A 144179-nucleotide genomic window follows, 5' to 3' on the forward strand; every position below is an offset into this window, starting at 1 on the left:
TACCGTTCTCGACTCTTAATCCTCGTCTGAATTCAGTTTCCACTTCCCGCGCGAAGCGCGAAAAGCTTAGACGTTTGATTTAATTATTATAGAAAGAAGACGATTCGTTGTACCGTTCTCGACTCTTAATCTTCGTCTGAATTCAGTTTTCCCCTCCCCCCTCCCGCGCGAAGCGCGGAGGCTTGTACGTTTCATTAAATCATTAGAGAAAGAAGACGATTCGTTGTACCGTTCTCGACTCTTAATCCTCGTCTGAATTCAGTTCCCCCCCCCCCCTCCCATCCGCGCGCGCGAAGCGCGGAAGCTCTTACGTTTCATTAAATCATTAGAGAAAGAAGACGATTCGTTGTACCGTTCTCAACTCTTAATCCTTGTCTAAATTCAGTTACCCCACTTCCTGCGCGAAGCGCGGAAGCTTTGACATTTAATTTAATTATTAGAGAAACAAGACGATTCGTTGTACCGTTCTCGAAAATAATCCTCGTCTGAATACAGTTACCCCACCTCCCGCGCGAAGAGGCGGAAGCTTGTACGTTTCGTTAAATCATTAGAGAAAGAGGACGATTCGTTGTACCGTTCTTGACTCTTAATCCTTGTCTAAATTCAGTTACCCCACCTCCTGCGCGAAGCGCGGAAGCTTTGACATTTAATTTAATCATTAGAGAAACAAGACGATTCGTTGTACCGTTCTCGACTCTTAATCCTTGTCTAAATTCAGTTACCCCACCTCCTGCGCGAAGCGCGGAAGCTTTGACATTTAATTTAATTATTAGAGAAACAAGTCGATCCGTTGTACCGTTCTCGAAAATAATCCTCGTCTGAATACAGTTACCCCACCTCCCGCGCGAAGAGGCGGAAGCTTGTACGTTTCGTTAAATCATTAGAGAAAGAGGACGATTCGGTGTACCGTTCTTGACTCTTAATCCTTGTCTAAATTCAGTTACCCCACCTCCTGCGTGAAGCGCGGAAGCTTTGACATTCAATTTAATTATTAGAGAAACAAGACGATTCGTTGTACCGTTCTCGAAAATAATCCTCGTCTGAATACAGTTACCCCACCTCCCGCGCGAAGAGGCGGAAGCTTGTAGGCCTACGTTTCGTTAAATCATTAGAGAAAGAGGACGATTCGTTGTACCGTTCTTGACTCTTAATCCTTGTCTAAATTCAGTTACCCCCCCCTCCCATCCGTGCGCGCGAAGCGCGGAAGCTTTTACGTTTCATAAAATCATTAGAGAAAGAAGACGATTCGTTGTACCGTTCTCGACTCTTAATCCTTGTCTAAATTCAGTTATCCCACCTCCTGCGCGAAGCGCGGAAGCTTTGACATTTAATTTAATTATTAGAGAAACAAGACGATTCGTTGTACAGTTCTCGAAAATAATCCTCGTCTGAATACAGTTGTCCCCCTCCCGCGCGAAGCGCGGAAGCTTTTACGTTTCATTAAATCATCTGAGAAAGAAAACGATTCGTGCGGTCAGATGAATATCTTTTGATACCTTGTCCGCCCCCGGAAACTCATGGGTTGAAGGCAAATTACGGTCAGATAAACATTCAGGGGCCCGCCTCAGGGCCCCTGGTGGGATCGAGGGTGCGGAAAGGCCCCTGAATCTCATGGGTTTCAGGCATTTGATTACGGTCAGATGAACACATTTTTTATACCTTATTTGTGACACTGGCAGGACACTGATTGGCGTGAGGTCCAGCGGGCGGAGCCCCCAGAAGATCAAGGGTTTTAGGCACTAAATTGCGGTCAGATGAGTATCAAGTGGCCTGACCAAGGGCCCTTGGTTGGGTCCCGGGGGCAGAGACCCCGGAAGCTCAGGGGTTTTAGGCGTTTAATTACGGTCAGATGAGCAATTTTTGATACCTTATTTTGTTGTGACACTGGTAGTTAACTATTCTTTCTTTCTTGCTCTCTTTCTTTCTATTTCTCTTTAAAATGCTTTTCAATTATTGGGGGGGGGGGGCAGCTGAGGCTCCCGATCCCCGCCGTTCCGCGGGCCCTGACATGTAGGCATTTCAAGAAGCATATTTCTTGCCTGGCTGTTAATTTACAAACGCATAAAAAAGTATAATTTTTTAAAGAATGAGGAAAAATCTCGGAAAATTATGTCATTTCAGCATTATGTGTAAACCACCGTTATGGAATTAAAATAAACCACGGTTACATTTTATTTCCCCCAATTAATACGCCAGTGCCCCGCACCCCCCCCCCCCCCCCGATCTACACTTTGTTGGCGGAAAAATCGCAACTGATCTCTCCTACCTCAGTCTTATTTTTTTCCCCCCTTTCTCTCCTCTTTCCTTTTCCCTTCCCTTCTTTCTCCCTCTTTAAGGTTTGATGGGGGGGGGGGGGGAGGGGGAGGCAAGGTCATTTCGGCCCCCACCCTTCTCCACACGTTGTTGGCGGGCCGGGGGGGGGGGGAGGCAAAGGCATTTTGCCACACCCCCACCCCATCCACATTTTGGCGGGAAAATAGCAACTGATACCCCCTTCTTTCTATTTCCTTCCTTCTCTCTTATTGATTGGGGAGGGGGGAGGCGAGGCTCTTTCGCCCCCCCCCCCCCCGATCACTTCTTCCCCTTTTCTTTTCTTCTTCCTCTTCTTTCTTTCTCTTTCTCTCCTCTTTCCCTTCTTTTCCTTCTCTCTCTCTCTCTCTATTTTTTTTTCCTCCTTTTTTTTCCCTTCTTTTTTTTCCTTCTTTTTTTTCCTTCTTTTTTTTCCCCTCCTTTTTTTTCCTCTTATTTTTTTCCTTCTTTTTTTCCCTCCTTTTTTTCCCTTTTTTTTCTTCCCAGGGGGTGGATCCGCCACTGCCTGGCCGTGCTAATTATACTCAACGTTTCAAACACCACTGTACAAAACTCAACTGATTTCACTAAAAATCGGTACTTTAATTAAAAAAAATATATATAAAAAAAAATCAAATTGTAAGTCTAGCTGTCAAACTTCGCTAATAGTTATAGCCGCATCGGCATATTGTGTGCATTTGTGTATTATGTGTGTATTGACTTTATTCATGTGAGCAAATGCTGCTAGAAGTCTATTATTATTAACACGTAGATCTAGTACAGTGCTAGTCAATACGCATTAGCATTGACTCTCTATGGTTTGCTGGAGTGCCGTATCATGACATCTTTCTCGGCCTTATCTGGGGACTTCCCGCGATCTTTTCCAAATATGTGATTTAAGTTTTAAATTAATAAGTATATTCTTTCATAATACCTACTTTTTAATTATCATTGTAACTCAAATTATGTGATTTTAATTTTATATAGGCAATGAATTAAAATAATAAATCATCTCGAAATTTTAAGATCATCTGAATAATATATACCGGTATGATGATTAGAGTGGCAACATTTATTGTTTCGGAATACGGGATTTCCAAATGTCAACGTGATGTCTAAAAGTTAGAATTGTTCGGGTATTTTGAAGCAACCATCAGGCGATGGTGAGTGCATTTAATATTTAAACATAGAAGTCTAGATCTAGTATAATATTAAGAGAAACATAGACTAGGTCTATATATAGTGCAAATTAGATATTTGTCATATTTTCTATGAAATTGTGGAAATTACGACTTAAACTGCAAGTGGGACTGTAACTCCAGGAAGCTCCAATCCAACACCGGCGCCGGTGTTGGAGCTTCCTGGAGTTAGTGGGATGACTGCAGACAAAAAGTCTCAAGTCTGGACTCTGTACATGGTTGGTAAATCTTTCCCAGCTAGGTCATAAAAACAGTCGGGGACCATTACTGGTACCAGTTGATTCCAGTTAAGTGAACTGGTTTCAATCACTCCAGCAAAGCATATAGAGAGTCAATGCTAATGCGTAATAATATGACCTGAGGCTCAAGCTAGCATAGTCTAGACCGAATTTTCTGTCTCTTTCGTTCGTTCGTTAAGCCTCTTATTTGGGTTAGCCTTAAGGTAGGGAGGCCAATGCCCAAATCTAACTTTTTAATTACTAATTTGTTTATAATAAAACTAAGATTAAAAGAAAGCATTTACCTTCACTAAGAAAATTCACCCATCTGCCGACTCCAGAAGTTCCATCAAATAGGAGATATCCAGCTTTTAAGAACTCCCTTCCTTCTACGGCTGGCCGTCCGTAAGAGCCTTGAAACAATCAATTTCATGGTCCCAAATATTACGTCGAGAATTAGACAGGCCCGAGGGAATGGGTGTGTCATCATGGTCATTGCCCGGACAACAAGTTCAAAACTTCGCGCGAAAGTACATTTATCATCACCGGCTAGCCTTGAATTAGTCGCACACACCGACACAGTACTACAGGCCGTCCAGGTACGGTAATTGCATGCAAGCCGCAATCGAGCCATGCTAGCCATGCCATGGCATGGAGGGCCCGGATGGAGGGTCAAAACTTAAAACATAATGAGAGAAAGCTCGAAAGCCACTCATTGTAAATTAAGAAAATTATTGAAATAAATAAATAGGCCTACCTTAGTTTGTATTCCAATTATTTCCTCATGAGTAAAGATCAATTTGACACTATCAACGATCGATAAATCCACGATCGATAAATCCAACTTGCACAGAACTTTGCAGCAAACACAATACGGAATCAAACATAGTCAATAGGACTGCACGCATTGATAGACGTGTACTGACGGAGATATTTCTCTCCCTCTCTCTCTCTCACTAACCATATGATGATATCATACACTAAAACACACACGTTCAAACCATGGCATTCATTACACTTCTCAATTGGAGTATAGACTGCTCACGTACACTTTTTTTTACTGAAATGTCTTTTTTTACACTTCTCATACATTACTGCACGACACTGGTGTCTGGTGCTGAGAAAAAGGTACTATGTGTGAGACTACGTCAAATTTGTTTTGCGCGCGATGACACCGGACCTCATACATATTCATATTATGATGTCGCAAGACTTCGATTTTGGGCTGGAACAATGACGTATCTGTTCACAGTTTTGCTCCCCAATTTGAGATGGCTCTAGCTATGGGTCTCAAACCAACGCAAGATTGACAAAAACATCGTACTCTATCTACCTTCGTATGTGCAGTTTGTAAAAATCTGCAATTAAAAAGATATAATCGTTTTTCGTTATATTTTCTAGTTGTTAAAAGTGACATTTGTGCACAACTGATATGTTAATCTCTATCAAAAGTTCTTTGATATTAAATTGATTCCATATTTTTAGGCTCTACCTTCAGTCATTGAGAAGGATTTTAGTGAGCTAACCTCATCGCCCTCTAGGACCCTTCTAGTTTCTCATATGTGCGCGCCAAGGTCGTCTGCTAACAGAATTATTGGATCTAAAAACATCAAAATCTGCAAGATCGTCAACAAATGGTGAAAGACCGTTACAGATCCGTGATTATAGGTATGTTGTGGAGTGTGTAATTGTGTATTTGTTATACATTTTATTCCATAGATATTTGTTTTCTTTTTTTTCCCCATTTTTTTTCTTCTGGTAATTTTCTGACTTGGACGACGAGCGCACAAATCGTAGGCGTAGAAGCCTTACGCCCGGGCATTGGCCTCCCTACTTAAGGGCTCCGTGGAAATGTTTTTTATGATATTATATTCGACGGAGCCTTAATTTGCTCCCATAGGGTCCCACGGAGAGGTAGGTAAACAACACCTAAAATGTGTCCAAAATCGCACTTTCCCCGCACCCGACCAATATTGGACAGTGGCCTTGATGAATTTTGTTGGACTATTACTTACTTACTCTACTTTAATCCATCGATGTTGGTAGGACAGAGCCTGTTCATCGATCGATTGAATTCCTTTGCATCAATACATTTATTTTCTAATTCACGCTGTTCAAACGAAAATAAATTATTTTCCATCGCGCTTTCACCCACCTGCTGAAGAAAACATATACAATTACTTTCCAAACACTTAGGGGAGCACCGCTCATCTAGGACGGCTGCGGACACCTCGTTTACTGGCACCAAGTAACACTACACATGGGTTAACTTGGATAATGAAAATTGATACATACCTTCTCAAATACTTACGTATGCAAAATTATGCATATGAAAAGAACACCTCTTTTCGTCAATGTGCGTTCTTATACACCTGTCAAGCCAACATTTTAAGCACAATCTATTGAACTACTCCACCTGTCGAGCCAAACTTGTAAGCAAACTAAGGCAATTGTCACACATCTCCTGTTAAGGCAAGGTTGCGAAGCCCTGGCACCATCTAGTCATGCAGAACATAAGCAAGAAATTCAACTTTCCTAAAGAATCTGTAAAGAAGAAAAAATTCTTTTAGAATTTTTAAAATCGGGTGGTCCGCACTGCCTCGTTAGATAGCAGTCAATGACCAACGCCCTACTCTTATTCAACCTTCCCGCCACACAACTCTTGCATACATTATGCAAAGTGGGGTCAAAACTCCGATGGAAAATGTCACCGTTTGTTGTGGTTTCGTGTCGAGGTGTGTGTGTGGAGGGTGGAATAGTTCTGCATTCTTCTATTTACTTTCAAAGTCATATACTGAAGGTGATTTCTTCCAATATCGAGTTTGTTTTTGAAGGCATTTACAGATGGGGCATTAACTCTTTTCCCGCTTCGTTCGACTAGCGGAACATACAGCGGGCTGCCAACTTCGACTCAAGTCACATTTCATTCACAATACACACGGAACGCATTTAATTCTATTGTACGCACACACACACAATAGTAACGCGTGCTTCGCATTGTATACACATCACACTTCATTGCACCGCTTTCGCAGACATTGTTTACATTGACATTTTCCGAGAAAAATTGAGTTTTTGAAACTGCTTTTGCAAATATTCTGATGAGCTAGGATGGCCCCTATTAAGAGGAGACGGGACTTCTTCACTTTTTTTTTTTTTTTTTTTTACGTGTGCAGTAATACTTTCATACTGCGATAACATTTTGACAAGCAATGCATACAGTGCAAATGTTAGGTTTTTGTTATTCTTTGAATACATAACTGTCATGACTGTGTCAAGTTTAATTTACATAATGGTCCATTATCTAAGCTATGATAAATAATGATAATGCAGTTATTTTGTTATGTGTTCTGATTTGTATACATTCATGATGTAATTTTTTGGTATGCTTTCACCAGGAAGCTGAACTAAATGTTGGGGTTGTGTGGAATAACAATGTACAATTTGATCTGCAATAGATGAATGCCTTATTTTCGGGTTGTGTGGAATAACAATATAGTTACAATTTGATATGCAATATATGAATGCCTTAATTTTCGGGTTGTGTGGAATAACAATATAGTTACAATTTGATTTGCAAATTTGATTGTCTTGTGTCGTTTATTATTTTCAAAAAAGTGACTGTTTTTTTTTTATGGGAGTTCTTATTCAACACTTTTTAGAGTGTGGTTGAGTTGTGGGATGAGATGAGATGCATGTAGAGAAGTTGAGTGACTAACAAGGAAAGTGTGGATGATAGAGAATTAAATAGAGTGAAAGCGTTTTGTAGCATTGAGGGAATAATTCAACATAAAGTACCCTAGCTCTCTCTCTTCGCCTGTCTCTATTTCTCTATACCTGACTTTCTCTGTCTCCGTCCCTTTTCCTTCTATCTCTCTCTTTCTATCTATCCTCCTCTCTGTCTGCCTGTCTCTTTCGCAATCTGATTGTCTCTTTTCTCTCTCTCTCTCTCTCTCTCTCATTTCTCTCCCTATCTGCCTGTCTCTTTCTTCTTCCCCTCTCCCTGCCTATATCTTCTTTTCACTCTCACTTTCTCTATCTGCCGCTATCTCTCTCTCTCTCTCTCTCTCCTTGTTTCTTATTTCTCTCTGCCCCTCTGTATCTTCTCATCCTCACTTTCTCTTTCTGCCTTTCTTTCTCTGTCTGCCTATCTGTCTTTCTCTCTCCGTGTCTCTTCTTATTTATATCCCTATCTGCCTGTCTCTTTCTTCTTCCCCTCCCCCTCTATCTCTATCTTCTCACTCTCATTTTCTGTATATGCTTATATCTCTTTCTTTCTCTCTCTCTATCTCTCCCTGTCTCTTCTTATTTCTTTCCCAATCTGCCTGTCTCTTCGTTCTTATTCTCTTTCTTTCTCTCTCCCTCTCTCTGTCTACCTCTTGTTATAATGAACATGTCAATATGAGACTACATAATTATGTAGACGAATATATTTTATTCTTATTTATTATACATCAGCTTTCTACAAATCATAACTTAGTACATGTTTCAAGCATACATTATGTTCATGGCTTGCCTTATTAGTGTAGAAAATCAATAAGTTCTTCTATTCATTTCTTTCAATTCTAATAGCTTGCACAGCCTTGCAAGTAATAATAGAATGTTACACCATCTTACCTACAGACACAATAAAGGTCATCAAAGTACAATCAAGAGACAGGAAGTCTATTCAAAAGTACCCAGGGTCAATTTCAATAGGAGATTAGTTCATTGTCGGCTTACTCTTTATTCAATCCTAAATTACCAGGCTCATTGTGACCTTCAACACATGAATTTGGTATGTAGTGAAAGCTCATGAATACATCTTTTCAATGAACTAACTCAGGACATAAACCTCCATAACAAAGTATTAGATATAAGCGGTATAGTATACCCTTCTAAACGAAAACTTGGATACAAAATGTATAGTTGATAATCTCAAAATTTATGATAATATACATTACAAAAATGATACCATTGGCAAGACTATTAATTTCTATACAATATTGCTACACAAAGTTTTTCATTACAGTACACCAATCAAAAGTTATTGCGAGTTGAATAAGCATAGTCCATGCAGAACCCCTCCTAAGGTGGCACCCTAAAAACAATGTGGCACAGGGGGGATTGTGTACGTGGCGGGCAAAGAGTTAACCACTTCTTCAGATAGGCTATTCCATGTGTCCACTACTCTATTCGAGAAAAAGAATTTTCTGATGTCGAGATGTGAAAATGTCTTCTCTTGTTTCAGAGTATGGCCTCGTGTTCTGTTTTCCTTGCATAAATGTAGTAGGTTTGTCTGAGTGGTGTATAGGCCATGAAGGTACTTGTAAACGTCAATCATATCTCCTCTCTTCCTGCGATGGGCAAGAGACGGTAGCTTCAGGTATCTCAGACGTGTTTCGTATGGTAGATTCTTCAAACTAGGCACCATCTTTGTAGCTCTTCGTTGGACGCTTTCAAGTCTCTTCTGTTCACCTATCCTGTATGGTGACCATGCAGCTTGTCCATACTCCAAGACAGACCTTACAAGGCCTATGTACAGTACAAGAGTTTGAAAGTGTCCGTGTCCATGTTTGCGAATGATCTTCGTATCACCCCCAGTAGCCTGTTAGACCTGGATATAACATGGGAGATGTGGTCTTTGAAGGTCAGCTTAGAATCGACAAGCACACCAAGATCCCTTTCCACTTTAGATTCTTTCAGGATTGTTGTATCATTGCCATTCTTCATTAGTCTATTAGTCCTAATTACCTCCTAATTACCTCCTTGGTTGCGAATCTAAGCTTGACGAGACAACCCCTACTTACAGTGTATTTCCTAAAAATTACACAGTATTCCGGAAAGATCGAAACGACCGTGGGGGTGTTGTCTTTGTAGCAGTGCATGAGTCTCTCATCTTAACCAACTGTCCGGAGTTCGACTCAAATAGTGAAATCATCTGGTGTAACTTACAATTCACCAACGCAAAGCCACTATTTATAACAAGCTTTTACCGTCCCCCAAGTAACGGAAAGCAAGACCTTGAAGAACTCCAACTCTCCATCGCTAAGGTTATGTCTAAACACAGAAGAAGTCACCCTAACATCATCATTGGAGGAGATTTCAATCTTCCAGACATCGACTGGGAATCCTGCTCACTGACCAATCCAAACCGTGCAAGCATCCATCAACTTTTGCTTGACACCTTACTGGAATTCTCACTGACACAACTGGTAAGGGATGTAACCCGTCCTGCGTCTAGTAACATCCTGGATCTTCTTTTGACGTCCAACCCTGGCCTCATTACAGATGTATCCATTCATCCTGGCATATCAGACTACAACATTGTGTCCTTCGTCTTTTCAGGAAATCCGAAAAAAGCCTGTGCCCCTCCCAGGAAGATCTACCAATTCCACCGAGCAGACCACCAGATCATTAAAGAAACTGATGAAAATTTTCAATCGATTTCTTCCTTTCATCTCCAGAGCTCCAAACTGTAGATGAGAATTTGAACAGGATATCTGCGTTCCTCAAGAAGTGTATGGAGGATCTGATACCATCAAAGATGAGCAAATCCCGGCGACACCTTCCGTGGATCACCACCGACCTCAAACGAAAAATGAGGAAGCGTGATAGGCTCTTTAAGAAAGCCCGTAGAAACCCCAGTACGTCAAAATGGAAGGCTTTCAGACAGCACCGCAACGTGGTAGCGAAACTAGTTCACCAAGCACACCACGATTACGTGAACAACATCATAGGGAACAGTCTGCAAGGGAATCCCAAGACCTTTTGGTCCTATGTCAAGCAGTGTCGGACTGACAAAGGCATCCACACGACCAACAAAGACAAAGCAGAGTGTCTCAACTCTTTCTTCCACTCGGTATTCACCAACCAACAGGTTTGTCATGCTCGTATGGAAGGTTCCTCACACTTTCCTGATATCGGCCATCTACACATTCATCGTCCTGGTGTGGCAAAGCAGCTGTCAAATCTCAACCCATCCAAAGCTTGTGGGCCAGACGAACTTCCACCTAAACTCCTCAAGCTTGTAGCTGACGAGATTGCTCCTGCCTTAGGATTCCTTTTTCAGCAGAGCTACAACTCTGGCACTGTTCCAGCTGAATGACAGCATGCATTGCATGGTAACACCCATCCACAAGTCCGGTGATAAGTGTGATCCAGGAAATTACAGACCTATTTCCTTGACCTGCATCTGCAGCAAGCTAATGGAACACATAGTGCTCAGCCATATCTCGAAACATGTAGCTGCCAACAACATCCTGGTAGATGACCAACATGGATTTCGGCAGAAACTTTCCACCACCACACAACTAATCTCTGCTACCCAGGATTGGGCACACACCTTACAATGCAGATGCCAAACAGATGTCATCTTCCTTGACTTCCAGAAAGCTTTCGACCGAGTACCTCATCGCCACTTGCAGACCAAGCTCGAGCAATATGGCATAAGAGGAGACACATTACATTGGACTATGTCGCTACTTTCCAACAGGCAGCAAGCAGTTGTTGTCAAGGGCTCCCGGTCATCTTGGATGCCTGTTACCTCTGGGGTACCTCAAGGTTCAGTGATCGGACCAGCCCTCTTTTTGCTGTACATCAACGACATCACTGCAAATATCCAGTCCAAGATGCGCCTTTTTGCTGACGATAGTGTGATCTACAGAGAAATTCACACTAAGAATGACACCTCCATCCTTCAGCAAGACCTTCAAACCTTGTCTGACTGGTCAGCGAAATGGTTCATGGTTTTCAATGTCAAGAAGTGCGCCTCCCTTACCATCACGAGGAAAAGAACACCAATACAGTATGACTACCGGATTTCCAACGAGATAATACCCAGGATAGACAAGTACAAGTATTTTGGGGTAACTGTTACCAAGGACCTTCGCTGGAATACACACTGCCAACTCCTACTGAACAAGGCTAACAAAACCCTTGGGTTGCTACGAGAACCCTGTCACCATGCACCAAGGATGTGAAGTCAAGAGCATACACAGCCCTGGTTCAACCGCAGCTAGAGTATGGCGCTGAAGCCTGGAACCCCCACACTTCTGGTGCTGCTGAAGGTCTGGAAAGGGTACAGAAAACAGCTGCTCGTTTTGTCTTCCGCGACTACCGAAGATCCACGTCAGCTACAGGGCTTGTTTCCCAACTGGGATGGGATATTAAACTGCACACAAGTCGTCTTCTAGCACAAAGCACCATGCTCTTTAAAATACACCACCAGCTAGTCAACATTTGTCTTCCTCACCTCATAACCAAAGCTACATACATCAGCAGAAGAGACCACACACTCAAGCTCTCTGTTCCTGAGGCAACAATAGACTCCTACAAGTACTCATTTTACCCCCGCACCATTCGCATCTGGAATCAACTACCAGTCACTGCAGTTACTGCCCCAACAGTTGCTGCTTTCCAGATGACCGCCCTCCCTGTCATCAGAGGGTTGGAACCTCCTGTAGGTTCCAGTATGCTGTAAACCATATAGCAGCATGATTTTTTACTTGCACGTCACTGTTTTACTGTATAAAGCAATTGTACACCCTTTTGTTGTCTGCACCTTCACCTGCTGTCACAACACATCCCATCCCAGTATAGCTTGGAAAAGCTGCTTCAGGGATTACCTCATCAAGTATCAAGTATGAATTAAAAAATCGGAGGTAAAAATAACGAAATAAAATCAAATTTCTTACCAGAATGGTGGAGCTGGGGTAGAAGACACATGTAGCGTGAGAATGGCCGCTCCACATATCAATGGTGCTGACCTCTGACTTGTGTTAGAGCTGTTTCCGTTGAATGTGCTGTTTATAGATGAAATGCATGCATTGCGACACTGGGATGTTCTGATGGTTGTGATGTGGGATGCTAAATGTTAGCGTGCTAGCGTGCGGTATGCCAGTTGAGATCGCCATATGCCATGACGTGCTTATCAAGTCATGGCGATCTCAACTGGCATTGGTATTAATCAAGCACTGCTAGATTGCCATTATGCTGGTATTTTTTTGAATTTCATTACAGAACATTGTGATTTTTACAAAGTCCGATTATTTCTTTGATAATTCTGTCGAAATATTTCTCCTTTTTAAGTTTTCTCTCTCTATCTCTCCCTGTCCCTCTAATTTCCTTTGTACTAGTGTTTTTCTTTGTATATTCCTTTCCAAATCTCTTTCTCTACCAGGGGCGGATCCAGGAATTTCCAGGAAGGGAGGTGGGGGGGGGGGGGGGGGGGGGGGGGGGTAAGAGGACATATATATATTTTTTTGCTCCCGAAAATTTGGAAATCGCGCCGGCCGCAAATTCGCTCTGTTGGGGGGGGGCACGTGCCCCCTGTGCCCCCCTGGATCCGTCCCTGCTCTACTTTATCTTTTTTTCTCAATCCCTTTTATTTTCCTTTGTAGTTCTTCTCTCTCTCTCTCTCTCTTTTTTAATCCCTCATATTTTCCTTTGTAGTTTGAAGCCAAAAAAAAAACAGGCTACAAACTACAAAGGAAAATAAAAGGGATTGAGAAAAAAAGATAAAGTAGAGCAGGGACGGATCAGTGCACCAAACTTGCAAAACTTATCCCCGAATTACTCCTTTCACAGGATGCATATCCGCTGCATTTTATATTGTAAATTAGGTATAGGCCTAGGCTTAACTACTTTGGTTCTACATACCAACTTGACTGAAATAATCTGTTAATGGTCCATTTTTAGAAAATTATGGGTCAAAATCGACATCCATGATAAAAATCTTGCAGCGGTAGTTTAAACTCTCGCTTCGCATGACGTAATCTATTTGTGTTGTTGTTGTTTTAGTCTTAAGGGCGTGTGTCATTCAATTATGAATATTTACGCCGAATTCAAATTTTATTAATAATTCTAAATGGAAGCAGAAAAGAGAAGAAAATTTTTTTTTGAAGCTGTTCAATTTTTCGCATTTTGCGGAGATTCCAGACAGGCTGTCTACATAAAATCATTTGACCGTTTTGTGCGTATTTTCTGGCCAGCCCGGTTCGGTACATTGAACAGGCTTCTCCGCTTGCATGTTCATGCGCAGCCTAGGCCCCTCCAATACCGGCCAAGACTATGCAATGTCTGTCGGTGGGATGTCTCCTTTCCGGGAAAAAACAAAAAACGAGAAAGAAATTTAAAAAAAAAACACATTATATTTAATTCGACTGAAAAACAGTTTTCAAAATCTCAAATTATGCAGATATTTTACGCTTCTTGTGCAAGGTTGCAGTTAGTAATACCTTTCCTTAATGCCTCAATCTTAATAAAGTACAATACGTTACCTACGACCTATTTAGGTATAGGTCTATAGCTGACCCTAAAAAAAAAAAAAAAAAATTTTAATTATTTATATATATGTGTTTATGATTAAATGGCCTACTATAATAGGCAAGACCAGATTTAATGTACGTGACACAATATGAGGTACAGACGGTATAATTTCATTTCTTACACTGAGATGATTTTGGACTCGCATGAGTGCAGGTCGCTCAACAAAATACAAAACACACCAGGTCCTTGAGTTGCTGGGTAACTTGCCTACTGGAAGGCCATATAGGAGGCACCAACCAAAGACAAGCCAGACTGGGTTTCACCCCAGTTCTTGACCACACGGGGGATGACCCACCTCCGGTGGCCCCAGTGCCCAATTTCCTGTGCGCATGTACCTGTGAAGTTAGCTGCATTGTAATTTCTCGCTTTTGTTTTATTTATTTATTTATTTACATTTTTATTTATCAAATATGGTTTGAAGAAAGAAAAGGAAAATAGAAGAAGAAAAAAAAGGTCATTATGGGCCATGCAAATGAAACCAAGGCATATTCATGTATAATATTTACCAAATCATTTTTGATGGAATAGAATTTAAATAGCTACAATAGGCAAGACCAGTTTTAATCTACATGACACAATATGAGGTACATACAGTATAATTTCATTTCTTATACTGAGGATCCACTCAAAATATACTTGTACTCCGTTATAGTGGAGTGAACTTGTTAATCTTGTTAATCTTTCTGGAATGTATCCAGAATGCCCCCATTCTAGCCACATTCTCAAAAAATCGATGCGATGCGATATTGTCTAGAGAACAAAGGGGCATTCCAGAATGCGCACATTCTGTGCGCATTCTGGAATGCTTTCTGGAATGCCCCTTTGTTCTCTAGACAATAGACGCAGACCGCATCGATTTTTTTGAGAACTGGGCGATGAAAACAGCCAATAAATAACCCACCCCTGACTTGGTAATTCTTCTCCCCTGTAATTACTAGTGTCGGAACTCTGACAATCCACTTTTCATGTTATCAACTTGATCAATTTAGCGAATCATTCATGTATGGACCTCCTCTATTATGAAACGCTTATCTCAGCTGCCTTAACCAGATCCCACAATAAGAGGAACAAACAAATGTAAAGAAGTAACTACTCTGGAAGATTACCGTTTTGAAAGAAGAGGATGTAGGCCTAAACGTAGGTCAAGCTACATGACAATACAAACAACCACTCTAACTTATATACCTTTACGAGGGCATGTAACCATTTTAGAGCAGGTTTGAGTTATAGGTATAGCCACGAATGTGAGATTTTCCTCGGCAAAGATACTACCATTGTTAAAGGGAAAAAAAAGCAAGGCAACATAACAAAATAAGTTTTCTGGCAATAAAGAAAAGCGAGTGCAAGATGAAGAAATTAATTTCTATTATCATTTCTATTCTATTACAATATTGTAAGCATCATCATCGCCATCATCATCATCATCATCATTTCATGTATACATGTACATGCTATCTACAGAACTGATTATGAAACAAAGATTAACAAAGTTTTATTGACATGATAGGTTGAACGAGAACACAGATGGAGACGAAGACAAATAAATTGAATTCTCACGAGGGATAACCCAAACAAGTCTAGCTGTTCAATAGTTATCCTGATAAATGGGATTTGTGTGTCATTTTATTCTATAAAATATATTTAGGCAATAGTGGTAAGATGGTAATATGGTAAGGCACACGACAGCCTTTTTTAGATGGCAAAATGAATATTTCAAATTATGAGAAACAAAGTCAAAAGTATTCAAAGTAAATATTATTTTTGTTTTTGAAAATAAAACAATGTTTATCTCAAAATTATTTCCCAAATAGTCCTATATTTGATTTGCACATTTAAAAGAAAGTGCATTTAGTGTAGATCATGGCATAATGTTGGTCAGAATATCGTTACAAAATGTGTCAAAAACCCATGTAAAACGATGCTCTTAATTACCCCCCCCCCCCCCCTTTCCCCGACCCCGAAAGATCGATGGGAATATGAAAATTGTAGTTTCACGGTTCTAACCTAGTGTTATCCATTACGACTGTTCCCTAGGAAACCAAAAAATATTGATGGACGATGCTCCCCCCCCCCCCTTCCCCTGAAAGATTGATGGGCATATATAAAACATCTAAGCCTTGGCATTTATAACTTGTACTTAATTAAAATAAATGTGCAATCCAACCCTGTGGTGGAAATTTGCTTTAAAGGAAAGCAAAAAAAAATGAGGGGAAAATATTCATGAAAGTTTGAAAAACGATCCGATAAACAAGAACAGATAACAAAACAAAGGCCTTTGTGGGGTGTGAAAACAGCCATTCAATAACCCACCCCTGATGCAAAGCCGGTTTTGTTTGGCCATTCACCGGAGCCAACGCGTAGGCTGAACAGGTCTGTTGTTTCCCGATTCGGGCATAAATAGTGCACCTTATAATTGACTAGACTGGGTTTAATTCGTTATCACTTTGCAGTTGTAGAAAGAAAGACACGCAACCGCTATTATTGAAAGTTTACAACAACAAAACAAATTACGTCTCACTCAAGTCTACAATACACGTATCTCTCTCTATCTTGTCTACTCTACCTCGATCAAACTTAGCTCGCAGACAAAAGATCTTGTCAGTCGTAATACATAACATAGAGTCTGATTTAAGAGACTGCAATACGTCATGTACTGTAGCTCTCGAAGCAACCATCTATAGACCAGGGGAAACTCACATCTCCCTGCATAGAAAAAACAAATTGGCCCTCATAATCGAATATGTTTATGTTTCAAGATATAGGGTATGTGCCCGCAGACTAATTAAATGTCCCTGCTCGAGAACCCCGTATTTCTTTATAGGGGCACATATTACGGTGCGGGATCAGTCTAAAGGCCGATATTTTGTTATGCTATCTGTGCCATATATAGATACATGTATTCATATTACCGGACGTCTCGTAGTTTCACGGTTCAGACCTAGTGTTATTGATGACTGTATCTTGGAAATGTTGTAATCAACACCCAAGTTCCAACAGACCGCGATATTTACGATTGTTACGTCGCCTCTGTTCTGAGGTCGCCGACATGTGGCGGGAATGTCATAATAAATCTGTCATTATTTGAATGTCGTTGTTGCGACTGGTCAATTATGCCATGGTGAGGAGCAATTATTTCCGATGACAAAAACATTTGTGTATTACAAAATAATCCAACATTTTAGGATTGTTATAGGCATACAGCCAATTTACACCTGTAATCTCTCTCTCTCTCGATAATAATAAATCCATCTGACAGCGTGTCCATGCACACACAAAACAATTTATCCCGAAACTCTATAACGAAAGTCGTATAAATTTCAGAGTGTCCACACACAAGAAATGTTGTATAAATAATCATTGTATAAATTCCAGGATGTCCACACACAGAAGAAAGTAATCCTGAAACTCTACAGCGAAATGTCGTATAGGTGCGCAGTTTGCTACTGCGGTCATGAAATGGAAGCGGAAATGGGAGGTCTGGTCTCCTATCGCTCGAGGTCACGTTAAGCCCCGCCCAGTTAGTTACACTAGTTACACTAGTTACGTCCACACACAACATGCACCTTCCGTGATTAGGCGTGATTCTTTATTGAGTTTCAGTTCGAAACGATGCCCAAACCTGCGTTTCGTTAGACTAGTTTCGTTTTACGACGTATAGTTAGTGAGCGTCCACACACACAATTTCATCGTAAAACTATCGCGAAACGGTATAACTAATCACGCCTAATCACGGAAAATGTTGTGTGTGGACAGGGGGTCTATCTCGAATCAACACTGTACCCTTCTTATCTAAAATGAGGCGTCATGTCAATCAACACCAAAGTTTATAACACGCGTATATATGACATTGTTACGCGCCTTTGTTCTGAGAGCGCTGACATACTTATGGCGGGAATGTCATAATAAATCTGTCATTATTTGTATGTCGTTGTTGCGCACATGTCATGTTGTTGTCCACATGCCATGTGGCGTGAGATAACATTGTTCAATTATTAGAGCATACGGACCATTAGATTGGAAATAAGAAATAAGAAATCTTTTTACTTCTCATATATATAAAAAAGACTAAAAGTAGATTTCACCATCCCTTGCATCCTCTTTCTTTCCCTCGATCGTGCTCTGCAATTCCCCTCTCACTTAATTTTCATCTCCCCCCCCCCCACTCTCTACTGATCTATATATGACCTTCTCTTTATTTGTTTTGGAATAAATAATCACACCCTCTACAATTTTTATGAAATTTCGTAAAGAAATATGATATAAGTCATGTTTTATTTATAATTGAAAAAAAAAAAAAATCATTATTTCTCAGAGATGGAATTAAAAAATTAGAGAGGGTCGATGAAGTAGGTGATGTAAAAAAAAAAAGGGGGGGGGGGGTAAGGTAGGATAGTGTGCGCTAAACAAACAAATTATACGCAACATATAAGCACAGACCACAAACAAAATAATGTCCGTCTCGGTTTGGAAATACATGTAAGATTATTCGAAACGACATATTTCATAGGTTAACACTAAAGCATGTGCTTTCCTTCAGGCGCAGACGCATGGAGGGGGTGGGGGGCAACGGGGCCAGGCCGCTTCCTCCCTGGCCAAAAAAAAAAAAAAAAACGGACCCCCATCCCTGCCAATAAAAAAAAGTTTAAAAATAAGATGGTAACCACAAATATCCACTCTCGCTTTTTATCTAAATGTATCATTTCATTAGTCCTCCGATCTTTCAACACCCACCATCTCTTGCATCCTCTTTCTTCTTCTCATTTTGATCAATCAGATTCACCCGCATTTTCATGCAAAATATTTTCTTCATTCTTTCTCAATCTTTCTACGTCTACTCTTTTTACCATCTTTAATGAGGCATCATGTCAATCAACATTGACACTGTTACGCGTCTTTGTTCTGAGAGCGCCGACATAGGACATACTTGTGGTGGGAATATCATTCTTTCTCAATCTTTCTACTCTTTTCACCATCTTTAATAAGCTGAAGAAAAGAAAGAAAATCAATTACAATATCACCGACGCTTGAGAAATAAAAAGTGAGAGAAAGAGAGAAGCGAAAACAATTGAATATCGCTGACGTTACCGGAGTTTATGACAAAAATTAAACCGTCGGAAAGAAATAAAGAAATAAAAGTAAGTCCATTATCACCTGCGCTCGAGAAATGCAAAGAGCGACCGATCGCGGGAGAGACAGAAGCGAAACCAATTAAATATCTGTTGATTTCTATCAATTCTTATGGTGCATTCTATATCGAAACCATTCCGGCACGCAATATCAAGAAGGTATTCGCTGCCGATCTCGCCTTTGTTTGGATGGCCTATTCATGGAGCATTCCAGAATGCACCCGAAATGCGCCCATTAAGTCGTTAAGTACCGCATTCTAGCGACATTCTGGAATGCGGATTAACAGAACAATAGATTCTGAATGGGGCATTCTACATGCATTCCAAATGCATTCCGAATGCCAGTTGAATAAATCCATGGCGCCTAAGTGATTTGCCCATTTGGGGCCAGTCACCACGAAATGAGTCCAGTGTCGCATTAGGCTCAATCGTAGTAATAGCGATGTATAGTGTGTATGTACTGAAAATTGACCCACCTACCGTTTTTAAGATTTTTCCAAAAATCGACTTATTAATGTCTTGTAGTTTATGTCCCCAGAGCTTAGGTCACGAAAATATCTCCTAACATTTTTTGGCAAATAATATAGGCTATGTTACGCATCATTAACTTTACACCTAATTATCTAAAAACTGGGTAATCCCATTGTTTATAAAGTCCAATTAGGTTTTTGTTCATATTTCTGGATATAATTTATCAATTTTAATGTGTGACCCCTTAATTTAAAGCTTACTTAATGTAGATTCATATAATACTTAAAAACAGGAATACAAATTTTGACCAACTGGACTCATTTCGTGGTGACAGGCCCCATTTCTGGTTTATTAGTTCTAAACTTCTCTGTCTTTGAAACAAAGCATTGTCATACTTTTAGAAATAATTTGACTGAGTTCCGTAGACGCTGGAGCTGTCTCGTAATGAAAGGGGATGGGGGTGGTAGTAAAAATTTCTTCCACATCATACGTAAGAATGTCTGGCAACTTTATTACACTCTGACCGAATGGTTGTCTAGTATTCTTATCTTTATAGATGTTAAATTGCCAGCAATCTGTGAGATCTTCTGCCAAAGAGTGATTCAGGATGCTGTCTATACTGCCTTTTTAGTTTGATGCTAATCATTTCCCGACGTAAATCCAGAGGCATAGATTGATTTCTAATGGAAGTGACTTCAATTCGAATGAGAGAATGACAATGCGTGTTGGGGTGGCGCTTTCCTGCGTTTCCATATCAGATTCAGATTTCTTTTGACTTTTTCTTACGATTCTTTTGACATTTACTACCTTTTGGCCTTTCAATTCAATCTCGATTTCCTTCTCTGTCATTTCTGTTGGGACCCCAGATATGACCCCTCTTAATAGGTTCGGTTGGTTGCTTATTTTTACTGGTATGTTCCCGATCAATTGGATTTCAGTGAGTCGTTTGTGTTGTTTGGCGTTAGTACATTTAACTAAAATTCCGGATCGGGTGGGTTTTATGAATTCAGGGGGTGATCCACAGCAGTTTTTGATAGATTTGGCGATGGTGATCAAACTGATATTTTTTAGGGAGTTCTCTATCGATTTGGTTGATGAAGACTTTCAGGTTTTGTATTTTGGTGTCGGCTGATGGGATGATGAAGTCAGTAATGTCTTGATATTCATACTCAGACCCAGAGGATGAATTCGCCCTGAGAGAAATATTCTCGAGGCTAAGGCTTCCCTCGCGTGTTTTGCGCTTTTTCGGGCGTCTTTGAGACGACCCTACGGTTTGGAAGTCTCCCTCAAGATCTGTATATTAAAGGAGTGTTCGATTCAGAGTCGCCCACTAGTTGGGAATACAAGACATTCGACGCCATTATTGGCCGTGCCAATTTGGCGGGAAATACAAAATGAGTCGATATATCAGGGTGTTAGTTGTGCGAATCTATAATGTGAGAAGAAAGCCCAAAATATTTGCTCACCAATATACGTATTCCAAGACGGAAAAGGGAAGCAAAAGGGTGGATCCAGAATTTCCTCTCCCATATAAGCCAAAATTTCAGAAAAACACCACAAGGTCCAAAATCAAGTTCAAAATTCAAGGAATTGGCGAGCAATCGGACAGCACGTCTTGACCGCTTGACCGATCCGAATCTAAATCTCATCCCTTCTAGTCTACGCCGAAGGCAAAATGATTATAACGGAAAAACTGTGCACGAGCTACGAGTTCGTAATGACATGCACAGTTTTTCTGTTATAATCATTTTGCCTTCGGCGTAGACTAGAAGGGATGAGATTTAGATGACGTCATGCGCAGCGAGAGTTTAAACTACCGCTGCAAGATTTTTATCATGGATGTCGATTTTGACCCATAATTTCCTAAAAATGGACCATTAAACGGATTATTTCAGTCAAGTTGGTAAGTGGAACCGAAGTAGTTAAGCCTATACCTAATTTACAATATAAAATGCAGCGGATATGCATCCTGTGAAAGGCGTAATTCGGGGATAAGTTTTGCAAGTTTGGTGCACTGATTAACACACCTAACCCACACCTTTGGCGGTATGGTCGGCTTCCGTCTCTAGAGAGAGAGCCGACCCTACCTAAATAAGAGGCTTAATTAAGGGACTGGATCGGCAGTTTCCATGTGCAGAAGGCCATAATTCGCTGACAGACACCAGACTTGGTGGAAATACCATTAATGGGAGTACAAATCTGCACACAGCAAACCCATTGGCCAGTCAAGAATTACCCCCTTATCGCTCGGAGAGCTTCGGGTGAGGGAAAAGCGAAGCATTACATAAGGTCCAATGGTGATAAAACTGAAGGCTAACTCTGGTGATTGACAACACCTGTTATTGAGTAAACACCCGAACGGTGTCGAATTCCCCATGAGAGCTGACTTCTATGTGACTTTAACGAACGAAAGAGACAGAAAATTTGGTCTATAGCTAGCACTGCACGCAGCATTCGAATACATGAATAGTCAATAGGCTCACAACACACAAATGCACACAATCATGTCGATGCGGCTGATTGGCAAGTTTGACAGTAGACTCACGATTTTAATTTTTAGATTATTCTTTCTAACATTGCCATTGGAAAGTTGAAAAATGGTATTTTACTGCTATTTAGGTGTCATCAATCGTCACTAAAGTAAAGTACCGATTTTAAATGAAATCAGTTGAGTTTTGTATAGTGGTGTTTGAAATGTCGAGAATCAATAGCACAGCTTTTAATACACAGTCAGGATGGGCCATCACCACCACCACCACCATGCACCCCCATCCCCATCAACCAAAAAAGACGGTAAATGTTTGGTTCATATTCGGATCGCATTATCTCTCTGTATGCTACATGACGCAAAAAAGAGCACATTTAAAAAAAAATAATTGGTATACGGTACGGTTTGGCGGGAGGTTTTTTCATAAACCGGGAGATTCTACATCGTTGGCGGGAAACCGGGACAAAGACGTGGTGGCGGGAGTCTCCCGCTACGAGCTTTTGGGGCGGCGGGAGAATGAGCGTGGTGGCGTTACGACTCCCTCCAAATGCGGGAGGGTTGACAGCCCTGCATTATACATGTACATATCATGGCTTCATGCATCATCAGATGAACAGGAGCTCCCTGGAGTTAATAAAGACCTATAGCTGGCCCTTTAAAATGCCATCGGGCAATTGAATTCAAAAGCTTAATTTAATTTAATTTAATTTCGGAACTTTACATTAAAATCTTGATCTAAGGAGACACGAACTTCATGCTAACGATTAGCTAGCGAGTAATCAAGTCCACTATCTGCGTGCATGCCTATTAGGCCTAAAATAAAAACTTGTTGCATTGCCCTTTGGGTGCCAAAACATGGGTCGGTCGGTCGGAAAAGTTTTTATTTTTTTAAACTTTTTTTTTGTCGCCCTCTTTGGGCCGATATTTTTCAGATTTGAATGTTTTTTGTTTCTCCTTTTTTTCCAACTCTCTTGTGGCTGATATTTCTCAGTTTTTAATGCTTTAATACATGTATTTCAACGTCATCATTTCATTGATATCTTTTTTTACCTCGTAATCATACATGGTTAAACAAACAAAATATTCATTAATAATAAACAAATCTAAAAAACAGTTTAAAAAAAAAAACTTTTTTAAAATGCCGACCGTAGATTTTCAGATTTTTGGGTCGGTCGCAAAGGGCAATGCAACAAGTTTTTATTTTAGGCCTTATGCATGCAGGCTTTCCCACCAGCGCACTTTTACGAGTATTACGGCAAAACTGGCCAGGCTATAGCGTGTTAAAAAAATAAGTAGAGGCTTATAGTCCAGCATATAAATTTGTGACCCCCGATTTCTTTCACCTAATTTGAAGCCTTTAATCAGCCCGGGTCAGCTGTGCGCACATACAGAACCGACTACGTGTAGCTGTGCGGCTGAATCTGATTGGATCTGATTGGATCACTCTAGGTTTGCGACCGTTCTATTTAGAGCATGGGTGACACGGAGGTTAGCCTCTTGTCGATGGCCGTCGCGGGCGAGCGAGGGCCTCTTGACAAGTGATCTGAATTATATATTCATGAGACCTGATTTTCTACTAAATTATGCATGTTTAGACCGCAGCGATTGTGTGTGTGTGTGTGTGTGTGTGTATTGGAATTACCGAACTAGGCTATTCTGCAATAGTGCTGTAGTCAAACGTTTAACCGTCCGGTATCCGACCGCCCATGGCGGATTCCGTTTTCAATTGGATGGTTTCGTTTTCCCGTTTTTTTTTTAAATAATTTTTTTTTTTTTTTTAATATTTTTTTTAAAGTTTTGATTTATGCCCCTCCACCTGGCACTATGCCTGGCAATGTCTCACAGCTCAGTAATCTGTGTGCTGACTCATCACTCCAAAACTAGAACAACACTCCAATTTGTCTGTCATCTTGGTTTGAAAGAAATATTTGTAATAGAGCTCAATATGTAGTTTATAATAATAATTCATCCAACTTTTACACACGGCGTACCACAAGGTTCTATCCTAGGTCCTCCCCCTATACAAATTTCAGTACGCTTACACGCGAGCTCGTCAGCGTGCGCGCCAACGAGTTCGTTGACGAGCAAGCAGGCGAACTCGCCAGCGAGCTCGTTTCGTTCCAAATATGCAAATTAGCAACGAGCTCGTTGGCGAGCTCGTTGGCATGCTCCAAATATACACGCTCGTCACTGGCCGATAAGCTCATTGGCGAGCTCGTTGGTGTGCTCGTCAACGAGTTCGTCGGCGAGTTCGTCAACGAGTTCGTCGACAATCTCGTGGAATGGCTGCAAGCTTAATGGCGTGCTTAACAGCAGGTTGGCGTTGAGAACAAATTTGTGTCTACATATAGAGGTGAACTTGATGATCCTGTTGAGCTATTGGCAAGCATATATATATATATTTATCTAACTTATCAACCTTTCAATATCCTGGTAACATCTGCAGGCTGGCCATGCAGGGACAATTCAGTTGGCTAGCTGGTGAAGAATACATTGATACTCTTATGGCAATTTAAAAGCTCATTACTTCTGGGATATCAATCAGTTAAATCACTAATATATCAAAGAACAGAAAGAAAAGATATAACATAAAATGTAACTTAAAACAAGTAGCTCTTTATTAGAGGCAATACAAACCCTGTATAAAGCGTGTTACCTGTATGCAGGGTTCACAACTTCACACAACAATATGAATGAATAAATGATTTCCAAATTATATAATTACACTGAAATTAAATATGTGAGTAATTACACTGTAGAATGCTCTGCCTTTGAAGAAATATTATTATCCCTTTTGGTAATTATCCATCATTCTAATCACTCATAATATTACAAAGATCCAAACTATTCATACAATAACTATATAGCATCCCCCCTTCTTGTCAGTGTATTCACCAACCCAGGGTACCAAGTAATGATACATGTACATTTACTATAGGATCTCTAGAACAATCCATTCTTTATATCCGCTAGCAAACTAGTTTTCAGTATTCAGACCAAATGCATTCTTGTGCTCTCATGTTGCCTAAAAGATAGGGTTTGTCAGTCAAGATACAGGAATATTTACATGAATAGAACCTAATTATCACATAGATTATATCTAATGTTACTTTAATGGAGTGAATATACTGTGCTAGATAGATAGAGAAACAAACTTCCCAATATATGAAAAGATATCTCACTAGATTTAGAAAGAGAATAAATACTTTATCTCATTAATCATTACTCTACACTTCTCTTTCATAAATGTATAAGAGAGGTAGGCCTAACTGTTGGCCTAGTCTTATTATAAATACACAAGTAGAACATTTAGTTATAAGGTGTGAGAAATAAGTTTTTCTCTTACCTAAAACAAAGGAGCTTCAGCATGCAGTACCATTCAAAACCCATGTCTGCTCTCCACAACAACAAGATAGAAAATGGCTGACCAAATCTGCCTAACAAGTCAATTCATTCTTATCAGGAATGCTACCAGTGGTAATTCCACAAGAGAGTGTACACAAGAAAGTGAGAGAGGGGAAAAGAGAGGAATAGGGATTTGTGTGTAAGCAGGGGGAATCCTATGTACATAAGGAGAGAGCAAGAAAGAAACAGGGAGTTGACCTCGAATCAAGCACTGAGTGTGTGCTCTTATGTAATACCTGATAATGACATTTCAGGGTGTTAAATATATGATACAGTCAGAATAAATGGCAACCCCCCCCCTTCCCAATCTGGTATGCTGCAAATAAATGTTTCAAAGTTTCAAAAGAATTTAATTAAATTTACAAGTAATTTGACAGGTTACTTCAGCATGAAAAAGCTATTGTTTCAATTTCAACACAAATTTTCTGAACTTTCAATGTAATTGCATATGTGTATTTTTATGATACTGGAGAGATTTCACCATGGATATTTCAGATCCAAGTATAAAAATAAAAGAGTATTCTATGGTGATAATTTTGTCCATGTCTTAATGCAGATATGTAGTGGAGATAACTTAAATAACATTGTGTTTCAAAACTCTGGGTTTAAATTTTTATGTAAGGTGAATTAAAACCCATTTTTTTGCCCTATTTAGGACACCAAAACGTGACATGAAAAAACCTAGTTCCTGGTAATGAGTATTCTCTAAATTTGTATGACTATCTGATGTTCAATTATTGTCTGGTAGTAAGTGCTGAATCTATTTATGCTCATGTCATTAATAATCTTAGGTTGCTTGGCAAAGTTTTTTCATAATCACCATATTTCACATCTTGTACAGTTGTTATGCATGGTGTCCACCAAGCAACACGCGTTCCATTTGGTGCTTCTGCATGATGAATGCACATTATATGAGCAACTTTGACAATTCCCAGTTTATTTCTTGGAAGAACTCCATGGATCAAATCAATTAAAAAAAGATGAAGCTTGAAATGTAATAGTTAAAAAAACAGCACATGTTTGAAATTCTAAAAATTCTTTGGTGTCCACCCATAACACGCGTTATATGAAAAATACAAAATACAATTTTGTTAAGAAAACTAATTTATAATCTTTCTAATCTTTCACAAGAAAGGCTTTCTACATTGTGTATATAAAATTCATTGAATTGTTCAATTTTGATTCAAATAGATATTTAAAAGAAAATAATGAACCTTTGGTGTCCACCCTAGAGGACTGGGTTTACCAGTTTACCCCAGAGTTCGCCACGAGCTCCCGAGTTTACCCCCGAGCTCGCCACGAGCTCCCCAGTTTAACCCGAGCTCGCCATGAACTCCCCCTTTTACCCACGAGCTCGTCACGAGCTCCCCAGTTTATACCTGAGCTCGCCACGAGCTCCCCCTTTTACCAACGAGCTGGTCACGAGCTCCCCCTTTTACCCACGAGCTCGCCACGAGCTCCCCCTTTTACCCCGAGCTCGCACACGAGCTCCCCAGTTTACGCCCGAGCTCGCCACGAGCTCCCCGTTTTACCCATGAGCTCGCCACGAGCTCCCCCTTTTACCAACGAGCTCGTCACGAGCTCCCCCTTTTACCCCTGAGCTCGCCCACGAGCTCCCCAGTTTACCCGCGAGTTCGCCACGAGCTCGCCAACATTTAGTAAGATCGTTACTAGCGTCCTGGAAGCGTGTTACGAGCTTAAAGCCTAAAAAACGATCTTATTAAGCTTACCACGAGCATAATACGAGTTCGCGACGAACTTAAATTTGTATAGGGTCTACTGTTTTTAATTTACATTAATGATCTTACACATTCTTCTAAAAACGACATTGTTACTATTATTTGTGACAATAATTTTTTTAATTAAAAAAAATAAAAATAGTTTAACCGAAAACTGTCCGGTTTTGACTGGCGGTTAAACGGAATTGGAGATATCCGTGATGTTACAGCCCCGGCTCCCTCACTCAGTGTTATTTAGGGTACGCATATGCTCGTTTCCTCTTTTTGGAAGCACCCCCTTTCTGAGGACTGCCAACATTTCCGAACCCCCTTTCGCGGGCTTTTCGCAGGCTTTTCCTGCCTTGGAGACCCCCCTAAATCAGGAAAAATGCTCAATGTACCCCCCTAAATTTGGAATAATTTCTCAGGAGTCCAAAGAGATGAGAGAGAAAAAGAAAAAACACCCCTTTTTAAAGAAATTTCCGGGTGGAAAGTCAAATACACCCCTTTTTTTACAATTCTCGGGCCGGACTTTGTCGCACGAAAAGTGCCCCTTTACCGGACATTTTGGCAACACGCATGCGGTCATTCCGACCCCTGAGTGGGGGGGCCGGGGTTACAGCACTAGTCTGCAAGCACAGACCCTAATTTGACACTAAATCAAAAAATCATTGTGTCTTGAGAGAAGCCTAGCCCAGCTACCTACTGGTACCTACTGGTTGTATCAATATAGGTCAGGAGCAGCTATAGTACATGGCCTATGGTAGTCTTATTAGGCTAGGAATATTGTGTTTTGAGGTCAAACAAATTGCAATAAAATATTTTTCACTGCAATGCATTTTACTAAGGTCCCCAAAATGACATACTAAAAGTCCAACAAAATCCAAGTAGTGGAAGTGTCCCTAATTTGCATAAATCCAATATGGCCGCTATTTCGAGGATTTTCACATAGATTTTATCATATTTTTCAGCTTGTATAGGCTGTTGTGGCACTAAAGGAGTAGGAAAAGTGATCTGCTGTACATTTTGTATCAACTGAAATACCCATATACTACAGGTACATCACACACCTGAAACAAATCCCCCACACACCCACACCCACATAATCCAATATGTAACGTATGCTCAATTTATCACCTCAGCAGATGATGTTATTTCATTATGCACTAGACAAATATCATGTCATTTTAATTATATTGAAAAAAACTAAAATAAAAATATTCAGAAAAACTGGCCCTTATGATATCCATACGAACACAAGAGTTGTTGGTAGGGCTATTAGGGGTACAATCTGTACCTTACATTATCCTCATGGTCATTGTAATTCGGAAGTTGTTCTCAGTGCAACAGTTTACTTAATTTTAGAGAGGTGACAAACAGAAGCATACGTTACATGCTGGCTCATCACAGTACAAGTATCGATATTACTGCGGTATTTGTGCTCTCTAGTCACTATTTTTGTCAAATATTCAACTAAGTTAGACCCGTAAGCTTTTATTATGTGATATCCATGATACCTAATTCATAGTCATTCATTGCAAAACTTTAAAGTAGAACACCCAATAATAGTTTCAATATATATATTGATGGAAGGCTTATAATGCTCTCACAGAGGAAATTCGCACAGAACCGTAGATATTACGTCATAGTAGCTCTCTCTGATTGGATGACTTTCACCGACTTCTGTTGGGTCGGAATATTCGCCAAACAATGTAAAACATAAGAAATTCAGATCACTTGTAAAGAGGCCCTCGCTTGTGCTCGGTTTATCTGGCGAGCAAAGCTCGCCAGAATTTACGGACTCCAACAACGGCCATCGACAAGAGGCTACACGGAGGTGGGCATGGTGGGAGGGACACGTATGGCGATTAATTGAGACTGTTTATGCTCAGCATGCATGCAGGCATTAATTGTTTCTTATCTTGTCAAGGAATGTGAGATACAATTCACTTTTGCGCTCTGCCTACGTGATTATTTACTAAAAATATATTACACTCTTATTTCCACGGCGTCATTTTCCCCGAGCAAGAATGGTACGACCCGGTCCGCTGGCTACCGTACCTACGTACATGTAAATCAATGGAGAAAAAGCGATCCAATGTGGAAAGTTCCCAAAATCAGACAGAGGTTTTTTCATCCAATGAGAATCACTTCAATATGTTCAGAATGAACCTAATAACATGATCAAATCTTCCGGTGGTAAAAAGCTCGCTACCACATAAATTATGACCAGATTGATGAAAAATGATCAATAAATTATGTTGCGATGGAACAACAAAATCTCGTGATTGTTACATCACCATAAAGAAGAAAAGTCAAATTTTCTAATGCTTTTTCCGGTGGTGAACTAGGCCGATCGGATCAAGTGTAGTTGAAAAAGGGGGATTTTGGCACATTTTTAAAGCTTTTCATGGCGGTGCGCGGTGTGTTTGAAGAGGTTGACGCTTAAGTGTATGGGTAAAATCCATATGTCCGACTCCGTTTGTTTTCGGTGTTCGGAAAGTTTTTTTTAGGAAATCAAGATTGTGGATAAATTAAGTTAGGTTAATGATTACATGCAAGTATCCTGAGGTATGATCGATATACCCTACTCCAATGCTGGACTATACCTCAACAGCTTCCTCCCTCACACACTCAAAGATTGGAACAACCTACCCTTCCCAACCAAAAACTGAAATACACACGTAGCCTTTAAAAATCAATTAAATAAAGACCTCTTAAAGCTGAACTAAAATGCACGACGCACGATAAACAGACCAGCTCTGGACAATAGTGCTGATTTCTAGCGATATGTCCGGATTCCATTTAGAAGATTCAGAAGATCATTCCTGGAAGAAAAAAAAATCTTCAAATTCTTCATTGGCTAAAATTCATGAGCTTCTGGGAAAACGAAAAATGAAAATTAGATTTCCAATCATGAATATCCTGATAATAAGACGGGCGTGTAAAAGTCATGGGATTCCTGACTGACCTAAAGGTTTATAATTATGATTGCCAAATGAGCTAAATCCAGGATTTTGTTTCAGAATCTGAGGCAATTGTTACTGAGTCACTTTAAAGCTACTTTCCTCAAAAACATAATTGTCGTATTAACAATTACTAGTTTCCAAAACGAGCAAACTCAGTCCTTATATCACTGTGATAATGTGCCTCAGTGGTGTAACCAGGATAAGATTAGTTGGGGGCAGGGTGATGCATGGGGCAAGATTTACCACAAGGGGGAAAAATTACGATAGGATTGTATACGTGTTATTACTTTATTTTTTGTTGCCACAGGAGCGGGGCTAATATATTATTGGCTAGCTTATGGGGATGAATCTATATAATTATCAAAGATAAAGGTAAAATATACTTGTTTAAAAAGACATGGGACGCCACTGTTTGCATAACGTCTAACGGTCACAAAATCACTTAAAATCTTGAAAATCTAACTTCCTTTCTTACATGGAAAATATATCGTGCAGTATTGTATATTTACAAAAAGCTTGAATAAATGGTATATAACTTAAGTCCCTCCGTCGCTTCCTTCTTTTGATGAGAGTTGAGGACATGACAGAGGCTATGCCATCTATGAACAACTGACGAGATTGTTGACGATATGTACTTGTACCAAGGGAATACTGTGGGGAGGGTGGGCCGAATGGCGCAGTGTAGTCGGAGTGATAGTGGGGAGTGGGGCTTGGATTGAATGGGGCCCTGGGTGATGGGTTGCGTACAATATTGGGGTACGCCCTTTTTCTTTATTTTTCAGTAAATGCATATGTAGTCCCCTCCCTCCCCCCCCCCCCCCCCCCAACGGCTACGTAACAGCTGTGGGGTTTTCCCCCATCCAATATTTTCCTTTCTTGTTATCATTTTGTTTGCTTAATTAATTTTCATGAATAGCGACCCTCATTCCGATTTATAGCGACCACGCACGCTCACGTGCACACACACACACTCACCACTACACGTTTATGGTGCAAACCGTGGACCAAGTTTAGTACTTGTGTGTGTGTGCGTAGGTAATCGCCCACCACCGCGGACCACTCCATAGAAAACTACATCAAACCGCGGACGTACCTGCTATTGGATGATCAGGTAGCGAGCGCCTCTCCCGCGCAGTCATCGAAGGGGGCGCTGTGACATTTCGCGATCCCCTTAGGATTGATCCAGTCGATGTTGCCTACACGCTGTGACATCTAATATTCAAACGCCCCCTACGTCGTAAATTTGATACGGCGGAACCGGTATCGCAACCGTGGACGGTCCCCCATTGCAGGTACATCCACAGTTTGAGGTAGTTTTCTATGGAGTGGTCCGCGGTTGCTGGCGTTTACCTACGCACACACACATATACACTTGCACAACCAGTGGCGTACGCAGGATTTTTTCAAGGGGGGGTTTTAAAATCGGCCCAAATTTCGCAACACCGCTGAATAAGCGGAATGGGGGGGGGCGGTAAGAGGACAATTTTTTTTCTTTTCGGAGTCCCCAAAATTTCGCAACGACTCAGCCAGCCACTGAATAAGCGCGGGGGGGGGGGGGGGGGGGGGGGGGAGGGGGTAAGAGGACACTTTTTTTCTTCTTTTCGGAGTCCCCAAAAAATCGCAAAGACTCAGCCAGCCGCTGAATAAGTGGGGGGGGGGGGGGGGGGGGGTAAGAGGACACTTTTTTTTTTATCTCGAAATTTGAAAATTTGACATTTTGTTCCGTGGGGGGGGGGTAAGGTCACCTTTTTTAAGTCAGCCATTGGCAAAGGGGGGGGGGTTTCCCTTAAATCATACACAAAACATACACCCAAAAAAACTCAAGGGAGGGGGGTTTTACCGAAAGATTTTTTGTTTTTTGTTTTTTTGAGGCCGTCATCCTTGTCAAGCTTTGCTTATGATTGCGGTCTCCTGCACTTTTCCAACAGAATAGTTCGGATGATACTTTAAATTTATGATAATATGTTATTGAAATATTAAGTTTTGTTTTATTATATGTACATATATTATGTAAAAAAACATTTTGACATGTAGAAATTGTTGTTTGTTTATGTTGTATTATACCTTACATTTATTTGTTCTTTGTTATTCAGTTATATTATATTTGGGAAAAATGAAGAAATAAAGTCAAATCAAGACCCTCTCCTCGTATTATGAATAGCCACCCTCTTCTCGTATTACGAATAGCCAGGCGCAGATCCAGGATTTTTTAGGGGTGGGGGCCCAAATTTGAAATCGATTTTAAATTCAGTGTGCTGAAATATGAAAATCGTGGTGGCCAATATTTCGCTCAGTGGGGGGGGGGGGGGGGGGGGGGGGGGGTAGTGAGCACTAAATTTTTAATTTATTTTTCACATCATGAATAACGGTCCTGTTGCCTTTATGAATAGTGACCCCCTTTACGCGTTATGAATAGCGGTCCTTCAGGTATGGGATTAAGTTACACGTTAGGAATAGCGGTCCTTATGAATAGCGAGGTTATGATTATCATTACATAAAGAGAGTGCATTCAAATTGGTAAATATATAGCTATACCGTATAATATACATGTACAGGGTAACCTTGCTATTCATAAGGACCCCTATTCCTAACATGTAACTTCCCATACCTGAAGGACCGCTACCGGTATTCATAAAACGTAAAAGTGGGTCACTATTCATGTATGAAAAATTGCCTTTCTTTCTCTTTAGGCAGGAGTGGAAGTATAGAGGACTATTTCAAAGAACAAGTCAGAGAAGCGAGATCAGAATCCTGTTGTGTCCTCATTCCATCCTTATTCCAACCCATAAGCTGGCAGCACCATAGAATTGTATGTGAGATGGTATTTCGGCACTATGGCTAGCTCTTCAAGACAATACAGGAAATTTGAATATTACATACTCAAACGTGAGGTGCATGAAACGAACGCTTTAAAAACAATTCTGAATAATAGTCAACCTGAATGTTTAAGAATTCTCAAAGGTACGCTCCTTTGTTCGTCACCATCAAAGCCAGCATACTCCGGTGGATCCCAGAAAATTCCTGTCCGTTCATTGGATGATGAAAATCTAGAATTTGACTGTCCCATCGCTGACATTTCTCCACTGCAGCCAGTTGAGAAGGATTTACTCATTGCTGTAACATCCAGGGTAGAGAGATATAAATTGTATGCATGTTACAAAGAAGCCCTGGCTTTGGTTTGAGCTGCAAGTCAGGTGATTGGGTTCGCGTCGAAGTGAAAATAGAGGGAAACTTGACAGATGTTGCTGGCATTATTAGGTACAGAGGAGAGCTCCCTACTAAGCGAGGGATTCATTTTGGAGTTGAGCTAGAGGTAAACTATTCCAATAAAACACATTTTTGGTCAAGTTTGAACATCCTTGGAATCATTTCGGTCACATGTCCATTCAGAATCAATGAATATATTAAACAAGTAACAATATTTTGTACTATTCAAAGATTTTTCATCCTTATCCTTGTATTCTAATCAAAGTATGTGGCTTTGACCACAAAGTAACATCATGTAGAAGTTGTGTTAGTGCTATTTCAGTGTAAATGTAGTAAACACTTCCTGTTATGAGAATTATTTGCCGAAAATTTGCAAAAAAGGAAGATAATGAATCTGAAGAATTCATACAAGTAGAAAGAATAATGCTCTTGCAATGTACACATGTAAGACAGCCATTAGTGAGCTTTGAACTTACTTTCTCTCCTTGTGTCTCTTTCTCAGGAATACAGAGGAGCAGGCACTACGGATGGAACATTCAGGAACCATATTTTTTTCGCCTGCCAGCAAGACTGCGGTGTGTTTGTCCCCATCACCAGAATCAAGAAACGTTACCTAGACTACAACATATGCAAGAGACATTACAGAAGGACACCAGATGTAGTAGAAGTGGACTCTGCTCTGGGTCTCGATGACATCTATGCTGTTCATCAGAGGGTTCATGTGCTCACAGATGAAGGAGAGAAGGAGGGGCGTGTTTTGTACTGTGGATTTCCCCCTGGTGCCAAGACAGAATATGTGGGAATTGAATTTGTAAGAAAAAGAAGAATGCACCACTTTACTTCCATCAATTTTGTTTTGTTGTTTTATTAGTTTTTTGTTGTTGTTTGTATCTTTTCCTCGTTAAAGGCAAACTCTCAGCGCTGAGTTAGAGGTCATTTTGGAGACAAATTTGGAATGTGGTATTATTCCTCACACAAAGGTAAAGTGATGAGACTTTTAATTACCCAGTCAAAGAGCAGAGGTCAAAGTGCATAGGTCGCTGATTTTTATTATGAAAAGAATTGTTAATGCCATTATCATTTATCGTAAGTCTTAGTCCATACAATCTTGATATCTTGGTACCTGATCGAGTGAAGTATCATTAAGAAGTGACCTGATCACAAAATGATTTCTTTAGGTCAAAGGTCACAGACCAGAAGTTATCAAAGCTATCGGATTTCAATAAGGAAACTGATGTGAGGAAAAAAAAAAAAAGTGTAGTTTACAGAGATAATTAATCCTTCATATACAGGTGGTTGCTACAGTGTGTTAACCTGCTTCATTGCAATGCTGAAAATATGTTGTCAGAAATTTACACATTTAAGCTTTTGTGGTTCTTCATTACCCAGGATCATCCTGTTAAACCGTCTGAAAGGAATGATGGAACATATGACGGCGTGAAACTCTTTCATCCTAGCAACCTTGAGCGGACAATCCTATGTCCCAAAGCATCTGTCTTGCCACTTGCAAATCTAGACCAGCCAGGGATTCTAGATCAGCATTCAATAGGTGGGGAATTTTATTTTTCTAAAATTGTGATTTTCTGTTAGAAATTCAGATATTGTCCGCCAAATGACTTTTTGTTTTCCTCTCTTCAAATTGATTTTAATCACTCATGTGTGAAATATGCATTATTACGAGTTGCATCAAATAAAAGAGGAGGATCTAAGCTTTCCAAATATGTGTCATTTATCAATTATAATTGTGATTAAGTTATGATAAAACTTCGATAATTCTCGGTTTCGTTTTTTCTGGGACGCACTGTAGAGATGAACCAGCAGAATAAAACATTGCTGTGGTCATTGTGATAATAATATTAACATAAAATGATTTATAATCCACAAGAAATCAAGTGCTCACATTGCACTTGTGCAAGAGATGAAATCATTTTTAAGCAATTGTTTAATACCTTCTAGTTCATTGATCCAAAACTGTTGTTAAATTTTCTTGATGATACAGATCAAGTGCATGGTAGAGCTATAGACCCGGGAGAGGTACGAGTAAAGGCACATGTGAAATCTTCTTCCACTGGGTACATGCCCACCCATGCTAAGTATGGACAGACATCATATATCGGGGCCGCAAACAGAGGGACAACTCGTCCCAAAGACAATACCTCCAAAACACAGGCTTTGGCAACGGGCAAGCATGAAACTAAAAGTTGGACCACTAAAAAGTTTCCAAAATCTTACACGGAGAGTCGCTCAAGAAAGAAAGAAACAGAAGACAGGCCTTCTGCAGACACTGCAAACACTAAAGGTCACAGAACGATAGGACAGGATCACGGCAGGGTTGTCAGTAAATGTGAGTTGGATGTTAACAGATTTATGTGTTTTATTTGTACTCATATTTAGATCTTAGCATATCAATATACATTTTATATGATTAGATCTTTTCCCAATACTTCAGTGCTGTTCATTTTGTGAGAGATATGAATGTGGTTTGTTGCAGTTGGATTTCTTTCCACATGATATAAACATTTGACATATTTGTCTTTCTTTGAGCTTCATTGATTGGACACTTGATTATTGAACTACTGAACGAATAATCATAAATGTGATAAGTGTCTATCATGCAAAGTGCTGCAACACAATAATTGATTAAAGATGATAAAATTCATCAATTCAGTATCTGAATCAACTTTGGATAATTCAAATTTTGATAAAAGCAGAAATATTAAAGAAACAAATTAGTGAAAGTTTTAGCAATATCTGTTTAACAATAAGAAAGTTATGAATTTCTAAAGTTGTCATCAGTGAAACAGAAATTGGCAACACTGTTAGGTATTTCGTGACTTCTCCAATTTGCTCTGTACAGAAAATGTCATAAACTTTCATTTTCTTAGTTATTGATGACAGAATAGATTGTTTCATACATGGGTTGTATAAAAATATATTTACAATAATTATATATTTAGAGTGAATGTATGATTGAAAATATTCATAAGGAAAAATATAAATTGTTGAAAGTTTTTAGTTAGGGAAGCCCCGCAAGATATGTCACAGCTTTCCTACATTTATTTGGTTTTTGCTCAAACTTTCACTGACCGGTTTCTCTCATTTTTCTGCTTCTATTAAAACCAACTTGATATCAGGGTGGACTTCCCCTATAAACATAATCCTTGCCAAGAAAAGAATAAAATTGAATTGACTGATCAAATCCATTCCCATTTTTAAAAAAAATCCTACCATGCAGTCACTCTCTTGGATGATGTCCTGAACAATGTGGCGATACGTCTCTGTGGAAACTGGAAGACTTTGGCCGAGAACTTGGGTATCATGAACAAGGAAATTACCCAGATTGTAGACCTTAACATGTCGTCCAAGGACTGTGCTATGGACATGCTGCGTAGATGGCGTGAACAGATGTCAAGCTCTAGGGATAAACTGGGACCGCTGATCAAGGCATGCCACAAAAGTGAATTTCATTCTTTGGCAAATGAACTAGAACAAGGTGAGTTATATTGAAGGAGAGAAAGAGGGTTTGAGATAGAGAGATAGAAATAGAGAGAGAGAGTGAAAGAGCAAGAGAGAGGGAGCAAGAGAGATTCAAGAAAACAGATAAAATGAAAAGATGATTTGGAAAAGAAGTGTGAGAAAGAGAAAGAATATTATAATTATATTATGTAGAGGTGTGGTGGTCGAGTGGATACGTCGCTGGACTGTCGATCCCAAGGTCTGCGGTTCGAATCCCACTGTGGCACTAATGTCCTTTGGCAAGACATTGATCTACATTTGCCACACTCCACCCAGGTGAAGTAAATGGGGACCGGTAGGAAGTAATTCCTTGAATGCTGTGAGCACCGACATTGGTAGCCTAGCAGAGCCGTGGTAATATTGGAGCGCATTGAGCACCCTGCAGGGTGGATATGTGCACTATATAAATATCCAATATTATTATTATTATTTTTATAACAATATTAATGATAACATTGGTAGCTTATTCATTAATACCTCACTGTTCTTGGCTGTATATTTATCACATGATTTATACCTACACACAAGTGTGCACTGTCTCCACTCTTTGGAGAGCTTTTGTGTTTATTTTCTTGGTGATCTCATTATCAATATTTGACTCATTTTGTGGTATATATATCATGTTTAATTTACACATTCCTTAGTCTAAAGAACATGAGTTTTCATGTTACCAGTAGATAGTATCATAGAAGGCTGATAAATGTAGAAACAATAATGAATTGAAGACCGATTGTGTAACCTAATCTTACAGGACTTGATGAGCAAAGACTGCATCATATCGCAGGTCAGGTCCACGAGACTGTCTGGAATGTTCTTGGAGAAAACCTCGGTCTGGAGCGGGACCATCTATCCCGCCTCCAGATGGAGGACCCCCATCCAAGCCAGAGGGTCTATATCATGCTCCTGGACTGGAGATTTATGCTGACCTTTGATTCCGACAAGCCTCTCCTGCTAGCCAAAGCGCTTGGTACCATAGGCATGGAAGAATTAGCATTGGAAGTTTGTAGGGGTGTGTTGAAATCCAATATTATAATTATAAAATTGTAGTGGTCCTAATTTAGTCCCTTGTCGCACGTCTTGTACAGTGCCTCAATCAGTAGTGTCTCTATTAATTTCACCCTTTTGTTGTCTTTGACAGAGGAACACCTAATAGCTACCTGTTTTACATTTTTTTGTAGAATCATTGACTTTGTGGTGTCATTGGGAAATTTCAAAGCTATTATTATATACCTTTACAAACCATTGTCATTTTGATACTCTTATTATTCATAAATGTGGATTAACTGTACCAATACGAGTGATACATTATGAGAATGGACTTAAATTTCAGATTCAATGTATGTGCAAAGGCATGCCTGAAGGATATTGGGAATTCCTTTCCAATATATTTGGCTATGAGTAGACACATTCCTTGTAGCCTGTCTAGTATAAGCTTATGGCAGGGAGAAAGAAAAAAATTGAATACTGAGAACTTAGTGTATAAATTTGTTTGAAAATGCATTAAAAAAATTCAACATTCAATAAATTTTGGTTATCGATCATTTGCAAAATTGCAGGTCTAACGGGCAAACTACTAGAAGACCTAGCTGGAAGTGTGAAAGATTTCTGGAAGCGTCTTGGCAAGGAGCTCCAGTTGACTACCAGGGAGCTGCAGGATCTGCAGGATCTGCGCAAGGGAGATGACATCTTTACAGCATATCAAGTCCTCTTAAGGTGGAAGAGGCGTCAGGAACCAGAGGGAGACCTTCTGGGTGCATTGTCTGCTGCCCTCAAGATATGTGGAAGGGACAGCCTGGCTAACAAGGTTGTTAAAGGTGAGTGCCCCAGTCGTAAAAAAATAGGTGAAAAACAGGGAAAAAATAGTCCCGAAAATATTTTTTTTCTATTTTTTCCCTATTTTTTTAAAAGGAAAAAATAGGGAAAAAATAGTTTTGGAAATAGGAAAAAAATAGGGTTGAAACAATTTTTTCTATTTTTTTCCTATTTTTTTATTTTTCAGACCTGAAAATAGGAAATAAATAGGGAAAAAAATAGTGTAGAAAAAAGTGAAGAAAATAGTAAAAAAATAGTGATAACTAGGTGCTTAGTGAACAGTGAAAAATAGTGAGGAAATAGGAAAAAAATAGTGAGAAAATAGGAAAAAAATAGGAAAAAATAGTAAGAAAATAGGGAAAAATAGTAAGAAAATAGGAAAAAAATAGTAAGGAAATAAGAAAAAAATAGTAAGAAAATAGGAAAAAAATAGAAAGAAAATAGGAAAAAAATAGTAAGAAAATAGGGAAAAATAGTGAGAAAATAGGAAAAAAATAGTAAGGAAATAGGAAAAAAATAATAAGAAAATAGGAAAAAAATAGTAAGAAAATAGGGGAAAATAGTAAGAAAATAGGAAAAAAATAGTAAGGAAATAGGGGGGGGGGGATCATTCATCCTTTACTTTCATGGATTTCTCAAGCACTACCATCTCACACATCCAGTCAACGACTCTGTACATTCAACTAAATCATGCAGTGCAAACTTGATATAAAGAGATCAGTTATACCTGAAATGACAAGGTAATTTACCAGCTTTTGGGGGTTAAGATTTCTTGGTTGCACATGACCTCATTGTCAAAAGTTTCCACTGTAGAATAGTCACCCTACTATTACAGCTCTATTCTCTGCATCGATGAACCTACTCAGTTTGCCAAATTCACTTCATCCTTTCAGTCCAATCCATTCAGTAGAACATTTAAAATAGTCAATGGGTATATGGAAAATGTTATACAGTCCACTCCTATTATAACAAACATGGATACACCAAGATTTTATTATCAGGCAATTCTCATCAGTCCCAATTTTAAACAAACCAATGTGTTCAGTAACTTGAGTATAACATGATTTCATTTTAACAAGGAATTTGGCTTGGTCCCGAGCACCTCGTTATAATGGCAGTGGACTGTAACAAACAAAAAGAATAAAAGGGAATGTGTCAAATAAAATACATGTACTTTATTTTCGAGAGGTAAACACAATGACATGAGTTTAGTATAGTATGTGTGTTCATATAAGCAAATAAATAACAGAACTTAACTGATATTTACAATCTTTGGTTAAGTACTGTAGTGTACATGTTGTAGTAATAGAGTTGTTCATGGTTTGCTATGATTATACTCTAAAAAAAAAAAGAAGACAAATGCGACTGCGTCTCCTATATGCCTCCGCCTTAAAAAAAATATCATCCACCTAGAATGTAGCTTTCTATTTTTGTTCAAATAAAGTATTCAGGTGAGTTTCAGGACTATTACTGAGCCGATGCGGATATGCCAGGCGATCACAAGCTCTCTCCCTCACTAGTAACCAAATAAAGCAGTATTCTGGACATGAGAGTGTTGTTTTCTGTCTCTTTTATTACAATTTAATATTACAAAGTGCTCTTAATAATGTAATAACATTTTCAAACCTCAAGAAAATCATGACAAATAATATTTTTTTCTCGTTATTTACAAAGATAACAAAATAAAATAAATCATAAAACAGATTTTTCAACAATGCATGCATGCTTTATAGTACAGTTGACATGTTACCTAATTTTCTCAATCTCAATTGAACTGTCAAAATCTTAATACAATCATCATAATCTAGAAACACTTACTACAAAATCAATGACATGTCATGTCATTGAGATATATATAAACAAGAAAATGACAGACTTACATGCTACTATTTTCAAATAGTTTTACAAAGTATACCATCATTACCATGTATCATAAGTAATGGTCTTATGGTCCTTTATCTTCACAATATGCAGGCACTCATTGTGTACACATACATGTTGTACTTGCCTATGAATCTTAATGATTAGACATAAGAATTACATAATAAAATGGAAACAAACACTAATGTAAAGGATACAGATGTTGGTCTTGCTGTTCACAGGCATCTAATCAAATGGTGGTTGTACGTTACATGTACATTGTAGCTTGATTAGTTTCAATGGATCTGTAAAGATAAATGAAATGTGAGTTAGGGGTTAGAATAATCATGCATTGGTACATTTATGAACATGCAATTAATACTTAGTACAAGTATTTATGTATTTCATAATGAAAAATTCAAAGGCACAGAACATGTGTGTACAAAAGTATGATAGCAAAAAAGATGCCAGGCTGACCACGAACGGATGGTGAAACAACAGAGTCATCAAAAAGCTGTCAAGGTGCATGAAATGTAAACCACTCAGGTAGGCAATTAATTAGAGTTATTTTATTCTTAGATATAACGGGTGAACATACATAAAATAAAACATAAAACACAGAAAAGAAAATAGTAAAGGAACAATTTTTTGAAGAAAAAAATAAAAAGGAAAGAGAAAAATAATGTAGATCTAGGTAGAACTTGTGCCACCTGCAAATTATTGTTATAGCATAATGATGAGGTAAACTACTCTAATATTTTAAAGTCAGATCTTAACTAACAAACGTGAAATAAATATACCCAAACAAATTATCAACAATAGATTTAGATTTCTACTTAGTAAGGACATACCTCGCAGACACACTCTCGGACTTGGAAGACTTGCTCTTCTTCTTGCGTGGTGCTTTAGCAGGTTGTGTTTTCTGATTCCTAGCAAAATAATTTGAGATACAATTTAGCCTAAAACCACATCAAAACATTATATCATGCAAGGCAATATAATTGACAGACGTAGTAATGGTTAAAAAAATATGAAATTTCTACGTGGATTTATTGTAATCACGTTTGTTTACATTCACTCATTCACTAACAGACATTATAAAATGGCTCTAGTATTTTAAGCATCGTGATTGGTCAATACGCGTCACATGACATTGACAAATTTTTGATGCAAGCACGATTTTGCAGAAATGAGTGCAGAAAAAGCGCAACAAAAAGTTATAATGCACGTGACCATGGAGATCCAGTGCGCGCGCGTACGTGTAGTACGCACTCCCTCGAGTCCATTGCAATTATTGTAGGCTACGCGTAGCTAATATTGTACGCTCCACCATGATCCCCAGCGCAGCGTACGCGTAGCTTAGCTCTAGCTAGCTAGCTTGAGCGGGGTATTATTAAAAAGCAAATTTTTATTTTACTTTTGCCTTGGATTTAGGCCTGTTTTGACTTTTGGATTTTATAATGAAGCCAGGAATTTCAGCTGTCTGATGTAGACTCGTCTCTAGACCCACTGTATGGATTTTATTTTTAATCAAGGCAATGAATCCCATTGACTTTTTGGTAAGCCTGCAAGGTCTTAGTCTAGAACCAGCATAACTCTAGATCTAGATTTAACTCTCGTAGACTCTAACTTAAGATCTAAAGTTTCGTTTGTTGCTATTTGTGTCGCTATTTTATAAAACAAATAACGCACTTGACCCTGTTGTGCGAAACGTAAATGCAGTGTACGCTCGGTTTCTTCAGATGGTGCGCACTGTAAACTCGCCGCAAGCGGCTCGTTCACAGAGCGGCACCAATCTAAAGAAACCTCGCGTGTACTGCATTCACCGCTATTGCACTCTGGGACGTGCGTTATTTGTATACTACACTGCACTTGGGGATTCACTACACTTCACTCAGCACTACATGGGAATATTGATACGTAAAATAACATTCTATAAGCCTACTATGTCTATGAAGTAGCATTATATTCAACAACAGACACAATAAAAATATATATATCATAATATAATTAAGTTTCAGAAATAAACGTACCTTTTCAGCTGTTTTCTGGGGCCAGTTACGCTCGTCGATGGTACGTCATTCGACAACAAACTCGTTTCTCTACGACTAGTACAAGTGGGACTGGTAATATTTTGAAAATTTGTCGGGCTCATTTTCTTGGGAAGAATCACTAAAATGGGATAAGGAGGCATCGGAGTATGAGGAGTCACTATCTCTTGATGAAATTTCATCGCTAGAATAATTGCTGGAAGACATTTTGGTGTGATTTGGAGACGTTTGATGAACGAAAATCAGCAAAAGTCTGATGCGCACAGCAGTGCCAGTGGGGAAAAAAAATAATGGGTAATTTTCAAATTACGTACGGGTACTTGCGTACTGTCCTCTACGTTGAAACTTTACTCACACATAGAACGGGAATATCTCGATCGAATGCTTTGTTTTTGAAATTTCTATGTGTACATTTTCTTTTTACACATGGTTTATGTATGGTTATCTTTGAGTGCACTAGTCACTACTATAGTTTTGTAAATAAAATCAAGAATATTAATAAAGGAACAAAATTGAAATTTCGTTTATTTTCTTTTTACACATTGTTTATTTATGGTTATCTTTGAGCTCACTATTCAATATGTGACCCCACAGCTAAAAACCACCAATAAGTCGCAAAATGAACAACAGAGATAATGGCAGGAGAAGCGGGCTTTTTTAATAGGATGCCAGTCATAAACAATGAAAATATGCAAGTTTAGAAAATAGACAAAAAATAGTTTACAAATTTGTATATCATGTCATAAAAAATGTAAGTGCAAAAAATAGGAAGAAAATAGTACTCGCAAATAGGTAAAAAGAAGTCTAAAAAAGATAAAGGTGAAAAAAATAGGGAAAAAATAGTTTGTACTTGAAAATAGGAAAAAAATAGCCCTATTTTTTCCTATTTTCTTGAAGGAAATAGGGAAAAAATCGTCTGCATTTCCAGAAAATAGGGAAAAAATATATTTTCGCAACACACAAAACTACTAGGGTGGTGTCGTCCATCTGTCTCTCCTGCTGTCTTCTTATTGTGATATCTCATACAACTATTTTAACATGTTTCACATCCTTGATACCATCGTGCTTCATCATTGGTCAAAGGTCACACAAAATCAGTTTACATGAAAGTCATGGAACCCCAACGTCATATCTCAAGATAACATATTAGCTAATTTACTTCACAAATGTTGCTATTAGGATTATTGAATGGTTTGTTTTGTACTCATTTGGTTAAAGACTACAGAGATAAAGATATGTGAAAATTGTATGGCAATGCCTCTCTCTCTCAGCACAATATTTTCAACACCCATTTGAGGCATGAACTTTGTTCATGGCACCAGAGTGCATCACCCTGTAGGAGAATAAAATTTGAGACAATTAGGTCTTAGTTGAAAGGTAACAAATGCCAATTTGCCAATACATAGCTATATGTTTTTATATCTATTTCGTAACAACAATTAACGTCAGTATCATATTTTATTCTCTGTTTGAGCTCATATTAAATCATGGTTGCATATATGTAGGCAGGGACAAAATGTAATGTATTGTTTAGTGAGAAAAAACAAAGGCATGTAAGAAACAGGGTCTCACACAGCTAACATTTCTTGTATGTTTTGAATATTGAATGAACACCTATTCACCCTCCCTACAGGTATGGATGACACTCTCCTAGAAGTGATAGCCAACATGGTGGAAGAAAAGCAGTACAGCATAGCCAACGCTCTGGGTATCCCCTTGCAGGAGCAGTTTGGCCATAACTACAGCCGCCACAGCTCCAAGCCCAACACCCTCCTTAGGTTACTCCAGTGGTGGCGCGCTAACAGAGCTATGAATGAAGAGGAAGGGCAGAGGAAACTCTTTGATGTTCTCATGAAGTATGAGTACAATGATGCCGCCGACATGGTGCTACCGGTGTCCTTGAGGCCAGAGGGTCTGCCAGAAAGGAATCCAAGGATGCCTAGGGTACCCCCTCCAAGAGGTATGTTACTAATCTGAAAAACTACACAAATGGGAGATAGATCATTAGATTGATAGAAGCTTGGATCAATGAATTGAAGAAGTGAGGGAAGAAGAACAATTTGCAAAAAAAAAACACAAAAAGTAGAGAAATTATGCTGTCATCCATCAGTAGATTTTGTGATCTGCAATTGTCATCAGGTTTGAATTTTAAATGATGCAACAAATGACTAAATTCAATATCATATCTTATTTTTGTAATGAATCATGTACTGAACTCTGCACCTTTGAAAGATTTCAAACAGATATATGGCACCATATCTAAATGCTGTATATCATTATCATCATCATCATCATCATCATCATCATTATCATTGACTGTATTAGAGTATGGTCCATAAGAATGAAATCCTATTCAAGGATTACATTTCTCTCTTTTTTAAACTTTGTTTTAACAGATCTTAATGATGGTCCGATGCTTGAAATAATTGCAAAAATGCGGTGTTCACCAGTAGAACTTGCAGATAGACTGCAAGTACCAGATCGTAATTTTCTCCAAATCAAGAAACAATGGCTTGATGTCAACAAACAGAAGTTCTTTTTCCTGAGGAATTGGACCATCAGAAATAGATCAATTTATGGAGGAAATACTCTTGGATGGCAGCTGTGTAAAATATTGTTGGAAATGGGAATGGATCAACTTGCAGATTTACTTGTTCATGGTGAGTCTTTTTTCTTCATCTCTTTTCCCTTTCCCTGAGGATATTTCTGTTTTAGTCATATAATAATGATAACTGTTTGTTTTGAAGGAGTTTTTTTATTTACAACTTAACTGACCAAGGCGCTTACAATATACAGGTTTCTTATATAGTTCTATATAAATTGACACATTCTTTTAAATGATACTTTATATTATCTTTTAAAGACAAAGGTGAGTTCTGGTAATGCAATATATTGCATTGTGAAAGAAAAGGTGTGGAATGGATCAGAAAAAGTTGATCATGTACTGCAAGGTTTTGGAGTCATGGAAATCATAATAAATTTGGCCCAGTCTTGGTAAAGTAACAAGCACTAGCTGTACACAGAAAGATGTTTATGGGACTACACAAATGGTTTCAGGGCTACTATACCTTGATTTCCTTATCTTTCTATGCTCATTACTCAGACAGTATACATTTTCTTCCAAAATTGTTTGACACATGACATTTATTTGTAATCTTGAATATTCAGTGTAAGTATCGTTTGATTCTGTAAGAATTAATTTTCTTTTTTAACCAGAGCTCAAGTTTATCTTTAATTTAATAGTCCCAACTATTTTGATGTCTTGACTTATGATTGATAAAAATGAGATCTGAGCCCCCAACAAAGTGTTTTATATTTAGTGGTATTGTGATATTTGTGTGCAACAATTATGTACATGTAAAATTGAATTCCACAGCTTCGATCATCTGATTATTAATATTTTTCCGTCTATGATTATCAAAAATAGACGTAAAGAGAAAGGGATGATTTCTGCTTTAATGATAGTGATATGTTATTATGTGAAAAGTCCCTCTGTATGGCATGTGTGTTGATGTGTGCAATGAGGACTAAAAGAGTAATGATTCTTCGTGTTTCAAATTTGGTGTGCTTGTCAGGAATGGTTGATTTGACTAACAATCTCCCCCACTATCGTGTCTCATTTTTCAATGGGTCTCTCTTCAAATACAATCCCCACATGGAGTACGAATAATGACTACCAGTATATATGTAGAACAGCATTGAACAGAGACTTGCTAAGGCTTTTCATCTTTCAAAAATGAACAGAATGCCTAATTTGGTTGATATTAATGGAAAATAAACTTAATCAAGGAACAAAATGATAAAAAAATGATTTGTATGGTATTCTATATTTAGAGAAATAAGGTTCTGCATAGTTTTTTTAACAAAAGTCTTGAAGTATCAACTAAAAGTCAATTCTAGTACCCTATATCATCTTGCCTATTTTTGTGTTATGAAATAACATTTATCCCCCCCCCCCTGTTTTTATTTTCATGCTTCCAATAGTATGACGTTTAATTTGAATATTAATAATATTATATATGGGGGATGGACTCTTGCATATTAAGGACTATACTCCTGCATGCCTTCACTCTCATTATGTTATGTTTTTGTTTGGATGTATGATATTTATGTATGTTATTCTGTATTTGTAAATGTGACTATGATGAGTGTAAAAAAACAAACTTAAACTTGAACTTGAATGTGCCCTCGAAATGTTTGCACATTTCTAAAAGTGATGCCCAGGGCTATTGAAAGTGCCTTAACACTTTGGAGACGACAGGCTTCTACAGAAGCCGAGCGAGTTGTGAAGTCTGTAACGACAGGCTTCTACAGAAGCCAAGATGTATCCCTTATATTTTGACAAAGTTTTCCAGCTTATTATTAGCTATTATGTGCTAAAGTTCTTTGAAGTATCATTTAGATATATCCATTCATCTCATCCATTAAAAAAATAATGAAGTTACGTGGAAAAAAATAGAGAAAAAGTGATATCATTTCAACTTTACCTTAAGTTAGTGTTCGGATCGAAAAAAAAACCTCGAAATACCCGTATAGCTGGGGACGCGTACGCATCCGTTCATCTGATCTTTCAACATGGTGGCAGCGGTCAAAAGAATTGCCATTTCTATTACTATTGAACTGCAGATCACATAGGGCCAGCAATAATCTTGAATGACCTATGAAAGATTGATAAGGGATGGTTTTTGAACTGCTGACAATCACACTCACAGCCAGATGAGTAAACTCACAGCCGCGTCTCCAATATGACTTTGTGTCGGGGTAAGGTTGCGCACTGTATTACGCGGGCAACACAACGAGTAGTGTATTGACTGTCAAACTAAAGCCCTACATTCAGGACGAGAACTGATGCGGAGGCAGAACCAGAGCCTAGAGGCTCGCCAGAACCAGAGCCTTGAGGCTCGTCAGGAGGAGACAAGAACAGAGCCTAGACCGGGATCGGGACCGGGAACAGTACAGTACAGTTAGGCCTATCTCGGCGTTAGTCTCCCAGCCCTAATCTGTATTTTGGTTTTGGAACTGAGCCACTCGGATTCAGAGCGTCGTGTTGCGGACCGTGCAAGTAGATCCAGGACTAATTGCTGGACTTGGTCGGATCTCATTGTGGAATGAAAACTAGATTAGACTCTTAATCAAATGGACTATAATGTAAGCAGACATATAATGTTTGGACTCGGTTTGAAACAATTAAACCATCATTAGTGTGCTTTGCATATAAAACTAGACTAGATCTAGATCTAGACCTAGACCTAGATAGATAGTCTAGACATTTTTTTCTAGTCTAGACTCTACTATAGATCTAGACTAGACCGAGTATGACTATGAGTATGAGTATGAATAAAAAGATGTAATTTGATCAAAATTTACTTTCACCTTGTTCTATATTACTAGACCTAATGTTCTAGTTCTAAATGTGTTTACTTTAGACTTTAACAAGTCCAATTTCTACATGTGGACCTGTCCTAATTAAGGAGAGACGCCAAGTTCAAAGATCAGCAATACGTGACATTTGCATGAATAGGCGCGCGAGCTTGCGGGCGAGGGTATAACACACGTATAAGGTATAGCGTTTTTTTTTAATAAAGCGCGCACGTTGTGCGTGAGAGCGTTTTCAGCCCCTCTAAATGCGTGACACTTGTTATCCAGAGATGAAGTGGGACTCTCAGTGTGGTCTCGCTGAAGAATTCATGTTATTTCAACAGCAAATGGAACTTTGCCTTCTCAATAATGAGATAACTGATACTACAAAACAGGCAACAAAAATAAAGATAGCTCTTGGGAACGAAGGGTTACGCAGGATAAATGTCTCTAGCCTCAGTGTAGAGGATCAGAAGGACCCAGGCAAGCTTTGGGCCCTAATCGAAGGTCAACTGAATGTCAAAGTGAACTTCAGGATTCATCGTCTCGAATTGATGCGATACAAGCAGATGTCTGGAGAAACGATTGACAAGTTCGTCAAAGGATTGCAAATTCACCGAGGGGGAATTGAGTTAAAGACTTATACAGAGCTGGTGATTTCGTCTACACAACTTTAGTCATTTCAGAAAGACCTACCGGTACTCGACAAAGAAAAAGGGTTCTCAGTTGATAAGCTTCTTGAAGAAGGCCGCAAATATGAGGTCATTCAAGTCGGTAAACAGTGCCTGCAGACGCTCCACACTATTGAAAGAAGTGGGAACATTGATGCTGTTAGTCACGATAGCTAGTAGGCAGAAGTGCAGGAATTGTGGTTTTTCACACCTTCCAAAGAGGTGTCCAGCCTTCAGGGACCTGTGCAATAATAATAATACATATGATTTATAAGGCGCCAAATCCACTTGACAGTCAAATGCTCAAGGCGCAGCTTGTGCAAAAGATGAAATACATACATGATACATTAATACAAAGTGCGATAGGAAAGGTACAGACATGAAAGGTAATGGTAATCAATTATAAGCTAAATTAAACAGATATTTCTTAAGATTGTTTTTTAACACTTCAGCAGAACTGCTATTCTTAACCCATTGAGGGAGAGTATTCCATAAGTGGGAACATTGATGCAATGCGTGTGGTGTCAAAGGACACTGGGCGAAGATGTGTCGAAAGACGAAAGAACTGGTCAAATCGAAGATCCCTCCTAGACGTCCACCATCACAAGACAGGTGGAGCTCACAGCAGAGACAACCTAGAAATAGGCAGTATAGGCCTACATCCTTTCATAGCAGGAACCAGCGTAAGGTTGACGAAATTGGACCAGACGACACAAACCAGCCGGACAGTGAGGAATGTGAATTCCACATGATACATATATCGCTAAACTCAATTGACTCGGAGCAGACCGAAGGATATGCGAGTATCAACATCATATGTCCAGACCTGAGGGGTCATCATCGCCTCAATGCAAAGGTTGACACAGGAGCCAGCAGTAATGTTCTGCCACTGCGGACGCTGAAGGACATGTACAGGGCTCGATGGAAAGATGTTATCCGTCCCACTACTACGCGACTATCTGCCTACGAAGAAACACCTTTACGCTGCTTAGGCACCTTGATGATGTCGTGCAAGTACAAAGGGTGGCCTTGGGTCATAAACCAAACATGGTATGTTGCGAACGTCTGGGGACCAGTCATTGTCGGACTTCCTACTTCCAAAAAGCTAGGGGTTGTTACAATTCACACAGTAGAACAACAGATAGGCCTGGACAGTCCAAATGATCTTCCTCCCATCAGGTCAGCTAAAGACCTACAGGCAGCTTACCCAGACCAGTTTGGGAACTTCAGTGGCAACAAAGGGAACCCCTTCAACCACATGAAGTTCCAATGACGCCATGAACAAAGGTAGCCACAGGCCTGTTTTTTCTTGATGGAACTGAATACTTACTCATTACTGACTATCATTCCAAGTTCCCTGTGATCAAGAAAATGCACAGCACCACAAGTGCTTTAGTTGCTACCTTAATGAAGGAAACTTTCAGCCTCCTTAGACAAAACCCAAGAGAGGGAAACTGCTCCTTTGTCAATGACCAAAAATGCTTACGCAGTCGTTATTGTTAAAACAGCTAAATGTTCTCATTATGATGCACATAATCAGAAGGCGGTGACTATCATTGGATCAAAGAAAGTATCACGTTGAATGTCCATCCGTAATAGGTCCATGATAATATGCATGCTATACCAGTACCTTGGGTGGTTGCACATCCCAACACAATGGCCCAAATTCACAAAGGAGGTTTATCGACAAACCGAGGTTTATGTATGTCATATGCAGGCCTGATAAAAACCTGATTTAAATCGGTTTCCCGATTTATTTTTTTTCTCTTCCCGATTTAAAGAAAAAAAAAAAAAAAAAATCCAGATTTTTTTTTTTTTTTTTTTTTTTTTTACCAATTTTTTTTTCTTCCCTATTTTATCCTGATTTTCCCGATTTTCCTCTCATTATCTCTATTCTTCCTTATTTTTTCCCTAATTTTCTTACTCGAAAGGGGGGAATGTTGTTAGATGCCATTTTTTCCCCGCGAATCCTCTTCTTTTTTTGTTACTCAGGGGGGCATGGTTGAGGGGAAAAGAAAAAACCTATTTTTTCTTTAGTGCTCACTATCACCCCTGCATATGACGCCTTTTGACGCGTTTTTTTACAAACCTGGTTTGTAAAAAACAAAAGGAGGTTTGTCGAAACTAAAGGAGGCTTGTCGACAAACCTCCTTTGTGAATTCGGGCCATAGGGTTTGAAATGTGCTTGTCAGAATAACTGCACATCCCAATACAATAAGGTTTAGAATGTGCTTGCCAGAGAAAGTATGTATGGTACTCTAATAATGTAGCAGGTGTCACTGAAGAAATGAATGACAATTGAATAAAAGGCTAGACTTCAAGCCACACAATAAAGAAGAGACAATAATATTTACAAATGCAAAGTTCTTCTAAGGTCAAGTCACTACACTACCAAATACAGAGCGTCCCTGAAAAAACGAAACCAAGAATTATCAATGTTTTATTATAACTTAATCACAATTATAATTAATTAATGACACATATTTGTAAAGCTTAGATCCTCCTCTTTCATTTGATACAACTCATAGGATGCATCTTGCGCGCATGAGTGATTAAAACAATCTGAAGAGATTAGAGAGGGTACCAAAAAGTCATTTGGCGGGCGGTATCTGAATTTCAAAGAGAAAATTACATTTCTAGAAAGTTCATTTTCTGCTCTTTTCTATGACAACTCAATCAGGAAAAATGAGTCAGGAATAACATAGCCTTTAGTCAAGGCACTCGTGCTGTATTTCCCTAAACGCGTCTGAATACATAGACTAATCGCGCGACGACTGTGATCTGTGGGACGAGGTGCGTCAGCATCTTGGCCTTTACTAACCTGAGTGGTTGTTGTAGTTTATTTCTTTTGTTTTGTATTATATTTCCGCTACCAAATCGGTAGATAATTAGATGCAAAGTATCTTACCCAGAAAGCCGGCCAAACCGCCCCTTCCAATCCGATGCATTAATCAGAGTAGACGATTCGAGAAAACTTCATGAATATTCATTATCAACATATATATTCATCAATACATTTTTGAGCGGTTACAGAACATGGCGAGCGACGAAGGAGATCTCTTATCAAAGAGCCTTGAATATGCGGCCGAAAGGTTGAAATTATCATCTTTTAAGGAGTTTTAAGGAGTTACAATCAAAAGCTATAAAATCAGCAGTGAAAGGAGAAGATGTATTTGTTAATATTCCAACCGGTTATGGCAAATCTGCGATTTTTCAAGCCATAATTCCACTGTGCAAGGACTTCTTTGTGCAGATGACTACAGCTCAGTCGCTGCCAGCACACCATCCCCATCGGCGTCTCCTTCCGAAGCTGCCTAGAGTTCGGCGGGCCGGGAGGTACTACTCACGCCGAACTGCACTGTCCACTGAAGTTATCGTTTCACCTCTTATTTCTTTAATGAAAGAATGTGAAGCAAACTTGTCACACACAAAATGATATCTTCATTATAAGAAATACTGTAGCTAGGAAAACTCTTGCACAGGAACCATGCAGAATGTACTGCATAGAAGATATCTACCCTTTTTTGCACATCTATTATATTATAGACCTAAGCAGAATTACCAGAATTTGATGTCCTTTTCATTATTTTAATTCACTTGCATGCAGCTAGCTGCTAGCCCTGCAAATTCAAAGCTCCATGAACGCAACGTTTTCACACGCACACAGATATTCATGTGTTGTACAATAACAATTTCGACCAGCTGATCGCGCAAACCACTAGAGTCAATGTGAAAAACAAGAGAGCAAAATTTTACTATAAATCTACTAAAGCAGCAAAACAATGAATACCCTAGTCAATAAATAGTATATTTTTTTTGATAAATTCATATTTTATTCGAAATTGAACTAGATATTATTTATTTTTTTAGTACATTTGAATTTCATGGACGAACAATTACGATTGGCCACGATCATCACTAGCTGCTGTATATTTTAGCAAAGGCCAAGCCGCTGAAGCGGCTCGGTCCAGCGTTCACTGCTGTAAAGCCACACTGCGTTAGTCTATTTTCAGACCCTACTCGGCAGCGAGGCCTTGTCCAAAGGCTAGGAATAAAAAAGTTCTGTTTGTTTAATGTAATGCTTGCATTTCCATAATTTGATTACACTAATTTGTGTCACTGGCTGCCTGCTGTAGCAACAAACAGAGTTCTCAAAAGACTTAATTCTGTTTCGTTGACGATCAGCTCCACAAAGAAGATGAAAGACTTGATGCATGGCTGCATGAAGAACTTAAAAGAAAAGAAAATAATTATCAAACATTTATCCAAATGTAAAAAGACTCTTGAATTCAGCAGCAAATTACGACGCCGCCGCCGCCGCGTCATATTCTTGAGTGCGCTCTAACTGCCACATTTCTAGACGGATTTCTTTCAGGTTTAGTATATCTTGGTATAATCTACACACCTATAAATTTTGGTGATGCTGCCTCCAGTGTTCCGTCTTTTATAGGGTCAAAGGTCATACTTTGATGTATGTCTTGTGTGCACTCTAGTGTGCGGTCCAATTACTGCATCACTTCTTGACAGATTTTTTTCAATTTTGTTTGGATCGGCGTGTATCTTGGTATAATATACCGTCTTTTATAGGGTCAAAGGTCATACTTTGATGTATGTCTTGTGTGCACTCTAGTGTGCGGTCCAATTACTGCATCACTTCTTGACGGATTTTTTTCAATTTTGTTTGGATCGGCGTGTATCTTGGTATAATCTACACACCTATTACTTTTGGTGATGCTGCCCCCAGTGTTCTGTCTTCTATAGGGTAAAAGGCCATATTTTTATGGATCATTTGTGTGCGCTCTATAGGCCACATTTGTCAAGGGCTTTCGTCTAAATTTTGAACGAAGGTGCATCTTGGTATAATTAATCTACAAGCCTCTACATCTTGGTGATGCTGCCTCCAGTGCTCCGTCTTTTATAGGGTCAAAGGACATATGTTGATAGATGTCTTGTGTGCACTCTAGTGTGGGGTCTAATAACTGCATCATTCCTTGACAGATTTCTTTTCAAATTTTGTATGGAGGTGTATCTTGGTATAATCTACACATACACCTATAACTTTTGGTGATGCTGACCCCATTTCTTGACAGATGAATAGGGGCACTTGGGAGAACAGAAAGGGGCACTTCTTGTATCCCCCGGCAGTACGCCGGTGGGGTACTTTGGATTCAGCAGCGTTACGCCACCGCGTCATATTCTTGTGTGCGCTCTAACTGCCACATATTCCTTGAAGGATTTGTTTCAAATTTTGTATCAAGGTGTATCTTGGTAAAATCTCCACACCTTTAACTCTAGGTGATGCTGCCCTCAGTGTTCTGTCTTCTATAGGGTAAAAGGCCATATTTTTATGGATCATTTGTGTGCGTTCTATACACCCTGTAGGCAACATTTCTCAAGGGATTTTGTTCAAATTTTGAACGAAGATGTACAGTATCTTGGTATAATCTACAAGCCTATAGATTTAAGTGATGCCTCCAGTGTTTAAAGGGTCAAAGGACATATGTTGATAGATGTCTTGTGTGCACTCTAGTGTGGGGTCTAATAACTGCATCATTCCTTGACAGATTTCTTTCAAATTTTGTATGGAGGTGTATCTTGGTATAATCTACACACCTATAACTTTTGGTGATGCTGACCCCAGTGTTCCGTCTTCTATCTAAGGGTAAAAGGCCATACTTTTGTGGATGTTTTGTGTGTGCTCTATAGGCCACATTTCTAACGGAATTTTGTTCAAATTTTAAACAAAGATGTATCTTGGTATAATCTACAAGCCTCTACATCTTGGTGATGCTGCCTCCAGGGTTTCGTCTTTTATAGGGTCAAAGGTCATATTTTGATAGATGTTGTGTGTGCACTCTAATGTGAGGTCTAACTACATCATTTCTTGACAGATTTCTTTCAAATTGAGCATGGAAGTGTATGTTGGTCATAATTTTGTGGGTATCTCGTGTGCCCTCTGCAGGTCATATTTTGTTTCATGACAGATTTCTTTCAAATTTTGTATCTAGATGTATCTTGGTACAATCTACCCATCTCTCCTTTTTGGTGATGCTGCCCTCATTGTTCCATCCTTTATAAGGTCAAAGGTCATTTGTCCCTTTTATGCGCTCTACCTGCCACATTTCTTGACATATTTCTTTCAAATGTTGTATGGAGGTGTGTCTTAGTACAATCTACACATCTTTAGTGTTTGGTGATGCTGCCACCTGTGTCTGTTATAGGGTCGAAGGTCATGTATTGGTGGCTGTCTTTTGTGCGCTCTAACTGCCACATTTCTTAACAGATTTTCTTTCAAATTTTTTACAGAGATGCATTATACTCTTATCTACACATATATTGTTTTGGTGATGCTGCTCCTAGTCTTGACAATAATCTAAGCCACTAATGGCGATCTCTACGTCATCCTTTTAATTGTTTCAGGGAGGGGAGAGGGGATCTTTGTCCCTCCTTCGAACATAAGGATGACACAAAATTGCTGTCACTGCTGGGGGATACAGTCGCATTACGCGGCAATACAGATTGCGATATTTCTAGTTACAATGGAAAATGAGCACTGTTAAAGGAAAGGGGCACCTATCAGATTTTGATAAAGCTATCATTTATCAGAGAAGGGGAAGGGGCTCTTATTAAAAAAGAAAAGGGGCATTTATCAGAAGGATAACAAGTCACTTACTGTATTAGAAAGTAAAAGGGGCATGTGTCAATAAGAGGCACTTATCAGAGGTGAAAAGGGCAATCATCAGAAGGAGAAGGGGCACTGATTGGAAAGACATTGGCACTTGTTAAAGTAAAAGGGCACCTCTTAGATTTGAATATGGGCAATTATCATTGGTGAAGGGGGCACTTATTAGAAGTGGTAAGGGGTACTTATAATAATGTGGAACAGGCACCTATTAGAAATAAAAAGGGGCACTTATCTGAATTAAAAGGGGGCACTTTAATGGAACTTGAAAAAGTAGTGTGGGGACTGTGCCCCCTCCTCCTGATAGAAATAGAATTGGCATTCTGATATTTGACAAAGGTTTTGACTCTGAGATCTAATATGCTAGATGTTTTAATCCTGCTCTTGTTCTTAGGACTCCAGATTTTGACTACGATCCTTGCTACGTACATCCTGAAATAGTTCATGTACTATCAACATAAGGGGTGAATAAAAAAAAATGGAAAAACATATTCTGATTTTTTTTATTTTCCTCAATTGATAATGGAGAGATTCTTGACGCGTTTAAACAAATTTATGGTAATGAGTTAGAGTGGTCTGCATCATTCCACGAGGTTAAATGATGTCAAAACAAAACACTTATCTCTTTTTCTCCTTTTTTTTCCATCTTGTTCATCCCAGTGTTCCTGTTCACCATGTTACATGGTAAACCTTGAGAAAAATGTTATGCTTTGATATTTTAGGAAATCATTGACATTGTGTCTCCTGTTTCTACTTAAGAGCACATTCACTGATGAACTGCCCCTGTAGAAAAAAACAATATTAATACCATTCTCTAAATAATTTACAGGATCCCCAGACCGCCGAAGATGGTTTCAGGAAACAAACTTTGAGAACTACCAGGAAAATCTTGAAGAGGAGAATTCACATCGTACCTCCTACGAATACCCCCAACATCGTGTAGGATATGACAAGGACATCATCGTCATCGACACGTCCCCCGAGGCACAGAAGTTGGATCTGGGAGTTGAGTCTGTCGTCGAAGTGAAGATTAGAGGGGAGTCCCACTATGGTGTCATCAAGTCACTGAATATTCATCTTAATTGGCTTGATGAACTTTTAGCTGGTATAGAGCTAGTATGTATATCTCATATCTCTTCATTTAGATTTCTTGAATCACTTTCTTGATGCTCTCTCTCTCTCTTCTCTATCTCTTTCTCTTTCATTGTAGTGTAGGTGCCATATGCTATATACCTAGACTGGTGATCATATATGTTTAACCTTCTCTGTTGTTAACTCTCTCCATCCATACTGTCCCATTTCCTTCACTCCTCTTCCAACCATATCTTCAAATCCTCCAATAAAGTTACTACTCTTCGTCCGCTACTCCTATTCTCCTTTTTTCTGTTTGATCATGAATTATCTCTAACTTTGTAAGTCGGACCAAAACCTACCATTCAATTTTTTATATTTTATTAGGCCAACATTTTCATGAGCGGAGTATCAAATAAAGTGCTTGATAGTGAGAATAATAATGGTCATTGAATGACAGAAGTAAAAAAAAAAACACCTTAAAGCACTTCATGAAATCCAAGATATTGTTACCATTTTATAAAGAATACTATGAATGTCGGTAAGGAAAGTATTTTGGGACATACCAGATGATTGACTTCACAGAATGATATTCTTAGAATCGATAAACATGTGTCATACAAATCATTCAGGTAAGTTGCCGGTAATAACATCAAAAGTAGCAAGTAGCAACCAATAGGGGCAAACTTGGTAGGTTAACAGTTTATATTTGGCGTTTGTCTGCCTCTTTCACCATTTTCATCATTTTCAGGAGGAACCGATTATTGGTGGTACTGACGGCAGCTTTGAAGGTATCCAATACTTCACATGTGGATCACGGAAGGCAGTCTTTGTCTATCTGTCTCAGTGCAGACCAGATTCACGGTTCCCAAGTAATGCTGATACCTACAGGGTCTTCACAAGAGAAACCAGTCTAGGTATGCATTATCATGATCAATGGCAAAGGCTCCTTGTATGTACCGACACCCCTACCATACCTGCCAACCCTTCTGAATAATCCGGAATATTCTGATTCATGTGCCGCAATTTGAGAGTTCATGTATCAAGTGCATTGAATGGCTGCATGGTCGAGCAGCGAATTTGTACAGATTTACCGCTTATTGCCAGTTATACTGCCGCTGCAAGTGCGATTTCTTATTTTCGAAGGCATACAGTGCTAAAAATTCCTAATTTTCATTTTCAAATGTTGGCAGGTATGCCCTACATGTATATCCAGATGGGTAGCATATTTTAACATGGGTTGAGCAAGCCCCACAAGGATGCATACAAAATGAACTTTTCACCTCCAGAGTATTTGATGATGATTGTTTTACCTGACTGCTAAAAAAGCATGTACCGGTATATTAAATTCTTGTAAGTAAACAACCAGGGGACAGATGGCTTTAAGTCCTCTCCGAGGGACTTGGTAATGAGGATGAATATCTAATTACCAAAGGGTGAGCATATTGACTTGATTTCAAACACGTACAGGACCTCCCGGTTACGAGACCACTGCTCTAGCTTGCCTTATGTAAACAAATGTGAAATTGCCACTTTCCCGCATATGCCAATCATGCTGCCGGTGAAATTCACTCGCTGTGGCAAGCCCCGGCCAGAAGTGAAGAATTATTGCGCAATCGCTTGTTAGCTGCTGGCGCGCGCTTTGATTTTGGATTTGGCAGACAGTGCAGTGCAAGTGCAAGGTTGTTACTACTGGCATGCACTTTGATTTTGGATTTGGACTGCCGGTGAAATTCACTCGCTGTGGCGAGCCCTGGCCGGAAGTTCTGAGTGCAGTGCATGCAGTGTGCAGCTAGCTAGATATAGTTTCCTACAATTTTACACTGCAATATAACAATGCAGCTAGATTCATATTGTGCTGGTGGTGGAACACAATCATTGATCTGCGATGGTTGCTACTATTTCCTTTTACAGTCCACACAAGCATTTTTTTTCTACCGTTTTTCTCCCAACCTATTCATAGTGGCCGTTTTACTGGAGTCACATGGATAGAAAGCACTAAAATTACAAAACATTTGTAGTAGCTAAGCCTATAGGTCCACTGACAAAATGTCAACAGGCGGACAAAAACATGTTCGCTACTTCCGCATTGCGGAGAGCGCTGATTCAATACAATAGGCTCTCGATGGTTTGTTTAGGAGCAGCAAACAACCCCGCATGGCGTGGTAGGTACATGATTGCCTTCAGCTGACGTCAGCATGTGATCGGACCACACGCTTGGTTTTTGCATCTGTGGGAAATTTAAAATTTGGCAGTGGAACTCATTTGATCAAAGGAATTGCTTCGTTGAATGTCCATTCGTAGTAGGTCCATGCATGGCTGTTCTATCGGCTATATTCTATCAGCTATTTCTCCTCTGTTCCATTCATAGTGGCAGTTTCATCGGATGCGTCCTGTTTCTCTGCATTCTTTTCAGCTTTTGCACAAATCAACTTATTACCAGAGTAATCTGTTTCAGTATTTAATGTTTGAAGAACATGTGACTATTGTATATGCCTCCGTTACGAAGTAGCCGAAGAACCGATTGATGGATTCCTGCCAAACTTTGGTCATGTATGTATCTTGCAGAGTCAGTGAACTGATTAGATTTTGGGGTCACAAGGTCAAAGGTCACAGGGCTCATTATGTATGCAAAAACAGCTTGTGATCGCGATGTCTCAAGAACTAATTGATGGATTCCTGCCAAACTTAGGTCATGTATGAATCTTGCAGAGCCAATGAACTGAGTTGATTTTGGGGTCGGGAGGTCAAAGGTCACAGGGCTCATTATTTATGCACAAATAGCTTGCAAATGCATTTTCATTAGAACTGACAAATGGATCACCATCATACTCAGGAAATGTTTGTATCTTGCAGAGCCAATGAACTGATTAGATTTTAGGGTCATGAGGTCAAAGATCAAAGGGTCATACATGTTTATGAAAAAAGCTTGTAATCACAATATTCTGAGAACCTTTTAATGGTTTACGATCGAAGTTAATTTTTAAAAATTGCTTCTGTTTTGGGTGGTAAAATCGCTCTATGGTGGATCGAGGCATCATTTTTGACTGCGTGCTGTCAAAGGTCCATCTATAGTTACCCATAATTCAGTCATTACAAAATTTTGTATTGAAAAAAAAAAGAACATCTAAAGATGTAAGCTGAAAAGGTTTCAAAATCCTTACTTAAATTTTTACCATGACGGTTGTCGTTGCTTTTCTCATGTTTTTTTCTTTGTAGTTTAGATCGGTTTGCACTCTGTGGCAGCTACAGTGTAGGCCAAATTTGTGTCTTTAATTATCCTGATATATTTTGTTGTTGCTTGATTTTCATTATTAAAGATGATACTGGTAATAACAAAGGAAACAACGACCAACTGACATCTCTCAAACATGACTTGGGGAGCAATCGGGATGATATTTCCTTTGGTGGTCTTTCAGCACCCCCTGAGATACTTGCTAGGGGGCGGAGAGCACAGCGAGCGTATGCCGAAGCAGCTCAAGCTGGCACAAAGAAAGTATTCCGAACGCGACTGATGTTTGTTGGACAAGAACGTGTTGGAAAGACAAGTTTAAAGAAAACTCTTACAGGACAAGGGTAATCTCTTATCTGTTTCCTCTCTCTCTCTCTCTTTATTGTTTCTTGTGTATCTATCTATGTAATATTCTATACACTTGAAAAAAACAATTTTATTACTAGTCTCTGCATTTTATGACCCTATTTGCATAAATTACAATAAATATGCAAATAAGTGCATTTTTCAAAAAATTAAAATTACTATAGTATACTATACACTTCACTTGACATGCATGCAAATGTTCGCGGTGATCGGCCATTTCTCTGAGATCTAAGGAGGGGGCCAAATTAGCAGTGCAGTGGGTTCTTAGCGTGCAAGGGTAGTGACTCTCCTGTACACAGGGCCTCCATTTAACTTCCTACCCGAGGGACGGAGTGTTTTCCACTCAACATAGGCTGCGTCTATGAACAAGGGAAGGGGCACGTTAACACACAACGCAGGCTTCAGTCATCCGCCTGGGTGGGATTCGAACCCGAGATCTTTGGTCCGACAGGCAGAGGCTTTACCGACTGAGCCAACCCTGAAATGTTTTGATATACTTTGCGTGTCAATTTTACTTTTTTGCTTTGGAATATAAGTGTGTATATATCGTTATATCATTAATATTATTTTTATTAATATTTTCATGATTATAATTATTCTTATTTTTATTAATATTATTATTATTATCATTTTATTATTTGCTTCAGATTTGATAGAAGTGAGGCAATAACAGACGGTGTAGAAACAACAAACACATGTGAAATATGTGTCGAGGTTGCAAAGGCTGGCGAGAAAATGTGGTCAATTCACAAGAAAGGACATGGGAATGAAGATGCAAAAGGTTAGTAGGACTTTAAAGGTACTATATGTCCCATTTGCAGGCCAAAAAAAAAAAAGTTAAATTCCAACGGCATTTGAAGACAATACTAATTTAGAACTTCCCTCACAAAAGGGCTTGAAAATGACTTAAGTGATTGCAATCACCTAAGTAGTAGTCTAATTTTTAGACTCTTTTACCGAATGGTCGTACGTTTTCTGCTTCACACAAATTCAATCAGTTTAATTTTGGTCATTACAAGTAATGGGTTATTGAAGCAGACAAATGCTCATGTACCTGTTACAGCTCATTTTATGTACCGGTATGTTATTACCAATTTAAGAAAAAGAGATGTTAGTCGGTCACTCATTTGTGTCTGACAGTGAAGTCTAGAAGGTGAACAGGTTTCTTTGCATACCGGTAATTTAAATACTAGGACACTGCTAATGTTTAAATTTCACAGATAGGATACTATCATAATTCCTGCAAAGTGCTACATAATTTGATGTTGGCTGCAAAAAGGACATACCGGTACCGCGGTAGTAGCTTTAACAAAGATTTTGCCTTTACTATAAGAAAAATGATATTCTCTGCATATAAGTACTTTAATACACCAGTTAACAGTTAGGGGCGCCATTTTAATTGGCGAGTAAACAAGGATTATTGTGTAAATTAAGATTGCGTCCATGCAAATTATGATGACATCACTGCGCACATCACCATTTGCACCATGGGCGCAATCTTAATTTACGCATAAATACCACTGACCTCAGGTCATTGGCTTTGTTTCAAAGCCAATGACCCGAGGTCAGCCTGTCTGCGCATGTGCACTGATGTAACCGTAAACTGGTGTATTGTATCCCCCCGCAGTATGTCGGTGGGGTACTTTGGATTCAGCAGCGTTAATATGCCGCGTCCGCGGCATCATATTCTTGTGTGCGCTCTAATTGCCACATTCCTTGACGGACTTCTTTCAAATTTTGTATGGAGGTGTATCTTGGGATAATCTACACACCTATAACTTTTGGTGATGCTGCCCCCAGTGTTCCGTCTTCCATAGGGTAAAAGGCCATATTTTGTGGATGGTTTGTGTGCGCTCTATAGGCTAAATTTCTCAAGGGATTTTGTTCAATATTTTAACCTACATGTAGGTGTATCTTGGTATAATCTACAAGCCTATAGATTTTGGTGGAGCTGCCTCCAGTGTTCTGTCTTTTATAGGATCAAAGGTCATATTTTTATGGATGTCTTGTGTGCATGCACTGTAGTGTGCGGTCTAACTGCATCATTCTTTGACGGATTTCTTTCAAATTTTGTATGGAGGTGTATCTTGGTATAATCTACACATCTTTAGTGTTTGGTGATCTCTACGTCATCCTTTTGTTTCAGGGATGGGAGAAGGGATCTTTGTCCCTCCTTCGAACGTAAGGATGACATGAAAAGCGCTGCCACTGCCGGGGGATACATTCGTATTGCGCGGCAAAACAGATTGCGATATTTCTAGTTCTGACATAAGTTGTTGGTGACAAATGAGGACGGAAAACACTTTTAAATCAAAACTTAAGGCGTATCTTTTCATTTTAATATCTTAATGTTACAATTTATAAGCACATAGTGGCTGTGCATGGTTTATAAATGTCTTTTGTTCTTATCTCTTATTGTTCTGATTATTATTGTCATTTTTGTCTCGCCTGCGTAGCAAAAAGCGAGACATAGGCGCCGCTTTTCCGGTGACGGCGACGGCGTCAACATCAAAAACATAAAAAGTATAGGTTCTTAGTCAATGAAATTTTGACCATAGGGTAATCAAGTATCCCCAATCATGTGAGTAGAATTTCAGATCACAAAGTCAAGGTCAAAGGTTATTTCAGGTCAACAGACATGGACTATGTTGTAGCATCATCATCGAAAACTTAACCTAAGGTTAAGTTTTTGAATTTTTGATATAATTTTGAAAGTATAAGTTCTTAGTCAATGAAACTTGGACTATGGGGTTATAAAGTCTCCCCAATCATGTGAGTAGAATTTCAGGTCACTAAGTTAAGGTCAAAGGTCATTTAAGGTCAACAAACTTAGACTTTGTTGTGACATCAACATCAAGATTTTCAAAATGCTTCTTCTTCGTTATTTTTCAACCGATTTTGATTCTGATTGTTTCATATGATAGGGCTAGGAGGGGGATTTAAAAATTCTACACAGAATCGTGAAATTCATTATCTATGCTAATTTATGCAAATTTATTCGAAATCACAAAAAATGCTTCTTCTCCTTCATTTCTCGACCGATTTTGATTTGGTTTGCTTTATCTGGTAGAGCTAACTTTGGTACACTAAACTTCTACACCGAATTTTGAAATTGTTCTCCATTAATTAATTACGGTATGGTAATTTATGCAAATTTATTCCAAAAATAACAAAAATTGCTTCTTCTCCCTCATTTCTTGACCGATTTTGATTTGGTTTGCCTTATCTGGTAGAGCTAAATTTGAAACACTAAACTTCTACACAGAATTTTGAGATTTTGCTCCATTGATTATTTATGGTACTTTATGCAAATGAAATGAAATTATGTCCCTTCCAGGGCATCAAATTTTTATTTTTTGACCAGTTCAAAAGTGTACGTACCACATAAAATTTACGATATTTGTTGTTGCGAGATGCGGATGAGCGCTACGTCATTGAAGTTCTGGTTTATCATATTGAATTGCGTTATGCAGGCGAGACCGCCGAGAGCGTTTCCCTTGTTTATATTTATCATCATTATTATTATTGTTATTATTTTCATTATTATTATCATTTTTTTTTTGTTATTATTATTGTCATTATTATCATTATCCTTTTTATTATTTTTTATCATTACTACCTTCTGAAACATTTCCTGACATAGCAATTACAAAGTAATAGTTCTTGCCGTGGTAGTATAGATATAAGAAGTGAACTGATCGTTGTCCTTTTGATATTATGGCAATATCTTTGTGATTTTGTACTGCTACGTTAATGTCAAATTATTGAACTGATTAATAGACTGTAAAGTATTTTGGAACAACTTTCCCATTTCCTATACAATCAGATTCATAAAAAAAATCAATTTCTTTTGCAAGCTCCTTTTCCCTTCAGAATTTGTATTCATATTATGGATAGCATTTTGTTAGAAGTTACCAAAAACATATCCTTTTCAGCCATTATATTTTAGTCAAGGTGTGTATTAAAACAATTTAAGGAGTTGCATGGCATCACATCATACTTGATTTGATTTGATTTGATTTGATTTATTTATTTATTTCTGTTTGATTTCTTTTTCTTTTGCATTTTTACAAATATATAACAAACAAAACATTGCAAATTTTACACATTCCAAAAGAATATAATGTAGAATAAATTAACTAATCGAAAACATCAAACAGGAGGGTTGACAAAGTAAGCTAGCTATTTAGTTATTTTTAACTTGCTATAAAGGCAGGATCATCATCAAAATGTTCATTTAAATAATATACCGGTACATGTAATTTAAATTACTCTGGAATCATACAATCTTATATTAAAATGTTATACTGTATACGATGATTTACTTTCATAGAGAATGAATATAGTAAAGCTCTTGCCGATGAAATAGCAAAGAGGCTGATCGTGACTCCACCACAGGTAATTATCATCTTCATACAGATATTGTTTTTCTGGTTTGAGGTTAACCAGTAAGAGAGAATGAAATGGCCATCGTACTTGTTAATCCAAATACATATGTCTATAAAAGTAAATGTAATAGTTATTATTATGATGGCGAAGTGAAGTTCAGCCCGAATAATTTTTTTAATTTTTGACGATCTTTCAAACTAATTAATGATATCGGAAAATGTGGGCAATGTACCTGAGTAGCAAAGAACGATAACTATATGGGTTGTCTGTGACTACAATGCATTACGGTATATCAAGGTCGCTGTTTCTGTTGCATATGCATTTCCTTCATGATAATATATTTTGTCTAGTTTCTTGTTTTCCTCGTACTTCTCACATTACCCCTGTTCTTCAAAAACTTCACTGGCTTCCTATCACTTCTCGCATTACTTACAAAATCCTCCTTACTTTCAAGATTTATCATGGTTTCGCTCCTTCATATCTTTCTGAACTCCTTCCTTAGCTCCTGTCCGGACTTTGCGATCTGCTTTTCAATTTTTTTTTTTTTTTTTTTTTTTTTTTTTTTTTTTAAGTTTCGATTTATTCCCCTCCACCTGGCCCTATGCCTGGCAATGTCTCCCAGCTCAGTTATCGGTGTGTTGAATCACCACTCGAAAACTAGAACAACACTCAAATTTGTCTGTCATCTTGGTTTGAAAGTAATCTTTCTGATAGAAATATTTTTTCTGGTAGTTTATAATACTAATTCCTCCAATTTTTCTTCTATTACACGGCGTACCACAAGGTTCTATCCTAGGTCCTCTACTGTTTTTTTATTTACATTAATGATCTTACACATTCAGCTCCACCTCGCAGTTAAATGAAAGGCCTTCCCGCCAGGCGCGGATCCACGGGCCTAATTCTTCCGGCCCGGCTATGGCAAGCCCTTTGTGTAAAAACTAGATAAACTCTGTTTTTCTCAGATAAACTCAGTTTATCAACAGATAAACACAGTTTATCAGAAAAACTCAGTTTATCAAGAAAAACTCAGTTTATCAAGAAAAACTCAGTTTATCAATGATAAACTCAGTTTATCAACAGATAAACAGAGTTTATCAGTTGATAAACTCAGTTTATCAGAAAAACTCAGTTCATCAGTTGATAAACTGAGTTTATCATTGATAAACACAGTTTTTCTGATAAACTGAGTTTATCTAGTTTTTACACAAAGGGGTTGCCATAGCCGGGCCGGAGGAATTAGGCCCGTGGATCCGCGCCTGCTTCCCGCGTGGGTTTTTTAACACGGACCTGGCTCGCTGCCGACAGAGTCGGCAAAAAAAAAAAAAAAGGGCGAAAAAAAGAGGGGTGCGGTTAATACACGAGGGCGGTTTATACACTGTTAATTACGGTATGTCTTACAAACAATACGGTCAACGTTCTTTCGTTTATGCAGCTGCATTTCTTTGGAATAATCTCCCCCTTCAAATTCGCAATGCCATTTTATTAAATACATTTAAAACAATGCTAAAAACACATCTCTTTAAGTCTTGTTCCTGAAAAGCCCTTTTGACCTTTTGCCTTTTATATTTTATGTAAATTAACGTAGGATACTAGTTATGAACAATTTGTATTTTTGTTGTAAGTGATTTGTAATTATGTACATGTATTATTTTCATTTGCAAAGTTTTAACGTTAATTGAATTGATGTAATTAATTTGTAATGCAAATTTTGTTTCCTTTACCTATCAACTTTTTCTTCTTCTTTTTATGCCTCCGTTACGAAGTAGCCGGAGGCATTATGTTTTCGGGTTGTCCGTCCGTCCGTACGTCCCGTTCTCGTGATCGCGTTATCTGAAGAACCGATTGATGGATTCCTGCCAAACATTGATCATGTATGTATCTTGCAGAGCCGATGAACTGATTAGATTTTGGGGTCACAAGGTCAAAGGTCAAAGGTCACAGGGCTCATTATGTATGCAAAAACAGCTCGTGATCGCGTTATCTCAAGAACCGATTGATGGATTCCTGCCAAACTTTAGTCATGTATGTATCTTGCAGAGCCGATGAACTGATTAGATTTTGGGGTCACGAGGTCAAAGGTCAAAGGTCACAGGGCTCATTATGTATGCAAAAACAGCTCGTGATCGCGTTATCTCAAGAACCAATTGATGGATTCCTGCCAAACTTAGGTCATGTATGTTACTTGCAGAGCCGATGAACTGATTAGATTTTGGGGTCTTGGTCAAGGTCAAAGGTCATGCGGCTCATTATGTGTGCAAAAAAATAGCTTGTGATCGCATTATCATTAAAACAGATTGATGGATTCCTGCCAAACTTAGATCATGTATGTATCTTGCAGAGCCAATGAACTGAGTAGATTCTTGGGTCATGAGGTCAAAGGTCAAATGTCATGGGCTCATTATGTATGCAAAAATAGCTTGTGAACGCATTCTCATTAGAACTGACAGATGGATTACTATTTAACTCGGGACATCTTGCAGAGCCAATGAACTGAGTACATTTTAGGGTCATGAGGTCAAAGATCAAAGGGTCATATATGTATATGAGAAATTGCTTTTTGGTTTGTAAACTTGCTCTATGACGGAGGCATCATTTTCGACTGCACGCAGTCGAAGTTCCATCTAGTTTCCCCCTTCTAAACAGCTTAGAGGCAATTTGCGGTATACAAATATCTTATTATTGTTTTCATTATTTTCATTAATAGTGCAACACAAGTCTACATTTAAGTCAGTATTAGCCATTCAAGTATTCATAAACCTTAGTTCATGCATTAGCTGTTTGCATCTGGAATGTCAAGTACGTAGTCAATCATGTATTTTCTGTCATGCATTATAATCTGATGGGAAATTATGCCATCTCTCCTTCTCTATCTCTCCCCTTTCCCTTTGGACCATAACTAACTCTCCCTATATTTCTCTCTTTTATCAGTCCTTCGAGCTTTAGCTCTCTTTTTCTTTCTCTTTCAGCTCATATTTCGATTGTGATGCTGCTCCTATATCTACTTTCATATTCACATTAATATTCATACCTGAATTTATTCATGATGTGATTCAGAATTGTATTTAAAATTCTTGCTGTGTATAAGTCATATAACTTTTTGTTTTGTGCTGAAATTAAGCCGGAGGACCGTACCTGCTCATAGACTTTTCTTAATAGAGTCTTGACACCCTTCTGGCTTTCAGTACACGACACCATGTTTTTGTCTTATGTTTTATGTATTACATGTTACACCAATGGAAAACAAATTTATGTATTATATATGGACAATAAAATCTTGAACCTTGAATCTTGAATCATGCAATGACACAATATATTGCTCTAGACCAGTCTAGAATGACAGTGTAAACAAATAAAGAGTGAAATCATCTCAACAGCCCCTTAAATAAGTAGTTCAAGTTGCTAATTGTGATGCGGCTAGTGCAGGCTGCTCGATGACAATCTTAATACTAGTTTATGTATGTTTTTGTTTACAGGTTCTAACAAGTTTGGAACCACACAGCGATACTACTCACAGCAGAGGCCTAAATCCTGAAGAAACAGGTTTGTGTATATGTGTGTTTTGCTTTTTGTTAGCTTTAATTTGTTTGTGTTGTTTATTTGTGGTGTTTGTCAGTTTTGATCGTTTGTTTTCCTAACTCTAGATCAGTCCTTAATTCATCATCCATAAGATATAAAGTATAATAAAAATTGATAGCAAATTAGTATTTACTTGTTAAACTCCTTTTAAAGTGTTATCACAGATATTGTCATGACTCAGTGTACAATTTATACTAGACTTATTAAATGTAAGTTACATGAAATATTCTCATAATAATAATTATAGTGATAATAATAGTCCCATTTGTAGCCCTATAGATTGAAGAATGATATTGCACGTACATGCTCCAATCCTTGAGGGTTATTCTGGCCAGGCATCATTTTACTAATGCACACATGCCAATCCAGCTACATTAACTTTCGCATTCTCTGCAATAGTATCTCTTTAATTCTGACATTTTAAATTTTTTGAACTGTTTGTGAAAAATGCATGAGGACAGAAAAACACTTTTTAATAAAAACTGAATGCATACTTTTCATAAACTTCATATTACAATTTTAATGCAAGCAGTATCTGTGCTTTATAAATGTCTATTATTATTAATGTACTTCTTCTTATTGCATTATCATTGTTATTATTAGTATTACTAGCAGGACCCGCGGAAATCCGCGGGATTCTAGAGGGGGCGGGGGTGTAATTAGATATATAGAGAATGTCTAAATTAAAACCACCAAGAACGTTATTTGCCATTCAGGCCATTAAAAAATATACATGTTTAGCGTCCCCGCCCGCTTCCTTTTTGGGGGCCACCTCCTATTTTTTATTTTTTTTTTATTTTTTATTTTTTTTTTTTTTTTTTTTTGAAAGAAAAAAAACATGAAAAGCACTGCTAAAATGTATTTCTGATCTTAAAAAAAGGAAAAAAAAAAAATTGTCGGCCGCCATCTTGAAAAATAGCCCGAATGCCAGGGAAAATGTATGGAGCGGCCATTTTGAAAGAAAGAAAAAAAAAAAAAAGTGCCTCCTCCTTCCCATTTTTCAAAAAAACAGGACGCTATAAGCATGTTTTTTTTTTAATTTGGCCTTATATTAAATTTAAAAAAACAATCCAACTGTACTGATAGTTATTCTTTAAGCCACTGGAACTGCGTAGAGTTCCGTAGTGTGGCGTACCTACTACGCAGAAATTAGGCCGCGTATTAATGGGAAAATAGTCCCTGCGTAGGTTATGCGTAGGCTGGCGTACAGGTTTGCTTATGGTTGCTTACTGTGTAAAGCTTTTACTGCTTAGTCGATCTGGCGTAGGGTAGCGTACTGTTGCGTAAAAAGGCGGACTTTCTGCGTAAAAAGGCGTAATTTCTGCGTCAAGTTTCTACGCCGAAAGTACGCAAAAAAATTAAACATGTTGAATTGTTTTCGTTCACCATGCGTACCCCTTTCCGTCCCTCAGCATATAGTAACGTAGGCCAGCGTAGTTGGTACGCAACACTACGCAACTCTACGTATTGACCCCACGCCAATTAGTGACCCGCAAGTGTCACAAATAAAGTATTAAAAATATGCTCATCTGACCCTAATTAAACGCCTAAAACCCCCGAGCTTTCGGGGGTTTATGGCCCCTTGAAACCCGTGGACCCCACGCCTATATTATATATACACTCAACTCGCTGCGATCTGATCTCTCCCCCCCCCCCCCAACTTTGAAGAACGTAACCCCCGAGCTTTTGGGGGTTTATGGCCCCTTGAAACCTGTGGACCCCACGCCTATATTATATATACACGCAACTCAGGACCTGTGGAAATCCGCGGGATTCTAGAGGGGGGCGCAGGCAAAAAATTAAGTTTTTCATTTCGGGGGCTCCATTTCAAATTTTTGGGAAATTTTCGGGGGCTCTTTTTTCTGGGGCTACTTTTTCATTAATTCATAAAAGGATAGGCCTACACTTTGTTGAGATTTGTTTAGTAGGCTAAGGTTTCAGGCTTGCTACTTCATAATTGCCTATTTAAAAAAAAAAAACATTTTTCTAGTTCAACTAAGTTTTCATGCATTGATTTGATGCAAGAACTGTAACATAATAGACCCTAGATTGTGATTATTTCTGACCATTAATTTCGATAATCATTTTTCAAAGTATAATTTTCACAAGAAAATCAGACAGTCGTTTAAAAACGTAGACATTAGTAATACTTTTACTAATTCTCAGCTCAGGTTTCGTAAATCTATTCACGAAACTATATTGAAATCGCGGCAATAATGATGCAAACCAACAGATAACAATTTCAAAGTGTCAAATCTCTTCGACTCAAGCTTAGGTGAACTCACACACACTGCAGCGTATCTCCAGGAAGCTCAACACCGGCGCCGCAGGCGTCGGACGCCTATGGTGCGCGGTCCCGGTGTTGGAGCTTCCTACAAGCTCATCGCAACTCACACACACTACACAGCAGCACTGCACTTTGTGTTGACTGAAGGCAGCTTGCGACTGAATTGTCAGTCCAATGGTTTTCTTGTGAAAACTTTCCTTTAGAAAATGATAATCAAATTTTAGTATACATTGCCGTAATAATCACAAAATAAGCTTTGATTTCATACCTCCATTCACGAAAACTATATACAAATCGCGGCAATAATGATGGAAATAGGTCTCTAAGTTTGGACGTGGACGGGAAGCTTCGTGTGTATCTCTGTGGCTTGTGCAGCTACTACAAAGGATATCCTATAGAAAGATGCTTTACTCGGGTAAGCCCGACCCTGTGCATAGTGCATTTAATACGCAACTTAATGTGAGTGGATGGTCATCTGTCGTGTGTCTACGGATGTCACGTTGAATATCCATGAGGTATCTCTGTCGTCACGCATATCCTGCATTATGCATATCGCGTCTGTTTTCGCCCTGGACGTCGACACGGAGGAGGACCTCGGGCGGAGTATAGCCAATTCCACAGAGTAGACTCTCCCGCGGACGACGGCACCGGGCACGGGTACCCCGAGGGGAGGATTCAGGAGGAGATAGCCGCACCAACTTCGGTCGGCGATCTCATTAAAAAACAATAGAATACAAAGGCTCGCCGAGACGTCGCGCCCCCCGCGGAGCCTTAGCGTATTACTTATATAGATTATCATTAACATTATTGTTATTATTTCATCAATAGCTCAGTTTGATCTTTGCTAGTTTTATAATAATAATAATAATAATAATATTTAATTTTTATATAGCGCTTAATACAAATGTCTCTAAGCGCTTTACAAACATACTATTACCCCGGTCATTTGATTCAGTGCTTGCCCGCACACACACTTTTGCATACTGAGGGCAAGCTACCACCCCGTAGCCTCAGGCCTCAAGTACTTTTTGTAAGAGTCTTGCAGTACGGCTTATGCCGAAAGGGTGGGTAGCGTCGCGTCGTGGCGCGTTGACTTGAACGAGACCATTCGTCCAAAGCCCCCCGGTTTGGCCGAAAGGGTACGTTGAGAGTGTCGTTGCCGCATCGAACATGACTATTTGTCCAAAGTCCCCCGGTTTGGCCGAAAGGGTGTGTTGACTAGTCTTCCACATCAGTCGTAGAGTAGAATTTACGTAATAGTAATTTAAGTCGTTTAAATTCAAATAATCAAGATAGAAACAGATTTTTTTTTTTTACGTAGTCTTGCAGATCAGGCGTGTATAAGAATTACATCAATCAATGAATTCAATAAATATTTTTAAAAGGCCAAATAAAAATAATATCCGTTTCTTTCTATGTATAGATTTCTTTTTTGATGCAAACTAGTCACGCTTAACAGTCTTTATAAATGAAATAACAAATAAATAAATAAATAACGGAGTAGGACTGTTATGGTCATGCGATCGCATTGTGAAATAAACGTTGAGGAATCGATCGGAAAAGGTTGATCATCTAGCATATAAGTATTGGTGTGCACTGCAAGGTTCTGGAATCATCAAAATCATAAGAAACTTGGCCCAGTCTTGGTAAAGTTACAAGCACTGTACACAGAAAGATGTATATAGGACTGCGCGACACGTGCGTTTATCTCTCACACACCAATAGATAAACTAATTTAACAAATATATGAATAAGTAGGCGGTTTCCCGGCAAAATTGTTATGATCATCTATTAGTCAAAACATATTCTTTCACACGATTGGAAATAAGAGCTTCCATTTCATTTTTTGAAATTGGGGCGTTTCCAATACTGGTCTTTACCTTTAATGCACCCTTTTAGGATAAGCGGGCGGGGGGGCTTTCTGAATTCCATACAAAGAAAGAAATCGTTATTATTTTTCGTTATTTTAATAAATAAACGATAGATATACAAGGTTGGTTAACACCTTTATTAGACATTTTAGATATCATAGTAAATTATTTGATTGTGTTTCTTGTTATTTATTAATTTAATTCTTATAAGCGCCTGATCTGCAAGACTACGTAAAAAGTATTTTGATTTAATTTTTAATCTGTTTCTATGTTGATTATTTGAATTTAAACGACTTAAATTTCTATTATAAACGACTGATGTGGAAGACTACCCATAGGAAAGAAATGAGCCTGCGGCATACTCCTGCGGCAGACTTGCCGCAGATCTGCAGCAGACCTGCCGCAGACAGTCATCTTTTTCACATGCAAATTAGTTTTGCCGCAGACTTGTCGCAGACTTGCCGCATACTCTTTCAGTATGATGATCAGTCTGCGGCAGACTTGCCGCAGACTTGCCGCATACTCTTACAGTATGATGAAGAGTCTGCTGCAGACCTGCCGCAGACTCTTCATCATGAATATTCATATCTCATATAGACCTGCTGCAGACCTGCCGCATACTTTTTCATATCCAGTACGTGACAATAAAGTATGCATGTAGAAGAACCAGTGATAAACTGATTGATACTTCATAATCGATATTGGCAATATCGATATTACCAATTAGGTAATATATTACCAATTAGGTATATTCTATTCTCAATTGTATTATAACTTCATCACATAGATCATTTGAAGTGTATTCAATAGTAACATTTAAAGTGACACAGGCTCATACACATATATATACTAAATATGTATATTGTTTCTTGGTTAGTAATCATATAATCAATATCAATCTATCAATCTATTGCTAAAACGTGAATGTAATTGTGACATGATCAGACAAAATAATCTATTGGTTAATAATGGCAAAAGGAAAATAGAAATCACAAAAATGATGTGCATTGTCTTAATTTGCTTAACAAATCATGATAAATGTATTTTTCTGTCACACGTGTAAAGTAATAATGAATATGCATGAGATGATTGGTTTCAATTGGTTTCAATTGGCCCTATTAGACTTTAATGGGATTTCAATTGGACCAATCTGCCCCATTAGACTTTAAAAGGTTTTCAATTGGTTTCAATTGGACCAATTGAAGTCCAACTTCAGGCCAATTGGGGTCCCATTAAAGTCTAATGGGGCATAGGCCAATGGGGCCAATGGGCCCAATTGGTCCAATAGGGACAATCTGGACCAATTGAAACCATCCGAAGTCCTATTAAAAGTTCCATTGAAACCTGTTAAAACCTATTGAGACCAATTGAAACCAATTGAAAATTCAATTTGTGTTCAATTAGTTTCAATTGGATTTTCGTCTTGGGTAGTTACAACAAAAAAGTGAGTTATTGGGGCTGAAGATAAGATCACAAATGGCACAACAAAAAAGTTTGAAACAGTCCGTTAATTCCTCAGTCTCCTCTTATGTAATAAATTCCTCTTATGGTACCAGTTGAACTTGAAGCAAATTGTTTGGTTTGACAGAAGCTAAAAAGACAATTAACAGTGCTAATTAACACAGGAATTTACAAGATCATGGGCTCAGCCTGCAACCTCATATGGTACTGCATGTCCTACAAAATGGCCGCCTATAGCCTTGCTTCAGACTGTATAATTTCCCACTTTTCTGTGGCAGACCTGCCGCAGACTGTTCCTGTGGCGTACTGGTATGCGGCAAGTCTGGAGCAAAGTTTCGCCCTGCCGCAGACTGTCCTGTGGCATACTAGTATGCGGCAAGTCTGGAGCAAAGTTTCATCCTGCCGCAGATCTGCCGCAGACTGTTCTTGTGGCATACTAGTATGCGGCAAATCTGGAGCAAATTTTTATCCTGCCGCAGACTGTTCCTGTGGCATACTAGTATGCGGCAAGTCTGGAGCAAAGTTTCATCCTGCCGCAGATCTGCCGCAGACTGTTCCTGTGGCATACTGGTATGCGGCAAGTCTGCAGCAAAATTTCATCCTGCCGCAGATCTGCCGCAGACTGTTCCTGTGGCATACTGGTATGCGGCAAGTCTGCAGCAAAATTTCTTTCTGTCGCATACTTCGGCATACTCTTTGCCGCAGACTAAAAGTCTGCGGCAGGTCTACGGCAGGTCTGCGGCATACTTTTCACTTTCCTATGGGTAGTCAACGCACCCTTTCGGCCAAACCGGGGGGGGGGGGGGGCTTTGGACGAATGGTCGCGTTCGACGCGACGCAACACTCCCAACGCCCCCTTTCGGCCAAACCGGGGGAGCTTTGGACGAAAGGTCGCATTCAAGTAAACGCGACGCTACCCTACCCACCCTTTCGGCATAAGCCTTGCAGTACCATGGCAAGCAGAGCTGCTTTCCGCAGAAGCTCTATCTTAGTGATATATACATTCTTTTAATGATTTTGAATATCATACCGGTATGTTTTAATGATATTGAATTGCTATTTACTTTTAAATTTGAATAATTATTTAAAATATTACTAAATGTTCATACCACTGCTCTTGCTGATTATTTCACCACTTACCCACAACTGCGATATTGTAACATGACAAACTGTTGTTTAATTTGTCTTAGTTCATATGTTGGCATATAATTTTATGTTTATACATTTTTTTATTTTTTTTAGGTTGAAACTATGTTCATTAACTGTTTTTTAATTATTTATGGTATTTAGGCAGTAGTAACATGACACGTTTAAATAAATTTTAACTAAATGTAAAGTATGTTTTTTTTTACAATATATATATCCAGTTTGTGTAACTCATGTGCAATTCAGTTGTGAAACTGCCATTCATGAAAGATGCAATAAAATACCATTGATCTATCTATCTATCTATCTAACCCCAATATTCTTCATATGTTCAGGAAGGTTGCTAGTGATCATGCCTAATGCACCAACAACCACAGGGACTTACACATGTCTTGATATTCCCAGTTCTCTTTGTAGATCATGATACTTTTCAATCTGCTCCTTCTCTTTTTCAGTAATCCTAGCATCACCAGGCACAGCTACATCAATTATGCTACATTGGCTCTCTTTTCTGTGCACCGACCACTACTTCATCTTACCTCCAAGGCATGATCAAGTGTATGATTCTTGCTACATTGTTGTGTTGTTGGAGGTACTCAACTTGCGCCCTTTTACTGCATTCACTGATCAGATATTCCACTGTCTCTTCCTTTGTTCCACACATTCTGTAGCCTGTCCGATATGCGTCGGGCTTTATGGCAAATATACTAATCGCGTTAAAATGGACTGACATCGGCGCGAGCGTCAGCTCAAGCGCCTATCATCACCAGTGAATTCATCATTATTTATATATGTGTATTGTATGTGTGACGAGCATATTCTCATGCATGATTCTTAAGACTAGCCTTATTTGGTGATCGATTACTTTTATTCAACCAATTGAATATCATCTTCAGGTTCCTCATTGCTCATTGGCCTATTTTGGTCCATGAGCTACATAAATATTCATGAAAGAGCTTTAAAGGGGGTTTGTAGATTTCTACGAGCGAAACAAGGTACCTGAAAGAAATAAAACTTTTCGCATGCACCAGTGATGATAGGAGCTCGGGCTGACGCCCGCGCTGATGTCAGTCTCCATAACGTGATTAGTATACTTGTAAAGCCTGATGCATATCAGATAGGCTACACATTCTGCAGAGTGGGGACACGTATGGTTTCTCTGCTTTCGCCTTTCCAGTCCCATGACCTATCATCATTGACAAAGCTGCCAACTATTATCGATTTCCGGTAATTGGTACAGAAATTAATGATCATTACGGCAGTACAGAATGTTGCCTAAAATTACGGATTACAATGGTTGTTGTTGTGTTTTTTTTTATATGATTTATCGTAGCGAGTGCTGTGCAAGTCCACTCCAAAAATAACTTACTTACAGTAGAAGAATAAAATTCAGACGAACCAATGAAAAAAGGTTTGAGCAAAATCAGACAACTAATAAGAAAGTTATGGATTTTTGAAAAAGTATGTAAAACCATGGAAATCACTATACAAATTGCCAATTTGGTTATCAGTTTGTGACGTCAGGTCCTCAATTGCTTTATATGTTATATTATATTACTAATTTCCCTTTTTATCCCCCAAAACTTGATTTCCCCATGCCCTTGTCTAGGTTAAATGATTTGTATCATATTGGGTGCACAACATTTCACAAAATTCTTTATGAACTTTGAAGAATTGATACTATTTTCTGAATATTGTATATTCATAATTATTGATTTTTATATCAATAGTTTATCAAAATTCACATTTGTTATGATTTAACTGGAAAAAAAAACTCTATATTAGTGCATCCACACAAAAACATATTAATATCAATATAACTTGGATGCTGGTGTGAAGAATAAGATTCTTAGGGGGAAAATAGGAAATAAATATTATCAATATAAAGAAAACAATCAGTGGATAGTGAGGCAATGATGTCACAGACTCATGAGTGAGTTGCCATTTTTTCTTGTGATTTTCAAAGTTCAAAGTTTTCATGTCATCAAAAATTAAAAACTATCTTATTAGTTATCGGATTTTGCTCAAATTTTGTTTGATTGGTTTGTCTGATTTTTCTGCTTTTATTGAGAGTAAGTTATTTTTGGAGTGGACAACCCCTTTAAGGTCATCCATGAACATCAAGTGATTGAGAGTCTCGGACTAATTGCTTGAAGGTGTATCTCACTGAGCAGCGAATGCCTAGAACGTTGCAGATTTGGATTCACCAACTTTTTTGACGACAGTTGGGGAAAATCAGGGTTTACCTCTGCGATATTTAGCGACTTTTAGCGATGTTTGGCGACGATTAGCAACATTTAAGCAAATATTTGCGAAAGGCAGTTGGCAACTATTATGAGACCTTTTGCTGGTATTCAATGGGTCGATTTTATGTAGGAACCATATGGTAACATGGTTGCTATCATTGGCGAATCAAAAAAGAACTTCAGCGACACCGTCTTACAACCATTTACAAAGGGTTACAACTATTTTGCAAAAGTTTACGACTGTTTTGTGAACGCTTGCAACTGTTTGCGGAAAAATAAATTCTCAAAGAAATTTTGAACAATTCTTTGCGACAAGAAAAAATGTTCTTGCAACCTTTTATGAACTCTGGCGAAACCCCAAATTCGCTACGTTCGCAAGCATTTACTGCTCAGTGAGATACCCCTTAACCCTTACTGTACTGGGGGGTGGGGGGAGGCCTGGGAGGCCCCCCCCCCCCCTCAACATTTTCAGGGATTGCGCCGCAACCGCTTGGAATTTTGAATTGTCGTTTCATGACTTTTTCCCCTCAAGTCTTACGCACATTTTGATACCATTTTCTTCGAAATCGAATATACCGGTACCTGTTAGGTGTTACATAACAATTAGTATGAGCATGTTATCAAAAAGTGCTATAGTGAATTGCATATATTCATGTACAAGCAGAAATGTGAATACAGGTTTAGATGTATTTTTTCCTAAGTGGGAGATATGAATTGTTATATCCCTCATGTATAGTTTGTTGCATTGCGATTGTACAGAGCACGAAAAAGGTATAGACAAGTACTATCTACCTGAGATCTCGAGATAGTACTTTTGTTAAGTAATTTTTTGCTGCTACCCCATTTGCCCATACAAGCCTATAGCAAAGTAGGTTACGCGAAATGCCAGTGTTAAACTAGTACAAGTCTACAACGCTTAATTTAAAGCGTTTGAAAAGTCAAATACGCGCGCATCAACTTTATTAGTACATGTATGCATGTTGTGCTTTGAACCTAAAATTGTGTAAACCTGAAACAAATGCGCTGAAATTAAGCGCAATCGATGCATATCATTAGTGCGCGACAAAAGCAAAACAAATTAAAACCACTTACATTTTTGTGGCGGCGCGACTTGCGTCTTACTTTGTCCATACAAGCCTATAGCAAAGTAGGTTACGCGAAATGCCAGTGTTAAACTAGTACAAGTCTACGACGCTAAATTTAAAGCGTTTGAAAAGTCAAATACGCGCGCATCAACTTTATTAGTAGATGTATGCATGTTGTGCTTTGAACCTAAAATTGTGTAAACCTGAAACAAATGCGCTGAAATTAAGCGCAATCGATGCATATCATTAGTGCGCGACAAAAGCAAAACAAATTAAAACCACTTACAATTTTGTGGCGGCGCGACTTGCGTCTTACTTAGTTTCTTATGCCTCGCTGTAGCTGGGCCTAGATCTAGACTTTTGTTTGCTTCTAAACATTTGTCATTTGGATAATATTGGATTATAGACTACTGAGAATGATGGATTTACATCATTGTAAGTAATTTTGTTGACTTTGCCTTTGGATCCCGTTTTGTTTAGCCTTTTTAGGCTTCAACGATCATCACGAGTGATGCGCGGGAGCACCCGAGGTTTCAACTTCTTACACCACCGATATCTGCTGAAGCTAAACTGTCTGCAGAATCAGAACACCGCGAACGAAAACGCAGTTGAATCTTTTAATTATGTAAAATTCACTGTAAGACATTGCCGATGTGGGATATAAAACAAATATTAACCTCCTTTACTCGGGCAATGGATACAAACTATCATCGCCTCGGGATGATAGTAGCCCTGAGATCACCTCGGCGATGATAGTTTGCACCATTACCCTCGTAGTCGATTAATATTTGCTTAATATCAAATTGCTTTTATATGTTTCTCAAAGTAACTTGATGTATTCCAGAACAAAATAATACATTAGAAATAAAACAATAACCGGTATTTGAAAATCGCATCAAATTTGCATAAATAATCATTATTAATTACATCAATATAAGTATTTTGTGTTAGAAAAGAGGTTTCATATGAATAATGAGTTTCAACATTCAAAAAGTGGAGTCTGACCATTTTTGTAATGATTCTAGTTCCGTGTATATTTCCAGACTTGATATTTATGAATGCGTAATTTGTGTATTCATAATTTTTGCAAATTAACCTTTGCATTTTCAAATATCATTAAAATAATGAAACCTCCTGAATTTGAGATGAAGGAAACATTTATTCAATACATTTTCAAGATTCTTCACAAGTCTACAGACAAATATGTATAATTTTCTGTAAAATGCATAAATTAGCATTTTGCAAAATTAATTAGGCTATAACGACAAAAATGTGCATATTAGGAAATAACTAATTATACCATCTTGTTCCTTACATAAATATCTACAAACATGCACATTTTCGTGTTTATCGGACATTAGACCCCCCCCCCCCCCCAGTCGATGAGGTGCCCAAAATAGCCCAGTACAGTAAGGGTTAAGCGATATCGACCATTGGATTTTCGTTGGACTATTGACAAAGGTATCAAGCAGATGACAAATAGTAGTGGTAACAAGCTGTCCCCCTGGAAAAAATCTCGCCTTATTCTAATCTCTCCTACAGTACATCTGTTAGATGTCAGCTTCGTTTTTAGTTCGGCATACTCTCCTGGATTAGGCACTGAATGTTGGGAGCTATTTCTACCGATATGTGTTTCAAGAATCCAGGAATGTGGCACCATATACACCTTGCGGTAGTCTATATATCCAGGCCATTGCCATTTTTTTCTTCTTCTTCTTTTGCAGTTCCGTAACACCATTTGGTCAATTATGAGTTGATCCTTTGTACTTCGGGAACATTTTTGCCACCTTTTTGTTCCTCAGGTAGGAGCCGTGCTGAGTCAAGGTGGTCATAAATATCTTTTCAGCTAATATTCCACTCACAGTTTCCATATAAGTGGAAGGTAGGTTATGGGCCTGACGTTATCCACACCGTTTCCCAAGGAGGGATTCTTCACAAACAGTATTCTTCTTCCATGATTCATCCACTCAGGCACATGCACTACCTGTTTCAAGTATGTTGTTGAGCTGCTGTGCAATTCGTCTGTGCAGATTGGGGTCTTCAAACTCCATCTAGCCCTGGTCCTTACCAGTTGGCCACCTTCCTCAGTTGGTTTTGAACACCTTCCACAGTAATGACCACATTCTCTTGTACCGTCTCATCTTTTAAGCTTTCTTCAAAATCAGCTAGCTGTTCTGCCTCTTGGTTATGTTCAGTTGGATTGTCCAAGATCTCCAGGGGATCTGGCGTTTTGTTGCTGTTGTCAGTAACTACGTCCAGCTCATGATACAACCTCTTTTGGTCATACTGAAGCATACGGTTTTGTCTGTATTGGATTATTCTCTGCTCGTATCTTTTCACTTTTGCAGCTTTTGCTGTCATCCACTGCTTCAACTTCTCAATGACCACCTTTTGTCCCTTCCTTTTCACATTGTAATTGTTCTTGATATGAGCTAGCCCCTTTTTTCTCTTATCCTGCTTCTTCTTCTTCCTCTCTAACTTGCTTAAAAATCCTCTTCTTAGTTGATAATAGTTGTCTCAACATGCCTCGGGACTTCATTCACCTCCTTTGCAGCCTCATGACGAGCCAGTCACGATCAAACCTAGGCCAGCCATGTTCAGTCTCATTCTTGTTGTTATCTTCATTTATGTTTATGTTTATTTTATGTTCATTGATATTATTATTGTCATTATTATTATTATTATTATTACTGTCTGACATAGCGTTATAGTTCTTGCAGTGATAATATAGATATAGTAAGTGTTGTACAGCTCTGTAAATTTCAAGATGTGTATTAGAACAAATGAAGGAGTTGCATCACATCACATCATATTTCTAGCTATCTGGTAATATTTAACTTGCTACAAAGGCAAGATTGCACATCAAATTGTTCATTAAAATCATATCATTAAAATCATTCTGGAGTCGTACAATATTATATAACAATGTAATATATGATACCATATGATATATGATTCACTTTCACAGAGGATGAATATATTAAAGCTCACATGGATGAAATAGCAAAGAGGCTGACCATGACCCCAACACGGGTAATTATCATCTCCATACAGGTGTTTTTTTTCTGATTTGCCGAAGTCGACCACCTGTTACAATACGTAATACAAAAGCAACATACAAGTTGCTATGTCAGACATGCTGGAGCATCACAGGAAGACAAAGGCAATGATGATGTGTTGTACATATATATATGGAAGCATGCAAGTCCATTATGAACGTGTGCTAAGCTGGGGGAAATTACATACCATTGTCTATGCTAGAATATTAGTTTAGTCTGACATGTCTGACATAGCAACTTATATGTTGCTATTGTTTGTGGTATTGTAACAGGTGGTCAACTTTGGCAAAAATGATACATGCCACTTTCTCAAGTTAGCTCATTGATGACTGACAGATGATGTCACAAGGGGAATGATCTGGTGGTTCATTTTGAGTGGAGCTTAGCAAGTTTGAAAAACAAATATTTCAAAAAATATTTTAAAATCTATGAAACAATTTCAGAAGTTTACATATCAAAATATGAGATGTATGCAGGACTGCACACCAACAGGAATACACTTGTATTTCGATGTCATGGGCCCTTTAAGGTAAAAGACACATGATACTAATTTCATTGTTTTAACTATTACTAGGATATACCTCACTATGAACATTTTTACGTAATAGCAGTGAAGGGATGTTCCTTTGTCTACCATATAGCAATTGTTGAGGGTAGAATAAGGAACTGTATATTTTGTCCGCTTTCTTTGTCCGTCATGTTCATAGTGCCTATAGATTACACGTCTTGGAAAACGCAGGTTGATTGTTGGTTTTTGGTAATTTCATTAATAAAGTGTGGTTGTAAGAATGAACTATATACAGACAACAAATTAAATTTGTTTTTTTCTTTGTGTGTTTAAGTCATAACCAACCCCTATACAAACAGAAATATAGATCCTATCGCCAGACATTAAAGTACAGTGCTTGGATCTGAAACTTAAATAAAAAGCTCTACGAAAGTAAATGTAGTAGTAAGTTGTGATTATAATGATGTAGAAGTGAAATTTTGCCAAATGAATTAAGAAACAAATGAATAATGTCAGAAATTTGCTCAATGAATTTGAAAGCAATATACCTAATTAGTATGTAAAATAAATAATTACCGGTATATGGGCTGTCTCAGACTACAATGCACTACAGTACAGCAGCGTTTTGCAACTGGGGTGCCGCAAAAGAAATCGAACATTTTTGTTGTGGATCCATTATGAAATAAACATCAATTTTGTGGGAAAAAATGTTAGAAACCGCCATGTATTTTCATGAAGAATAACGTAAAGACAATTAAGAGTCTTTTTTCCTCACTCAGTCACTTCACTCGTTTGCAACATGAAACGGTAGGATTTTAGGCAGTGATCATGCCTGAATATATAGCTACATAATTAGTCTCTTTTGACAGCGAGGTGCTCAAATATATCTTACATTTTATATTGAAATTGCCCTTTTACCACACTTGTTCGCTTCACTCGCCCAGAACATTTAGGAGCAGGATGATTCTGGACAACAAGATGCCCAAATATCCTAATTTTATTCATGCATCGAGGTGACCAAATATATACTTTTGGATTCATGGTATTGGCAACAAGGTTCCTGCATATCATGATACCATATCTTATCTACTTTTACCGCTCTAAAATGTCATTGTTTTTGCTCACTCACTTCACATGCTCCCAAATTTTAGAAACGAAATGTGTATGTAAGTGTTTACATGTCATGCACTTGAGGTGAAACCAGAGTGATGGAAAATTAATCTTCTGTATATAGTAATTATAGGGCCACGCAAAACTTTTTATTTTTCAAAGGGTGCCGCGATTAGAGAAAGGTTGGAAAACACTGCACTATGTCGGGTCGCTGTTTCCTTTTCATATGCATTTTATTTATGATTTTAAATTTTGTTACACAAGTCTAACAGCTACAAAATATGTAAACTTTTTTGGAAAGCAGATTCTTATCATCATGTTGTTTTGAACTTCAATTTTATTACTGTCTGCAACAGAAGTTTACATTTAACTCAGTAAGCCATTCAAGTATTTGTAAACCCTATTACATGTATTTAATAGCTGTTTGCATCTGGAATGTCAAGTACATAGTCATGCAATATGACACAATATATTACTCTAGACCAGTCCAGAATGACAACGAATAGAGAGTGGGATTATCTCATCAACCACTTTAAAAAAAGTATGTTCTAGTTGCTAATTGTGATGCTGTTAGTGCAAGCTGCTCCATGACAATCTTAATACTGGTTTATTGACAGGATCAAGAAAGTTTAGAACCACACATCGATACTACTATCGTCAGAGGCCTGAAGCCTGTAGAAGCAGGTTAGTTTATTTGTTTTTGTTTTTTACAAATATTTTTAGTTTGTTTGTGTTGTTTGTTTGTTTTCTTCGCCCTCGATCAATCCTTAATTCATCGTCCATATTAAGTAAATCTCTTGTTTAAAGGGAGGCTTTACTACTGCAGCTAGAAGGGATAAGACCACCCAGAGAGCTATCGAGGTCACTGTGACAGGTGGCTATCTCATTAACTCAGCTCTCATTTAATATGAGAAAAAGAGGATCATGGGGGACGAACAGGCACCGATTTGGGAAGTTTTCTATATAGAGGGAGCAAGTAGCTACAAGTAGGACAGTGTGCCTTTAAAATATATCCCACCACTATAACACAGGAACCTATGTAAATCAGACGGGGTATCACGACCCCCGTTTTGTTTCCCGCATTTTCCAGCTCTGCGTGAGAGATTATTGTATAGGATTGCAGCTGTATATATACTCTTCATCCTACATAAAAGTGTAAATAAACTTTTACTGGGGCTCTGCCTGAAAGGAAATGAGAAGTAGGAAATATATATTTTATTTCTTTTAAGATTTTCATGTCCAAAAGTCACTCATAATTTAGATGAAGACCAAAATGAAAGAATTGGCGATATAACAACAATTTTAACTCTCAAAACTAGCACACTTTCTCCCTTCCACTCTCTCTCCCTCTCTATCACCCTGTCAAAGTCTTGTGGGGGGGGGGGATTATTGCAGAGTGCTAGTGTTTTCTTTAGGCTTTAAAGCTACTTTCGCCCTCTATATAGCAAACAAATTCCTAATCGGTACTGTGCCTGCATGTTGGTCCCCCATGATCCTCTTTTTCTTATGTTAATGGCCTCCACAAGGCCATTTGGCCTTATTTTTTAGTTCCCTATTTTCATTTTCTTATATATTGCAAATGCCTATCATTGTATATACCTTTGTATTGTTTTTATTGAAAATGGAAATGAATAAAATGAATTGAATTGAATTGAATTAATTGAGAGCTGATTTGATTAGATAACCACCTGTCAGTGACGTTGCAGGGAGGTCTAATCCCCCCTGGCCAAACTAGTACAGACGGGCTTTAAGCCATTTTGCTTCGCGGCGCTAGAAGTGGTGAAAGTCTCAAATGGGGGTTTCAATTTTAAATGGTGATCAAGTTTTGGTCATCCATAAGATATAAAGAGGAGGCGCGATAGCTCAGTCGGTAGAGCAGTGGTCTCGTAATCCGGTGACCCGGATGCGCTATAGTGCCCATTGGTAATAAGGCATTAATCCTCATTACCAGGTCCCTTGGACAGGACCTAAAGCCGTCGGCCGTCTGGTTGCTTACTTTCAAGCAATTATGCTTTCTTAGCAGTCAGGTAAATAACCACCATAAAGTATCAATAAAAGTTGGTTACAAATGAGTATTTACTTGCTAAAACTCCTTTTAAAGTGTTAAACAGAAAAGTTGTTATCATCCAGTGATCAATTTAAACTGTAATCAATTCTGTTTTTATCAAATGTCAGTTACATGAAATATTCTCATATATTATGATTATGATAAAAGTTGTCACATTTGGAGGCCTTATAGGTGGTAGAATGATAGTGCACACGCACCACTCCCCTGGAGAGTATTTTGACGAGGCGCTATTTTACAAACGCACACATGCCAATCCAACCACATTAACGTTTTCATCCTTCTTAATTGGTACCCATTTAACACCTAGGTGGAGAGTGGCAGATGTAGATTATTATGAATGTATATATCCTACAAACACATATATGTATTTCTTCTTTATTACAGAAGAATTTGTCTTGGATAATGTGGAGGCGCCCAAGGCTAAAGAGGAGGAAGACAATATGCCAAATCAAATAGCAAGTCTGGTGGAGAAAACGCTTAAGGAACAGGTTCACCTAAAGGTAGAATTCGATTTTGAACATTGTATCTTTAAGTGGGATAATATGTGCAAAATTTTCTACAATACCTTTGTTTTATCCTAGAATCTTCCACTTCTTAGTTCCATGTTGTTATGGAATCTATATCCTCGCATGCCTAACCTATTGGCAAGTTATCACAGAATAAAAAATTACCGGTAAGAGTAACCCGGCAGGCTTAGCAGAGTGTAATGAGTCTGTTTCTTCAAAAGCGAAATTATGAACCATATTTTTGCGCAGCTAACAGAATTTACCAGGTTCACTATATGACTGTCTCGAAAGTACCAGTAAGTGTTGTGTAACGTACATGACCTTAAACATTGATGTTAACAGAAATGTTTCTACAGAGCTGTGACTGCCAGCATACCCACCTCTGACAACGGGTATGATAAATCTGATACAGTTAATGGTATCATCGGATTATGGTTTGTTACCACAGGCACAGGAATTTATAACTGCAGATAATCCATTAGTCCCAGAAAGATAGAGAGATGGAAAGTAAAAGTATTTCTAAACCGAAGAAAACATACATATACCGTAAGCATACCAGCTGATCTCAATCTTGTTTGGTGTCAGGAGTGGGATGACAAATCTATGTTATATCATGAGGCACATGAGAGTGAGGAAGATCTATCAAGGGGAAAAAAGATGCCTTTAGTGTGGAACAGGTCTGGACAAAAAATACCTTGCAAGGGAACAAAACCCCTTTTTTTAACTTGCTGCTCCTTCAATGACATGTTGGACTTTAAACATTCTTGTTTGCTGCAGTGGAGTGAATAGGTCTATATCTAAGATACACAACGGTTATTTGCTTACTGAATGTTTTTGCTCATTCTCTGCTATTTAAAAAATGATGCTACATTATCATGTGATATAGAAGATTTCTTCATGATACAAGTCTGGAAAAATTGATTTTGTGATTGTCTTCAGGATCAGTACTGAAATAGTCGCTCTATACAATGCAAATTTCTTTCCACATAATATATATATTATAAACAATAACAAGATAATCACAATAATAAACATAATGATATATTCAATTCAATTCAAGGTTTATCAAAAAATATCTTCGCAGCCATAAAAGGCTGAATTGTGATACAATTCACAGATCAAAACATGCAAAATTATAAAAATATACATATCAATTACAATTTGATTTGATTTGATTTGATTTTATTTTATTTTGTTTATTTTCCACTCAAATATCCACAAATTAAATGACATATATAAACCATACAGTAATACAATACATGTATATAATGGCACAAATGAATTATACAAGTAACGAAATACTGACAAGTATGTTCGTAATCAAATAGGTTTACAGAGTACTTTTAAGTTTGAGAATTAGACAACATATTTTATATTGCTTGATTTAACTGAGAGGGTAAAAAAGGGAATCTCAGACTCTCCGGGAACAAACACGCAAAAACCAGACAACACGCCGAAGATGGTCCAATAGTATCTTGTACAAGCGTATAATGAACGATAGAAAGAAAAAAATAGATGACAAGAAAAGAAAAGAAAAAAAAAGCATATGATGAAACACAAAAAAGGATGAGAAGGATGAGAAGGTAGGAGTAGGGCCACGTAATAGGTAGTCTATTTGTATTTCTTTAGAGAGGAAAGAAAGAAATTCACTGGGAGGAGTCGGAAGGCAAGAGTAAGAAGACCAGATAAAACAGAAAGCAAGTCCGTGTTTAGTGATAAATTTGCGTACTAAAGTTTGTTTGTGCATAATTTATTTATTGTGCGCAGGTTAACGACTTAGGGTTGCATAGCTGGAGCAGAGTGTGACTTCAACAGAGTGAGCTTTAGGTATTTCTTGAAGCAAAAGATACTTGAGTGTTGTTGTAGGGAGGCATCAAGCGTATTCCAGTATTTTGATCCAGTATATACAATTGTTTTTTGTGAGAAGACTGTTCGGGTTAAAGGAAGATGATATTGGTTACGACGTTTGGTAGGGTATGTGTGCATTAGTTGTAAATAATTTAGTAAGAGCACTGGGTACTTGTTTGGATGTTAGTTGAAACATGAATGTTCCTAGGTGGAATGAAAATAAGTCGTGTACGTTAAGGATTTTGTTTTCAACAAATAAATTTTCTGTATGGGAAAAGAATGTTTCATTATTTATTATTCTCTCTACTCGTTTTTGTAATAAGAAAATTCTGTTTGTATGGATTTTTCGTGCGTTTCCCCACGCAAGAATACCGTAATTTAAATAGGGAAGAATGAGGGTAGAGTAAAGGGTCAATAAAATACGGGAAGGCAAGCAAAATTTTAGTTTGTTGATCACCCCTATGTTGCGAGATAAAATTTTACACATATTATCAATATGTTTTTCCATGTTAATTTATTATCTATGGATAACCCAAGGAATTTCATGCAATCAACACACACTAATTTTGTATTATTAAAAAGGATATCGCCAGGTAATTGGGTAACTGTGTTACTAAAAAGCATGAAATTAGTTTTCCCTACATTGAGTGATAATTTGTTTGCTTGGATCCAGTCGTTCACATGATGTAATTCTTTAGTTATTGTATCTAAGAGAGTGTGATGGTCACGATGTGAATAGAAAATGTAAGAGTCATCGACAAAAAGGATAAAGGATAAGATATCAGAGGAATTTTTGAAATCATTTATGAACTGAATATAACAGAAAATTAGCATTGAAATATCTTTGACATTGACCATTGTTTTTTTTAGTCTTGTAATGCAAAATTATTCAGTACAGGAAATGAGAAACGAACCTACACACTGTACTTGGAAGCAATGCTTGTTAGGTGTAGGTTCTCACAATAATAATTCAAACTTTATACATTCATAACTTAATTTTGAAAAATTACGGAATAAACAAAACATAACAGACCAAAAAAACAAAAAAAATTAAAACAGTAGCAGGATGACAAGATGAGCATGTTCCCATTATTTTATTGTAAAATTGTTTTTTGATAACTGTTCATATAGATGTGTATTAATTTTCTTCATTCCTCAGGAGATAGGATCAGACAATGCTGATAGCGGTAGAAGAGAAGGAGTCTCACTAAGTATATGGGACTTTGCCGGACACGACATATACTACACAACCCATCAGGTAAAAGAACATTTTAAGAACTATAGATTCCTTGTAAATTATACCGTGGTGCCATGAAAGCAAATGTGAAAAGTATTGTTAGATTCTGGAATTTAAAAAAAATTGAATAAATTTTATTGACTACTGTCTCCCATACATCCATCATGGCATTTCAGTGTAGATATCTCATTCTCAAAGAAATTAGAGATGGAGACTATTATTACATTGTCTCAATATAATGCTTCAGATTTAGGGCACATGGATTCATGTACTTTTAATATGCACATTATTACACACCTATGTGAACAATTAATTTGTCCAGGTTTATGTTTCTTGAGAATGTGACATATTGAAGCTTACATCTTAAAGTATTTAACAAAGGCCCTAATTCAACCAGTCCACCTTGCATTCATGAGTTACAAATGCAAGAAACAACAAAGCATGGTAGTTATTAACTACTTATGGACCATTTTTATTCCCTTCTCCTGTAGGTGTTTCTGACGTGGCGAGCCATTTATGTGATTGTCTTTGATCTCAGTAGAAATTTAGATTCTGTTGTTCCCCCTGAATCCAGAGACCAGTATTATGAAATGGTATTTCTTTATTTCATTTTATACTGCTTGGTAAAAAATAAATTATGCTTTTAATACAGGGGATAGATAAATGGTAGATAGTGTTGTGTTTTTCTTTGCAAAACATTAGTTATTTGCTGAAGTTTAATTGTCGAGTTTTACATATTTCCATCATTCATTACTCATTACTCATTATTCATTATTTGCTGAAGTTTAATTGTCAAGTTTTACATATTTCCATCATTCATTACTCACGAAAAATGTATTTTTAAAGCTCTTGCTCATTGACATTTCAACTCTTTTTAAGTATAGCTTCAAGTACCTGTTTTCTTCTGGATTGATACATGTGTAAATTGTTGGTGCAATTAAATCAGTGATGTATTAGGTTTTTTTTCTTTCTTTTGAGAGCATGGTGTGAGATTAAATAGTTGAAATTTCCATCTCTTTGAAAGTCCATCTCTGTTAAAAGAATTCATGTTGGCCTACAAGGTCATCCCGCCAATCACTTCCACACTTGGGCGGTGACACGACATTTGCTCCTGCGACAATTGCTCCGGGCTTTATTTCGTCTAAGATGTAGGGTTAGGGTTAGGGTTTCAATAGGGTTTTATGTTAGGTTTAGGGTTAGGTTTAGGGTAGGGTATAGTGTTGAATCCAGGGTTGAAGTTAGCCATTCGATTAGTGTATGAAATTTACAGCGGAGCAATTGTCGCCGGAGCAAATGTCATGGAATCACTTGGGCATGTCATTAAAGCGATCAACTTTTGAGAAGAAAAAAATTACCAATCATAATAGATGGTAATGTTTTACTGATCAAAAATCAAAGAGTACTGCTATTCCTCGTGTCATCTTTTCATAGATCTCATTTCACCCCCATCCTTTAATGATTTCTATTTCATTTAATATTATAGATATATTAACTGCTTTGAGAGGCAGGCGCGCCTCGGGGTCATGGGAGGATGCAACGTCCCTTTGAGCCTCTAAATCAGCCATTCCTAGAATATTAAAGCAGTTGATATGTCTTTTATATGCCGAATTGAGATAAAAGTCTACCAAGAATTATTACCTTATCCTTTCCTTGAGTGAAGATTGGTTAAAAGATCACAGAAAATTTGAGACACTGTCTATTAATCTTCGCTGGAATGATGACTGAATGTTACAATCATTTGGGAATTGCAGACAAAAGCACTGTATGGTATGCGCGCTCGCACAAACTAAGTTTTAACACGTAAACCAATGGGGATCGCAGCAAAATTTTACTATTTTCCCAGTACTCGGAATCTTGTGGGAATCTCACTCATGAACTATTAACCAGCACTGGCATTGTTCGTTTCTTTACGGGAATGGCTAAAATCACGACTCCTATTTCTACCAATCAGATGGCTAGATTTCTAAAGAGAGGTATAAAAGGCAGAATATACTTTTTCCTCAATATTATATATCATATTATGAAGCTTTATAATGCCTGCGTCACACTGTCTCGAAGTTTACATATTAAGATGGACACACTATGAAGGAAATTTGAACTTCGCACGAAGATGGCCCCGAACTTGGTCTACAGCCAACCAACAGCCGAAGCAAGTACGATGCCTACAGAAGGTCACAAGATTGCACCCTAACCACTCACGGAGGCAACACAAAGATGTCAATTTGTAATAGGAAGTGTACCCGCAGGCCACACGAAGGCCACACAATGGCTACATGACGTCGTATTGAGAGTACGATGCGTTCCAACTAGGTTACGAAGGCGTCACATGACCTCCCGATGGTATAAACCTTCGACCGACGGTGGGAAATTCAAATACTGATCGGAAATTAATGATGCTCAGAGCAGGGGCGTCGGAGCGACTTCCAAATTGGGGGATGGGACCAACACAAAAGGGCACTTTCTGGAAAAAAGGGCACCTACAAAGGGAAATCTCAAATCGAAAATATACAATTTGTTAGACATTGGTATGTACCCCTATACATTGTGGTTACATTAACAGGGATGCTTTCAATATTTATTTCTCTTTGTACATCATACAAGATATTGTTTAAGCATCATACTTTGCAGTTGGGTGTGATGGTCTGAATATTCATATGCGAGCGAGGTAAAATGTTAAGATTTGTGAGGTTGCAGTGCAAAAAATTACATCTTATAAAGAGAATTAAATCCAATACTGATGGGGTTATACTCAGATTCTCATACGGAAGACTGCTGAAAAAACCTTTGATAAGTAACATAATTATATCATCTATGAAATCAATGCAAGTGAGTGTAGCGAGCGAGCTTTGGGAGAAATCGCCCTAATATTCACTTTAAAGGTGAAATTCAAAGAAAATCACAAATATGTCAACTAATGTTTCACTAGAAACTGGTAAGCTAACAGATGGCCATTGTACAAGTTTTAGGTCAACTACATATCGGGTGATTTATAAAAATACAAATACAACCACCTCCATATCAGCTGGGATATACGAGAGATTCGTCAGAAAAATAACGATGTTTTAATGACGTCACTATATGGACCAATACTGCCCAACCAGACGACATCCCATAAAGATAGTACATAATTGCAAAGATATTATTTGTCAAATTATATTGAGTTTAGTGTATATAAATGTAATGGCATGTCAAACCATTCAAAAGGGGATATGACCCGATTCTGATAACTAAAATCTTTTGCTTGTAAATACACAGGATAGGGGTTAATAAACAATCAAAGAAACCAGACTTTCAAATTGAAAACCCCCCGGAATGATATTAAGGACGGCATTTGTTCCCTCTTTAAACGCCGAACATACCAGGGTGTGTGCAGCTGAATATACAATGGCGTCTTATTTTGTTTACAAGTGACAGATTCCTTTATTTTTTTATCGCTGCATTTGTCATCAAAATAAAACCATGCACAGGGTTTAGAGTGAGGCCTGACAGTAGTGAAGTAAGAAAAAGAACTCAAGAGAAGATGAAAACACAGGCACTGAAAATGTGTGAGATGTATTGGGACATCGTCTGCTTGTGCAAATCATGTCCATACTGTGATATCACACATCTCAGCAGCATTCGGAGAGCTCTTCAGGTGCTATACCGGGCTGTATTTAAGCGTTTTGTAATTTATAATAATCATTACTTCGAATGTTTCCAAGCATTGAATTTTGATAACCTTGTCGAATCAAAGTTTCAACTTTGCATCAATGAAATTAAAGTTAGTTTTTAAAATCAATGAATATCTACTTTAATTAAATTAGGGGCACGTTTGAAAAGGGAAGTAAAGGGGACAATTATCGAAAAAGATAAAACACTTATTTCTTATATCTGAAAAGAAGCACTCACCAGGGATTAAAAAGGCACTTGTGAGAATGGTAAATGGGAATTTGTCGACGGAATTGGGGCACCCATCAGATTTTGATAGAGGCATTCATAAGAGTTGAAAATGGGAATTAATGAAAAGGGGATAGGTCCCTTATTAGAAAGGAAAAGGGACACGTATCATTGTTAAAAAGAAAATTTTCAGAGGTGTAAAGGGACATTATTGCCCCTGAAAAGAGGCACTGACTAAATATGAAAAGGGGTACTTATGAGAATGAAAAAGGACACTTTTAATAGGTGAAAAAGGGGCATTTATGAGAAGGGGAAGGAGCTCCTTTGTTTTAATGGGGGTACTTATCGTACAGAAAAGGGGGCACACATGAAAATAAAAGGTGTGCTTATGGGAGTTAAAGTGGGTATAGTTATTAAAAGGGGAAGAGGCACTTCCTACAAAGGAAAAGAAGCACTGGGCAAAGTAAAAGGGGCATCTCTCAAATTTGAATAGGGTATATTATCAGAGGTGTAGGGGGGCACTTGTCAAAAGTGAAATGGGCACTTTTTAAGGTAAAATGGGGCCTTTTGCTCTGTAAAAAATGGCACTTGTTACAAAGTTATAGGGGCACTTTTCCTACGTTAGAAAGGGCACTTTTGGGGTACTTGAAAAGCCTCTGGCTATGAGGCTGGCTTTTTATATTCATTTATTCATTCATTCAAAATGGTTTATTTCAAATCGCAGCAGTTAGCCGAAATACAAAAGTTTACAAACAAAATTAAAAACACATAATGTTATATAAAACATTGCATAACATGATAAATTGAATCTGAAAAACAAATCAGTATATATAGATACGAGAAATATAGCTTATTGCAACAAATGTCCACGTTACCATGACACATGGGAAACGCTTGAGCTAGCTACTTAAATTCGGCTGTCTTCGCCGACACCGCGTGGTCCCATCTGGATGTCATCGCACTATAATACGATAGCTACACTATGTTTTGCGAGGGTTTCACATAGTCATGTTGCCTTCCGAAGACATTCGGGCAGTTTCTTGTTTCCTTCGTATTGTCTTCATGAGATGATAAGTGCCTGATGGCACCGATGATCACACAAAGTAATTACGAAGATGACATGATTTGACAAGATGCCCTCACGATGGCCTTACGAAGGGCAACATGGATTCACGAATACAACATGAAAATAAACGTTTGCAAGGTCTTCGGGCAAATTTTTGGCACGCAAAAGATTTTGCCATCGTTCACGAAGTTGCTGCCGGAGCCTGAAAAATCAACCGACGGTCATACGATTGCCTCAGCTGCCTCACGAATGGCCTGATATGGCTCGAATTTGGAATTTTCCTTCATCGTGTGTCCATCTTATGTCAACTTCGGGACAGTGTGACGCGGGCATAAAGGATTGCCACGCAATGTTGCAATCCTTCTTCATGACTATTTTATGGTTATATTACAATGTAAGGACATAATTGTGATAATTATGATCTGATTATCATGCTGTAATCATTTCTTATTTTGGAAGATAATGAAGATAAATAAATCAATAAATCATTCAACAATTAAAAAAAAAAAGGGATGTGAGGAATGGGATATGTATATGCGTTACCCTGTTAGAATGATTACAAAGCATGGTTGTTTCTGTGTGTTTTTATCATTGCCCTATTATCATACATATCTCTTTACAATTAAAACACAGGCTAAAGGAGGTGCCAAATCAGAACTGACATGTCTACAGTTTATCAATTTCTGGTTGTGTTCCATCTTCGCCCATGCTGTGGTGCCCTCTTCGGTCAGAAATAAGAATACGTCTAATACTGCCCAGAAATCTCCACCGATATTTATCGTTGGAACTCATCGAGAAAGTGTGAAAGGAGATGCAAAAGAGAAAAAGAAAAAGGTAGTGTTTCATGATATACATGTGTGTTGATAATAATTTTTTTTTTTTTTTACCCCAGGAAGATCCAGATCAGCATCAGCTAGCTGTTCTTCCTGACGGTCCTACAATTCTTGCTATTGCTAATAATGCCCCCCAAATGCCGAGATGTGCGCCTCGTGGTACACATATTGTGCATGCACCTGGACCTGGAAAAATTTGCTCCGAACGCAAGACAAGTGATTTCAAAACTTGTCTTGCCTTCGGAGTAACTTTTTCAAGGTCGCGCGCTGTGTAGGATCTGTTAGGAATTTGACCCAAGTGATATCTCTGAACGTTTTTTCTTTTCTTTTTCATGCGACCAGCGCTGCCAACCATTCCGTTTTTGCCGGAATTACCCCGTTTTTCCCTCCAAATTACGGTATTACGTTTTTTCTTCATAAAATACATTTTTTAATAATTGTTTTTTTTTTGTTTTTTTTTAACATACCGCACGTCAAACAACTGCCCTAAAATGGTGATTTGATCACAAATTCAATAGAAGATTGGCACGTATTGAATCCAATGACCGGGGTAATAGTATATTTGTAAAGCGCTTAGAGACATCGTGGATGTATTAAGCACTATATAAAACAACTCAGTTTGTTAAAAATAGATAATTGCTTACGATATACTATGAAAAAAGCCGAAGGGAAAGGAAGTACTAGCATCCAACTATTTCAATGATAAATTGACAGCTAGCCCGGTGACTATACTAACTGCCGGCTGCCACGCCTCTCCGCGCCTTCTCAATTGGACGGCACAGTAGCCTATATACAGCCGCACAAAATAGACCGGAAGTGACTAAGTCACCAAGCTATCCCAGAGTGCATTTAAAAAAGGGCATGAAACTACATGCAGGCATTTGAAGGTATTGGCAATAGCGAGAATTGTTATTACTTCTGAAGTTGCCAGGTACCCATTTCCACAAGGGTGAAGAGTGGCAAATGTGGATTAATGTCTTGCCAAAGGACGTTAGTGCCGCGTCAGGATTCGAACCCTCTACCCCTGCATTCTAAGTACCATACCCTGAGTTTACTCTGATATCAACGGTTGTTCCGCTGAGACTATACATCCAGCCAGACCAAGATGAATGAGATGCTACGAGTTTTGTTCACTCTTTACGTCTTCATATTTCCACTTTGATTGCAATAACACACTCCCCTGTCTTTATTGTAAAAAATAGCATGCTCATTTAGTTCCTAAATCAACTTTTAATTCGAGAAAGACTTTTCGTCAACAGGAGTCGTTGTCAGGCTGACAAATGTCAGGTTTATTAAAGAAATTCCCAATACCAGACGGTTATCCTTCTGTCTAACCCTGGGTGATGGCCAGTATATTGGTCATTGGGATTCAGTTATGAGTCAGTTTGGCAGTGGGATTGGACTATGGCATTAGAACAGCTTGACTATAGTTAAAACTTTGCAACATTTGGATTTACACTTTTTTGTGAGTGGACATTTTAAAGGAAAAGTTCACCCTGATATTATATTTGATAGTACCAGTGAAAATTTGAGCCGTACGTTTTATCTGATTAAAAGGTAATAAATTTAAACAAATATTTATATCATCTGGACAATTTTTTTTGTCATACATGCACCCTAGATGTACTCATTACAAACATGTTTTTACAATGCCCCATTCCTTCATTGATATAAGCTAGAAAATAAAAATACATGAAATTTGCACTACCAAGCAAATGGGAGAGGACCTCAAAAGATAAGTCACAGAGTTGCCAAATTGTGTTTCATTGAAATTCTTCACTGCTCTGTTCTCTCTCATTTTTGTCCTTGTATTAAAACCAATGAGACATCATGATGGTCTTTAAATTGCATTATGCTATTTCATATTGGCATTCTTTTTATTTGCATAGATTATCATGTTCTCATCTAAAGCGAGGTATGCATGCATGTTTAACATTATGACTAAGATGTGTATTTTCTGTTCACTTCACTCTTTTTGTCTTCTAGATTGGTACTGCCTTTGAGAAGATCCATGACTCTATCATGACTTGGCCGTTTGAATGCCATGTGGTCCCCAAGTATTATGCCATTGAAAACAGCTTAGAGGACAAAGATGAAGAGGTACACAAATAATCATCAACTATTACAATTTATAGTAACCCTGTAGCAAAAGAGGATTACTGATTATCTATCCAATCCAAAAGTAAAGTGACTTTTCCTTGCAGTTACAAAGTGCTGCACAAATTGCTCCATATGTTTGGACCATTTCAACAATACGTCCGTACGTCCCGTTCTCGTGATCGCGTTATCTCAAGAACCGAATGATGGATTCCTGCAAAACTTTGGTCATGTATGTATCTTGCAGAGCCAATGAACTGATTAGATTTTGGTGTCACAAGGTCAAAGGTCACAAAAATAGCTTGTGATGGCGTTATCTCAAGAACCGATTGATGGATTCCCGCCAATCTTGGTTCATGTGTGTATCTCAAAGCCAATGAACTGATTAGATTTTAGGGTCACAATATCAAAGGTAACAGCTAGGGCTCATTATTTATGCAAAAATATCTTGTGATCGCATTATCTCAAGAACTGATTGATGGATTCCTGCTGAACTGAGGTCATGTATGTCTTTTGTAGAGCCAATGAACTGATAAGATTTTGGGGTCATGAGGTCAAAGGTCAAAGGTCATGGGGCTCATGATATATGCATAGCTTATGAGCCCATTATCATTAGAACCGACTGATGGATTACTATCAAACTTAGATCATGTGTATCTGGCAAAGCCAATGAAGTGATTATATTTTAGGGTCATGAGGTCAAAAATCAAAGGGTCATACCATGAACCTAATACAAATGGTCATACATGTATATGAAAAATAGCTTGTTACCACAACATTCTGAGAACTTGTTAATTGATTACAATCAAACATGAATTAAAAAAATTGCTTCTGTTTTGGTTTGTAAAATTACTCTATTGCGGAGGCATCATTTTTCGACTGCACGCAGTCGAAGTCCATCTATTTTTTATAAATATAAACCAACAAATACGTGTTTTCCTTTGTAGCTGGTCGCGTTGAGGAGACATATAGAGAAAGTGGCGATGGAAGAGCCTTACATGGGAGAAGAGATTCCACTCAGATGGCTCTTATTTGAGGAAGCTCTAGCTGCAGATAAAGTCAATTACATGTCATTAGATCAGGTAGGACTGCAACGCTTATTCCTGCCATTTCCAAATATTTTCTTCATAGCCACTTCCACCCTCCTGGTATTGTTGGGAATATGTACGGTATTGCCAAAATATCAAAATGCATCAATCATACCCTTTCAATTTTGCAAATGGCTCTGTGTATATGCCCGTTTTTGATAGGATGTTTTAGTGCCTTTGAAATTCATGGCACAAGATTCAGGCTACATGTTGCTTTCTGTATTGCTTTAATATTATATTTATATTCTGTATATGCCCTTTGGGAATTTAATGTAATGTTACTGTTATGATATTTATTTATTTGATATATATACTTTTATACTGTTTTTCACCAATCATAACATGATTTTGAAGATATTTTTTGTATTCTCCCAGACCAAGGAACTGATGCAGCCAGTCGGGATGGAATCGGAGCATGAACTTCTCACGATGCTGACCTTCTACCACGACTTGGGGTATGTCGTCTACTACGGAGGCATTGAAGACCAGCAGTCTCTCCTACGAGACATGGTGATCCTTAATCCTCAGTGGCTAATTGATGTCTTCAAGCAGGTCATAACCATCCTGGATCCTGCAAAGAGGGTGAGAAACCTCCTCCTTTACAACCTCTTCACTCTTTCTGCAGTAAGCTGCAGCAGGTTTTTTTAAATTACGAAATGAAGGGAATTAAGTGAACATTTAAAACTAATCAAGCAGGTCATTCTATATATCATTCTGAGTTCTGCAGAAATAGGGTAAAAAACCCTCCCCTCCATTTATAATAATAATCTAGGTTTATATAGAGCTAATACATCAACAATGTCTCTTTTAGCTTTATATATGTATATTTCCCCCTTCATCAGATTCAGACGCAATGTATCCATGTTTAAAAAGATAGAAAATTTGAAGTACATTACAGTTTTAAAAAAATCTTGCGGTAAACTGCGGCACTATTACCTATGTGAAAAAGGCTGTAAAGAAGTCTCTTGAGAGATAGAGTTTCAGAGTATTTATGAAAATGATAGGAAATATTATTTATAATATTGATGTAACAAAGCTATCACTTCACCATGTAATGTAATGATGGTTTACAATCCATACTCCTATGTCCAGTTTTGTCAACTGCCATTAAGTTGACATTGTGTTTTAATTCCAGGATGGCATCGTGAGTGATGCTTGGACCACTCTTCAGAAGGATGGTATCTTAGAGGATAGGTTGATTCATCATATGTGGCAAGGTTTTTTGGAGCATAAGGAGGCCCTAGTCAAGCTCATGGCCAAGTTTGATCTCATCTGTGAGGCTCCTGTAGAACGACTCCAGCAAGAGCAACAGGATGGAGTAGACACTGAGGTAAATCTCCAGCTAAATAGTGCTCCTACCCGTACTCCTGCAGCGATTCCCCGGGTTATATTTAATCGAAAGTATAAGGTTAGGGTTATGGTTGTAATTGGGCTTTTCGGTTAAGGGTTTGGGTTAGGGTATTTTTATTTGTCCATTGCTGAAGTTAGGAATTCGTTTAGGGCAGTATATTACAACAAAAGCAATTATTGCAGGTGCTAAACATCTTTATTTACGCTTTCCTCAGTGTTTCACGTTAACCTCAGAATATTGTGACTAGAAATATACAAACAATGTAGGTGCAAACAAGGGAAATGCTTTGCTCAATCCTTCCGTACAGTGCTCAATGTTCCATTAGTCTGCCTTATTCAATATAGATATATATACAGTGCGACCCAGAAAAAATGAAATCGAGAATTATCAATGTTTTATCACAACTTAATCACAATTATAATTAATAAATGACACATATTTGTAAAGCTTAGATCCTCCTCTTTCATTTGATGCAACTCATATGATGCATATTTCACGCATGAGTGATTAAAAACAATTTGAAGGAAGGAAACCAAAAAGTCATTTGGCGGGCGGTATCTAAATTTCAAAGAAAAATTCACATTTCTAGAAAGTTCACTTTCTGCTCTTTTATATTTCAGGAAAAATGAGCCAGGAATAACAAAGTTCTGTTTGTTTAAAGTGATGCTTGCATTTCCATAATTTGATTAAACGAATTCGTTTTCACTGGTTGCCTGCCGTAGCAACAAACGGAATTGATAAATGACTTAACTCCGTTTCGTTGACGATCAGACATAGACGAAAGACTTCATGCATGGATACCGTAATTTTGTTTTATATTTGCATACATGTTCCTTTTAAACAAAATGGATTTGTGCTATGAAATTAAGTAGAGTTTTGAAAGCTTTTACAAATGGTATCAAAATTTGTATTTCTGAAATTTGAAATCAAATTTGCTCAATAGGTCGATGTTGATGTGTAACTTGCAAAAATTTAGTGGCAGGAGTGGGATGCGTAAAATGAAATGATGAGTGAAATGTGAACTGCTTTATTTTTTGCTTAGATTTCTCAAAAAAATTGTTTTGTTGTATCTTGTATATTTTGTTTTGTATTTATGGTTTGAGTATTTGGATATGTTTTGATAATTTAGGTATCAAATGAAACAGAGAAGGTGGGAAACAAGCGCTACTATGTTCCTTCCAGGCTGACGTCCCATTGCCCCCCAGAAGAGATTGCACAGATCAAATCTTCTACAGACTTTTATGTGGACTTCCAGCGCTTCTTACCAGGTGAGAATGATTTCATCATCTGTTTACAGCCAGTAGGGTGTTAACACATGTAGTGTATTGTATAGTTAATACCCTTCTTGCTCCAAAGATACTATATTGCAATTAGATTGCAACAAGGTTTGTATAAAGTCAAACCTGTCTGTCTAATTGGCCACCTCTCTAGAAAGGCCATGCATTTTGTCTCCCTTGAGAAAGAATTGTGTGTTCTGAAAGATCTCCTGTCCATATGGCCACTTGCTCTATTTTCCTTGAGTGGCCTCAATAGACAAGTTTGACTGACCTTGTAGGTTCTTGCCAAGGGTGACCCATGCATCCAAAGTAAACAAGAAGTTTACTATGTCCAACTCACGTATTGATTTGAAAATTTTATGATTGGCTTCAACCTTGTGTAGAAAGATGGTAAGCTACAGACTATGATAATTTGTTTGTATCAGATTAGTCTACAATATTCTTTTTATTTGCTTTTTAATAATGATAATGATAATATCACTATTGGATATTGTCAGAGTGCACATATCCATCATGCAAGGTGCTCAAGCTGCTCCAATATTACACCAGCTCTTCTGGGCTACTGCATGGGCTAGTGGCAAATGTAGATCTTTCCCATGGATGTGTCAGGGCGGTCAGATGTACAAACCAGTAGCCATTCTGTTGTTATGACTATATTTTTATGCCTCCGCTACAAAGTAGCCGGAGGCATTATGTTTTCTGGTTGTCCGTCCGTCCGTACGTACGTACGTCCGTACGTCCCGTTCTCGTGATCGCGTTATCTCAAGAACCAATTGATGGATTCCCTCCAAACTTGGATCATGTATGTATCTAACAGAGCCAATGAACTGATTAGATTTTGGGGTCACGAGGTCAAAGGTCAAAGGTCATAGGGCTCATTATGTATACAAAAATAGCTTGTGATCGCGTTATCTCAGGAACCGATCAATGGATTCCTGCCAAACTTGGGTCATGTATGTATCTAACAAAGCCAATGAACTGATTAGATTTTTAGGTCACAAGGTCGAGGGTCAAAGGTCACAGGGCTCATTATGTATACAAAAATAGCTCGTGATCGCGTTATCTCAAGAACCGGTAGATGGATTCCTGCCAAACTTGGGTCACATATGTATCTAACAGAGCCAATGAACTGATTAGATTTTTGGGTCACGAGGTCGAAGGTCAAAGGTCACAGGGCTCATTATGTATACAAAAATAGCTCGTGATCGCGTTATCTCAAGAACCGATCGATGGATTCCTGCCAAACTTGGGTCATGTATGTATCTTGCAAAGCCAACTAACTGATTAAATTTTGGGGTCATGAGGTCAAGGTCAAAGGTCACAGGGCTCATTATGTATACAAAAATAGTTTGTGATCGCGTTATCTCAAGAACCGATCGATGGATTCCTGCCAAACTTGGGTCATGTATGTATCTTGCAGAGCCAATTAACTGATTAAATTTTGGGGTCACAAGGGCAAAGGTCACAGGGCTCATTATGTTTGACTATAAATAGCTTGTGAATGCATTATCATTAAAAGCGACAGATTGATTACAATCAAACTTGAATTTTAAAAATTGCTTCCGTTTTGGTTTGTAAAATTGCTCTATGGCGGAGGCATCATTTTTGTCTGCGCGCAGTCAAATTCCATCTAGTTAGACAGAGAATTAATCCATCTTGATAGAAACTTGTATTTTTTTCCTCAGAAATATATAATTTTCTTGAAGTATTATTGCAGCTAAGATATCTTTCTGAGCTGGCTTTCAAAACGTCACTAGCCACAATCTGTTCGTCACCTTTTTGGTTTGCCCTCTCCACAGATGGGCTGTTTCATCGGTTGATGACAAGAGCAGTCAGATGGATGGATGAAAGAGATGGAAAACCAGTCAATCTTTTCCATCGTCACATCAGTCTAATGGTTGATGAAGTGCATCATGCCTTACTAGAGATGTTACCTCCACTTGAAGCCACTATCAAGGTCTGAGTCAAGTGTCAGCGATTTTTTTTTTTACCCTCATGGTGGAGATACTGAATTTTAGGTCAAGTTTTTGAGGCTGCATGTGCATCGGATCCTTTCATAGGCAATGGATAGCCTCCGCCAGGCAATGGTATTGTCATTCTCCTAAAGACGATCATACTGTCCATACATAGAGAATCAAGATCTCTTCAGGGCTCTTATTTCTTTGAAAGAATTGCATTGTGTTACCCTGAAAACTGAACCTATTATTTAGTATCAAGGTCTGGTGTTTAGTTCTCTAATCTGTATAGTGGAACCTCGTAATATTTCTCCTTCTGTTTTTTTTTAATTGGTTTTAAATACACATATATTCTAAGCTGATAAGTATATTTAAGATGTGATCACAATATAGCCCAATAATTGTTCCTGTTTTTAATCTATCTTTCTGTTCTTGTTTCGTTTTGTAATGAATTTTAATATTTTGTTATTCTATAATTGTTTGTTTTACACTGTCTTTTTTAAATTGTATAATGTAATGAGTACTTTCTTGCAAATCAGTTTATGTGTGCTGAGGTTCTTACTCTGTAAAACGAACACAGAATAAATACATTTATAAATAAATTAATAAATAAACCTCACAAAATAGAGGGAAACTACACAATTACACACTATCATATTATTAATTTCTTAATCTTTTCCCCTTTACCTTTGATGCTTAAAGGTAAAGACAAGTTTTGGAAATGCCCCTCCCTCTCAAAAAGTGAAATGGAAGCTCTTATTACCAATCATGTGAAAGAATATGTTTTCACTAATACGTGATGATACACATTTTGCCGAGAAACCGCCTACTAATTGATATATTTGGTAAATTATTATATCTATCTGAACTGGATCGATATTGCACACGTGTCGCGTATTCCCATATACATCTTTCTGTGTACAGTGCTTGTAAATTTACCAAGACTGGGCCAAATTTATTATCATATTGATGATTCCAGAACCTTGCAGTACACACCAATACTTAAATGCTAGATGATCAACCTTTTCTGATCGATTCCACAACGTTTCTTTAACATGTCAGGTCACTGTATTCCGAGGACCGGTTGCTGATGCCGATCATGATGGGGATAGTCGTAAACCTCCAGCCCCAAGTGCTGTCAAAGAGGTAGGTATATAGCTCAACAGGATGGTTTCAATTACTAGAAAATGAACAGAGAAGGAGGCGCAAAACAGTATTTACTATGCGCGTTCAACAAAACAACTTTTGTTGTTGTTGTTTGATTGGAAAATTGGTAGCTAACTTTTGTCTGTCAGTACCCATTTGAACTATAGAATTGAAATTGTCACTGGTAAACAGTTTTTGGATGTGTCATAGAACATATATTTCTAAGAGAAAGTACTGTTAACATAAGTCAAATAGGTGGGACTGCAAAAAATAGTTTGACTTTGGAAAATTCAACTTAGGAAGTGTAAATAACACATGATTTGCATAGCTTTTTCCCCAAAAATAGATTTAACTAAGGAAAAAAGTATAACTTGTACTTAATCTAAGTTGTGCAGATCGAGTTAACTGTAGTCTGTTGTTTTATTACACTAACAATCCCATGGTCTGAAGTGAGGTGAAACTTCCTAATAGTCCTGTTAGATTGGAAACCAATAAAGTTAGACCAAAGAGCACTTAAAATTTGACTTAGAAATCAACTACAGTTGAATGTAGGATTAACTCTAATTCTATTTCTGAATGTCTGGTTACTAGCCACATTCTATATCTAGTTAATGTGGTAACACAGTTCAGCTATCATACTGTGAAACTTTATGCTTCATCAAAACTGTAGACCTTTCTCAAACCGTTCTGTGTGAGTAGGCTTATAGACAATTGTAAATGAACTTCCAAGAGAATATTAATAGTTCATGATTGATTTTGGTCTAAATCTATAGATATTGGAAAACAAGTACTGTTTGTGGATCAGGAAGATGAGTGGACCATTTTTTTTCCTACACCCAAATAGACAATGCCGGTATCCCAGACTTTGTTAGGTTAAAAGACAATATAAGCCGATGCGACGTGTTATCAGTGGACTGTATCCTAATAACAGTTTAATTGTAGATCCGTCTACTATGAGATGTGAAATCAAGTAAGCTAGTAGCCAAAAGGAAATTAAAGTATCTGTCTTGGGGCTGTTTGTGTATTCATGGCAGGTGATGGACTTTGTTACGGAAACCCTTGATAGCCTTATTCAGCTCTGGGCTAGGAGGATAGAGTATGATGTCTGCTTTCTGTGCCCGAAGTGCAGTAAGAAGATGCTGCTTAAAGACTGCTACAAGGGAATGTCACTCAAGTGTGTACTACATAACATCCCTACGGCTGCAATCAAGTTCAAGTTTGGTAGGTCTTTAAGGCTTGGTACCCCACCAAAAACTATTTTGCTCTCTATTGAAACAAATCTATCACTCAGCAAACCTGTGGTCCCATTAAGAAATACCCCCTAGTCTGTCAGAGAGCCTTTGAGTGAGGGAAATGTAAGATAATAACTTTTCCATATGGGGTGATGGTAGGAAATGCAAAATATGGCCTATTGGGCATGAAACTGAAAGCTAATCCTGGTGATTGATAATGCATGTTATTAGGTAAACTCCTGAATGGTGACAAATTCCCCATGAGAGCTCACTACTGTGTGTCTTAAATATGGATAAAAGTCACTCATGTGAAGAATAGTTGACACACCTGTACACGCTGACGGACATAGAATAGGACCTGCATGTGTAGCACCAAAATTTCTAGGGAGGGGGGAGGATCATTAATTAAACTAGCGCAGCATAATTTTGTAATTTCCCACCTGTCAGTCCACAGAAACAAGTTATCAAACAATTTACACATTCATGCTTAATCAACAAGAATCTAGTCTCGAAACAAACTAGAGAACTATAGGCACTATAAAGGAAATCTATAGGTTCCTATAGGTAATACAAAACATATTTACAATATATTTACAAAGAATATGCAACTCTGATTACATAGTTTAACTTAATCATGGAGCAAGTTGTTTCAAACTCAACATGTAGTAGAGTAATACTGAACCTTAAATTAACATCATGGTAATAAGTTGAGAGAGAGAAATAGTATCTCTATAGCTTAAAACAAAATTATGTTTGACAAAGATGGTCTCAGGTTGACAGGGCCGGGTGTCATGGGTGGACAACCTTTAGCCTGGAGTACTTCTGCACACCGCGGAATGAACCGTCTGTAGAAATTGATCAGCCCGAGGAACTCTCGTAGCTTGGTAAGTGATGTAGGTATCGGAAAATCACGGATGATCTTCACCTTGTCACTAAGTGGCTGTATTCCTTCCGAGTCAACTTTATGCCCTAGAAAGGACAGTAAAGGTACTCCGAACTGACACTTAGCGGGATTCCATTCCTTAGATTCCATACTCTTGCAGGCGGTCAAAGAGTAAACGGAGATGTGCCTCGTGTTCGTCTTTGGTAGTACTAGCTACAAGAATATCGTCTAGATAAACATAGACGAAAGGAAGACCGCGAGTGACATCATCCATCAATCTTTGGAATGTCTGAGCTGCATTGCGAAGGCCAAACGGCATCCTAACAAACTCGAATAATCCAAAAGGGGTGGTTATAGCTGTCTTGTGGATATCGCTAGGCTCGACTGGGATCTGATGATATGCCCTGATGAGATCAATCTTGGAAAAGATTGTCTTGCCACTAAGTGACGCAGAGAAATCTTGCAAATGAGGAATAGGGTATCTATCAGGAATAGTACGAGCATTAAGCATGCGATAATCTCCACAAGGTCGCCAGTCCCCTGGTGTCTTCTTCGGAACCATGTGCAAGGGACTTGACCAGTTGCTATCAGATTGTCTGATAATGCCGAGTTCAAGCATGTGTTCAAACTCTGCCTTGGCAATCTGCTGCCGATCTGGAGCAAGCCGACGAGGGCGAGCTGAAGCAGGTGGGCCTCGAGTTTGGATATGGTGGGTGGTTGTATGCTTGACTTCTGAGTGCTTGTACACTGGCCGGGTGATGTCAGGATACTCACGAAGAAGGGAGTGGAAACGCTCCGAAGTATCTTGCTTGACATACACCGGGCTAATGATGCCTGTGTATGTACCGACTCCCTGTACTGTAAGAGTGGTGGTGGTGTCTATCAGCCGTCGATGTTTGATGTCGACTAATAGTCCATAGTTATCAAGGAAATCGGCTCCCAAGATAGGTGTAGGTATGTCCGTGACAACAAAAATCCAACGAAAAACTCGCCGCAACCCAAGATCAAGAGTGAAAGATCTCTGGCCAAAAGTCTTAATGGGTGACTTGTTAACAGCTTGAAGTTGGATATTTGTTGCACTTACCATTGCCGATTTTCCTAACATGGAATGAGGGAAAATACTAACTTCGGCCCCAGTATCAACAAGAAAACGCGTGCCTGATTGTTTATCATGAACAAAGAAAAGGCGACTGGGTTGAATGGTGCCAAGTGAATTAGTCGCCGCTATTCCTTGGCGGGCCCGTTTCCCTGGACATATCCAGGGCGGCTTTGTCCTGCTGAGTATGAACAAGGACTTATGCACTTCTGGGCTCGTTTGCCATGCTTCCAGTGGTACCAACATTCAGCCCCAGCATGTTGTTGATGCCGACTCGGGCTACGGGAAGCTGATTGGCGAGGGCCGGAATTCTTCGGGCCTCGCTGTCGACTGCGACTTCTGCGGTCCTCCTGTATAGAACAAGTCAAGGCTTGCACCTGAGCAGCCAGTTGAGCAACCTGGGTAGAAAGTCGATGTACTTCACCAGAGTCATTGGGAGTAGCGCAAGCGTAAGTCTGCGCTGGCACTTCTTTAGGTAAGACATGAGAAATAGTAGGCGGACCAGCAACTTCAACAATTTTGTCGGCTAATGCCGCTAGCGCAACCAAGCTGACATCATCGCTTGTGGAAGCGAGAATCAACTGTACATTGGTTGGCAGGCGTTGCAAAAATAATTGCTTAAGTATACTAGTTTCCAAAGTATTAGAGCCTAATAACTGTTGCATTCTCCTAAGGAGTTGGGAGGGCGACCTATCGCCTAACTCTTCACTCGTCAGCAATTTGTTCAGACGCTTTTGCTCAGAGACAGAAGTTCGCTTAACCAGTGCTGCTTTTAGTATCTTGTACGGCTCTGTTTGGGGAGGGGCAATTAAAATATCGCGCACCTCTAGAGCTACCTCTGGTTGTAATGAGGCGACAACATAAGCAAACTTTGTAGACTCAACTGAGACACCTCTAGTTTGAAACTGAGCCTCAACCTGAGCAAACCAAATATCAGGATCATGTGCCCAAAATGGTGGAAGCTTTAAACTAACATATGAGACTTGAGGGGATGGCTCAGAAGCCTCACTAGGTAATACATTGCTATCAGTATCAGGCATGATAATGACGATGACAAGGTAGATTAGATCAACAGAAGAAAAAAAATCTGTATCACGTCGGGATCACCAGTTTAGGGAATTAAATCACCTAAATAAAAGAAATAGAAATAGATTTCTTTCCTACCTTGTCTCGTAGAAACACCTGTTGAGTACAGATACTTGGAACATATATTATATCACAAGTAGTAGTTCAAATATTGCACAGCACCCGTAGAAAGAATATGTAAGACCATGTACAAAGTAATGACGCTTCTTCGCGAATTAAGTAACGAAGAAGAAACTTATAATCTCTATAAAGTAATAAGGCCTCAGAACCGAGTAGAGAAACAAGCGAAGAAATAGGACAAGAATTAAGATGAAGCTGAATTAGCTTTGCTGTAGATAGACTCTCTAGAATACGTGTGCTCTATATGAACAGCTCAGGAGAAGTGATCAAAATAGGTGTGGCAAATAAAGCAAGCAAGTGTAATGTCCCTGTACAGTATAAGCTATACCAGTACATTAGGTGGTTGCACATCCCAACCCATAGGGTATGGAATGTGCTTGCCAGAGTAAGTATTTGTGGCACTCTAGTAATGCAACAGGTGTCACTAAAGAAATGAGTGACAATGGAATAAAAGGCTAGACTTCAAGCCACACAATAAAGACAAGACAATAATATTTACAAATGCAAAGTTCTCCAAAGGTCAAGTCACTACAGCCTGAAAGGGCAAGAAAAACAGAAATTATTGAAGATGTTTCGAGGATGCTTCCTCTCCTACTTTATATAGTGAAAGAGGAAGATGCCTCAAGAAAATCTTCGATGGAGGTATATCGGATATAACATTATTATAGGTAAGGGGGTCTTGAAAGTAATAGTTGGTTGTGGGTGTTGAGCCTTGAGTCATTTATACAGCAATATAAGACATTGAAAATATATCATAAGCAAAATCATGCAAAATAATAAAAACTAATTTTAACAGCTGAGAACATAATAATATGAAACATACTTTAATCTTAAAAACTTTCTACCCCTATAGCAATTAATATGGAGCAGTCCCTGGGAAAAAAAATGTGTAAAAACATGTAAATTCGACCTTTTTGGGGGGTGTAAATTTTCAAATTTTCGAGGGCAATAAAAAAAAATGTGCTCACTACAATGCAATGCTATTATTTCTCAAAGTATAATGAGTTTAGTGTATATAAATGTGATGGCATTTCACACCATTCAATAGGGGATATGAAACCGATTCTGATAACTAAAATCTTGTGTTTGTAAATACACAGGATAAGGGTTTATTAACAATCAAAGAAACCAGACTCTCAAATTGAAGAAAAAAACGGGAATGATAGCATGGACGGCATTGATGTCACACATCTTAAGCCCCCATCACACCAAACTAGTTCTCATTACATTCTCGAAAATGTTGCCAAACGAGCTCAAACTGTGTGCGAACGGAGTTGGGCGTAATAGCAACTGTTTGCGACCTGTTTAAGGACTTTATGGACGGGATCGGACTGGACTAATGTCTCTAATACGACCCTAGTTAGTTCATTAAAAGGCAACAATACGTCCAACTCATCTGTACCCGTCCACAGTCAGTTCATATCAAGTTCAGATCGGATGAATTTGATATTTCCAAGCAGTCCATACCATTTTTACTAGTTCAGAACTTGTTCTAACTAGTTTATAACCCAACCACCTCGTTCAGAGACAGTTCAACTCGTCCTCATCTCGTTCTTAGTGCGTTCGAACGTGCTTCTATCGTGCTTTGCAATCCCGTCCTGGTTCGAGGGCTATACAAACCCAGCGCGTTCTTCCTCATTGATGCTCGACCACATCACGTGGTAACACGTTCCTAGTAGGATCGAAGTACGGCAATTCAATTCATAGTACCACAATTCCGATCGTAATACGTCCATCTCGTTTTAAGTACGTTGTCACTCCGTCCAATTGCAGGACGGGGAGAATTTTGGACAGGCTCAAAGTTCTAGACCACCCTTCCCGTCCAAGCCGGTCCGAGCCTATCCATGAAGTCCTTAAAAAGATTGTAAATAGTTGCTAATATGTTCACTCCGTTTACACACAGTTCAAGCCTGTTTGGCAACATTTTCCAGAATGTAGTGAAAACTAGTTTGGTGTTATGGGTGCTTGACTTGAACATCTTGATCTGCAAAGCCTAAAGCGTTTAAGTTGAGGAATGGCGAGAACGCGCTGGGTTTTTATAACTCCCGAGTCAGGACGGGATTGCACACGGTCTAAGAGCGCGTTCGAACGCAATCAGAACGAGATGAGGAAGAGTTGAACTGCCTCTGAACAGGGTGGTCGGGTTAAAAACTAGTTAAAACAAGTGGCAAACTAGTTAGAATGGGTTTGGACATATTGGGAACGAGGTAGAACTAGTTAATAATGGGTTTAAACTGACTACGGACTGGCTTGGACTGCCTAATCTACCCAATCTGAACTTAATATGAACTGGCTGTGGACGGGGTACAAACGAGATGGACATATTGAGGACTGTTTACGAACGAACTAGGATTGTATTCTAGACATTTTTTACACATTCTGCCCCGACCACAACCCGTTTTACGATTTTCTAGGACGGTTCCAGAACGTGGTGAGAACTAGTTTGGTGTGATGAGGGCTTTAGCAGCGTTCAAAGAGCTCTTCAGGTGCTATTCCAGGGCTGTTTTTAAGCATTTTGTAATTGATAATCATTAATTTGAAATGTTTCCAAGCATTGAATTTTGATAATTTTGTCCAATCAAAGTTTCACCTTTGCAATAATGAACAAAAATTAGTTTTTAAAATCGATGAATATCTACTTTAACATCAGGAATAACCGGGGTATCACTAGCGAACACACATTCCACATCTTCAAGGCTGTCGTCATCCACAATAGTCAACATTCCTCCTCAAGGTGCAGCAGCAGCAGTTGGTGAAGTTTCTACTTCTACAGCAAGGTTAGATTTGTTTCTTAATTGCTAATGTACTTTTTGATCATTCTTGATTAAAATCCCATTGTCTCTGATGTGATAGGCCAAAACTTAGGGAACATGCAATACCGATGTTGTTCTCAGATATTTTATATGCCAGCCTAGATCAAAAGGGTTTAAACAGGATTTTTTTGCGTTCTGGTACAACGGTTGTGCAAAGTCTCTATCAACGCCCATTATGACTACAATTACAATTCTGATTTGTACTGAAAGGTACATATCCCGTTACGACACAGAAGGGGAAAACATAGAGTGGAATAAGATTAGTTAGAATTCGACAAAATTACATTGTCCATTTACAGAGGTACATTCAACATGGTTGATATCCTTTGACCAAATGAAGACATTTTGAGCATGTCAGAGTACTCGGATCAACCATGCAAAAACACACAAAATGGGACAAGGTTGATCTTAGGGTGCATTTAATCGACACTTTTTCACCCTAGAATCACGGTTTTCAAAGGCGTTTAGTTTAAAACGCAATTCGTTCAATCGATTTTTTTTTGTCGGTCGTAAAAATAAACGTGTTTAAAAACACAAACATGAAACGCTGAAAAAGATGCATTTTGTATCATGATTCTGCAAAATCACAGTCGCTAAAATTCGATTGAACGAACGTAGTCTCAATCATGATTCTATCGTGGCATCTTCCAGTTTGGGCAAAAGCCGCGCGCCTGCTTTTCATGCAATTTGTGTTCACTATACCATGTTCTTTATCGTGGCCTGTTCCGTTTTGTTATTCCTTGTTTTCCTTCTATTTTTTTCTCTTTCTGTCTTTCCTTATGTTATTCTTTGTTTCTTCCTTCTTTTCTTATGTTTTTCTTTGCTTTTTCCTTCTATCACCTTTTCTTATGTAATTCTTTGTTTTAAGCATTCTATCACTTTCTCCTATGTCTCCTATGTTTCTCTTTCTGTCTTTCCTGATGTTATTCTTTGTTTCTTCCTTCTATCACCTTCTCATTCTTTGTTTTATTATTGCGATCTATGCTCAATACAGTCAAGACAGTCGGCCGTAAAACAATTCCAGAAAGCGCGCGCCAAGGTTGACCTATACTTCCTGGGTCAAACTGCGCAGTGTGATGCGCAGTGGCTGGGCTCGAAATGAGCTAGGATCAGCGTTGATGAAAAATCACTTGAACGCAAACCGCAGTGACCTTGTTTTTTGTAACAGCGTTTTGATTTGTGATTCATGTTAGTGATTCTAGCTTTAAAAAAAATCAATTGAACACACCCCTAAATTAGATTAAGGTTTCCCTCGCGAAAACAAACTGATGCTTTAAAAGGCATCTAATATTCAAAGAGAGAAACGAAGTTGTTCAAGGAAGGATTTGATATGTTCAAGAATATAGGTAATGAATTAATACTCCGATTGTAAGGGGGGAGGGGGGCTGGGAGTTTGGATTCAACCCACCTCCCCCCCCCCCCCCTCCCCTATGTTTTGTGGCTGGTACCTGTTCGAAGAAGAAAAAAATCAAACGTACCGTAGCGTGTCCAGGGGGGGGGGATTCTTCCCCCGGCCCATTTAGGGTTAAAGGGGAAGTCCACCCTGATATCTAGTTGGTTTTTATAGAAACGTTGAAAGTTTGAGCAAAAATCGATAAAGAATAAAAAAAGTCATTAATTTTTAAAGGTGCGATTATTTAAACCCGTATCTTGCAAGTTCCCCTCCCAAGTGCCCTGTACTCTTTTAGAATGTGTAAACACATTGTCGTTATACATTGTAAATTTACCAGTATGAACAACTTGAGCCTTGTCCATCTCCAAAAATGCTGAAGTAATATATGGATGATATGGGTGACAATAAATTATAAATGTTTCTTGTAGCTCCCTACTAGATTCAACTTCACATACCTTAAAGTATCATTAACCTGGTCACGGGATCCTATAATAATAACAAAAATAACTGCATCGAAACTAAATGTGGTAACACGCAGTACCATCACAAAACGTAGGTCTTATAACGTTACACTATTTATTTATTAACATATATATTTTGTTTTTATATCAAACCAGGGCAGTGAGCGACAAAATGCTAAATAGGTTGGCAAAAGAAATACCAATCAATGACTACCTCACATTCAGTGAAAAGCTTGGAATCACGCGAACCCAGGCCAAGAACATTCTTGTAGAGTGTCTCAACAACTGTGAGAGGGCAACGAGTGAATGCATTGCAAAATGGAGGATAAGATCACCTCGTAGTGTGGCTGACTTACATGAAGTTCTGAGAGAAGCTGAATTGGAGACTTTAATTTGGTTACTGTAATGAACATCAATAAAAAGTAAGCCATGTGGGGGGGGGGGGGGAGGGAATGTGGTCAACACACACACACAAACTCATTAACGCATACATTGAGCATTATGTTCTGCGACGGAGGAGATACGCATACAACCAAAACACTACTATAATAATAACTATAATAAGTAAATGTCCAATTACTATCATAGAGTTAAAATACTGAGATTCTGGCCAAATTTATTGGGGGAGGGGGATATCAAAACAAAATTTAAAAGATAAAATGTTTTTGGCTCAAAATTTATATTCAACAAACTGCCATAATTAACTCTATGGAATTGATGTCAACTTAAAGGTATTTTGATTATCGATCATATGACATCAACTCCATGGTGATTTAAGGTTTGACTTAAAATTTATCTTTAAAAACCTTTTAAACACACATTACACATATATCCATACAGTTAACACACATATTTCGTTTTTGTGGAAATCAAATCAATAACCTTGGGTTGCTATGAATTTTCACCGAAAAGAGATATAAGCCTCTCCTTTGCACAATATATTGTTCTAGTACATTCCTGGAACGTTTCAAACAAAGAATCCCTCCCTAATATTTGATATATGGAAAATAATGTTATAATTCAATTTTGTGAAAGAAAATCATCCCCAAATCATTAAAAAACATTGTCATGCCATCTATTTCTAATTGCCTCGAAAAAGGTATAAAAATACAAATATTTTATTGATATTTTTATATGAAACCAAACTCAGGGTGGTTCAAGATTTTCTAACAGTATTATTTAAAAATACTATTTTTCTATAAAAGGACCGCTTTCTTGGACACCCCCTCCGATTTTGGGGTGACCGCTAATAATAAACTAAAATGTAATAAAACTTTGAATGCATAATTTTATGCAGTAAAGTCTAGGTTTGGTATGAAAAAAGAAGAAGATAGTTTTGATTTTTATCCCCTCAAAAATTTAAGCGCAATAAATAGGATCAGTGCATGCGCAATAGTAATCGCCATAGCGTATTGAGAGATAAGTGTGACACGCGCACATGTACTAGATCAAAGCTCAATTCATGGAGCTCCAAATTGTTCCCTCCCACATACAATAATATGAAAGGGAACTACTATAGCGTCCCATCACTTGAACCTTGCTTGCAAAAGCGTGCGCGTCTCACAACTATCTCTCTCTCAATATGCTATGGTATTCGCTTTTATGATAAACATTTCCGTTAAAGCCTTTCTTGGAGAAATCACTACTAGCAAAGTGATTAACTTATTCAACTTGTGGTATTGTATTTAGTATGTAAGCTGTCTACTGTAGGAAACAACTAAGCATTTTTCCTAATCTAACTTTCTAAATTATACAACTCCTCAAAATATCACTAATTTCAAATTAGGAAACAAACATGAACTATAATCCTTGTAAAAATTGTTTTAGATTTCAACGCATTTTGATTTTGTTTTGGTCACTATGGCTTCTTATAAAGATAATATTTAGTAAGTTACCTTTATGTCCTTCTACATGCAGAGAAGCAGATCAAAAAAATTCAGGACGACTCTGTATAGATCATTTCAACCTGTTTTGCGATAGTCGGAAAGTCAATATGGTTTTAGAGCTGGTCACTCCACATCCTCTGCACTAATTGATTTTGTTTATAAAGTTTCAAATGCCTTAGATAATAAACAAATTATGTTAGGAATATTTCTCGATCTTAGTAAGGCATTTGATACGTTGGATCATAAAATTCTCTTAGATAAATTGTTCAATTATGGAATACGAGGTGTTTTGTTAAAATGGTTTGAAAGCTATTTAACAAGCCAAAAACAAAATGTTCTTTTTAATAAAATTAAATCTGATTTTAAAACCATAGGATGTGGAGTACCTCAAGGCTCGATATTGGGACCCTTATTATTTCTTGTATATATGAATGATATTACTCAGGCTTCATGTATATTGTATGCCGATGATTCCAGTTTATTTTTGTCTGATAACGATTTAGATAGACTAGTGATACGATTTAATGATGAGCTTCAAAACATTTCTCAATGGTTGTATATTAATAAATTAATCTTAAATGTAAAGAAAACTAATTATATAATTTTTACAAACAAAAACATTACAACTGATGATATTGAAGTAAAGATTAATGGAAATGTTGTACAGCGTTGTAACTCATTGACATTTTTAGGAATTCAAATTGATTATAAAATTAGGTATAGCACACCAAAAATAATTACAACAAACACATGTTATTTGATGGTTGCAAATGATCAAGCTTTATGAAAGCTTCAAAAAACAAAAAAACAGAATTGAAATCGGTCAATGCGTTGTGATTTTATACAATTTTTTTGATATCGCAAAATTACCGAAAAACCTGCCAGAAATGGTCAAATTGTCAAAAATGGCATAATTCGACAAAGTTGACAACTTAATTCATCACTTTCTTGGACACAAGTAATAAATTAAATTGTCAGACACTAAAATATCATCCTTGTGGTAAAAAATACAAAAAATAAAAATTCATATATCTATTACCGTTTTGAAAACAGAAGCCAACAAAATAAGTCATTTTTGCCATTTTTGCCATTTTTGCGAATCTGCAGATATAAAAAAGTTGTGAAAATAACTAAGTCCGCCTAATTAATATGCGCATATGTAATCAAGTCAAAACCGAACATGATACATCAGTGAAACCTATGTATATCAGACAGGTATGGAAATATATATCATTTGTAATAAAATGAATATTCATCAAATTTCATCAAAAGAATATTCATCAAATATGCAAATTAGGTCATTTTAGCTAATTCTATATTCGCGCACTCATTATGCAAATTAGGAAGTCAAACTGTTCATTTTTGGGGCATTTTTTAAATCATATTTTCATAGATCATATTTACACCAAATATATTGACCTTAAATTCCTAATATTTTTGCAATGCCAATACAATATGGCGATGGAAATTACTTGGATCACCGTCACAGCTATTTCCTGATGTTTTTCACAAATAATTCAGAAAAACTGATCATATGATAAGAATTTGTAGAGTTTCAGCTACATAACAGTATATCTTTTTTTTTCAAAGATGTCAGATTTGAGGATTTATGACGATTTTCCGAGATACCATTCAATCTTTGGGCATGATGGTAACCCTTTTGGCCATAACATTCCACAAGGACTGAATTTCAGAGTGAAAGAAACTTTAGTGACCCCAGTACAGTGGCTACCTTGAGTGTAAATAACAAATTAATTCAATTAGTGAAACACATGAGGATATTGCATTTTTGTAGGGGAGTTTTATACATTGAGGTGCATTTTTTTCACCACGCAGAATAGCAGCGCGAGTCAACGGGCGATTAGCGGGCCATGTCACACATGGCTGAAAAGACAATATTCTAATTCAATAATTAACATATTTCCCACATGCCTATAACAATGAAACTACACAGAATTGTAGTTAAAGGTATGCTTGAAATATATGTGAAATAAAAATTCAAAAATATTGTTTAGTTTTTTTTTAAATACATTTACAAAAATTGCTATTGCTACCAACTGAATGCTGTTGTGTGTGTGTGTTCGCGGGGCAGACTGTTTGCACAGGCAGTGTGATCACCCTAATAAAATGTCATGGCACGTTCATATTGAAGCAATCTGTAATAAAATCTTGAAAGTAGTTGGTATTTTATACAAATTAAAACATTTCCCTTATAAGATTTTATTAATGATATACAATGCATTGGTTTTATCACAATTAAATTATTGCAATATTGTTTGGGCAAATTCAAAAGATTATTGTATGAATAGACTATATAAATTACAAAAGAAGGCAATACGTATTATCTCAGGATCCCATTATCTTGCCCATACAAATCCTATTTTTGTCCGTTTTAAATGTTTTAATGTATTTGAATTGAATGACTAAAATATTGTTATATTTATGTTTTTATGTCATAAGGTATTATCCCTCCTAGTCTTTCAAACAAATTTATTTTGAATTCTGAAATACATTCATATGGAACTAGGCAATCATTTCATTTTCATTTACCACTTATTAAAACTTCTGTCTCTAAAAATTCAATTTTCTTTAAAGGACCAATTTTATGGAATGAGTTACCTTCTAGTGTTAAATCAAGCCCAACTCTGAATACATTTAAAAGGAGATACAAAAAATTAAGTTTTTGTGAATAGTATTTTATCATATATATATATATATATGCAATCAGGTGTTAGATGTTAGGTGTTAGTTATTAGGTGTTAGCTGTAAAGTGTTAAGTGTTATAGGTTAAAATTATTTTTATGTCACAAGGGACCAGCCCTAAATAAGACTTAATTGTTCTTTCTTGCTGGTTCCTCATTCGCTTATATATTTGTATTTTATGTTTATCTTTTGTTATGTTATTTGTATGTTCTTTACTTATCTGTAAATATCAATGTTATAATTATGTATGTTTTTTATATGATGAATGGAATAAAATGAATTGAATTGAATTGATCTCAAAAGTGCTGAGAACCTCTTAGAATTGAACAAGTATGATTACTCTGTAACTTGGGAGCAACTACTGAGCCAATTAACGTATATCGGGAAAGACTTTGAAAGACTTGTACAAAAGTCTGTGGAGAAAACAGGAATAATTGGAGTACCAACAAATAATAATTGACTGCTTTATTTCATTTATTTACAAATTTACTTGACAAAGTTGTAAAACGATCTACTTTCGAAGATTCAACTCAAGGGCAATTTCTATTGTATATGTTATTGAAATTTGTGTTCGGATTACATATCGCACAAATTGTCTGAAGTTGGCGGTCTCCTGCGTTCACAGATACTGTTTATTGTAAAATTATAATTTCATATATGTGTGTTTTGCTTGGGTGTTTAAAAGTAATCTGTTAATGTCTGGAAATATATTTGTTAATGTAATATTCAATTATTCTGCATTACGTTATTTAAAGTTACTATGTCCCTTTTGCAGCCAACCTCAAATTCTGTAGAACTTTGCAGGAATTATGAATATGTCATGTATGTCCTATCTGTGAAATTTAAACGTTAGCAGTGTCCTCATATTCAAATTATGCAAGGAAAACCGTTTACTTGCTAGACTTCACTGTCAGACACTATTGAGTGACTTACTGGCTTTTTTTCTAAATGGTAGTAACATACATGAAAAGAGTTGTAAAGGGTACATGAGCATTTGTCTACATCAATAACCCACTTCTTGTGATGGCCAAGATTAAACTGATTGAATCTTTGCGCAGCATAAAACGTATGACCATTCGGTACAATTGTCTGACAATCAAGACTATTACTTTTGGGCTCTATAGCCCTAAAGTCGATTTGACATCTAATAGTCGTTATTTTCCCACTTGAAGACATTTTCAAGTCCCACCTTTGTTAGGGAAGTTCTAAATTAGTATTATCTTTCAAATGCAACAAAAAAGTTGATTTCTCGAAAGTAGTTGCGATCTTGTTTTGTCTAGTATTCATACATTATCTCATATTCTTAATATACTTAATTGCTACTGTTATATACATGAATCTTATTAATTTATGTAAGATGTATGCAAATTCTTAACATGAATTTTATTCGTTTTCATACCCTTCTAACCTGTACATATACCATTCGTGTTCAGAGTACATATTTCTATGGAAGTCGAAGTTTATTATGGTGTGAAAAAAACTGGATTATTTTCATAAATTTAGTATCGTTCTCAGAATACTTTTAATGTTCTTGGCAGCTTGTGACTGAATTGTACATAGACTTGAGAGAGGGGTAATATTATTTTATCAGAATTTATACTTAAGTTTACAAGGAGTCTTCTAAGATTGCTTCTATTTTGATTATCTACATAATATAAACGTACCTATACAGTGAGCATTGCGGCAGATTTACAACTATCAACAGAGCCTACCTAATAACGTTCACATGTAGACATATTTGGAAATTAACATTTATTTGACTGTGAAAGCAAATGATCGGTACAGTGCCTTGTTCACATAGTATTGTAAATGTCATTATATCTTGTGACAGAATACCACATAGATTATTCTAAAATGGTGTAGAAAGAAGATATGTTAGTTTTAGTCAGATTATTATTTAGTTTTAAAGGTTATTATTTTAGTTTGAGAGAGTATTGTTATAGTTAGTTTCTATAGGCCTATATATTTACAGATTAGTTTTATGACAAACATGTGATGAGTTTATTCCGTGTCCATAATTCATAGTTTCATGTCATTTTTCTATACATATCTAATTAGAGTTGCAATAGATTTCCATGCATCAATATCTAACAAATGAATTTACATATGTACAGCGTGAGTCACAAATGGAAACTCAGATTCAATTCTATAAATAACACGACCGCAACTATTTTCGAAAAATCAACCCAAAAACAATTACAAAACCCTATTGTTTGTCCGATGGAAATCATGTTCAGCTTTATTCTTAATACGTCATCATCATGTTCGTACATTTCAAAAGGTGACGCACAAGGCTATTGAAAATGCCTCAGGTTAATATTTCATAAGTAGTTGCTATCGTATTAAATATTGATGCAATCACAATTGTTCATAGACTGTTCTAGAATGGCGGAGAAAGATAATAAGTCAGTTTTTATCAAACTCAAAACGTGCACTTTGCCTTTAAAACATGGTATCACTTTTTCATTATCTCTCATTCAATCGTTTATTAAAATTGTAGATGTTCATAAAAGTGCTTGTAATCCTTGTATATTTATTATTATCAATTCATTTACAAACAGGTGATGTGTTTATATGTGTACTTCATAAGTTCAGGGTATCATTTTCTTTATGTGCATATCCAACTTGTCCGATGAGTCATGCTGTACCTACTTGAATATCAAAGTTTTATATAGTGTAAAAACAAACGATCATCAATTAGTTATTTTTTACAAATGATTGTATATTTTCAAACAGAACTATGCAATATGTTATTGTGTGTAATATGGTTATTATTTTACATTAAATAAAGTCCTGTATATTCCTAAAAACAATTATCCTGGACATAATTTGTATTTCCCTTTGTTTGTTTTTTCACGAAAAGAGGTAATATTGAAGATATTCAAATTTTACCACAGTTTGTTTATTTACTTGCAACATCCATACATACATCTTTATTTAATTTCGGAAATGTGGTGGACTCGGGATGCTCTGGCAGTGGGAGGGGGGGGGGGTGGGCACAAGGCGGCAAATTCTCTCCCAAGCAAGGAAAACTAAGAAGAAAAGAAGAAGAAAAAACCACATCATAATAATGCTTCTTATTTTCTTTTCTTTCACCCCCCCCCCACTGTTTATGCATAACGACGAAGAGATTTAATTTTCTTTACCTGCTGTTCAACTCGTCCACTAAAGCTCTCCTCATGGGTTAAAGTCCAGAGTACAAGCCAGAAAATGGCAATTATTTCATTCAATTTTTCCCCTTCAATAGCAAGTAGTGTCTGCATTGCTTATGTTGGTGCCATACAACAAAGAGATTCGATCATACATAGTATGTTCTCCAAAGGAGGACTAGAGGGGCTGCTAAATTGTGACCTTTGACATTCCATATGTTTTGCATTGGATGCCTTATGGGAGAATTCAATTGTCCAATTTGAACAATAATTTTGAAGGCCAATGTCTTCTACTTCACGACATAGATAAGTGGACGTATAACAACAAGTCCTAGAGCTGGAACTGAAAGGCACAAGAAAATGGAGGATCTTATCATCTTGAACAATAAGGCACTTTGCAGCATAGTGACCAGTTCTTTGATTGAAACAGCAGCAAAGAGGGCTGAATTATAGGTTAAACTAGAACATTTGAAGGCAAAACAGGCCTTAGAAATGTAGGAGCAAGAACTGGCAAGGAGAAAAGAAGAGTTTGGATTAGAGACAGAACTATAGCTGCAGCCACGGCAAGATTAGCGGTACTTCAGAAGAGAAATCAATGACTAGAACTCATTTAGCAGTTCGTGTCAGAAGACAGCCAAAACAAGAAAGTATCAACTTCCAAAATAGGTACAGGAGAGGCAGAGTCGGTTGATTGAATGGACCTTCAAAGGCAACAAAATGCATTGACCACACTATTATTGGAATGCCACATGAATTCAGCCTTGCCACAGAGGAATAAAATGGCCTTTAGTGGGAACCCATTAAACTACCACGCCTTCGTCAGATCTTTTGAGCATGTCATCGAGTCTAAAACCTCAGCTGACGTAGACAGGCTATACTACCTGCAGCAGTATACTATTAAAGGTGAAGCAAATGACATTGTGAAAAGTTGCATGTATGGTAGCAATGCACAGGCAGCCTTCAGAAAGGCAATTATTGGAGCAGAAGTTCAGCAACATGCATCTTGTCTTTGACGCCATGATGAGCAGAGCAGCAGCATGGCCAAATATCAAAGGTGAAGACCCAGAAGGCTTACAAAGCTATTCATTGTTTGTCACAGAACTTAGCAATCTAGCAGGGGATCTAAAACTAGAACAAGAGGTAAACCACTCACAAAGTATCTGAATGGTAATATCCAAGCTGCCGTTTAAGCAACGAGAAAAGTGGAGGCGTACAGTGTACAGCATACAGGAGGTACAAAGGAGGACCCTACATGTTATTCAATGATGTTGTCACCCTCATCAGCACAGAAGCACACATACTGACCAACCCATTATACAGGAACATAAGCGGAGTGACAATAAGGCAGGAGAAAGTCACCAACCCAAGCCCAAGACACCCAAGGCAAAACTTCAACACAAATGTGGCGGTGTGTAGTAATGATTTGAAAGGAAAGCAGTGCTTGTTTTGCAGTTAGGAAAACCATTGACTATAGCAGAATGTAAAGTTCTAGAAGAGAAAACACATGACGAGAAGATATGATGAGCCTGATGCGGCAACAACTCAGATTCAAAGGTCCAGTCAACCACAAGCAAGACCAGATGCAGAGCATTTAGAGTCAAGACAACCACGGCAGAGAATGTCAAATGCACCCTTACATCCCAGGAAGGTCAGGAGTCTCGGCCAGCCATCATTCCTGTTGTGGTCTGGTCAAGGGAGACAGGCAAGAGGGTGCAAACATATGCATTCCTGGATAATGGAAGCAATGCTACATTTTGAACAACAGCTCTGAAGGACAAACTTCAGGCTAAAAGGAAGCAGAAAACATCAGTTGCAAACAATGACAAATTGATGACGGAGACTTCTGTTCTGCAAGGACTAGAGGTGGATGAGAATTTTTACATTTCACACCCAGATGTGTACACTCAGGCATCTGTCCCAGTATGGAAGAATGAGATCCCGATGCAAGAGGATGTGATAAAGTGGCACTATTTACAGGAAGTGGAAATCTCAGATACTGACTCGGATGTAGGTCTACTAATCAGAAATAATGTGCCCAAAGCCGTTGAACCAATTGAAGTCATCGATAGTCAAGGTGATGGTCCATTTGCATGCAGGACAGTATTAGGATGGACAATTCATGGATGTCTGAAGACTGGAGCAAGGGCTTCAAGGATAGGCTCTCCCAGAGTACTCGTCATTCACGATGTCCAACAGCAATTGACCGAGCTCTACAACAGGGACTTCAATGAGCTCTTGAATGAAGACAAGGTAGCGAAATCTATATATAGAGAGGATAAGAGGTTCAGAGACAAGGTAAAAGGATCTTTCAAGCTGCGTGAGGGACATTTGGAAACAGGGCTGCCCTTGAGACAAAAATGTCATCTACTCAACAACAGGCCCGTGGCAGAACGGGGTCTACTCGCTATTGATAAGGACAGCTATTCATGAATGAAACTTTCCAAACCTGAAGGATCGCTATTCATAAAACGAAAAGGGGTCACTATTCACAAAGAAATAGGAATGTTGTTCGTAATTAGGACCGCTATTCATAATGTAAGATTAGGGTCGCTATTCAGAATCCACATTGAGGGTCATTACTCGTAAGGACCGCTATTCACAATACAAGTAGAGGGCCGTTATTCATAAAACGAGAAAAGTGTAATACGAAATGAGTGTCGCTATTCATAATAGGAGAAAAGGGTCGCTATTCATAATACGAGAAGAGGGTTGCTATTCATAATACGAAATGAGGGTCGCTATTCATAACACGAATTGAGGGTCGCTATTCATAAAAACCAAATAAACAATAGACAAAATGCTAATAACACTTGAAAATATGGGATCGGGGATACCCCAGGGCTGTGGTGTAGCTGTGGGGGGGGGGGGCATGGCCCCGAATATATGTCTTTTTAAAGTATATTTTACCTTTTATCTTTGATAATTATATAGAGACATCCCCCACTCCTGTGGTGACGAAAACAAAAGAATGAAAACAAAACACACATGTAATCCTATCGTAATTTGTCCCCCTTGTGGGGTATAGGGGGGGGGGATGCGAATTACAAATTTTTAAGGGCAATAAAAAATAGTGCTCGTTCGTTTTAACATATGTGCCTATTTTCTTTTTTGATAAGAGCCACTTCCCCTTCTAATAAAAGCCCCTTTCACGGCCGAAAAATGCCCCTAATAAAACTTGATCGATGCCCCCTTTCTTTCAACAAGATGCACATTTTCCTTTTTTTATATGTGCCCCTTTTTTACTCTCATAAGTGCCCTTTTTCATCTAATAATATAAATTTAATAATAATAATATAAATTTATAACGCGCACGTATCCGGAACTTCCGATCAAGGCGCGACAGACAAAAATGATGCAGATTACACAAAACAGTTCAACAGATATTATTTCTACACGTAATTAAACTTAAATCTTAGATAAACAGGAATTCAAATCTTATACAGAAATTCAAGTATTGGAAAAACAGATATAAATACATAATACAGTTCAACATAATGTAGTTCTTTAGGTAATTAAACTTAAACATCAGATAAATAAAAACGCTTTCAACTGGGATTTAAATTGTTCTGTGGATTCTAATTGTCTAAGATGAGAAGGAAGAGAGTTCCAGAGGGTGGTGCAGCTTTTGCGAAGGACCTGTCTCCATACGTAACTGTTCTTGTCATTGGCACGACTAATCTCGTAGCCTCTGAAGACCTCAGTGACCTCACTGACTGCGTTACTGATACCATCTTTGGGCGCGTTCATGCTTGATTTTTGACGGCCAGAATCAGGCATCTGTTACGCGTTTAGTTTAAAACACCATTGCGTTCATGCTCACTTTTGTAGAATCACCGAAAAACGGCGATCACGATCGCCGATCATAAACTCACAAAAAGATGCGTTTACAATTTGTAAACGCGTTTAAATGGGGTCAACGCACTGACCTCTAGTGGGTCTACGCATGGACCATGGTCTACATAGCATGCGCATTTCAAGGTTGCGAATCCAGCTGCTAGGCCAATTAAGGCCACCAAGGAAGAATTGCCTGGAGAAGTGAGCATGAACAGTGCACCGTGGAACTGCGATTACGATGAGCGTTTACGATGAGCGTTACAAAACGCTCATTCTACCTTCAAAATCAAGCATGAACGCGCCCTAGAGAGGTACTGGGGGGCGGCCTGCCCATGCAGAATCTTGAAGGTAGTCAGACAAATCTTGAACACGATTCTCTTCTGTACCGGTAGCCAGTGCAATTGACGAAGGGTATGACTTATTCTCGCATACTTCCCTGCCTTAGTAAGAACACGGGCTGCGTTGTTGTGTACTCGCTGCAAACGAGAAATGGCTGAGGAAGGGACACCGACCAGGAGGGCGTTACAGCAGTCCAATCTGGAAGTTACCAAGGCATGGATGATCTGTTCTGTAGTCTGCTTCGACATGTCTTTACGGATTCTCCTGACATTCCGAAGGTGGAAGTTTGCACTTCTGCAAATGGATGAAACCTGCTTTTCCATATTGAACAGATGGTCAAAGACGACTCCCAAATTCCTAGCTGAACTTGATGGAGAGATAGTATGACCACCAATGTTCAGGTTTCGAGGATGAAAAGTTGAGTGATTGTGTCGAGATCCAAGCACCAACATTTCAGTCTTTTCTGGGTTTAGTTTAAGGAAATTAGAACTCAACGATGCTTGTATGTCTCTCATACACGATTCCATCTGATCGAAGGTAGCCGAAGCATCGCGTGGACGAAATATCTGGTCAGTGCCAGATTTCAGGTGCGATAGATGCCCCTTGTCACCTCTGATAATTTCCCTTTTAGCAATGATACGTGTCCCATTTACGTTCTAATAAAGGAACTATCCTCTTTTCTAGATGTCCCTTTTCACCTCTTATAAATGTCCCTTTCAAAATCTAGTGGGTGCCCTTTTCCCGTCGATAAATGCCCATTTCCTATCCTCATGATTACCCGTTTTCATCTCTGATAAATGCCCCGTCTGTTTTAACATGTGCCTATTTTTCTTTTTTGATGAGAGCCACTTCCCCTTCTCATAAAAGACCCTTTCACCGCCAATAAATTTCCCTATTAAAATATGACAGGTGCCCCTTTCCTTTCAACAAATGCACATTTTCCTCTTTTTTTTATATGGGCCCCTTTTTCATATCTTGTCAGTGTCTCTTTTCAGGTGTAATAAGTTGCCCATTTTCACCTCTGATAAGTGTCTACAGCGGCGGATTCAGGGGCCACGCCCCCCCCCCCCTCCCCCCCCCCCGGTAAAAAAGGGGAGGAAGGGGGGGAAAGAAAAAGGGAAAAAAGGAGAAAAGGGAGGGGAAAGAAAAAGGAAGAGAGAAAGAAGAAGAAAAGAGGGAGGAGAAAAAAGAGGGGAAAGGACGAATGGGGAATAAGGAGAGAAAAGGGGAAAAGACGGAGGAGAGAAAGGGGGAAAGGAGAATAATGAGAAGGGAAAAGAAATAAAGGGGATATAAGGTTTTTTTGTTACCGGGAATGGGGCGGGGGGGGGCACGCAATTTTGCAGTGTGCATAATATGGGGTCCCTCTTGCCAGGCGTGTAGCCCCCCCCCCCCCCCCAAAAAAAAAAAAAAAAAAAAAAAAAAGCACAAGAAGAACAACAACAAAAAAGAGATGGAAAAGGGGAGAAAGAGAGAATTTTTGTGAGTGAAATTAGGCAAAAGGAAAGACATGAAAGAGAATTAAACAACGATAGAAGAGAGGTGCGAGAGCATGAGGAATTGCATTTCTTTTTAAAGAATAATGGGATAACAACCAGGGGCGTCGCTAAAAGGGGTGTGGGTGTGCGTCACCACGTCGAGGAGGCAAGAAAGATACGCCGCTAGGGTCCGCTGCGTCGGTATTCTTGCTCGACCCTCGTGTGCTATATCAATGCAGAAGTTTGAAGTCGGTGAGATGTATAATGTCGGTCGGCCGGCAAATTTGTTTCCATACGAATTCAGACAACAACGAATCGTCTTCTTTCTCTAATAATTAAATGAAGTGTCAAAGCTTCCGCGCTTTGCGCGGGAGGGGGAGGGAAGTGAAAAATAACTTAGTTCATGGCCCCGGGTTTATAGGGTTAAATTTGTAGACATTGGCATTAATATATTTGTCGGTAATTGGTGGCTAGTTTTGTCGGTAATCAGTGGCCTCTACACCCCCCCCCCCCTACTGAAGAAGGTCTAGCAACGCCCCTGATAACAACATAGTTTATACACTCGAGATAATTTTTGCAAGTACTACTGGTGAAGTACCAGACCACAGTCTTTGTGATTGTGCAGCAACGGAGCATATATACAACATTACGTCTCGTGACGTGACAGATCACTTTTCTCTAACTTTTAACCAATCAGAGGGCCTTTTTCCCAGGAAGTGCCGGTGGAGCGCCAAATGTGGTTCTCAAATTGTAAAAGATCTCTAGTCTTGGATGAGGTAGGAGAAGCAATTTTACGTCATATTACTCCAAGGAAGTGCCTAATGTGGTTCTAAAATTGCAAATGTTTCCTACTCGGGGAGGGGGTTTAGTTGGAAAGAAAATTATTGATATCGAAAGGGAATGTAAGATATTGTGTCAAAAGTGCAGAACACCAACATTTAATGTATTGCGTGACTCTATTGATAAATCATCACAAAACAAAACTAATCATGGCATGTATAAAACCGTTGTATATATTTCATCCAGTTCAATTTTTATGATTTGTTTTTTCTTCATACTTTTGTGTTATTGTGTGCCTACAAATGAACAAGCATAGCCAAAGGAGAAGTCCTGCATTACAATTCACTGTTGTTGATTTTTTTTTTGAAACTTGGAGATAGAGTTGGAATTTCCTTTTTTTTTCCCCTCCTGAAAAGTATAGAAGTATACTTGTATTTACAAATATATGTATTTTTTTTCATTTCAATATATGCTGTAAGCACTTAAGTATGAAAATGTGTTTCCTCCTAAAGGATTGCCGATATATCTTACATTTAAAAAATACAGAAAGGTCTTATAAGATGGAAAATATCCCAAAATGTCACTATCTCTATAATATTATCTGGAAGCAGTCCTATAATATAGCACTTTTCTACGTTGTGTATCTTTTCAATCATTTATCAGTATGCTTCCCAATTTTTAAACATTTAAACAGATGGTCCTGATAGTTTGTTATAGTTAAGTATATGTTACCAAGCGTAAAAGAAAGAACTGATTTATATTTTCTTTTGCAATATTTTGTATATGTTGAGTTGATTGAAGGTTTATATCTAAAAATAAATAATGTGTTAAAAACAAGATAAATTTGTTCCCATTTACTTATTCAAGCAAGAATATAATTATCTTAAATGAGATTATTTTATTGAATATTTCCAGTAGAATCGTTTTTATGAGACATAAATCTTATAACTAGAGATGAAAATATCTTCATTTTGTTTGGTTTGATAAACTTATTGGATTAGTTATGTTATATATTTTCATTGGATTAAATCCTGATGATTTCTGCAAATGGAGAAACAATTGAAGTATGTGAACCTAAACCTTTTGTAACATAAAAACTCCAATAACCATCAATCATTTTTTTTCTCCAATTTCTAATAACAACACGCATTTCAAAAAAAGTGCATGAGTATTCAGTGAGTGCTTTATCTCTTTAAAGCTCTTTTTTCCCCTCTTTTTTTTCTAACACTGCAACACGCAAGTCTCGAGAAAAGGAAAAAGTCTCAAGAAACTTTCATATAACCTTTTTTTAGTATGGATGTGAAGCCATTAAGGTTCCAAATCATTTATGTCAAAGCATTTTTTACATACCGGTATATAAATATGAAGCATGGATTCAGTTCACTCCCATCCGAACTTATGTTTCCTTGCATTTGAAAAAAAGCATGGATTCAAAGGGTTTACTGACAATTACATGATGTACATGCAATGTAATGATATTTCATGTTTAAATTATGTAATAAATATATTCACCAATGACTGCTGTGTTGAAGATATTGAAATGAATATTTTATTTACCTTTGAAGCTGATTAGTTAATTATGCCACTTGCCAATGAAAATATGATTGCCATTCTCCCTTACATGAAGCTTATAAGCTCATATCATTTTCCTTATGTACCTTAGTAGTATTAAGCTGCTATACACCTTTTCATCTATGATACACTCTCGTTCTCGTATACATGTTGCTTATTTTAAAAACATATTCTTATTGCAAATCTATTAATTTAGAGTTTTTCTAACATAAAACATTATACACATCAATTTATCCTTGAACACGTAAAGGCTCGTTCAGACATGAAGCGGTAAAACTGCAGCGTTAAAAAAAAAAATTATGATGACGTTTAGATATTAAGTTAATACGCTTCACCTTATTATATCTTATAAGGTAGAGTTTAGCTAATACACACAAAGTCATCTGAACTAGCCGTATCGGGCTACTTATTCTTACCCTTCCTAAACATAAGACACATTATAATTTCCTTTTGTTTATCTAAAAAAAAAATTTGTGTTTGTTGTTGTGTGTTTGTTTTTTTGGGAAGGGGGTGGTAGCCAAGACTTTAATCCACTTTCAAGTTAAATAAGGTTGTAAGGAAATATCTGTTATTAACTTTTTAAGGTTAAATAATTCTTTATTTCTTTCATGATGAGATGGTGTAAAAAACATGAAGTACATTATCTACGTTCACTTACACTGGTTCCATTAAATAATGAAGATTTTTTCGACCATTCTCTCTGTCAGAGTCTAAACCTAGGTTGTTTTTGGAATTAATTTTGTTAATTTCGTTAATTTTGTTTTTGTTATTTCCTTATTATTCATGAAATAAAATCATTCTAGAATTGAACGTTATTCATAGGTGTGCCAATGTTTTTTTTATAAAATTGCATCATGGATGGGGCTCGGGAAATGATGATGATGAAGATATTGATGATGGTGGTAGTGGTGATGAATGATGATGAAAAGGAAGTGAGGTATTCCCTTTCAGAGAAAAACAAAATTAAGAAATCGATATTAGAGAGAAAAGGTGAATACAAATGCAGAGACAATACACTATATCCAGAGAGAACGAGAGAAAAAGAGGCAGACTTGAAGAGAAAAAATATGTTGTGAAGACAGACAGAGACATGGATAGAAAATGTTCAAAGGTTTGTTCACATCTCTGAGAATTTTTTTGAAGCGCCTCTATACACATTATTTCATTCACCTGTAAAGAATAATGTATTTCAATAGAATGTAGACTGCATATGTTAAGTGTAAGGTAGGGCAATCCATAATGTTCGTCTTACCTAGCAACATGAACTGAGAAGCCAATCGCATTCTGACTATTGAGATACAACTATTTGTTACAGGTGAATAAAACAATTCTATTGAGGCACTTCACGAAGACGTTTGCAGTAAATTTGTTTGCATTAAAGTTGGTTACATTACGAAAATAGCCTATTCAAATGTACAAGTGGTGATATGAAGAATACGAGACAGGCCAGGGGAGTAGTTGTGTAAACAGACAGATAAAAATGTACTTTAAAGGTAAAGACCAGTATTGGAAACGCCCCAATTTCAAAAAATGAAATGGAAGCTCTCATTACCAATCATGTGAAAGAATATGTTTTGACTAATACATGATGATAAAAAAATTGCCGGGAAACCGCCTACTAATTCATATATTTGGTAAATTTGTTTCTCTCATGGTCTGTGAGAGATATAGGTAGTCCCATATACATCTTTCTGTGTATAGTGCTTGTAACTTTACGAAGAATGGGCCAAATTTCTTATCATTTTGATGATTCCAGAACCTTGCAGATGCTAGATGCTAGATGATCAACCTTTTCTGATCGATTCCACAGCGTTTCTTTCACAATGCAATCGCATGACCATAACTGGTCTTTACCTTTAATGCCACATTCGTCAGCTTTAAACTACATGTATTTCTATTCGAATAAGGCTAGTCGACACATAAACTAACACTCTCACTATCACCTGCTAATGGTAAGTAAATATGCCACTCAACCGTCCTACACTCTACAAAGCTAGATTAAATAACATTCGTTCTCCTTTAGAAATCACACAGTTGTTATATAACCTTTGTATCTGCCAGTAGTCCATATATCGATTCTTCCATTGTCTGCGCACACTGAAGGGAATCGAATGGTTTTTATACCGAACAATGGGATCAGACATAGAGAAAGTGATTCCATAAAGGTTTTACAAGGACTAGCTCTTGACTTCAGTGGAGTTTCTACAACAGAGTCTAGCAGAGACCAATTACATTTGGATTAAAAGGAAAGGTGGGCTCCGGCAGCGGATTGCCAAACTTCGCGGAAACTACATTATAAATCCTATACCAAGCTTAAATCTTAGCAGAAAGTATAACGATTTCAATCGCAGGTACTCGGTAAAACGTTAAATACTTACAGAGTAACATCATATTGTTCTTTATGTAGGGAATCTTGCAATATAGAACAATCGTTTCGGATGTCATCCGAGAGTTTCTCTCTGCTAGCGTACAACTCTCCTGGGAGAAAAGTATTTGACAACTGAAAGTACTTGACAACATCCAACTCGAAACCAATCACGAATCTCCAATTTCCTCAAAATTTCATTTCTCCTTGTCATCAAACATCGGAACGATGAAGGGGGCTTACTTCTTGTTAGCAGTTTTTGTTTTTAATTCAGTGGATGGCAAACTCACCAGGGGTAGGAATGGTCAGCATATTGGAAAGTACATCGTTGGCACACCACTTGTTTTCGCCATGAATGCAAGTTATGAAATTTATGACGGATTCAGTTCGCGCGTTTTCGACAGAAAAGATGAGCATTCAGGAACATCAAGTGGAAGTGCAAGCAACGATGAGGACAACGAGCGTCGACGTCGTAAAAAGAGATCGACGTCGTTTTCGGCAGAGGAGATCCAGGGAATTCTAGACAGACATAATCTTCTGAGAGGACAGGTTTCACCCGAGGCCGCCAATATGGAATTCATGGTAAGTCGAGATAATAACCTTTGGTAACTATAGCAACTTCAACAAGTATATTAATTCTAATTCAGTATGATTTTGAAGCATTACAGAATGATATTGATTCTGTAACCATAAAGTAATATGAAATTTATTACAAACAAAAAAGCGAAACTCATTATTTATATAAACAAATTGTACACTGCCTAATGACATCAGTGTCAAAAAAAAAGTTGTTGTTCTTTTCTTCCCCTCCAGATTTAATCATTTCCACATGACTTTGAAGTTTGTCTTTGTTCTCACATAGGCCTAACAAAATTGTACACAAAATGGATATGAGAACTGATACAGAGGAACTAACATTCGGTACACGTTACAATGGTATTGTACAATATGTTTAAAGACAAAACAATGGACACATAAGGGCATGAGTCTCATGAGTCTGTTCATTAGACAATAAAAGCAAGACTTGTCATTCACTTTAAGCTTGAGTTCGAAACCTCACGGTTTTAAAGCTATAATATATCCTGCAAAAAAAAAAGAAGATAGTTGATGAGATGGGCAATGTTTAGGTAAAATATATTGATTGCTGAAACTGCTAAGACAAAACACGTTATGATCAATTGCAAATAGGCCTATATAGAATTCTTTACAAAATGAACACGAGTCTCACTATTCGTATCTCAAACATTAACCACGTACTTTTTCATCTTATTTATGTAATGCCATATTGTATTGAAACTTACCTGAAATACAGTAAAAGAAAATATGTAGAAATAAAGCATTCCTATCAGATCCATGATCCTATGTTATGAATTAACAGATACGTTGTATTTTTCATATAAACTTGGGGGTGGTGAGGCAACGTGGTGTTATCCGTTGGTAATTAATTTATTAATGACAAAGATTTTTTCTTTCTTTTGAATAGCTGTTTACTCATTCCATGCTTACGGTTGAAATAAAAGTCCGCTTGATATACGTCACTATACGATTTTCAGTGGATTTAGCTAATGTTCCTCCAAGGAAGCTTAAAGTCCGTTAAAATCTAATCTTATTAATCATTATGACTATATTCAAATCATCCTTCATTGACATGTTATAAGTTATAGACTTATATTCTTATTAAGAATATACATTTAAAATGCAATTGTAAATTCTTCCAGAATCGAATCGTATAGTCGGATCGTATATCGTGTGAGTAAAAAAAAAATTAACACATAGACAATTGCTAATTATTTTAAAAATCATCTATGAACATTAAATTATGATACGATTTTTGCACTCTCGCAAACAATGCCCCCTGTATATCCTAGCGTGAACACATACCACACAAAATGATACTAAATGATTCGGGATAAAACACTCTTTCATAAGATGTATAATAATTTACTGTTCATAGATGATTTTTAAAATAATTAGCAATTTTCTAGGTGCAACTTTGTTGTTTTTCTATGCATGAGTGGATTTGTTTTTTAACAAACCCATTTTTAGAAGTGTTTCTATAGCCGCTCTAAGCAAAAGCTTTGTTATAAATGAAGATCAGTGAGTATAAACCCAAATGTTGTTGTGTATTGTATGATAGCGTGAATCATTTTTGGAAGCTTATTGTACATCTCGAGGTCGACTTGGGCGGATTAAACAAAATTGCCCCCAATCCCTTTTTTTTTTTTTTTTTTTTACTTCTTCGTGGTCTTCTTGTCGTTTCTCTCTCTAATATCCTTTGGAACACTTTACAGACTTCTTATTGTTTGCGAAGATCTCTTATAGTTTAGTCAATAGTCAGACCCCCCCCCCCCTCCCTAAATTTAATCATAGCACATTGCTGCATTTGTGTAAATCCCAATTTTGTTTTTTCCTAATTGAATATACTCATCCTTTATTAAAAAAAATATATAAAAATAGCGCTATACTCTTTGTAAACAAAATGGTATGATACTCTTTAAGAAGTGTACGATTATTTAGAATCACGTGCACTACTAAATTGAAATGTCAAACTATGCAGTGATTTTGCTCAGCATACACGAATAGATAATTGTTGTTTTCAATGCTCTAGTGAATTATAATTGTGAAATGAAAAATAAAGGAAAAAAATCATCTCTATATAGCCAAGCTTATCAACAAGGATGAAATCTATCATGTCTGTCATAATGTAGATGGAAATTTAGTGACCTAAATCAGAAGAATTACGCGTTCGTCCTGTTTAAATATACCCTCGCTTTCCAGGCTGCATTTTGGTTCAATTATCCTCTACTCCATTTGAAAACACCTTTTCCATCTTCTGTCTTCCTGCTGTCATTTGAAAACATGTTTTGTGCCGTCGATCGACCAGCTAGAATACTTTGAATCTTCTTATTGTATTTGATTGTGAAGGCCTCCAGTGACGTCTTTCTAGCCGCAGACCGAATGAAATCAATGCGAGAACAATAATGAGATATAAGTTTGTAAATCCAAATCATGTTCTGCATTGAATAAATTTTAATAATAATCTTGATCGATTGATTGCTTTGATAGTCACATAAGTAGCGCATATACATTAAAAAATCCTATACATGAAATAATTGTTTTTTGCTTTTTGTATCACTTGAAAATAACGAGCACTTCAGAGATCATCGCATCACATTTTCTCGATTTTCTCTGTATCATAGTTTTATAAATATGGATTGCTTTATCACATGCAGGACCTACTGCTTAAAATTTGTCATTCCTGCAAAAAATGTTTCAAGGTCTTGGTTTATTTGCTCCCTAGGATGAGCTGGTTATTTGAGAAGGTTACTTCCTCAGTTGGGAAAGCATTGAAATGATTAGCTAGAGTGGGATTCATTGACAGTGGCCTTTCGAGAAGAACTTTACCTTCAATGTTGTTTACATAACAACGGATCGGGTATTCAACATTTCAAGGAGTTAGCTAGTACTAGTAACGAGGAAGCCATAGTTCTATAAAAACTTTAATAAGCTACATACACTTTTCTAGACTTATAACAACGAAGTAAACAAGAAAACGATTAAGATTCCTGTAAAAAATAACCAAATGTACCGTGTGAGTCAAAAAAAAAAGTTTACACCTAGAAAATTGCTAATTATTTTCAAAATCATCTATAAACAGTAAATTATTATACATTTTATGAAAGAGTATTTTATCCTTAATCGTTTGATACCATTTGTGTGTGGTATGTGTTCACGCTTGGATGAACATGAGGCATTGTTTGCGATAGTGCAAAAAAAATCGACAGCACCAAATCCAAAATTCTAGGTCAATCGGATAAGGGGTTTGCGAGATACGGCCCACCAAATTTTGAGATTTTTTCAAAAATGGGGGTGGCGGGCCTACCTTTGAACCCTTGTATTTCGGGACCTAATGGGTCAATCTTCACAAAATTTGTATTGTTGGAAAGGGTATTCAATAAGGATTCCAAATCTGCCGCCATTTTGAAAATTTGTACATGTTGGGGTACTTTGACCTCTTGACCTAAGATTTGACCTTGTGGATCACGTGACCTTGACAACATTTTTCATAAAATGTAATCTCTGACATGTTCACTTAAACATATAAAAGTTTCAGAGATATAATATTTTTTGTTTAGGAGCAATAAGGATTGAAAGTATCCATACTTACAGATATTCACAATAAACCCTATCATAATGTATACAATACATGCAATATGCACAGTATAACATACATCTTCCACATGCTTTTTTGTTCTAGGCATATCCATTCTAAATGTCAGCAGTACTTGAAAAGAAAAGAAAATGACAAGTTTATATAGGCCTTAAGGGTTAACAGGATGTATGGCTTTAGGCCTCTGAGTCGGTTCTAGGATAATTACCCCCCTGGAAAATTAACCCCCAGGAAAGGTCCCCCCCCCCCTGAGGACAATTACCCCCCCCCGGACAATTACCCCCTAGGATAGTTATATGAACCCTTTCCAGCACTACAAATTTTGTGAAGATTGACCCATTAGATCCCGAGATACAAGGGTTCAAAGGTAGGCCCGCCACCCCCATTTTTGAAAAAATCTCAAAATTTGGTTGGCCGTATCTCCCAAACCCCTCACCCAATTGACCTAAAATTTTGGATTTGGTGCTGTGAGATCACACTCAACAAGTACACTAAGTTTCATCAAAATCAAAAATGGTCGGGTTAAGATTTTCAGATTTTTGGGGTGATTTGACATGGAATGACCCAGAGACCAACGTGTTTCAAGGATCTGCGCCATTAAAATCATGAAAGATGGTAGGATACGATCATGGATACGATACAGTCTCACGCGCGCAGAGCCCCCAAAACAAGCAGGTCCCAGATCTAGAGTCCGCCAACCGAGATCAAGAAGTTCATTTACAACAACAAAAAACATGGTAATGTACAAAAATGATTACAAGGAAATGGCAAGGTTGTGTAACTTGAAAAACATATTTACAAGGAAAAAAGCATGTATTAACAATAACTGATTACAAGGTTATATAAATTTAAAACATTTAGAAGGAAAAAAATCACTGACAACATAAAAAAAAACCTTAACCCCCCCCCCCCCCCCCCCCCCCCCCCCAGACTCTTTGCAGGTTTGTTCACTTTGTTGTGGACTACTCAGAGGTCCGATTGTAGCGATCTATAAAGCTCTTAGTGACACTAGTACAATTGCAGGTGAAAACCTATAGCTTTGGTTTCCTTTACTTTAGGTCTATTTGGTCTGCTTGACAAGGTTCGTCTCTACTATATAGATCTAGCTGTAATTTGAAAAATTAAAACGAAAGCACTAATTTCATCTCGTTAAAAAGGGACTTTGATAAAAATGAGCTTTCAACACATCATCAAGAGTATATGCCTATGTTTCAAAAAACATGAGGGTGAATTATGTTAGTGATATATTATTATTTCATATGGGGATCAGTTCTCATAATCATTTCCGGCAACTTGTAAATGCTCATGGGAATCACGATAATGTTTTTAAAATGATATTTCATCCTTTGTTTTGTATGATTTGATTTTCTATGTAATTTTTTTGTATGCACTTTGTCCAGTCATTAGATCACAATAGAGACATATTTGGATTCATTTAGGACATGGACAATTCTGGACATCTACTACAACATTCTTTTTCTTTTCTTCCATATTTTTTCTCTAGAGCTGGGATGACGACTTAGCCTCAATGGCCCAGGACTGGTCCGACGAGTGCCTCTGGAAACATGGTAATCCTACAAACATCTCGCCGTTCTCATCGGTAGGCCAGAACCTATGGCTTGGGACTGGGTCCGAGCCGGATGGAGTAGGACCAACACAGTCATGGTATAATGAGGACCAGTACTACGACTATGACACACACGGTTGCTCTGATGTCTGTGGGCATTATACACAGGTGAGGAGGATGATGATGTAGTGATGATGATGCTGATGAAGAAGAAATAGAAGAAGTTTATGTTTTACAGTTTCTCTCATTTAAGTGGTGAAGTGTGACGTCATCAAAAAAACTATTCTTAGATTTTCTCAATTTACTTCATTTTCCGAAAGAGCATCAAAAATAATGTCCAAAAGTCGAAAACTAATTGAATATGTTGAGTATATTGGCTGAGATATGACCATCTGAATACATAGATTTCCTATAGGAACTCAGTGTTATTTTGCTCTGGTTCATAACATTACGAGCCAGAGCAAAATGACACAGAGTTCCTTTATAGGAAATCTATTTATTCAGATGGTCATATCTCAGCCAATATACTCAACATATTCAATTAGTTTTCGACATTTGGTCATTATATTTGATGCTCTTTCGGAAAATGAAGTAAAATTTGAGAAAATTCTAAAAATGGATTTGTATGATGTCACAGCTTCGGTCTCTATACATGTACATGTATGTTTAATATTTTAGAATAAAGATGACATTCATCCTTCAGAAGATAAAATACCAAAGGTAGCCACACCTTTCATATACATTTCAGGACACCAACAGAAGTCTCACCCTTAGTAACTATTTCATTTGTGTTCGGTCTATATAAATCGGGTTATAAAATACAAAATGACAACTTCTCAAGATAGAGTTCAGTTTTAAAAAAAGCACGCACGAAGAATGGAATGATATTTTTATTTAAATACATATAAATAATGCTTCCTTTTTCAAATGTCGACTCGCTAGGTTGTATGGGATGACACATATGCTGTGGGATGTGGCCGAACCTTTTGCTCTTCAGTTTCTAACGGCTGGACGAACGCCTATATCGTCACCTGTAATTATGGACCCGCGTAAGTATGACGTCATACATGTACTTATCGTAAAAATAAGAATCTATAAAACAAGTTTGATACTATAGGTTTTCAAAGAGATTTCATTTTCCACCAACTGTTTATTGTACTCAGCCATGTTATACCTGAAATGTTATCATAGTTTTGTTTGAGGTATGCAAACATATCTGAAGGAAATTTATTTTTTAAATAGTTAATATCGTTTGTTTTGTTCATGTCTGAGGCCAACACATCAACAAATTTGAAATGTAAACTTGACAATACTTGAAATATGACTTTTGTATTCACACATTTATATCAGCCACATGTTGTCAATACTTTTCATAGAAAATCGTGACACAATACTTAAAAGAGACATTAATTTGAATCGTTTATAATATTAAACCTGGCTCTTTGTTTTAGATTTTACATGTAGGCCTTTTTCCTCCTGTAAAGGATACACACTCCTGAAAAATGAATGTTTTTATTTGGTTGTCATTAAAGTTTTTAGATTACATTTTATAGTGATTACCCAAACTAGGAATTCACAGGGCCTTTTTGTCTGATTTATGTGAACATTTTTGTATCGCTATTTTGTTTTATCAGAGGGAACTACAACGGTGTACGCCCGTATACGACTGGTAGCAGCTGCACACAGTGTGCATCAGGCATCGGGGAATGTTATGATAATCAATGTAGTAAGTGAACTGTAACAAAAGTTATTTCTAGTATAGGCCACGAAGTTTATCAATTGAAATATAATTTTAGCTCTTCTGGTAGATGACATTTGCACGTGCACCAAAGGTAACGACTGGTAGGAAATGGAAAGGGTGGCGAGAGAGAGAGAGAGAGATGGGGAGACAAAGAAACATAATCAGATAAATATATGCACAAATGAAAGAAAGAGCTAGAGAGAAGAGAAAGGGTGAGAGTGAGTAAGACAGACAAAAAGACAGAGAGAGAGAGAGAGAGAGAGAAAGAGATAGGATGGGGGAATATATAGAAGGGAAGGGAAGAACATGTTACATAGTATGTATTAGCTTGAAGAAGAAAACAATCTAGAACCGCTCCTGAACCCAACTCTAGCAAGCTATTTTCAGTTTTATGGCCGTAGAAAACAAAATGTAATAAAAACAAACAAATACATTTTAAAAACCTCTCTTTTTTTTTAAATTTCAGGATTATGTTCTGAGCATAGTGAAACCTGTGGTAAGTTTGTTTTTTCAAACCTAATTTTTTTCTTCATTTGATTTTCTTCTTGATTCTTAGTTATGCTTTTAACATTTTCTGAAAGATAGATATTTTACCATGCTATCACGTGTAAGTGAGAAAGTTATGATCCAACATAATTTATATATAATAACAGTTTAATCGTGAATAGTTCATGCTTTCATAGAGATAGTTACCTGTCGCTAGTGTACATTTATGCAATATCAATAACTGAAAAATGAAACACTAAACTGAATAAGAATCATTGTGTAGATCAAATACACTGGATAGAACTGCTAACCATAATTTTAATCATAGAACAAAAATGAGATGACGCACAAATTGCACATCAACTTAAAATGATTCAAATGACATACGTGTTTAAAAAAAACATAGGCCTATGCGTTCGAGACGAATATGAAAGTGCTTATATTCGACTTATCCAACACCTCATATTCGGGCAGCGATGTTCCCGAATATTTATATTTGTTATATAGATTATTTTGATGACGAAATAACATTATACCACAATCTATATATATATTTTTTTTTCTTTTTTTTTCTTCTCTTTTTTATAAAAAGAATGTGGAAGTTATGAGGCGTAAGCCCACTGACGAAAACGTGTTGTACGCCTATGAAAATAGATAGCAAAACAAAGTCTGCAAAGGAAATTGATTTGTAAAATAAATAGTATGTTATCTTAGGCCAGGTACCAAGTGCATATCCAACGATATATTGGAAGTTTCAAATTTGTTATGCTAAAATATTTTGTTTTATAGATTGCCAAGCCGTGTGCCAGAACTGTGGAACACTGAATAGTGATTGTACATGTACATGTCGAGACGGGTATTACGGCAGCGACTGTTCCAGTAAGTATTTCCGAAGACGATCATGTTTACATTTTAGTTCATAAAATAGAGAATGACAAACTGGCATGAATTCGTGTATCAAATACTTACTTTCTTATAGGTCTTCTAAAATACCGAAATATAATATTGACGCACTAGTTGAAAAAAACTTGTTTAAAAAGCATCAAGTTATGATTCGTTTTGAATAGTCCTGTAAAGGCATGAAGAAGTTGTACGGCAATAAAACTGATATGTTATTGTATAAGGCGTGTATTGAATCGAGATGACATAAATTTTTACTGCCATGCTAAATAAAACTCTATCGATTAATCTTTTTGTTATCGGCACATGTCCTTCCCTTTCATGCGTTTCTCACTTTATACTTTTGTCTCTTGCATTTCCTTCTTTCTCTCTCGCCTCTTTCCTATTCTTACTCTCCCCCATCTCTGTCCCTCACTTACACACAAACACACACTCTCTCTCTTTCTTTCTTTCTCTCTCTCTCTCTCTCTCTCTCTCTCTCTCTCTTTCTTTCTCAGCTGTTTGTGAGGACACACATGAGTACTGCGGCGGCAATCCTGGCTGGCCACTCTCCTGGTGTACTGAGGACAGGTCTTACGTACTTACAAACTGCCCCCTCTTCTGTGGATTATGCAGTAAGTAGAACGTTTTGGGCGTGGAATGTTCCGGAAACTCATTGGATTTTTAAAACTTGTACATTTGACAGTGATTCTTAAAAAGGCGAATATTGCTAAGACCTTTCAATTTCGATAGAATTGATTAGGATACATTCTTAATCTTTGATCAAGATGCGAATAAACAGTCACTATGTCTATGATCTGCCATATAAAACAAATATTTCGAACTGTGAAAGCAAAACGTAGGCCTATTCGCCTCAAAACGAGCTTTACACTTAAGAGTCGTTCCTAAACAACATGTAATAAGTAAAAATATTAACTCAAACATGTCATAATGTTGCCATTTTGTTTGATTTGTAATCATATTCCTTTCCATTGTTTTATTGCAGATGCAGCCGATCCAAGTCAGACGTGTGGTAAGATTATTTTAAGAGAATAGAGACAAGGCAGTCTTTTATTTAATGACGATAACGTATTTACATTATCATGACGGATGATGAACAGAAATGTGCAACTCTCGATGTTTCGATAACCGATATGTTTAAAATCATATAGTTCATAGTTATTATACATCCTACTTCATGTCGTTTTCAAAAAATAGACAGAGACTAAATCTGCCTATAAAACGTGTTTTTAGATTACCATCAGGGGTTTCGCTTTACACAATACTCCTCTGTAGATTTAAAAATGATTTTAATTCATTTTCCCATTCTAACACACTTTCATACGAACCTATCAGAAAGCACCTCGGCACCTTCCGCAGCTACGACGTCATCGAGCGGTAGCGGCGATGTGACGACCACATCGAGCGGTAGCAGTGATGTCACGACCACGACTACCACCGTCGAGACGACCACAGCTCAACCGTCCTGTGACACCACTTGTCAGAATGACGGGATCGTCGACGAGACGACATGCGAATGCGATTGCCCCAGTGACTACCAGGGCGCAGAATGTGAACGTAAGAATATATCAAATGTTTGTGCAGATAATCATAAGAATAAGGGTTTTTTTAAAGAACATTTTTAAGAATGTTTTGAGACGGCCGATGGGGAGAGGGGGGATTTCCTGAAAATCCTCACAAAAACACACACAAAATAAACGAACAGAGTGAAAATTGATAAAATCAGCAAAAGTTCTCTCAACTTTCTTATATCGGTAAATGTAAATCATTATAACGTCATCCTGAAGTGAAATATATTAAACGCCCTTCGACAAAGGTGATGAAATGAATGTGTGCCTGGCAGGAGTTAATTAAAATAATTAAAATGATACAGCGACGCATTAGCAGCCATTCTAAAGTCGGGTTAATACGGAGCGTCAGCTATGAAAGACATGAGCGCGATGTAAAATATCATGTTCATACAGGACTAAGTGGATGATTTTTTCTCTTTTATTCTCCTTCTCATCTTGTGTTTGACAGAAACAAAGTCCCAAGTGCGGTATGGCGTAGTTGTACTGGTTTATACAAGTATCAGCCGAGTAAGTATCCCTAACTGTCGCCATGTTATCCATCCCTCAGGGGCGGATGCATGGTTTGTAAAAGAGAGGACTCGATATTAGGAACTAATTCTAACAAATAATTTTAGAAAAGTAAATAGGTCATCACCTAAAAATCAGGGGGGGGGACAATCAACAACATTGTGGAGTTGTGCACACTAAGGTTTCTCATTTTGGTTTTAAAACGTGGGGGGGGGGCATCGATCGGATGTGCCTCCTATATCCGCCACTGCACCCCGCCCTCCCCCCCCCCCCCCCCTTCGGAGGCTTACATGTATCATTTCTTCATATTGGACAGGACGTATAAAACGCATAAGTTGTTGCTTTTATATTACCAGTTTTCCTTACTTAAACATAACTATTTTCAGTCCGGCTATTGTTTAAAAGGTGATGAAGATTCAATTTGAGAATGATCGAACCAAAAAATATTCATTTTAGACTGAAGTTTATCTCTTTTCAAGTTTTGTTTAAGTTCCTTTTTAGATTTTTAAGTTCATCCTGATTAATTCACTTAATTAATTTACAACATACATTGATATTAAATTGAAGGAACTATATGCTGATATAAATAGCAACACCCAGCCTCATCCTACCCTAAGATTAAGGATTAAGGAGCTTCTTTTATTTTTTTCTTCATTTGTTTGTGTAATTAGTGGCCCGATCTCGAGGATATTCTGCTGCGTATAATTGGAGAAATTGTGACGTCATGGTGCAATGATAACTTTGAGATTTGCTGCCCAAATCAGGGAACATTGTCATCATCGTGAGTATTCGCTCCAAGTACCGAACCTGAAAGAAACAGATGCCTGTGTATTTCATACTTAATATTGTGGATTGCAGAGTTTTGGAGAATGTCATTCGATATGAAACTGATGCGACAACTCCTGATTGATAATGAAGATGTTTACCATCACCTGTGACCGTCATAGAAATTGCATATCAAACTGAAGAAAGAGCTAGCAGTACCGACTTCTGCGATACGAATATGAAGCTGTTGATCGTATATTTTTACAGATTAATTATTAATATGTTTCATGATTGATAATATTGTGTTTGAAGGGTGAGCTAATGTTTTCCCATTACGTCCTTCCCAACCAAATCTGCCTATATGAGAATGAAATATTTGACAATATATTTTAGCATAAACCTTTAGCTATATTTTCGAGGGAATACGATCGCAAAGACCTTCGAAGAATCAATCTCTAAAGCAATTTCAATAGCCCTGTCCATTACTTATATTGAAATGAACGAACATTTATTTATCTATTTATTGGAAAATATTTATACAGGATAACAAAATTATCAGCAAAAGCTAAGAGAGATGTGCAGATAAGAGGTGCAGCTAAACGTAATAACTATCTATATTACTGTGGGATAAAAGACTTGAACGAAATTTAAGTACATCGTTAGGTTCGATTTGCGTGAAATTAAATTCATTCAAACACTGTGGATGATTCCAGGCAATATCATCGTGTTCATAAGTATCATTTATTATCTTACCTACGAAAAAAAAAACTCGTTATCATATTACAGTCAATGTCGGCAGAGACATCTTCATTACTTCTCGAAAATTCTTTACGATAGGGATAGATCAAAACCTAGAAACCCTTTTGTCTCCAACAGTAACTTTCAAAATCTTATTTATGCAGATCGTCAACCCTTGGTTACGTCGACGAGACCCATGTTACAGTTGCTGACGGGTTTCCCAGAGAGGAAACGGGGCTTTCATTTGATGCCTTCCGTGTCATGCTCTTGGTGACCCCGCCGGAGACAACCGAGCTCTGCTCAGCCGGATCTGACTCCAACTCTGCGACCAGAAGGAGAAGATGGACTGAATATCTCCATAGCAACGGGATTTCTAAGAGAGATGCATCAGGTAATTTTTATAATCACACTGGGATCTTTGAATTACCACAACGGTTTGGTTTTAATTCTTTCTTAAATTTGTTTTAGGCAATTGGATGACATTATGCGTTGGCGATAACTGCTCCACAATCAATCCCTTTCACGAGTCGAATTTCTAACTTCAACCCTGAACCCAAACTGTACGTAATCCAAACGCTAACCCTGACTTAAACCGAATCCTTAACCCCTATCTTCTATGACAGAAAGTGAGATAAATATAGCCGGAGCAAATGTCGCATCACCGTCAAGCGTTGTCATCCTTTCTGCTAAATGTTTGAACAAACTTAAAAAAGGAAAAAAAGAAGGGGGGCCTTGTGTATAACTGCGTTGCTATAAGTTAAAGTTGCACGATACTACTTGGGCAAAAGATAACGAAAATTCCCTTCGAAATTAAGGAAAATTAAACTTGTTCACTAAAGGCTACTAATAGTATATTCAAAGGAGTAGTAAGGGAACAATTTGCCCCTGAATAGATTTTCGACCAATAAAAGAAAATTCAGCCGCAGGAGTTATTAAGTTATGGAATGATTTGTAAAAAATGATAATGGTAATTTTGCCACTGGAACGCGTGAAATGTTTTAAAAATAATTCTCGGTCGCATAACAGTGATGCCTGGTATTTATTTTCAGGGCACCCCTGCGTGTTAAGTATAATTATGGTGGTTGCCCCCCCCCCCCCTCCCACCGAAGCTAATGTTTGGATACTCCAGTGATTACTAAATTTTGTATCCTCTTTCGTCACCGCAGAAAACTACCTGGATCAGGACGCGCTGTACGAGGCGGTGAGCGAGAACATCGACACCCTGGAAGACGAACTCAATGTCACATTAGGAGAGGTAGTCAAAGGCGAAATCGAACCTGATTCAGGCAGCGGCGGAGGACTAGCCGCATGGGCAATAGCACTCATCGTCGTCGTTGTTCTTTTGGTTGTGGTGATCGTTCTCGGAATAGTTGTATTCATCACTATGAAAGGGTGAGTGATGTTGTTGTTTTTTATTTCCGTATAAAAAATAATCATATA

At 37.8% G+C, this 144179-nt stretch overlaps 3 protein-coding genes and 1 long non-coding RNA gene across 6 annotated transcripts in view; 3 read left to right on the forward strand and 1 right to left on the reverse strand.

Moving 5' to 3' along the window:
• The first annotated feature begins 32835 nt into the window (after positions 1–32835).
• On the forward strand, positions 32836–39636 carry LOC105445812. The gene is made up of 8 exons (XM_030975582.1): positions 32836–33504; positions 33901–34209; positions 34788–34947; positions 35398–35742; positions 36634–36891; positions 37666–37923; positions 38471–38743; positions 39620–39636. The coding sequence occupies exons 1-8, from the start codon at positions 33343–33345 to the stop codon at positions 39634–39636; spliced, it is 1782 nt and encodes a 593-aa protein (XP_030831442.1). The 5' UTR covers positions 32836–33342.
• Positions 39637–40159: 523 nt separating this feature from the next.
• LOC115920189 lies at positions 40160–42676 on the reverse strand. The gene is made up of 3 exons (XR_004062235.1): positions 42620–42676; positions 41438–41515; positions 40160–40891 (listed from the first exon to the last, which is right to left on the reverse strand). It is a non-coding gene; the product is annotated as an uncharacterized LOC115920189 (long non-coding RNA).
• A 1739-nt stretch (positions 42677–44415) lies between these two features.
• Positions 44416–114838, forward strand: LOC100889840. Of its 2 annotated transcripts, XM_030975318.1 has the most exons (24): positions 44416–44597; positions 45034–45297; positions 56178–56464; positions 57171–57336; positions 59740–59995; positions 60665–60798; positions 64351–64415; positions 67880–67946; positions 81047–81111; positions 83373–83439; positions 85208–85323; positions 88337–88435; positions 88906–89007; positions 93990–94190; positions 96176–96289; positions 97234–97368; positions 97750–97956; positions 98510–98704; positions 99855–99993; positions 101802–101959; positions 103020–103103; positions 104138–104324; positions 110171–110297; positions 112344–114838. In XM_030975318.1, exons 1-24 carry the CDS (start codon positions 44447–44449, stop codon positions 112591–112593), a joined length of 3636 nt encoding a protein of 1211 aa, XP_030831178.1. In that variant the 5' UTR covers positions 44416–44446; the 3' UTR covers positions 112594–114838. The 2 variants fall into 2 exon arrangements, with proteins under 2 accessions (XP_030831178.1, XP_030831180.1); XM_030975320.1 differs by lacking the exons at positions 45034–45297; positions 56178–56464; positions 57171–57336.
• A 15011-nt stretch (positions 114839–129849) lies between these two features.
• LOC752066 overlaps positions 129850–144179 on the forward strand; it is an 18284-nt gene continuing 3954 nt past the window's right edge. Inside the window, exons 1-13 of one of the 2 annotated variants that reach the window (XM_030975804.1) lie at positions 129850–130875; positions 135969–136199; positions 136974–137080; positions 137666–137757; positions 138239–138268; positions 139048–139137; positions 139656–139772; positions 140144–140170; positions 140494–140715; positions 141178–141236; positions 141908–142017; positions 142904–143130; positions 143906–144131. In XM_030975804.1, coding sequence (XP_030831664.1) covers positions 130522–130875; positions 135969–136199; positions 136974–137080; positions 137666–137757; positions 138239–138268; positions 139048–139137; positions 139656–139772; positions 140144–140170; positions 140494–140715; positions 141178–141236; positions 141908–142017; positions 142904–143130; positions 143906–144131 — 1892 coding nt within the window. In that variant the 5' untranslated portion in view covers positions 129850–130521. The remainder of the gene's footprint in view (positions 130876–135968; positions 136200–136973; positions 137081–137665; positions 137758–138238; positions 138269–139047; positions 139138–139655; positions 139773–140143; positions 140171–140493; positions 140716–141177; positions 141237–141907; positions 142018–142903; positions 143131–143905; positions 144132–144179) is intronic. The other variant, XM_030975805.1, reaches the window with a different exon arrangement.

Source organism: Strongylocentrotus purpuratus, unplaced genomic scaffold (genome assembly GCF_000002235.5).
Source record: "Strongylocentrotus purpuratus isolate Spur 01 unplaced genomic scaffold, Spur_5.0 spur5_scaffold_8, whole genome shotgun sequence".
Lineage (NCBI taxonomy): Eukaryota > Metazoa > Echinodermata > Echinoidea > Camarodonta > Strongylocentrotidae > Strongylocentrotus > Strongylocentrotus purpuratus.

What these genes read in the sequence shown, in the direction of transcription:
- LOC105445812 (XM_030975582.1), top strand. Translation starts at nt 33,343, where the DNA reads ATGTTACAAAGAAGCCCTGGCTTTGGTTTGAGCTGCAAGTCAGGTGAT. An exon ending in AATATGTGGGAATTGAATTT is followed by an intron (nt 34,210 to 34,787) that starts GTAAGAAAAAGA and finishes TTCATTACCCAG; the next exon opens with GATCATCCTGTTAAACCGTC. An exon ending in AGCATTGGAAGTTTGTAGGG is followed by an intron (nt 37,924 to 38,470) that starts GTGTGTTGAAAT and finishes GCAAAATTGCAG; the next exon opens with GTCTAACGGGCAAACTACTA.
- LOC100889840 (XM_030975318.1), top strand. Translation starts at nt 44,447, where the DNA reads ATGAATGAAGAGGAAGGGCAGAGGAAACTCTTTGATGTTCTCATGAAG. An exon ending in TGGGAATGAAGATGCAAAAG is followed by an intron (nt 60,799 to 64,350) that starts GTTAGTAGGACT and finishes TTACTTTCATAG; the next exon opens with AGAATGAATATAGTAAAGCT. An exon ending in CCTAAATCCTGAAGAAACAG is followed by an intron (nt 67,947 to 81,046) that starts GTTTGTGTATAT and finishes TCACTTTCACAG; the next exon opens with AGGATGAATATATTAAAGCT.